The sequence below is a fragment of the Papio anubis genome, chromosome 12, assembly GCF_008728515.1.
Source record: "Papio anubis isolate 15944 chromosome 12, Panubis1.0, whole genome shotgun sequence".
Taxonomy (NCBI): domain Eukaryota; kingdom Metazoa; phylum Chordata; class Mammalia; order Primates; family Cercopithecidae; genus Papio; species Papio anubis.
The window spans coordinates 93,765,461-93,909,639 of record NC_044987.1 but is presented as its reverse complement, the minus strand read 5'-3'; the positions used below and the strand labels follow the sequence as shown (position 1 = coordinate 93,909,639).

Here is a 144,179-nt window from a genome sequence, read left to right as displayed (position 1 = left end):
AGATCCTGTTTTCTCCATTCTTTGGAGTATATATCCAGGAATGGAATTGTGGGATTATATGAGTAATCTATTTTTTAAAATTTTTTGAAGAGCCATCATACTGTTTTCCACAGCAGCTGCACCATTTTACATTCCCACCAACAGTGCATGAGTGTTCCAGTTATTCCACATCCTTGCCACATTTGTTATTTTCTGGTTTTCTTCATAGTAGCCATCCTAATGTATGTGATGTGATATTTTAATGCAGTTTTGCATTTCCCTAATGATTAGTGATGTTGAGCATCTTTTCATGTGCTCATTAGCCTTTATTTTTGACATGCTGATATCAACAAGAGTCATGGCTCATATTGCACCTGTGTAATACTCCTTTACTGCACCTGGCACAGACCATGGGCAATTAGGCACTAAAAATACTTAATGAAGAAGCAGAGAAGAGGTAGTAAAACTTCATGGTGAAGCACATGGGTTTTGGAGTCTCCTAGACCTTGTTTGAATCCCCATTCCACACTCATGAGCTGCTGGCTATAGGACCCTAGGCAAGTTGCATCCCTCTGTGAGTTTGCTCATCTGTAAAACAAGGAGAGCAAAACAGCTTTGGTCACAGTTGTGAGAATTAATTGAGATAATGCAGAATATCTGTTCCCTATTACGTTCCCTGTCCTATTCCTAGAGGAGAGCATTTTTCACTTCCTTTAATTTTTCTTCTGGCATTTGCATCCACATTTCTAAATAATATACTATGCTGCTATTCTTTAGTATGGCAATTTTAGACATTGTGGTAAGTGAGGATTTAGGTCTCTTACACCCCACTGTGCCTACCCCTGCGTCCAAATGTCACAACTTTGGGTTAACTCAATAAGAAATGTTTGCATTTTAATAACTATGTACATCTTCATTTTTCACCCATTAGTCAAGAAGTACACCATGATTTCATTTCCTTTCTTGAATATTGTTTTTTGTTTTTCCAGGAGTTAACCATTGCCTTCTTTACTTTTCATCTGCTTGGGGGTTTTTGTGCCTTTTATTCTTTTTTGGCAAATGTAACAACACACCTGTTACACACATTTTTATTACTGCTTTCCAAATGTTTATGTCAATCAGATATTCATTTTGTTTTTTCCCCGATGCTGTCCCTTCTGAAGCTGCCCATTCTTTGTCACCCTGGACATGCTCTCCTTGGAACCCCTCTGGCTGTGCCTCTGTATCATGTGCTCCTGATTCCCAGATCTCATTTCTTCCACTTTCTTGAACTATGTCCTTGTTCTGGCAAACTGCATCTTTCTGAGATACTTGCCAAGATTATGTGCACAGGAGGTAGAATTTTACAGTTATTATATGCCTGAGAAGATTTGAACTTTTTCTTCACAGTGGGTTTTTTTAATTGGGATGGAAATGAAATTCTAGTTAAAAATCATTTCCTTTTAGCAAGTTTAAGGTATTACTCTTTTTCTTTCAGCATCCAATATTGATATAGAGAGGTCTAATGCTATTCAAGTCCTTTGTATGGACTCCCTCTGGAAGATTTTAGGATCTACTTGTCCTAACATTTCACAGGGATAGGTTCTGATGCAGTTCTTGAAAAGTCCATTTTTTTCTGGGTACAAGATGGATTTTATCAATCTGGAGGCCCATGACATTTTATTCCTGAAACTTTTCTTACAATATTCCTTCCTTTCCTCTATTCTCTTTCTGAGACTTCTTTTAGTCACACACAATCTCCTGGGTTGATTCTCTGTTGTTGTTTTTGAGATCTAAAGTTCTATCATTTCAACATTAAGTTCTAAATTCTGTTTAATTTTTTTTAATTTTTATTTTGTCTTTTATGTCTTTAATTTCCAAGATCTCTTTCCTCTTCATTAATGAATCTGTTTCCATGGCAACTTGTACTTCTTTTAGGTATGCAATATCTTTCTTTATCTCTGCAAAGGATTACAGTTATATAAAAGTTTCTGCTTTTTAACTTAATTTTCATTTTCCTGCCATTTCGCTGCTCTTTACACTACCAGGTTTTTTTTTCCCTTCTTTTTTTTAAATTCTTTCAATAAAGTTGGAAGTTTCCTCAAAAGTGATCCTGCCTTTTGATCTTTATTTTTCCCCCCCAGGCCTAAATCTTTTTATTTTTATTTATTTATTTTTTAATTTTTTAATATACTTTAAGTTCTAGGGTACATGTGCATAACGTGCAGGTTTGTTACATATGTATACATGTGCCATGTTGGTGTGCTGCACCCATTAACTCGTCATTTACATTAGGTATATCTCCTAATGCTATCCCTCCCCCCTTCCCCCACCCCACAACAGACCCTGGTGTGTGATGTTCCCCTTCCTATGTCCAAGTGTTCTCATTGTTCAATACTCACCTACGAGTGAGAACATGCGGTGTTTGGTTTTCTGTTCTTGTGATAGTTTGCTGAGAACGATGGTTTCCAGCTGCATCCATGTCCCTACAAAGTGCAAGAACTCATCCTTTTTTATGGCTGCATAGTATTCCATGGTGTACATGTGCCACATTTTCTTAATCCAGTCTGTCATTGATGGACATTTGGGTTGGTTCCAAGTCTTTGCTGTTGTGAATAGTGCTGCAATAAACATATGTGTCCATGTGTCTTTATAGCAGCATGATTTATAATCCTTTGGGTATATACCCAGTAATAGGATGACTGGGTCAAATAGTATTTCTAGTTCTAGACCCTTGAGGAATTTCTACACTGTCTTCCACAATGGTTGAACTAGTTTACAGTCCCACCAACAGTGTAAAAGTGTTCCTTTTTCTCCACATCCTCTCCAGCACCTGTTGTGTCCTGACTTTTTAATGATTGTCATTCTAACTGGTGTGAGATGGTAACTCATTGTGGTTTTGGTTTGCATTTCTCTGATGGCCAGTGATGATGAGCATTTTTTCATGTGTCTGTTGGCTGCATAAATGTCTCTTTTGAGAACTGTCTGTTCATATTCTATGCCCACTTTTTGATGGGGTTGTTTTTTTTTTTTTCTCTTTTGATCTTTAAAATTGAGATACTAAACAACCAAGTAAAATCCAGAGGTTCGTAGTAAGGGCCTGATCAGGGGTCATCACTGGAAACTGTTCAAGTGGTGAGCTGCATTTTACTGGGGAGCTCTAAAAAGCAAGAATCTGAGCTGTTATCTCTTGGATGAGTCAGTTTCTCCAGAAAGGGATCTTCCCATCTTCTGCCTGGGGCAGGGTGGAGAGGCTGATCTAAGCCTGGCTGCCAGCATTCCAGGAAGAGAGTAGGAGGCTCATCTGTAGACTCAAACCTCTTCTTTATTTTTCTAGATAATATTGCACCCTGTACTTGGCTGTCTCTAGATTTCCCTCACCTAGAGAACAAAAAAAGTCTCCTGGGTTGAGATGATAAAAATAAAAATAAAAAAAACCTCTTACATCAAAATTCTCTATATTCTGAAGTTCAACAAATCCCCTTGTTTACTGCTACCTATAGTAGCACTAACTGCGTTCAAGCCTCCATCTTTCTGTAGTTCTTCCCAGTAAAGCAGCTTGTTTCTCACCAGTTCCACATCCACCCCATTCCCCACAGTCATGTAGACTATTTCTTCTGCCACTTTGATAAGTCAGTTGCCACTTCTCCATATATTTTCCATATTCCAAAACTTGTTGAAATGTCTTGTTCAATAATGTTTCCTTTCCTCCCTTTTCCTTGGTGTTTGTTTCTACTCTTCTTTAAATTCAGGTAAAATTCACATAACATAGAATTCATTTTAGCCATTTTGAGGTGTACAACTCCATGGCAATTAGTGTATTCACAATGTTGTGCAACTATCACTTCTATCTAAGTCCCAAGATATTTTCATCATCCCAAAAGGAAACTTCATACTCATTAAGCAGTCACTTCCCAGTCTGCCTTCTCCCCAGCACCGGGAAAGTACCAATCTACTTTCTGTCTCTACGGATTTGCCTACTTTGAGTTTTTCAAATAAATGGAATCATACAGTATGTGACATTTTTGCATCTAGCCTCTTTCACTTAGCATGATGTTTATGAGGATCATCTATACTGTAGCATGTATCAGTACTTCATTCCCTATCATGATTCAATAACAATCTATTGCATGTATATACCTCATTTTGTTTAGTCATTCACCAGTTGATGGACCTATTCCTAGTCTTTTATTTTTTTTCTATCATTGGCAGTTGGAATTGGGAAAGGGAGGTGATAATGTGGGCGTCTGATCTGACACTTTAGCCAAAATAATGCTGCCAAGTATTAATGCAAGCTTTATCTTACCAACCAGACAGCAGCCTGACTTTCATTTTTCACATCTGTTTAGAAAATAAGCTCTGTGACAAGTCCCCAGTAGAGTCACCACCAAAAGGATGTAGTCCATTCCATTAGTGTCACAAATCAAATTCTCTTTCTCTTCCCTGGCCGGGGGGGTCTCTCAATCAGTTGAAGAAACCCCAAAAAAATGCTTGGAAAGGCAATCCTAAATTATTTGGAATAGCATGACTGTTTGCTTATTGGATGAGTATGTTTTATTCCCAACAGTATTTATAATTAAGTATAGAACTGATAAATTATTTCAAATCTGTAGAATAATATATTATCCTGAAGAATACTGTTAAAGAATATTTCATGTTAGGCTAAGTGTGGTGACTCATCCCTGTAATTCTAGCATTTTGGGAAGTCGAGATGGGAGGATCCCTTGAGTCCAGGAGTTCAAGACCAGCCTGAGCAACACAGAGAGATACTGTCTCTACAAAAGGAAAAAAAAAAATTGCATGTTAAAGATGTTAAGGGATAATTTATATATACTTAGTATTTTAAGAACATATAACCCCATGCTACAGAATCTCACACTTCATGCCCTAAAATTGGAGGCAAGTAATTTTAAGACATGGGCAACATCTGGTTTGGAGAATTGGCATGAAGAGATAAGTATACATTCTTAGGTGTCACTGTTCATTTTCAGAATATCCCAGGTGGATACCATGTGGTCTGTAGAAAAAAAAAAGGTTGTGAGATACTATTGTGTCAGAATTTGCTAAAAAGATTCATCCCCAAGTCAATTCCTAGAACAAAAGCTTCCGGGAGGTTTCATTAAAGTGCCTAACTCAGACTCTTGAATTTCTTAAAAATATAAAATCTGAAGCACTTCTGGAGAAGATAGTGCATACTTCCCTAAAGTCCAGCCAACAAGGTTAATGAAAAAAACAAGCCCCCAGAAAAAGAGCTTAAGGCAAATTCTTATTTTAATCCAGCCTTACGTTTTGGCACTGCTGGGCACAATGCCAACCTTCCTTTGTTCTGATCTTGGAAAAGAAAGTCTTTCCTCTGCAGCTTTCTTGGGATCCCCAGGCGAGGGGGGATTCAACACTTCCCAGGAGGCTTCAGTGATCATCTGGGACATGGAGGCAGCAGAACTGAGTGGAAAATTTCCTGGACAAGCATGTTCCAGGCGCCCCTGCCTAACCAGGTTTGGGGCATTACCTCCGGTTTTGCACAAGTGTTATGCGTTTGATTTCTACAATGTCTGTCCTCTCTCATGACGGGAAAGACACAGTTAACTTCTTGCATAAGGCCACAAAGGGTCATACTCTGTAGGTTTCCAGCACTCTTTGCATGGTCCCCAGGGGCTGAGAAGCAAGTCTCTTGACATAAGAATAAAATAGTTGCTGGGAGATGAATGGCCCTTTTTTTGTGTGTGTACAGCACCCACAATACTAGGCTTTACCAAGAGACAGAGACCCAAGAGCACAGTGGGGGGCACACCAGCAAAACAGATCAACAAGGCAGAGAGGCCCGGAAGAAAGGCAGGGCACAATATGTTAGTCATCAGCATATTGGTCAGGTGATTAAGGTAAGGGTTCCTAGGAAAGACAAATGGAAATATCGATGTTGTAGTTCAGGTAGGAACTGTAAAAGTCTTCCCTTTCTGGTCATATTCATCACCCACAATGTGACCATCCCTGTAACAGTCATCATATCATCAGCAGCATCATCAATGCAGATAAACTAAATGAGTGACAATATATGTCATGCTATTCATCATGCCCAACACACCCATTCCTGAAACCATCATCGCAGCCTCACCATCATTACCATCATCAGCACCATCAATGTCTGAGGAAGTGTAAATTCACGCATCATGCTGCCATCCTCCATTAAAAGGGGAAGAAAAATCTAGATCCATCCCAGCCCTCTAGGAATGCATTATTATCATTACTATTATTATTGGCTAAAATGTATTGCATGCTTACCATAGGCACTATCTAAGAATTTAACCTTACAATAACCTGTAAGGGGTTAATGCCCTCATATTACAGGTGAGAAGACAGATTCAGAGAGGTTAAGTGATGTTTCCAAGATCACAGAACTAAGGAGTGGTGGAGCTGGGATGTGGACCCAGCGGCTGTTTGGCTTTACAACCCACACATCTCACTAGGATATAATATTGCCTCCCACAGCCTCCTCCAGTGGTCTGCAAATTGGGGTATGTACAAGAGGATCCACTGAGGGGAAGATGAAGATATCAGAATTGACATTCGTTTTTACTTCTCATTTCATCCTTTTAGTTTCTCTTTTATAATATACTCAATTTACCAGCTTAATTGAGTACATAATGCAATTTATACATAAATAATTTATATTGTGGAAAATAGTATGGGTACATGCTTAATTATCTACTGATAGAAGTGTGCAGCCAAACAGTTAGGAGGCCAGGTGCAGTGGCTCATGCCTGTAATCCCAGCTTTGGGAGGCCAAGGCAGGCGGATCTCCTAAGATCAGGAGTTCAAGACTAGCCTGGCCAACATGGCAAAACCCCGTCTCTATTAAAGATACAAAAAAAAAAAAAAATAGCCAGGCATGGTGGCAGGTGCCTATAGTCCCAGCTACTACTCAGGAGGCTGGGACATGAGAATCGCTTGAACCTGGGAGGTAGAGGGTGCAATGAGCAGAGATTGCACCACTGCACTCCAGCACAGGCAACAGAGACTCTGTCTCAAAGAAAAAAAAAAGCTAGGAGATCCCTGGTCTGAAAAAAACTGACATGTCCAACCCCATAGCTAGCCAAATGGAGAACTATATACAGTGGATCTGAGATTACCTCTGGACAAACACATTCAGTGTGTACAATTCTGAATCCTAGTATGATATTCTGCAGAATTAAAGTCTTGGTTTCAGCAAGTGACTAACAATTATGACATAACTTTCTTAATGGCCCTTCTAAGTTTATCTGACAAATTGATCTCACTAATCTATATATAATAGAATAATCCTGTTATTACGGTATCAGTGTTAGAAACAGTAAACATGGATTAGTTGTATGATACATTTTTAAATTAAAGAAATATAGTCTCTTCCCTTTCTAAAACCCTTATGAAAACGCACTAATTGTCCTTCATTTAAAAAGTAGATATATGTTGTAAAGGGAATGCTTACCTTTAGGGCATACATAGTGCAATACTGAAGTGACAGGATGTCTGAGACATGCTTCAAAATAAACTAGAGACAGAGAGCAGATGGGAGCCAGAAGAGGCAGAACTGACCACAGGTTGATCACTGTTGAGGTTTGGAGATAGATATTTAGGGTACACGATGTTATTCTGCCAACTTCTGTGTATGTTTTAAGTTCCATAATAAATAGTTTAATACTTAAAATATTTTTTAAAACTGTCACAACTTGATTTTCTTTCTCTTGAGCACTGTCAGAGCCCACCTCTCAATTGAAAAGGAGAGGCATGATCTAACGTGGATTTCACAGAATTTACTGTGTGCCCTTTCATGCCTTCATGAAATGTGTTAAATGTGTATACATCATTTGCTATTGTGTCCGCATTAATCCATCCTATAAATACAATTAATAGGAGGGAAAAGAGGATCTGATTTAAAAAATCATTACATAGCTGTACAGGGAAAAATTAAGGAAGGAAACAAATCTCATGTATCATTGAAACGAATGTCCTTTGAAGATATTTTTCCACTAATATTGTTGGTGTGGGTAGCAATGATAGGACTTTTCACACATACGGGTCATATATGATCTCTCCTTCCTGTGGTTCTTTTTTTTTTTTTTTTTTTTTGAGATGGAATCTCGCTCTGTTGCTCAGGCTAGAGTACAACCACACAATCTCGGCTCACTGCAACCTCCACCTCCTGGGTTCAAGCGATTCTCCTGCCTCTGCCTCAGTCTCCTGAGTAGCTGGGATTGCAGGCACATACCACCACATCTGGCTAATTTTTGTATTTTTAGTAGAGACGGGGTTTCACTGTGTTGGCCAGGCTGGTCTCAAGCTCCTGACCTTAGGTAATCCACCTGCGTAGGCCTCCCAAAGTCCTGGGATTACAGGCGTGAGCCACTGCGCCTGGCCTCCTTCCGTGATTCTAAAGGCTGAGACCATTGACTTAGAATTTGAGTTGGAATCTGAGTCTCCACACTCAGAGAGACATGAAGCTGTTTGAAGGAACCCCAGACATGTTCAAGGGAAACACAGTGAGATGCAGACCAGAGTTCCCATAGGAACCAGAAACCAACAAATGGCGACTGCTCTACCACTGGAATTAAACTGTGGAGCAATTCACCCATATCGTCACTAAACAATGCAGAGAAGACAAGGAACAGTGGGCTCAATGACAGCCCAGAGCTACTGAAAAAGCAAGAAATTGCTCCCAAAGGAAACACCCACCTATGGGCCATACCACTGCTCCAAGAAACAAGAGCCAGATGCCAACAGGCCTCAGGGAAGAGTCCTTCCAGAGTTCAGCCTCCAAGCGCTCTTCAATCCTTTGTGTTCTGAGTAAGAATTTCCACACTAAGAGCTCAATTCCAATTACACCCCAAGATAGTATCAAAATGATAGGTAAATACAGTCCCAGTTTTCTGGCCAGGCAGCCAAAGCACACAGTGCCACAGGGGAAAATATGGGCTGATTCAGATCTCTCTCATGGTTATGACGTCGTCTTGGAGAGCAACTGAAGGCAGCCGCAAGCAGTGTTTGTCAGATGGTGCTACCAAGAAAGCATTGACGAGAAGCACAGGCGTGCTTATTGTGACATGGGCTTTCCTAGGAAGGGAGAGGAGGCAGCCATCTCTCAGTGATGTTTGAGATGAAACAAAAGAGAGTTATGGATGAGCCAGGGTGATGTGAGAAGCTGGAGTCCCTGGGTCCAGCTGGAGTCTGTGCAGTGGCAAGAGTCCTAGAATCACAAAATCTGAGATGGGAGAAGTTTGACTAGTGTCAACTCTCCCCCAGGTAGGGGAACCAAGGGGAAATTTGGGGTGTGGCTTTAGATTCCCCATAATCTCCATTAGCAACCCTCCAAGTCGCCCCAGATAAACACACAAGCTAAAGGAAAGAACAGCGCTTGATCTGTGCATGCTGTTTCAAGGAAAACTCCCATCACCCATTATGAAGAGATCAGCACCCCTATGCCTCTCCTACATAGGCATTTTGGAAGTTTCACGGCCCTTCCCACCCTCCTAGCTATCTAATACTTGAATCAGCCCTACCAGTAGTCGACATTCTTTGAGATTAGAGCTTCACAGCCCCTGGTGGAAGCCCACTCCATCTGTGAATGGCACCTTCTGAGTATTTTTTCCTAACCATTTGGTAATACAGATTACAAGCCTGAAAGGTTCACATTTCTTAGAAACCAGTAATTAATTTCTTGATTCTGCACAGAGGAAGTGCCTCTCAATATGATAAAAGTTCAACACAAAAATACGTTTTCACAACACTATTTGAAACAGCAAATATTTGGAAACAACAGACAACTAATAATGAATGGTACACCCACTGGATTCTATAATCTTCAGCCATTAAAAATGATGTTCAACGCAGGGGCCAGTGGCTAACACCTGTAATCCCAGCACTTTGGGAGGCCAAGGCAGGCGGATCACCTGAGGTTAGGAGTTCAAGACCAGCCTGGCCAACATGGTGAAACCCCATGTCTACTAAAAATACAAAAACCATCCTGGTGAAACCCTGTCTCTACTGAACATACAAAAAATTAGCCGGGTGTGGTGGCGGGTGCCTGTAGTCCCAGCTAGTCGGGAGGCTGAGGCAGGAGAATGGTGTGAACCTAGAAGGCGGAGCTTGCAGTAAACCGAGATTGCGCCGCTGCACTCCAGCCTGGGCGACAGAGTGAGACTCCGTCTCAATTTAAAACAAAAAAAAAATTAGCCGAGCATGGTGGTGTACACCTGTGGTCCTAGCTACTTGAAAGGCTGAGGCAGGATAATCACTTGAACCCAGTAGGTGGAGGTTGCAGTGAGCTGAAATTGCGCCACTGCACTCCAGCCTGGGCTACAGAGTGGGACTCCATCTTAAAAAACAAAAAATACATATATACATATATATATATATATTCCTATAGAGAATATAGCAATACAAGAAGAATATAGAATACAAAAACATGCTTATGATGCTGAAATGTTCAAAGAAACCAGTACACTAAATTCAATATTCATTAGGCTTCATTCATATTTTTAAAGGAAACCTACTATAAAAATGACTAAAAATGATCCCACTTATCAGAGGCACCAAGAAAGTCAAATTCATAGAGACAGAAAGTAAAATGGTGGTCACCAGGGTAAAGAGAGGTGGATGGGAAATTATTGTTTAATGGATATGGAGTTTCAGTCTGGGGTGACGGATGGTGGTGATGGTTACACAGCAATATAAATGTACTTAATGTCACTGAACTCTACACTTAAAAAATGGCTACAATGGTAAATTCTATGTTACATATATTTTACCACAATTTAAAAATGCACCTAAAAATGACTAGAAGGAAATAAACCAAAAGTTAAGAGTACCTGTACTTGAGTAGACTTTGTTTGATGGTTTTTGTTTTGTTTTACTTTTTCCTATTCCTAATTTTCTATATTCTCTAAACTGTCTGCAAGGAATCAGTTTAGTTGTTCTTGGAAAATCCAATAGGTCTTCTTTTTAAAACTAATTTCAACATGATATTGAATAAAATGTGTCTAATGTCTTTCTACATGTTTTTCAGGGCACTAATCATATATTTTCCTCACTTAGGTTAAATATTTTGCCCAGCGTGATTACCCTGCCCATTTTACAGAGGAGGAAACTGAGGCTCATAAAGGTCAGGTGATCTCCTGGAATCACAGAATGTGTTGGCAGGGACAGTCTTGAGAATGATTGACCTTCAAAACCTCAGACCATTTTTTGCTGACTGTGGCCAGTACAGACCACCAGGATGCAGTTTGCCCTTGGACACAGGTTTCTTTAAGAAGGAAGAAATCCATCTATTGACTGGAATTCCAACTAGCCTCTACCTTCAATTAATTTTTTAGCTTTCATGATAAAGAAACAACTGATTTTTTAAATCTATCTTGAATTTAATCCAAAAAAGACAATTTCTTGATGGATCATATAGCCAACTAATAAACTTCAGCAAACTTCTAAAGTTTCTCCTTTTCAAGATTAGGACACTGAGACCTTGAAACTCTGGATTATTAAGGACTCGAGCACAGGAGGTGGGACACACTGAGGCAAGAAACTTAGACTCAGCTATTTTGGAAGAGTTTTTTACAGCAAGGGCTACTAGTGGTTTAATATTATAATTTCATTCATGTTCTTCAATTAGAATATGAAATTACCCAAAGCACCCATATCTCCCACATTCTGATAATTTTTTCCTTTAAATAAACAAGCAGAGCGTATCCAGAGGACTTGTATCTAAGGCTCTGAAAGGTACAATGAAGATGATCCCACACCTGTTGGTGTTCTAGGCATCACTTTTCCTAGTCTCCCTTCATTCTGATTCCCAGCAAATTCGAATTTGCCTTGATTGCCTGCTCAGTGACCTGAAGAATGAAAAAATCAGGCAGTTCATGCCCGACACAAGAAATATTTATAAGCCCTTTGCTAAATCCCCTGAAACAAAGAAAAGCAATTCTAGTATCCAGCACCTAGTAATTAAGGAACAACGCCTCATTAGTAACAGAGGGAATGTGGAGCAATGAGAGGTCTCAGCCCAAACTCCTGCTGAGCCTAAGAACCAGCTGTGTCAGTGGAGGAAACAAACAGATACCAGTGAGTCAGTCAGGCTTAGTACACACTGACAGCCATGAAATTTAGAGGGCATTTTGTGAATCCACACGGGATTGTCTTCTGGGGCTCCAAATCCCGTGGAAGTCACAAGAATAAGATACAGCCCCTTGGAAATAGTTTACTCCAGAGAATTCATAGCAGAAGGCCTAACCAGGCATACGGAAGTGGCTTCATTGCAAATGTCAACTCTGACCAATGGGGCCATGCAGGATGCTGGATTGCAATGGGTCTGAGTCTATGGTCACAGAGAGGAGAAGTGGTGTGCACCCTTGCTAACGTGTCGGGAGACAGGGGCTGGCAGCAACCATGTCAGGCATTTATTTGCCATTCCTGGCCCAAACTGTCATGAAAACTTCTCTTCCAAAAAGAGACTGCCCAGGCAACGTGAGTCTTAGGCAAAATTGAGAAGAAGATAAAGTTCCTTTTAGCAGACCCCGCTCACTTCCTTCTAACATTCCCCTTCTCCCAGTCTCCATCACGCAATTAACTTTATGTTTTCTCACTAATATCTCAGTTTCTCCATTTTCTCCAGGGAGCTAATGACAAACAATGATTTAAAGAATGTACATCTTATGGGAATCAAATGTCCATCCAACGAGCTGGTGTGTGGGCACTGGGACCACCAGATGGTGAGAGGAGAGGAAAGGGATTCTCCTCACTCCCAATCCCATCCCTCCCCCATGGATGTCTCTGACAGAAAGAAATCCCTGAATCTGACAAAAGGAGAAATCGGTGTTCCCACAGCTTCATCCCACCAGCCCTAACTCTGGTTTCCTTCCTCTGTTACCAGCACAAATACAAAGACTTTTCCACAAAATCTCAGGAAGAGTCCCAGGACCCACATTAGCCTAACTAGAAGCATCACACTGGGCCCAAGAAAGAAGTCACATGGCCCTTTTTACCACTAATTCACCTACACCATCCTTTCTCAAGGTGCCAGTAAAGACGGAAGGATAGAAAAGGAGAAATTCAAACAATGGAGGAAGAATGGACATTGTGTGGCTAACACTTAGATACCAGCCTTCCAAGGGACTTCCATGTGTTCCATTTGACTCTGTCCCATAGAGAGATGCCCCTCAGAACCTCTCTTCCTCCTCAAAGTCCCAGGATTGGCATCCCAAGCATCTGGCTTGCAGTCTGTGGCATCCCTGCCCAGGTCTCAGAAGCCCGCTGCACACACACAGGTACATCTGGGCATGGAAGAAGGAAGAGGATGCACACCCAGAGGCCGTCTTTATTCTTCGTCAAGAGGAAGGACACAGCAGGCTTGGACAAAGGTGGAGGAATATAGACAAGGTTCTCCCTATGTCATGCCTGGGATAGTACCCTGTCTGGCCCAAAGGTCAGACTCCCAGCTCATTGCTGTAAAATGTAGACCCAAGCCTAGCAGGCTGAGCTCACCAGAGTAGAGTGCAGTCTTTGTTCTTGCCGCGTATGCTCAATTTACTTGGGAAGCAGACCCAAGGTCACCCGAGGACACTTTCTATTCTGTTCTGAACCAAAGGAGTTTAGAAGTTACCCTTGCAAACCTCTAGGTCTCTGGACCCATTTCTCTGCCTCCAAAGTAACTAGGAAATTTTTAAAAAATAATGAATGAATGATAAATAAATGGATGAACTGATAGCTAACTCTGGTCCTTCAAGACCACAGGCTATCCCCAGAGACAAGCTTCTTTGACTAAATCCTCAGCTGGGGAGGATTAAAGGCCAGACACCCCACCCTCTGCATGGAGGCAGCTGCTCTCAGCAAGCCTTCCCATAGCTAAGTTAGATTCACCAAGGGATTCTCTGTTACCTCCTACCCAGTCTTTGTTCACCCAGTCATGGTGAAGGACATGGTGCCTTTACTTGGCCAGCCAGCCCAGCGCTCACCTGTCCAGCCTGTCTACTCCCTCCTCCCTGTGCCCACCAGGGAGAGAAAAGCAAGTACGTGGCACAGGTGAATTGCAAGGACTGACTTCAGTATAAATCATGGGTCATTTTTGGCTGAAAAACTCAGCAAGTTACTTAACTTCTATGTGTCTCTGTCTCCTAAACTGTAGTCAGGGGATAATGACATCTACCTCATTGGTATTAGACTCCCTTCGCTAGAATGCAAATGTCACAGAAAGGGGCTGCCAGGATGCTCAACCTCAGGGCATACCAGTCGTAAGGTGGCCCATGTGTGTGACTCCCTCTAGAGATGTGTGCTATTAATTGCATGTAGTAGCCCTGCCACCAGAACAGGGATTTTGTCTGTCCTGTCCCTTGATCTAAACTAAGCACCTAGAATAATGCCTGACTCATCGTAGGAACTCAATAAATATGTGTTGGGTGAATGAATGGAAGCTTTGTAAGGATTTAAGTAAATAATTTTCATAAAGGGCCTGTCTTTTGAGTCAATGCTCAATAAATGGTAGTAGTGATTATTGTTGTTGATGATGTTATTAAGTATAATGGGAAAAACTTTTCCCCACAGCCCTGCCTTTTACAATCCATGGGTGTGAACTTGAATGTTGAGGGCCATTCTCCACCAAGACTTCAGCTCCAGATGAGAGTGGCTTAGCCCACATCCTCTCACCAGGTTGCAGGAGACTTTGCCCTTCTCACCTGTCTTGTCCTGGCCTTCCTGCCTTCAGCCCAGCTCTGCCCCTAGTTTGACCCCAAGGCCACTACAGAGCAACAGGGCTGCCATCTGGCTGCCACAGGGCTGGCTGTCTCGTCTTCGTGTAAAAGTCAGGACTTTCCTCTTCTCTGCCTTTTCTTGGCTCCCTCATTTGGCACCAGGGCCCCTATTCAGGAGCCCAGTCCTACTCAAAGGCCACAGTTCTTTCTTGGAAATGACACAGACCTGAAAACAAGGGGCTCAAATATCTTTGCCAACAGGGACATTGCATAACAACAGCACCGTGTTCTGGGTGAAGGGAACCCTGTTTCAGAGACGAGAGAGGGAATTCTTCCCTCCACTCAGGAGACTGTGTGGATTTTTAAGCCGCTTCTCCCTTGAAGGGAAGATTTGGTTTTGAAAATCAGATGACATTGGCTTCAGCCTGCAGGTGCCTCTCCTTTCCCACCATCACCACACCCACAGGGACAGCCTCCTTTCTGGAGACAACAGGTGGCTGCTACCTTTGTAGAAAATGAAGTGTCAGGAAGGAACCCACCCCAGAAATAGGACCTCCCTGAATGCCTGGGATTCCACTATTAGTGATTCACTCCTTTGAGTTCAGCACCACCCACTCTCTGACTGTCTTAGAAAACACAAATTCTCCCGGTGGGGGGAGAGGGAGAACACATTAAGTTCCTAACACCTTGAGTGAAGAAATTCATCAGGTATTTTATTTCCTCCCGATGGAAGCAGTATCTGGGTGCTTGGCCATACTATGGGGCTAGAGTGGGGCTCACCAGAATCGAAGAAGAGAGAAGACTTGGAAGTCAAACTAGGTCAGTGTCACCAGGTTTCCCAGAGCCGGGCCTGCCTACACCCTCCAAAGACAGCTGGCTCTGGAGCTGTTTATTTTCATGAGTTGATCACCGAAGGATTAAAAGAGGCTACACCCATAAAGGGCCTACCTCCATACCCTCCATGTAATAGATACTTAGCAAATGTTAGTCTCTACTACCCCTCCCATGAATGGAAGAATATATCCGTCTTTGTGGAGAGGGCTGGTCTGTGCCTTCTCCTCATCTTCAGGAGCAGGGCGAGTCAAAGAAATCAGGTTTCTCTTTCATTCCTCTTTAGAATGTGGGTCCACTTCTACCCAGCAAGTCCCTTTGGCCCATGGCTCCTTTGCTGCTGCTGTAGGAGAGAAAGTAAGAGAGGGCCAGATCCACAGACTTCAGTGACAGCTCACTGGAGACCTGCTTTCTCAGGTCCCAAGGCTGTGAGAGTCTGCAGAGTCTCTTGCTTGGCATCGATTCTGCTCTGCTTTCCAATTCTGCAGATTCTCTCCAGAAATCCCGACCCTGTCTGAAGAGAATTTGCAGAGCTGGAAAGGGCCCCTCCTTTGCCCTCTGGCTTCCAGTTAGACTCAGCCAATGCCAGGTACCAGCAGGAGACTCCAGGGAAAGAGGAGGGTGATATGAACTCTTTATTTCTCCCTCTCCCTTCCTAAAGGGCCAGGGTTGTGGCTATAGCTGTAACCCCCTAGCTATGGCCACAGCTCCTGCCAGGCAGTCCCCTCACCCATGGTGCCAGCGGTCACTAGGTTCATTTACCTAGTGGTGGAAAAGGTATCTTGCTCTCGCTAGTTCCTGGTGCCTTGCTGGCTCTTACTGATCATCATCCCTCTGCCTCCCATCCATCAGGGTCATTGTAAGGACAAAATGAGACTACAGATGCAGTTTCTTCACAAATATCTGCTGGAAAAGGAAACAACCTTAAGAAAAATCTTCCCTTAGGAAGAGGCCACATAGATCAGGACCACAGTGAACCTCAATAGATCACCCTGTCTTTGCTTAGCCAATCCATTCCCAGGATCCCTGGGCTCATGCTGAATGTCCAGATCCACTCTGTCCATGTGCAGCAGCACTTCATCCATTTGTAGAGCACAGATTTTTTTTAAAAAGTTCTCCTTTCTGCTGCAATGGTCATTTTTAGTCACTTCTCTGGGCAGTGAGAATTTCCCCTGGAAGTCTATACATTGGTTAAGCCAATGAGAATTTGATTTCAAATGTTACACTTCCTCAAAGAAGGATGGAAAATAAACAGAAACACGTTTGTCCCTTTCAGTCCCTTTCTTTTTGAAATTATTAGATTCACACTTTAAATCAGAACGCAGGTTGTTCTCCCAATCCTGGAGTCTCTGAGTGACCAAAAGAAAGAAAGATGTCAGAGCTGCAAAGACTCAGAGTACAGCATCAAGTATGGCAAGCGCCCCATTTTCAGCTAGGGAAATGGAAGCTCAGAAGTTGGAAACGACCTGCTCAAAGTCACAGAGCCTGCATCAAAACTCAGGTCTCCTGACATACCAGATCAGCAGCCTTCCCACCACCCCAAGGACTTGGGCAGCCCAGCCGCCATTTACCCAATTAGAGCCCTTACTCTGTTGAATTTACTCATGTTTCCCCTACAAGACAGTAAGCTCTATGAAGGCAGGAATCAAGCCTTGCCCCCGCCTCTGTGTCTTGGGCACTAATTCCATCTTGAATGAATGAATGTTTTGTGTACACATCTCTGTGTTTCCGGACATCAGACATTTTAAAGCTTGACCACTTCCACCAGCCCTCATATTTCAGCATCGATGAAGAGACCATTCAAAGTCATAGCTCTTAGAAAAAGCCCTCCAAGTCTATCCTTGTGCAAGCTCCACTCTGGGGGTCCTCGCTCCTGAGACAGGAGAAATCTGGGATAAATGAATATCCAGAAAAGCCTTGGAAAGACAGAACTGGACAGAGATGGCTCCAAGGAGCAGCTTGCTGGGAATGTTTTCACGAAAGGCAGCCCACAACTTGGTGATTATTACTTATTAATACCTGCCATTTATGGAATGCTTACTACTTGCCAGTCCCACATTGCATGTTTACATGCATCATCTGAATTGATCCTTACAATACTCATTGCACAAGTAAGGGATTTTGTTCCCTGACTGACAGATGAGGGAAATCATCCTCAGATATTCAGCAACTTACCAAAGTTCACATCACTTCCACGTCTGCGTCTACTCCACTTCGCCACTGCGCTTCTTCCAAGAATACCATAGGTTTTCTCATTTTTTAAATTTTCTGTTTTTATTTCAATAGGTTTTTGGGGAACAGGTGGTGTTTTGTTACCTGAATCAGTTCTTTAGGGGTGATTTCTGAGATTTTGGTGAACCCATCACCCGAGCAGTGTACACTATACCCAATGTGTAGTCTTTTCTCCCTCGCCACCCCGCACCCTTTCCCCCAAGCCCCAAAGTCCAATGTATCATTCTCATGCCTTTGCATCCAAGAATACCATAGGTTTTCTTAAAACATCAATTTTTGATTTATCCTGCCTTTCCCTCACCCACCACAACTCCAGCCCAGAGCTGACATCAGGGAAGAGGAGGAGATGTTGGCAAGTGCAGGGTTCAGGACAATGTGGTTTACTCTGAGAAGTGACTTTGAGCCAACAGAAGAGTTGGGGCTCAGTGGGTAGTTTGCAAGGAATGCAATGAGTCCAGCCTTCAGAATCCTGTTTTTTTTATTTCTATCCTCTTGTTTGTAAGACACTATTTGGACTCCTAATAACAGATCATACAAAAAACTTTCAACTCATTATATTATTTAAGCTGCTCAACAACCTTAAGGTAAGGAAAGATTACTATCACCATTTAAGATGAGGAAACAGCAGCTCGGGAGGTTAAGTCACTTTTCCAAGCGCACAGCTAGTGATTGGAGGAGACAGATTCAAACCCAAGTCTTCTTGCACTCAGATTGGTTCTCATTCCTGGAACTGAACCATCAGAAGAGAAATGTGGGGCTATGGACCAGACGAAGCCAAAGTAGCCTTGGCATTGACCCAGCTTGCTCTGAACCACAACCTCCACGAGGTTTACGAGATCACTTAATTACTCTTTGTTAACACCAGGCAAAATGGCTGCCAAGCTCAGGACACAGCTCTGCACTTCTCACTCACTGCTCATGGGCATTCTGAAAATGGCAGGCGGCTTTTGTTGGTTGAGTCTAGAGAATGAGCAAGGCTCTCTTCTGGCAACAGAAAGTTGTAAGGCACATGGGCTGGCCACAGGGCAGAGTTGGGGCAACGCTCTGCTAACTCAGGGAGCTGAAGACAACTGTGCACACAGCACGCAACAGCATTGAGGCCAACACTGTAAAGTCCCACTGGTGCTAGATATTCAGAGGACACAGAGGAAGAAAAAGAGAGGGAGACGCAGGCAACAGGCAAATTCCATTCTTAAAACTCCTTTAGCACTCAGCCTGGATAAGAGAAAGGGGAACGTTTGGGTTCAAATTCCAGAAACATCATGTTCTGACTCTGACCCCCCTGAGTCTGTTTCCTCATCTTCATAGAGTTGCTGGGCAGATCCAAGATGCTGTATGCAATCATATCTCTGAGCACACACGATTTAATATATTCCAAGTACTCAGTGCCACGTACTGATTATCTCCTTTAATCTGAAGGACTCTGCAAGGTCTAAACTCTTTTATCCCTATTTTACAATGATGACACTGTCTCAGAGAAGGTAAGTAACTTACCCATGACACACAGCCAAACATGCTGGTGCTGGGATAATAAATATCAGTTAGTAGCAATAATCCTAGGTCTGGCCTATGAGCGCCTTGAAAGTGGACATCTGCATTTGGGTTTAGTTTTTTACATTATGAAATACTTCAGACCAGGCACGGTGGCTCACGCCTGTAATTCCAGCATTTGGGAGGCCGAGGTGGGCGGATCACTTGAGGCCAGGAATTCAAGACCAGCCTGGGCAACATGACGAAACTGTGTTTCTACTGAAAATACAAAAATTAGCTGGTGTGGTGGTGCTTTCCTGTAGTCTCAGCTACTCAGGAGACGGAGGCACGAAAATCACTTGAACCTGAGAGGCAGAGCTTGCAGTGAGCCGAGATCATACCACTGCACTCCGGCCTCGGCAACAGAGTGAGACACTGACACACCTACACACACAAATATATGTATTTCAAGTGTACAAAAGTATATATGATTACAAATGCCTGTGTAACACTGAGCCTAAGAAATAAGATATTAAAATCAAAGTCTCAGCACACCTCCCTTACTTTTATTCTTCCACCTTCTCCAAAAAAGTGCCAGTTGTTTATTTAACAGTATTTATTCAGTACCTACTCCATGCCATAAGTGGTTTCCAGATGTAGAATTGTTTTAAGCATTTTCCTGAATCGTGGGTTCATCATTTCCACATCTGTTTTATACTTTATCATATATTCAAGTATCCATTAGCAATATTTAGCATTAGTTGCATGGTTTGAAATTTTATACAAACGGTAAAATATTTATAAACCCTTTTGAAACATCGCCTTGATAATCTTTTTGTTTTCATTTTTACAGACAGGGTTTCACTATGTTGCCCACACTGGTCTTGAACTCCTGGGCTCCCACCATGGTCTTGCCTCCTCAACTTTCTGAGTAGCTGGGACTGCAGGTCCGCACCACCATGCCCTGCCAATAATCTTGTTTTTAAGAGAGACAGAGACAGAGATAGACAGAAATACCCTATCACTATATTAGATATGGTAATATCAATAAATGCATTGAGTTGAACTGCAAAAACACACTCCTTCCTAAGAAAAGATAGGAGCCTCTCATCTCATTCTGAACAATCTCACTTTAAATGGGCTTTGCAATAATTTAGTGGAGCTACTGGGAAGAGTTATGAAGACTGATACTATGACCTGTTCTAACCAAAATTCAAGCTAAAACCACAAGGAAAAATGATAGTGACAATAATATAGCTTTACATTTGTATAGTGTATTATCATTTTAAGGCATTTTCATAAACATTACTATTTCTTGGGATGAAATATGTCAGTGAAAAGAAATTCTGGTGATCACCCACTCCAGAGGATATCAGAGTTCATTTTCACAGCAAAACACATTTTTTTTCCAAACTAAATCTTACCTGGGATTTCTCTGATTTAAACAAGACTGGAGAGTCCAGATGCTGTTCCCCAACTTTGCCTCCTCCCCATCTCCTCTGTCCCTTAAGAAAACCATGGAGATCCAGGACTCTGGAGAAAGATCGGGTTCACTCACCTTATTTTACAGAAATAAATATGGGAAGGGATGCTGAGCTTGGATCCGTTGAGTCTCTACTTTGGCCCTATCATGCATTCCTCACTGAATTCTTCCAATAGAGGTGCAGCAACAATAAGCGCCTTGCCCAAGGTCACATGGCTGTTTTACAAGTCCATGGGAGCTCCAGTGAGTGAGTAAGTGGCTGGGTCAGGATTTAAAATCCATCTTCCAATCCCACGGGCAGACCTGCTTCCCTCTAAGCCAGGGGAGATTAATCAACTAATACATTTCAACCTCACTTCTCTTTGCTACACTTTAGTTGGATGTATCTTTCTGAGTTTATCTTCCAAAAGCAGGCTCAGTCCAGAGAATCTGTGGCCTTGTTGGATGAGGTTGGGTAAAGATGTAGGTGCCCTGGAGGACCCAGCACATCCAGGCCTTGGCAAAGATGGGATGTGGAGAATCTTTATGAAGCCTCCTTCTCTTCTTCCTTGGGGTATCCAGTCCTCTCCCTTCTGGTCCCCAGAGCCCTCTTGCTGATCCAGAGGATCCCCTAACACCAATTTTCCTTCCTCATCCCTCCATACATGCCTTCAGCACATTCATCCCACATGCTGCTCCCTGAAAGTGTGCCAGTATAATCCAAGATGACTCATTGCTTAACCTACTGAAATATGCATATCCTTAAGGTAGCTCAAAAAAAGCATATTAATGGTGGAAATTTTAGGTGCCAAATTAGATCAGTCAGAGAGTTATTTGTAGAAAAGGAACATTTTTGCTGATTCTCCAAAGATGCCACACAGATCTATAGGTTATGATTCCAAAACCCCTAATAAGCAATGTGTTCAGACTGGCATTGGAGAAGCCCTAAAGTCTGTGTCTTCTGGCACTTTCAGAGAAGGAAAAAGAGATTGAGAACCAGGCTCACCCCAACTTGAAACCGAAATATCTCCTCTTGTTACCATGAGTAATAGAAACAGCTAGTGCTAACCAAATATTCCATGTGCTTCCCAATATTCCCAGCCTGCCTCATAGCTAGGTGAGCTACGTGACTAGCTTTGGCCACAAACTACAGGCATGAGTGACACGTGCCACTCCTGAGCTGAAGTGGTTAATGATACATGTGCCTCCTCCATCTCTCTTTCTTCTCCTGCCTTGATGTCTTGAAGGTCATTTGTTCTAGAAGATGATATGCCTATAACAAGGAGGAAGGTCACCCAGCCTGCAACAGATATTTGGTGAGTGAGAAATCAACATTTGTCATATTAAGTCACTGAAATTTTAGGATTGTTTATGACTACAGCATAGCAGAGCCTACCCTGACTAATACACCAGGGAAGGTGACATTTGCAGTGTTTGTGCTAAATAGGACTGCCAGCGGTAATTTCCCATTCCCTGTAACTCAGGAGCTAGAAAAAAACAATCAGTATTTCTAAAATACCCCTAAAGGCATAGTTCTGGAGGCAAATTAGATTCCCCCAATAATGCCCTTGTATGAAGCAACAATATAATAGAGACATGAGTACTTAGAGAGTCCTTATTCCAGTGTCCAGTCACCAGTGCCATGAGTGTCAGAGGCACTCATAGTGAAAACCGCAGGGGCAGCAGTTCCATGACATTTAGATCACAGCTACAATGGCATGTCTTCGAGATAGTGCAATGATACCTATCCGGACTTCCACTCCCCCCGTCCTTAACAGCAGTTCTGTAAGCTCCTAATTCCCTGAAATGAATCCCTCTCTGCTTGAAATACCTGGATTGGTGTCTATTTCTTTCACTGAACTATGACTGAATCTTTGTTGCTTTCAAAAATTTGAAACTCTTTGAAAAATGATAATATAGCAACAAATAAGAAGATGTGGAATATTCCAAAGGCTCAAACCTAGGAAAAGGCAGGTTTTCTGAGGCCTCTGGGAAAAAGCTTGAAAACAAAAAAAAAACGTAGTAGGGTGAATTTTCACAAAACCATGAATTCATTTTAAAAGCTTAACATAAATTATTTCATGCAGATTCTTCACATGACAGTTGAAGGAGGGAACCCAGAGAATAAAAGTGCCTCTCTAAGGTGGCACAGCCAATAAAGGGAGAGCTGTGTTTCAAACTGAGGTCCCCGAGACTCTGGCCAGTGCTTCCTCTGGCACGTAATGCCCGCTTTGAGTCTTGGTAGAGAAGATTAGGCTCACCTCCCTGAACCACTGGAGACCTACCTGAGTGTTAGAGAGGAGATATATGTGGAACTGGTTACTCAGAGCTGGGGAAGTTCTGCCACATGCTCACTGCATTTAAGATTGTAGAAGACATGCTTGAAATAAAATCTAATGTTGACATTTACCTTTATGGCATAGTTTATAAAAATATACAGTCTTCATAAAGAGTGGCCATTGCCAACCAAAAGCCTGTTAAGTGCCTTGAGCTTTTATTTCAGAGCTAATAATCTGAGCTCCTCACATGCCCCAACTAATAATACCCCGCATGACCTTGAGCTTCTGGCTTAAACTTCTTGTGTCTCATTTTCTCTGTCTGTAAAAGGGAGATAATGACACTAGCCACTGGATCACATTGGCAACATGCTTGGAGATCCCCAGATCAAAGGTGCTCTGCCTCGACCAAGCAACATGATGATGGTGTTTACCGTCATTAGTGTTGTTATTATTATTGTTTTTGTTGTTTGGAGTGGCCATGTTGCAGCCCAGGAAGTAGATACAGCTGAGTCAGCATCAGGGCAAGAGTGAGGAGGCATTTTATGCTGCAGAAGCCATTGATATATAGAGATTGTCATTGACACCACAGGAGGTCACATTCTCAGACTTCCCATGTGGTGTGAGGCATACTCCTCCCTGGAGGTACGACCATGCCTAGAACATTTCCAAGAAGTGTGTATCTGCCTTTTGGGGAAAGAGATCAGTGAGGAAGACCCCACCATTTATTTAGCAATGTGGTTCCCATAATCACACAGCCAACTGAAGAATCCTGGGAACACAGCCAGGACGCTTCAGATTTGAGTTCCAGCTCCACCACCTTGTAGCCTTGAGAATAGGCTACCATTTCTCAGTGTCGTCATTTTCTGATTACAAAATAAGGATGTTTCACTGAAGGGTTCCCTTGGTCTCCTTGTGTTGAGATTTATAGATCCCCAAAATATCACAACAGAAGATTCTGCCAAGATAAGGTCTTGCCTAGCACGTTTCTCCATAGTTTAGTGACGATATCAGTCACTGCTCTTCCAACAGGCTGTTGGCCTCTTGCCCACACCCAACCAGTCATGTTCTGAGTTCGGGACAAGGAAATGTACTGAACTTGTTTTGAAATTTACTAGCAAACTGGGGACTCAACATAGAAGGCCAAATTCTATGTACCGGTAAATACTTATTGTGGTTTGCAAAGTATATTCATGCAGGAGCATTATCTGCCTTTATGCGGCCTGTATAAAAGCAGTGCCCCATTTAGGCAGAAGAATTTGAAAAGAAACCTCCTCTGGGTATATGCTGCTCTGTGGGTACATGGTTTATAAGCAGACTGTACTTTGTACAAAGAAAAGTGCATCCCTTTACCTAGATGGGCACAGCCCTCTACCAGAGTTCAACTCTTGATAATGAAAGATGAGGTGGATTTCAATTCCATGACCCCTTGGCCAGCACATTTGTGCAGTGTGCACACTATACAACCATACATGGCAGCCCTAGATCTGCTGACTCCTAGGGGTTCCCTCATGAGGTCCTCCTAGAGGTCCTCTTAGAGGTCCCTACCCCACCAGCTGGTTTTTACTTTTACTGGCTTTACATGATATTGGCCATCCTTGGACATTTTGTTCAAACAAATAGGACTACCATGCCCCTGTTGCCAAGTTATACCTTCCTCTTTGGAGGGGGACACGAAGTAGGGCCACTCACACTCATGCCTAGTCCCTTTACTTAATCTCTACCTCTTTTATTCCCAGAAGGTGAGAGGTCAGTGGCAAGGGAAGAAACTGACTGATCACATCTACTTCCCAAATCTTGCTGTCTTACATCTGGATCCTTCAGCACTTGAACCTAAAATTAAACACTTGCCACCTTTGTTCAGAAGTTACACCATGTCATGAATGAAGAAAGGCCTTAGGATGTGATAAAGTGGAAGATGGAAGGTGTAGTAGCATGTGCATTAACTTCTCACATGTCATCCTATTGCAAACCAGTGTTTGTGGACAGAAAGAAGTAGAGGGGAGTCTGGAGGAGGCACCATGTGTGCTCTGTGAACAAGATCACTCTGGAGCCAAATGAGAGCCAAGAAATGGGATTAGGACTAAAAGCACGATAGGGAAGCTAGGTGAAGATACATATCAAAAGATGTCTTTTCAAAAATGTGCATTCCCTACAGCCCAGCAATTCCATTCCTAGGGGAGTATCTTAAAATAATCATATAAGTGTACAATGACTATCTACAAAGAAGTTCCATGCAGAATTGTTTACAATGGAAAAAATTGGAAATAATCTCCATATTCTATAATACAGAACAGATAAGTAAATAACTATGTTCTTGCAATGGAATATTATGTAACTATTAAAAATGATTATCTAAAACTATATTTATTGCAGTGAAAAGATGTTAAGATATCTGGTTAAGTGAAAAAGCAAGTTGCTAAACAAAAAGTACAGCATATGGTATATTTTATTGCATAGATACAATAATATATAGACAGTTCCTGACTTAAAATGGTTTGACTTATGATTTTTTGACTTTACAATGGTGCAAAAAATAAGCATTCAGTAGAAACCATACTTTGAGTACCCATATGAGCATCCTTTTTTCACTTTCAGTATAGTACTCAATAAATTACATGATATGCTCAATACTTTATTATAAAATTGGCTTTAGGTTGGTTATTTTGCCCAAATGTAGGCTAATGTCAGTGTTCTGAACACATTTAAGATAGGCTAGGTGAAGCTATGATATTTGGTGGGTTAGGCACATTGAATGTATTTCTGACTTGGAATATTTTCAACTCACAGTAAGCTTATCTGAATGTAATTTCATTGCAAGTTCAAGGAGTATCTGTATTATATTTATATAGTACATATGTAGATATAATCTTTATATATCATAGATTAGCAGTAGCTATTCTGATGTGGGTGCTCTCTGTTTCACTTGTCTATATGTTCTAAATGTTCTATAACCAGCAAGTATTACTTTTGAAATTAAAAAAATAGAAAGTATCTGCAAGTCTAGATCTGAAAAAAGAAAAAGGGGAAAAATAGTCAGGAGAATGTTTTTGGTTATGTTCTGAAGATAACCTGTTGTGATCTGGAGAAAACAGAGGAAAGTCACTCATAGGCAAAGCAGAGGGCTACCACTTCTGGGAACTTATTGATGAGACCAATGTTCTCAGCTTCAGGGGACAGCTCTTCTCTGCCCCTGACCTTCACAAAAGGAAAGGGAATCAGCCGGGGTTCTTTGTTGCAAACAACAGAGCACAGTATGGCTAGTTTCTACAAAAAGGAAGCTTTCAAAGGACATTGAGATTTCTGTTTCTGAGGAAATGGAGTAGGTGTACTTCACACTGTTTCTCCCACTAAGTATGCTGAAAACCATAGACATTATAGAACAATCACAAGGAAATTCTGCAAGGTGCATAGAGGAAGGCAGACAGGTTAGGTAGTTGGGACCCCAGGAAAGTCATAGATGTGAGATTTCTGGATTTTCTTTTTGTTTCTTATATCCCAGGCTTACATGAAGCATTTATTCTGTAACCTAGAAATGCAAATGAGCACAGACATAAAAGCCCCAATAAAAGCCAACTCTCTTTAGCCAGGGACCAGGAAAGGGGGAAGGTAGCAAGACAGGAAACTTTTAGGTAAACGTTTAGGCTCTAGTCCAGCCAAATATCACAGAAAAACCTGGGCCCACCCTCACCGGGGCCAGCAAAGGCCAAGTGGGGAACTTAGACCTCCACTCTTGCCAGGCTGCCTTATGACTCCTTAACACCCCTGCCAGCGTGGTGTCAGAGAAGGCCAAGTAGAGAGCTGGGACTTTCATCACCACCCAGTGGTAAGAAGCCCCCACCTACCACAGTGTAGGTGGATCTCTCATGGGGAGCCTGGACCTCCACCCCAGCCAGCAATATCAGAGTGCAGGATGGTGTCAGAGGAGCTAAGGGAGAAGTCAGGGCTTTACCATCACCCAGACATAATGAGTCCTCTTCCCTTTACTGCAGTGTCAGTGGACAACCTGTGACAAGCAGTAACAAGGCACTCCTACCCTTCCTAGCCAGGGTGGTATCAGTGAAGGCCTGGTGAGGAACCAAAACTCCCAATACTGCTCTTGTAATGAGGAACCCCTCCCTAATTCAGGTGTCAGTAGACCAGCAAGGCAGCACTCCACTTCCTCTACTAGAGCAGCATCAAAAAAAATAAAGCCCAGCTAAAACAGCAGGTGTCAATAAGATCCAGGGTAGCATAACATAATAACCCAAGTGTCCACTTCCCATAAAAAATAATTCTCCACACCAAGAATCAAGAAGATTTTAATTTGAATGTAAAAGAGACAATCAATGGATGTCAACATCAAAATAACAGAAACATTAGAATTATCTGCCAAGATTTTCAAGCAAATATCACTAAAGTGATTCAGTGTACAAATTATAAACATACTTGAAACAAGTGAAGAAATAGAAAGTTTCATCAAAGAAATCGAATGTCACAGTGAATAAATAGAAGATAAACTGGAAAATATAATGACCAAAAAATTTAAAAACTTAATGAATGGGCTCACCAACAGAATAGAAGGCACAGAAAAAAGAAACAGTCGACTTGATAGTAGTATAACAATAACACAGTCTGAATAACAGGGAGGTAATAGACTGGAATGAAAAAAAATCACCAGCACCTCAGGGACTTACAGAATTATCAGAAAAGATTTAAATGCATGTCATGGCAATTCCAGAATGAAAGGAGAGAGAGGGCAGGCCTGAGGAAGTATTTGAAGAGATAATGGCTGAAAACTTCCCAAATTTGCAAGGCATAAATCTACAGATTGAAGAAGCTGAGCCACAAACCCAAAACAAGATAAATCCAAAGAAATCCATTCCAAGACACATCATAGTCAACTTCTGAAATTCAAAGACAAAAATCTTAAAAGCAGCTAGAGAGAAACACCACACCTATAAAAGAAAAACAATTTGATAACACTGTACTTCTCATCAGAAACTAAGGAAGAAAGAAGGGAGTGGCACAAAAAATTACTCAAATGCTGAAAGAAAAGAACTGTCAACTCAGAATCCAATATCCAGCAGATATATCCTTCAGGAATGAATAAGAAATTGAGACATTCTCAGATGACGGAAACTAAGAAAACTTGTCACTACCAGGCCTGGGTGGAGAAATTTCTCTGAACAGAAGAAAAAAAAAAAACAAAAAACAAAAAAGGGAATCTAAGACCAAAAGAAGAAATCATTTGTCTTCATTAGGAAGAAAAAAGAAGATGATAACAGCAAAAATATAAATGAAATCTAGAATCATTTTTTCTCTTGAGTTTTCTAAATTATATTTGATAATTGAAGCAAAACATAACATTATCTAATATGTTTTTAAGTGTATTTGAAGGAAATATTTAAAATATATTATAAATGAAGGAAGTAAAAGGATCTAAAGGGAGATACGTTTCTACACTTCACTTGAACTGGTATATGTCCATGCCAGGTGACTGTAATGAGTTTTATGTATATATAAAAGTATATGTATAGTTTTTAATATACATATAAAAGTTTTATGTATGTGTGTATATGTATATATAAACATACATACATAATATTTAGAGCAACCACTAAAAAAGCTGTCAAAGAGGTACAGTCAAAAATGTAACAGATAAATCAAAATTTAATTTTAAAAATGTTCAAATAAACCACAGGAAGGCAGATAAAATAAAACAGAAACAAAAATAAAATAAAATAAAATGGCATATTTAAAGCCTAACACACCAACAATTGCATTAAATGTTGGTCTAGATACAGAAATTAAACACACAAAGAAGACAGAGGTTGTTAGACTGGATCATAAAATATTATTTCACTAAATGTTGTCTCACTTCAAATAACGATATTGGTTGGTTGAATGTAAAAAAGGATGGGAAGAAAAAGTCACGCAAACTTTAATCAAAAGAAAGTAAGATGGCTATATTAATATCTGATAATGTAAATTTCAAAGCAAAGAAGATTACCAGAGGTAGAAAGAACATTACATAATAAAGATAAAGAGTCAATCCACAAGGAAAACATAGCAATCCTGAATAGGTATGCACCAAACAATGGAGCTGCAAAACATATGGAGCAAAAACTTGAAGGGAGAAATAGACAAGTACACAGTTACAGTTAGAGACTTCAATACCCGTCTCTCAACAACTGATAGAGAAAAACTAGACACATTATCAACGAGAATATAGAACTTGACAACACCATCAACCAAAAGGGTCTAATCAACATTTACAGAACTCTCCACTCAGATGCAGCATAATGCACATTCTTTTCAAGCATCTGTGGAATGTATACCAAGATATACCATAGCCTAGGCCATTTGACATGCCTCAAAATATTTAAAGCATACTGAGTATCTGGATCAGATTGGAAACTTTGCCGCCAAGAATAACGCCCAATCCCCAGCTGCTCCTGCAGAGGCGACACTGCCAGCACCACTAGGCACTGACTCCACACTGACCCTGCCAGGACCTCAACCACTGCTGAAAATGGATCCCTTGCAGGAATCCCTGCAAATTATCCCTTGTAGGGGTAATATAAAAAGTGGGCTTTTTCATAGTACCCCCCTTCAAAATCAAATTCCGCTTTGGGGGTATCTTATTGAAGGAGCCTCAGTCCTATTCCCCGACCCAGCTGTAAAGGGGGCTGAGAAGACATGAGTCTGACTCCTCTGTTGGGGAACCAAGACTCAGAAAGCAGAAACAAACTGAAGAAGGGTATTCAAAAAAGCTAGCTGCCATGAGCCTGATAAATGCTCACTACAGAATGCATGGTACCCAGAGGTCTGCACCAGCAGCCCAGCCCCACCCTCTGCAACTGCTCCAGGGGTTGGGCTCCTAAGCATCTGCAGCGGGAAGACCTCAGCTCTTCCCAGAGAGCCTGGCTGTGTTTTTAGCTTCCCCCGGCATGCCTCCCCTCACCAGGACTCACTCTTCACACATGAGAACTCAGGTGGAAAAAGTCACCAGTTAAAATGAACTCATTGCAAGTGCCACATTATCTCACCCTCCAATCTTGCTTGGATGACTTCTTACCTTCAGATCGGGGTTGTTTTTGATGCAAAACGAGTCAAACTCAGGCACAGGATCAGCTATCTGTCAGGAGGGGCAAGTAACGGAGGGTGGATCACGCAGATGTACACACACATTCACACATGACAGAGCTGTTCCTGTCATGCTCAGAGAGAAAGACAAGTGACTTATTTACACTCTGCCCCAGACAAACTGTGCAGGATCCTCCTGGTTCCAGATTTGAGAGCTCACAGGGCACACAGTTTGGGCAGGGAGAAAATGGAAAGTAGAAGAGCCGCCGCCCTCACCCAAATGACCCAAGTGCTCCCCCACTCATGTGACACTTTGGACTTCAGAATGAAGAAAGACAAGGGCAAAAAAAACACATGGGAAGCCACAAGGGATAGTGGCTAGGAGCTTTGGTGTCAGACAGACCTGGGCTCAAATCCTAGCTTGGCTTACTTCTTTACTTGTGCCTTCTTACTGTGTGCTTTGGAGCAAGTTAATCTCCCACCTTAACTTTGTTCAAATGTAAAAATACGGTAGCCAAGGTCAGAGACACACAAGGGATCTCCCGCCATCCAAGACAGGATGCGGATCTGACTCCCAGATCCAAAGTTGGGGAAACAAAGGTGGCCTGAAGCTGAGAGTGTGGCATGAGAACAAGGCAAGAAAGCACAAGAGACCCACCTCTGGGAAGGGAGCCCCCCCCTCCTTAAAGGAGGCAGGGAATTCTGTCTTGGGTTCTCAGCGGGCAGGGGTATGTGGCAGGCCTGAGAGCTCAGCTGAGGGAGCAGGTTGGAGCCAAGTTAAATGGAGACCAAGTCCATGGGCATCTACGGGCAGGAAATAGTCAGACACCTTGCTCTCCAGCTCACTCTGAAACTCACACACCAGGAACCTGTTCCCTCAAAATCAAGAGGAAGGAGAGCCATTCCCCAGGGAGCACTCCCTCATCAAACACCTGGCAGCTGCCAATAGCAAACCAGGTCAAGAGGCATGAGGGCCACAATATCTGCTTCCGGCAAGTTCCACCAAGTGATTTCTGGGTTTCACCACATGGCTAAAATCCTGGCTCAGCCAGACACAGTGACTTCTGCATATAATCCCAGCACTTTGGGAGGCCGAGGCAGGAGGATCGCTTGATTCCAAGAGTTCAAGACCAGCCTGGGCAATGTACCAAGACCTCCGTCTCTACAAAAGAATCCAAAAAATTATCTGACTGTGGTGGTGCATGTCTGTAGTCTCAGCTACTCAGAAGGCTTAGGTGGGAGGATCTCTCAAACTGGGAAGGTAAAGGTTACAGGGAGCCAAGATCACACCAGTGCACTCCTGGGAGACAGAGAGAGACCCTGTCTCAAAAAAAAAAAAAAAAAAAAACCCAGCTGCTTTGTGACTAGCTGTGTAATATTAAACAAGTTGGTCAACTGATCTGTGCCACAGTTTCCCATCTACAAAAATGGGGAGAGTAACTATTCTAACGATATAGGAGCACTGTAAGAATTAAATGAGATAATATCTGTCAAGTTCTTGCAACAGTGTCTAGAACATATTGAGCACTTGGAACATAGTGTTCAATCAATGTCACTCATAATTATGGTTATTAGTATTAGTATTAGTGCCATTCTCCTCCCAATCTGACTACCAAGGAAATAGCCTAGGAAACCACCCTTTCTGATTATTGTGGGAACTTGGGAGTGGGGATGACATTCATAAGGAAGTTAAAAAGTCAACTGAAACATGTAGATGACTTTGTTCTTTGGGGTCAACAAGACATACAGAGCAAAGACCAGGCCAAAGGGGAGATGCTTCCAAGGCCAGAGAGATTTTGGTCCAAAGTCTGGTTTTGACCTTGCTCCGTGACACTGGGCATGTTGCTTACATTCTCTGAACTTCCGAATCCTCATTTCCAACATAGGGATAAAAATCCACAACACCTTCTTTGACGGTTTATTCCTATGGATTAAATAATGTACACAAAACAGGCATGGAATGGTGCTTAAATTGCACCCAACAAAAATTAGTTTCTTTCTCCCTGTTCCCAGTATGAAACTCCTCAGCTTCTAGCTTAAACATCATGGTTCTGACCACAGTCTCCAAAGTAATAAGAAAAATCTTACCTCTCATGCCATCTTTTCTTTCCTCCCATCTGAATTCCAAACAATGTCTCATAAAATGCAATAGCTAACATCATACTGACCTCTTGCTGTGGGGAAGCCCAAGACCAGCTCCTTCAATGACTGTGTAGCATTGAACATGTTACTTGGCTTCTCTGGGCTTCAGTGTCCTCATTTATAAACTGGGGATAACAATCTATAACGTTGAATTTGCTGATTTAATCCCATGGATTAAATTGCATATTGTGTATACAAGAGCCTTAGCTTAGCACTTGGCCCATAATGGGTGCTCCACCTTTTGTATATATCACGTCATTTAATCCTCACAGTAATCCTATGTCCTCAATGTTTCGTTCTGAAACTAATGCTCAGAGAAGTTCCTCCACTGACCCAACATCACACAGGGACCTCCAGCACCCTTCTCAGCTTAAACAGGGGCTCCCTGTTTCTCCAGGTGTTGGCGCCCATGGTTCATTTTCAGAACCGAGAGCATGCCAGTTTCACAAGGAGATTGCTGGCAGGCCCCACAGTCTCTGTTACTAGAAACTGAATTGTCAGTGAAAGAGGCCCATTGTGTTGCCTCTGAAAGAAGAATACCCCATTTAGAGAAAGAATTCAACTAGCTTTTCACAGAGAAAGAAGACAGCCTTGGTGAAAAGAGAGAACAATGCAGATCATTCACCAGGTTTTTACTTAACATCCAAGCCCAGTGACCAACCAGGTTAAGGGCCACATAGCGCCCAGCAAGCTGAGGCCACACTAGTGTGCAGGAACACGGGAATGTGGGCTAAGAAGTCAGGGGACAGAGGTTCCAGGCCCAATACCTTCTCTGTCCACCTTGGCCGACTTAACTCCTGGACCCTCATGAATAAAATGAGGAGAGTGAACAGGTTCAAGGTTCTACCATTTGGGTTCAGTAGAAATACTTTAGCTCACCAGATTGTCTACACAGTACTCAGCTGGTTCTCAAATGTGACTGCACATTGAAGTCACCTGGAGAGTTTTTAAACTACTGATGCTTGAGGTGTCTGCCCAGTGACCCTGATTTCATGGTATGGGGCACAGCCTGGGCATTGGGAACTTTTTTAAGCTTCTAAGGTGATTTTAAGGTGCAGCCAAGGTTGAAAATCATTGAGCCCAGGGAAAAGAACTGCCTTTTTATCCACAGCTACAACCAGAGCTAAGTGCAGGGCTTGGTATACAAATACCTGTGGAATGATGGGGTCCACGGGCTGCTCCAAGACATTTGGGAGAATCTGTCCAGCTCCAGCCTCAATGACGGCAGCTCTGTGGGAGGTTTTTTGTTTGTTTGTTTCTGTTCTGATTTTTGTTGTTTTTCTTTTTTGAGACAGGGTCTCACTCCATCACCCAGTCTGAAGTGCAATGGCGGGATCTCAACTCACTCCAACTTCTGCCTCCCAGGTTCAAGTGGTTCTCTTGCCTCAGCCTCCCAAGTGGCTGGGATTACAGGCACCTGCCACCACTCCTGGCTAATTTTTTGTATTTTTAGTAGAGATGGGGTTTCAACCATGCTGGCTGGTGTGGTCTTGAACTCTTGACCTCAAGTAATCTACCGCCTTAGCCTCCCAAAGTGTTAGGATTACAGGTGTGAGCCACCATGCCTGGCTGTGGCAGCTCTATCTTTATCAATCATCTATTGGGATTTGTGGCAGTTCTATGTTTATCAATCATCTGTTGGGATTTAGCACAAAGTTTCAGGTTTTTTTAATAATAAAGAGCTGTCTCCTTTAAACCTTTTTTTTAAACCAGTGAACCACAAAATCTCTGAGATTCTTTCCATCTCCAAAACACACTGTTCCCAAGACCACAAATCCCTTCTTACTCTTTGAGAGCACTATTGTTTTTCAGATCAATTATCAGGGTGGGCAAGGCCTGGGAGAGTCCCCTTTGACCACTGCTCTGCATCCCCCTTACCCAAACCAAGAGCTTTGTCACATTGCCCCTCCCTCGTCTCTCCCACTGACCCCTTCCTGGGCCTACCCCTCTGTGGTCTGTGTTCCCCCATGTTCCACTCTTCTCCCTCTTCTTCTGTCACTTGGTACTCGTTCCCTGAGTGAACTCAAGCATTCCTGAAGTTTCAACTGTCATCTATAAGCTCCTGACTTCCAAATCAGTATATCTAGCTCCCTTTCTTCTGAGGTCCAGACTCAGCCATCCAACTGTCTACCGGGTATGTCCCCCTCAATTTCCCTTTAGGCACCTCAAATCCAACCTGTCCCAGAGATGAACTCATTCCTTTGCCCCACCCAAACCTGCTCCTCCTCCTGCCTTCCCTATCTTGATGAGCAGCATCTCATCTACCCAACTGCCCAAACCAGGAACCTCCAGAATCATTTTCAACCTCTCCCTCTCTTTGTCTCATACCCCACCCTATGAGTTTTATCTTTAAAACAGCCACTGACTCCATCCATCTCTCCCCTTTCTGATTTATACTCCACAGCACTGTCAGAGCACCTTTCAAGAATGCAGATTTAAAGATGTCACTGGGGCCGGACTCACACCTGTAATCCCAGCACTTTGTGCAGCCAAGACTGGTTGACCGCTTGAGGTCAGGAGTTCGAGACCAGCCTGCCTAACGTGGTGAAATCCCGTCTCTACTAAAAATACAAAAATTAGCTGGGCATGGTGGCACACATCTGTAATCCCTGCTACTCGGGAGGCTGAGGCAGGAGAATCACTTGAACCTGGGAGGTGGAGATTGCAGTGAGCCGAGATTGTGCCACTGCACTCCAGCCTAGGCAACAAAATAAATAAATAAATAATAAAGGTGTTACTGGAAGAAAGTTCTGGTTCCTTAGCCAGGCAAACAAGAGAGATAGATCGTACCCAGCACGACACAGGCACTGTGCTATTTGTTCTTCATCACCTCCCTCCCACCCCTTACATTCTGACCCCAGTGGCTGACCTGGGGACCATCTGCCATTTAGTACACATCTCCTGTGTGCTAGCTCCTGACAGTGCCTGGACATACAAGCTTTCACTCTCCTTGCCTTGATCTTCCAACTAAAATGCACTGCCCCTCTCCATGTGGCAAATAACCTACCTATTTTCCTTTTTAAAAATTTTTGGGCAAAATAAGGTTTATTTTTATTTATGTTATTTGTTCTCTCACTTTGATGATCTTTTAATTTTGAGGAATTACAAAATGAAGTACAAAACAAATAATAACATAAAAAATTCGTATTTACCACCCAGGATTTTTTGTAGATTTTCATTTTAGTTTCAGGAGTACATGCGTGGGTTTGTTACATGGATAAATGACGAGCTGCAGGGGTTTGACGTACAGATTGTTTCATCACTCAGGTAATAAGCACAGTAATTAATAGGTAGTTTTTTGACCCTCTCCCATCCCCCATCCTCAAGTAGGTCTCTGTGTGTTTTGTTCTCTTCCTTGTGTCTATGTGTACTCAATGTTTAATGCCCACTTATAAGTGAGAACGTGCAGTATTTGGTTTTTCATTCCTGTGCTAGTTTGTTTAGGATAATGGTCTTCAGCTCCATCCATGTTGCTGCAAAGACCAGAATCTCGTTCTTTTTTATGGCTGTGTACCCGCCTATTTTTCAAAGCTCAGATAGCATCAGTTTTCAGAGCTTTGTCTTCTCCCTACAGGGCATGCTTGATCAAGGAGCTTCTTAAATAATAAACAGCAAACACTTAACATAGCATTTATTATATCTTAGGCACTTTTCTAAGCACCTGACGTATTTTATTTAACTAATTTAATTCTAACAACCCAGTGAGACAGGTACTATTATTATCCCCATTTTACAAATGAGGAAACTGAAGTACAGAGATGTGAAGCCCAGGGGCTGGGACTCAAACTCCCTTGCATGATGCTCCTAACCACTGCCTACTAAGAACATCTATCCAATACGCATATTACCTGTCATAACAAAACTGTTACCATGTTTTTCAGATGAGGACTATTTCCTTCAAACAAAATCTTCCTCTGACACTCCACCAGTTGCACAGAAAACAGGGGGCTAATCGTGGTAGACAGAGAGAACACGAGTCCCCGCCACCTGCCACCCCCCAGCACCATCTACAAGAGAATGCTAAGGAAACCCCAGGGCTCCAAAGAGGAGAACGTGAGAAGCAATGTCCTAAGATATCTTCTATTTGCCATTCTGCTGCTTATTGGCAAGATGGCCTTCATACCCAAATGTAGTGATGAGACTGCAGAATCTCCCCCATCCAGCAACACAGTTTCTGTGTTAAAATGTCAAAGCATCTTAATGATTAAAGAGCCCTGTGTCATTTCCAAATGGCTGTGGCTTCTTCCATGAAAAACCCAATAGGTTTCAACGCTTTTGCTTTTTCTTAAGCAGAGTATGCAAAGTATAATTTAACCTTCTTGTAACTCGGGACATTCCATTGAATATCAATTGTTGGGCCATGCAGGAATGTCCTATGCCACCTAAATTTGCTCCCCATACGTGAAACAAGCCCATACTTGAGCACTCAATTGTGCGTTTTGTAATTTTGCTGTTCTTATCACTATCAGAGGGCCAGGTGTCATTTCTGCTTTCAGTATTCTTACCTCTAACAGCTTCTTCCCCACCTCTTCTAACCTGTTCTTTCTAATCAGCTATGAATTTAAAAAAAAAAAAAAAAAAACTTGTTAAAATTGTGCCTAAGGTAAGAATAGGACAGAGAAGCTTTTATCTTAGTAAAATGAATGTCCTTTAGAACAATGACTTGCGACTTCTCTATTGAGGCATTAGGAGGTATCTTCCCATCTTCTTCATTTATTTAACATTTACTAAGCACTTGCTATGCCACAAAAAAAAAAAAAAAAAACTGGACTGGCTGCTGAGAACAAGAAGATAGATAAAATATAGTCCCTGCCTTCAAGGATTGCATTTAGAATGAGAGACAAGTAAGTAGAAATAATGATGCCACTATGGTATAAGCCCTGTGACAATATATCTACAGAGCACAAAAAAAAAAAAAGCATTTAACTCTGCTGTGGAGAGAAGCAGCAGTCAGGGAAGGCTTCCTGAAGGAGGTGGTGTGTGGTCAGGAAAGGCTTCTCAGAGGAGGTGGCATGTGAGCCAATTCCTGAGACATCCATTGACAGGACGTCTCTCTGTCCCACCACCACCAAAGACAAAGAAGACAGACTGCTGAAAGAACACGCCAGGCAAATGCAAAAACAAGGAGGCATAACATAGCTCAATGAGTCTGGGAACCCCAAAGAGTTCAGGGAAACTGAAGTATGTGTGTGCTTGTGGGAAAGGATGGGAATGGCAGCTGAATCTAAGAAGAAAACTAAGTTAGCAAATCGCTCATCTGTTTTTTAAATCCTTAAAGGAAAAATAATGCAAATTTCCCAGAGCAAATTAATAATTAACTTTATCACACCCATCTGTATTTCATGATCCAAATCAACTTGCTGTAGGGGAGAAAAGAAATCACTAGCAGTGAGCAATTCCCATCTGCCGGGCATGCTGCTGTAAGTGCTTTACATGGATCATCTCGTTTAATTAACCCAACGACCTGGGAATTCATATTACATCTATAAATGAGGAAACTGAGGCAAGGAGCGGTTAAGTAACTTTCCTGAGGGCCCAGAGAAGGAAGGCAGCAATCTAACAACAGAGATAGGGACCTTAGCATTTTGGTTTCCTTGGAGTTGAAGTAGGTGAGCTGATAGGTTCCAGGTCTAAGGGTGTGAAGAAGGAAAGGAGGTGAGAGGAGGAGAGAGAGAATAGAGAGAGAAAGAGAAACAGCATGAGTGAGAGTCAGTGAAATAGAGAGAGAAGTGCAGGAGTGAATGTGAAGGAGGAAAGAAGAGACATTGCCATAGTTTCCCATGGGAGAGCCCCTAAGCTAAGGCCTGGGGCTGGAGACCCCACCGCCCAGTAGACCCTTTGGCAAACACCAAAGGAGAGGGGACCAAGCCCCAGATTCCCATATGTACAGCCCGAAGGTGCCAACCATGTAAGTGAGGGAGGAGCTGACCAGCAGCCAGAGCGGTGGGCATAAGGCTGAAACAAGAATGAGCCTTCCACCTCCATGACCCAGAGACAGTCAAAGGAGATGGGACTCGAGAACTCCTGGCTGGATGAGCTCTAAAGAGCAGTCAGCGCAGATCCATCATTCTATAGAAGATGAAACCGAGAGAGGCTATGAGATTTGCCCACAGACACCCAACACTAATATGTACTTTTTTCTCTGCCTGAAATTACTCAACTGGTAAGAGAAGAAGCAGAATGAAACTCTAGAGCTCCTGATCTCCTGCCATCTGAATGTTTGTCACTAGCCCTTCCTTCCCACAAGAGCAATTGCTCAGCCAAGTTCTGGAGACTGAAGTTTAGGATGCTCACAGGGAGAACTACTCTTCCAAAGGTCGTGGCTTCAAGGGCAGGAGCAGAGAGGGTAGAAGGCTTTGTGAGTGTGTCAAACCTCGGTTGAGCTCATGAGGAACAGGCATTTGTGGGTTACTCCCATGAAGTACCGGATAAATCCCAATTCTTTCTCAAGCTTTTCTTGAATAATCTGGACTCCCATTGACTGAGCAAGGGGAAGGGAATTCTAGAAAAATAAGTGGTGAAAGCCTAGAAACCAGAAGAGAACCCTTTCTAAGGAAATTTCACCAGGGTGTCCTGAAAACATTACTGCACTCTGCAAAATGGTCTTCTAATATTCAGAAGCATGTTCTAGGATTGCCTTGCTAGCTGCTAAAATTTTGTTAACAAATACATGCCATCTCTCACTGTGCCCTGCTTCCCTGACTTCTATCCCTGGAACCCCCTGGACTCTCCCACAAGCCAGCAGGTAAAGGTTTCCTGTTCCATCAAGGGGGCTTCCAGAATCTCCAGGATACATTCTGATTGGTCCATGCTTGTGTGAGTACTATTTGTCAAATATTTTGAATATCACCTCTGCTTACAAAAAACTCTGCAGTTCAGTTTGAGTAAGTTATGTGACATTAGTGTTATAATTACTATATGTATACTCTTTCCACCAACCCGGTACAAATTATCTATTGAGAATCTACAAGGCTCAAGCCCTGTCTTCAAGCACCAAAAACAACAGGGAATAAAATCTGACATGGATCTGTGCAGGGTTTGTGGAACTTCCCCTCTAGTGGGGTAAGTTCTAGACTGGACCCCACACCATTGCCAAACAAGGAAACCTACTAGAGACGTACAATATTAGCTAGTGATTCTCAACTGGGGCTGGTACAGTCCCTCTCCAGGGCTTCTAGAAAAGGGGGAGGCATTTTCAGCTGTTGTAATAACTAGAGGGTGCTACTGGCTTTCACTGGAAATGCAAAAGACAGTCTCACAAAAAGAAAAGTTGTCCTTCCCAAAATGCTAATAGCACTCAGGTTTACTAGAGAAAAAATTAGAATCAATCAACATTAAACTGCTATTCAACAAAATGTTCTGCATGTTGAACCACCACCTGCCAGAGTTTTTAGGATGCTCGCCATTCAAAACTTGGGCAGAATCTACAGGGCAAAAAGTTCTAAGAATCAAAGGGGCAAAAAGAACTTAATGAGGAAAAGTTCTATTTACAGAATCCTACTTTACAGTCAGACCAAGTGTTGCATATAACCAATGCTTCTCCACCTGGAGTCAGGCAAAAGGTGCTATATTCTGAACAAAATACCTACAAATCCAAAAATATATGTGTGTTTACTGAACACTCTGCTACTACCAACCAAAGACTGTGGATCATGAATACTGAATTTCAGCCCAGTACATAAAGTGTTAAGTTCCTGGCTTGTTCTTGGCGGGGGGGAGGGGTGTGTGTGTGTGTGTGTGCACGTGCTAAGTGCAGTGTACCTCCTAATCCTTGTGGTTTCTTTCCTTACCAGCCAGAAAGTATTGTCTGAACCCATATACCTCTCTCTTAAGCTTCCTTTACAGTCGCTCTGTTTAAGAAATAGCAGAAACAGAAGTATTATTTTCACCTTTAGCATTCCCCTAAAGGGAAGCAAAGGATCTCTTGTCCACAGGGCTGAGAGCTAGCAAAGTAAATTCTAGTGAAGAAATAAACAGTCTAGAATGCTAATCCATCAGTCAGCCAAAACTATAGACTATTTTCCCAACATTAATCCTGATTCCCACACCAGGACTGTGAAAGCTGCAGTAGCCTCTATATAGTAGACAGACAATGAGTATGTGTTGAGTGAATGAATAAAATGATGAAACAACATACACTGGGTCAAGGTGAGGTCTGGATGCTGCCTCAAGCCACCTAGAAGTCAATTCCTAAAACTCTGCCCTATCTCCTACTAAATATTCAATAGATTTTTATTGATTTATAATAGCAACCACAGCTAACTGTTACTAAGTTTTTCTTACATGCCAAGCGCTGTACTAATTCTCTACCATTATTTTTAATCTTCACAGCAACATTAAGCAGTAGGGTTCATTGTTATCCCTGCTGTACAGATAAGAAAAATGAGGAGGTAATGACGAGTTAACCTACATGCCCAAGATCCTATGGCTAGAAAGTGATGGAACAGGTTTTCAATCCTGATTGCTCGTCTCTAGAATTTAGCCACTCTGCCCTCTGGGAAGGGAGAAAGGGGAGTTACTGCCTTCCAATTAGCTGAAGCCCATAGGATTTCAACATGCCTCATTCCATGGTTTTTACAGGCTATCCCAGAGAAATGGGAGTTGAAGAAGTTAATTCTGAAGCCTGAAGCATCACTACCATATACTTGAGGAGCACGGTGGCAGGCAGTGTGCCCAAAACTCATTAAGAACCAAAAGATGGATAAAGAGCTCCAGAAACCCCACGGCTATAAGAACTAAACAGGCCTGAGAGGGAGTAGGATCAGGGATGGATTCCCTGAGATGGTAGCATCTGACAGCCCTGGAAGATAATGGGATTTGGGGAGTGAGGGGAGCCATGTGGAGGAGAACATTCCAGACAGAGGGAACAGCATGTTGAAATCCCCAACCTCCAACATACTACTTCCTGGCTATTAGGTTGGTGCGAAAGTAATTGCAATTTTTGCCATTGTAAAACAAAGGAGCGGGAAGAACCATCTCGAAGGAAGAATTTCACTCTTCTGCCTTCTCATTCCTGCTGTTAAGAGCCAGGGGCCAGACCTCAACCTACTAAGAGTAATCGTCACAAGCCCAGCACCCAATCTCTGGAGGAACTTTTATGAAGGCATTTAAAGGGTGACAGGAGAGAGCCTGGGACCGGCCACCATGATGAGAAGTTTAGCTCAAGCCGGGAACCCTAGGGTCAAGAGTGGGTATGCACAGGCACTCAGGTCAGAAGAGGCTACACCTCTGCCCTTTTGAATTTGGGAAATTATACTGTAGAAGCTTATACATCTCCCCGGAGGTTCAGCTTTCACGGGATCCTTTAATTGCTTCAAACTAGCAGTGAGTTCCAGTTTATCTATTCATGCGTATTCTAGAATTTCTCACCCAACAACTCCCTGAGTCCCCAGGCAAACCTGGGGCTCTGTTTAAGATGAGTCACTCGAGATCTCCAAGGTGTTCCTCTGGGTTGAGCCAGTCCTGTCCCCAGCAGGGGATGCTGGGAACAGGTGTAAGGTGTTTATCCTCCAGACGGGGCAGCCAGAGAAACTACAGAGGTCACAGAGGGAAGAGGGTAGAAATAATTGATGAGGCCTCCTGGATCATCAAAAGGCTGGCATTTTGAATGTGCTCATTAATAGTAATTGGCAGACGAGGCTCCTCAAGGATATTCTTAGGGAAGGAGGATTAACAAGATCCTTGTTTCTTTATAGCACAGAACAGTTTCAAAGACTAGGTTTGTAAACTCTGTGCTGCCAAGAATATTGTCCATTCTATTGGTCATGACTCTTCTAATACAGGTAAGAGACCCAACCCATTTTAAGAAAAAGAAAGAAAGAAAGAAAGAAAGAAAGAAAGAAGAAAGAAAGAAAGAAAGAAAGAAAGAAAGAAAGAGAGAGAGAGGAGAGAGAGAGAGAGAGAAAGAAAGAAAAGAAAGAAAAGAAAGAAAGAAAGAAAAAGAAAGAGAAAGAAAGAAAAAGAAAGAGAAAGAAAGAGAAAGAAAGTGAAAGAAAGAAAGAAAGACAGAAAGAACGAAAAGAAAGAAAGACAGAAAGAACGCAGAAGAAAGAAAGAAAGAGAAAAGAAAGAAAGATGAAAAGAAAGAAAGAAAGAAAGAAAGAAAGAAAGAAAGAGAAAGAAAGAAAAAAGAGAAAAAGAGAAGGAAAGAGAAAGGAAGGAAGACTCCATCCAAGTGAAAATTCTAAGGTGACTTCAGGCATGGCTGGGTCAAGGATCTCAAACAATCAACAAGATTTGGTCTTTCTGTGTGTCAGCTCTTGCTTTCCTGTGTGGGTGTCACTCTGAGCATCCTCCTACCACGTGATACATTCCTAGCAGCTCCAGGCTTTCACCTTCCCGCTTCCAAATCCAGGAGAGAAATTATTTTAAATATTCCAAGAGAAAGATCCCAAGATCAAGTTCTGCACAGCCTGTGGCCTCGAGTTCCAGCAAACATCTCTAAAAGCTATAAAATGTCACTTCCACTGTAGTCATGGTCCCATCTGTGACTCGGGAGGTGAGGGAGGTAAACCGCAGCTTTTACCGGTTGGTATGTCAAAGAAGAGCAGGCTAAAGACATATTGCTGCAGCCATCTTTGAAAAACTACAATCTGTCCCAGCACTTGGGAGACCGAGGTGTATGGATCATGAGCTCAAGAGATGGAGAGACCATCCCTTGGCCAACATGGTGAAACCCCATCTCTACTAAAAATACAAAATTAGCTGGCGCAGGAGACAGCCTGTAGTCCTGAAGTGACTAAGAGGCTGGAGGGTAGGAGACCAGCGAACCCCGGAGGCAGACGCTGCAGTGAGCCACTGCCACCCACTGCACTCCAGCCTGCTACAGAGCAAGACTCCGCCTTCCAAAAAAAAAAACAGTGCAGGAAAAGAGAGAAAAATACAATCTGCCAGCCACTAGTGTGCACATTCCACTTTTAAGAAGCCCTGCACTACAATAATGTTGGGCTCATTGTTTATTTGACACTCTGCTTTCCAAATTTCCTAATATGGCTGAACCAAAGAAACATAGTGAGATTATTTATATTGCAAATTCCCTCCTGTGTACATAGTAAGTAGGGAAACAGGATATTTTTAAAGTAATCTCCATTTTTCACTTATCTGTTCACTCAGTAAATATTTGTAGAGTGTCACTTTACATGGACAAGGGGTACAGTCCCAGGCTTGTGGATAGAGTGGATAAACAAGATGACATGTCCTGGTCTTGTGAAGCTCCAGTCCAGTGGTGGAAAGATACTTTTGTAGGGTAATTGGTAGCTATAATGATTGTAATGACAAAGGAAATGAATATACCATGGAACCTGAAACAGGGAAGATTCACCTTGTCTTGGGGTTCAAGGAGGACCTGAAAGATGAATGGGAGTTACTGGTCAGCTATCATCTTTTTGAGACGGAGTCTCGGGCTGTCTCCCAGGCTGACTGCGTGGCTGACCCTCGGCTCACTGCAAGCTCCACTCCCGGTTCACGCATTCCCTCCTCCTCAGCTCCCAAGCAACTGGGACTACAGAATCCCGCCAACATGCCTGGCTAATTTTTTGTATTTTTAGTAGAGACGGGGTTTCACCATGTTGGCCGGGATGGTCTGGATCTCCGAACCTCGTGATCCCTCCGCCCCAGCCTCCCAAAGTGCTGGGATTACAGGGGTGAGCCACCGCGCCCGGCCAACTGTCACCTTCTTATTAAAATTCTCACAACTGGCCCCCACCTACCCACATACCCCATCCCCCTTCCTGGCTTTAGCTTTCTCTATATCTCTTTTTTTTTTCCATCTAACATAGCATATAGTTCATGCATTTATTTTTCTTTATTGTCTTTCTAACCCTACCAGGATATAAGCTCCATGAGGGTGGAAATTTGTCTCTGTCACTGTGGTATCCCCAGTACCTATGCAAGTGCCTGGCACATAAAAAGCACTCAATGAATATTTTTTAGGTGGACGCAGAGGGTTCCTGGAAGGGGGACTGTCATGTGCACAGGATTTGAGAGACAGAGTGTGGAACTAAAAGGAGAAGTCCAGCAAAGCCAGAATGTTGAAGGAGACAGAAAATAGAGTCCACTGCAAATAATCCAATCATGTATTCGCCAACTACTTATTGGATGTCTACTATGTGCCAGGCACTGTTCTGGGCATACATTTTGAGTGTTCAAAAAAAGGGCAGAATTCATCACTAGGTTTCAATCAATAAATAGATTTTATATGAACATGTAGTCAAAACCAATTTGCAAAGGCACTGTCACAGTGAATTCTGTAAGCTTAATACAACCCTGCTATGGACTGAATTGTGTTCTGCAAAACTCAAATATTGAAACCCTGAGTTCCAGCGTGATGGTATTTGGAGATGGGACTTGAGGTAACTAGATTTAGATGAGGTCATGAAGGTGGGGCCCTCATGATGGGATTAGTGCCCTTATAAGTAGAGACCGGAAAACTGTCTCTCTCTCTCTCTCTCTCTCTCTCTCTCTCTCAATCTCCCTCTCAATCTCTCACCCTCTCTCCATTCATCCATCTCCACATCTCCATCACTCTCCTTCTCTCAGATTTACTTCTCTTTGCACATTAGCCTCCTTCCCTCATCTGATGATGGCTTCCTCCAGGTAGTCAGGGAAAATGTCCCTGAGAATCACCAAGTTTATTGTCCTCCCTGTTTCTTCTCCCAGAGGAAGAGAAACCCTCCTTTTCTCAGGACCTCTATCTGTCCCTAGTGAGAACTCGGGTTGGCCTGGGTGGGGCATATGCTCCCTTCTGGGCCCATCATGAGACCCAGGAAATTGGAGAACTCTCATTGGCCAGCCTGGGGAGGGCCAAGAAGTGATTGGAAGTGGCTTTGATAAGGGAAAAATGAGTGTCTGTTGCCAGAAGAAGAGAAAAGGAATACCGGCCAGGTAAAAATTACTGAGATCCCCTGCATCACTCAGTGGCTACTTGCCTCTGGGCCTATGTCCTCTCTGGGACCAAGATGGCATTGCAAATGACAGTGTGATGAAGCCCTCCACTGCATCCGCCCAATCCTGACACCCTACCCAGCCTCCATGCCTCAATCCAAATGCAAACACTTCTGTGAGGCCTTGCCTGATTCTCTAAGATCAAAAGTAGTCATCCTGTCCCCACTGTCAAGGACATACAGGGGCCAATGATGGTGCTGGACTCTTACATCATCTCCCAGATCCTCACGTCTTCAGGAAATAAGTATTCTGCATTTGATGGGTAAGGCTGCCATAACAAAGACCCATAAAAACTAGGTAGCTTAAACAGCAGTCATTTATTCTCTTGCTGTTCTGGAGACAAGAAGTCCAAAGTCAAGGTGTCAGTCTGGCTGGTTCCTCCTGAAGGCTGTGAGGGAAAGTCTGTTCCAGGCCACTCCCCAAGCCCTAGGCCTTCCTTGGCTTGGGGATGACCATCTTCTCCCTGTGTCTTCACTTCGTCTTCTCTCTGTCTCTGTTTCCAAATTTCCCCTTTTTTAAGGACAACACTGATATTGGATTAGAACTCACCTTAAGGACTCCACCTTAACTTGATCATCTGCAAAGACCCTGTTTCACATTCACAGGTACTGACGGTTAGAACTTCAACATCTTTTGGGAGGCATGTGACTCAATCTACTAAGCCCCCCTTTTTTTCTCCACATGAGGAAACTGAGTCAGGGGATTTAGGTAATCTTCCAGGGCCACAAAGCCAGCAGGCACCCTAGATGCTAAGGCCTGGGGGTCTTAACAACTTCACTATGTCTCTGTTCGTGTTTTTCTCCAGAAATTTCACCTCTCTTCAGGACACTCAACAGACTCAACAGGACACTGTTTACAGGATTGGTGTATAATTTTGCTTCACCCGTCTAGACTGTAAATCTCTTTAAAAACAGACGTTGAGCCTATTGTTTATTTTCTTTCTTTTTTTTCTTTTTTTGAAATGGAGTCTCACTGACTGTGTCACCCAGGCTAGAGTGCAGTGGTGGGATCTCAACTCACTGCAACCTCCACCTCCCGGGTTCAAGGGATTCTCCTGCCTCCGCCACCTGTGTAGCTAGAGTTACAGGCATGAACCTCCATGCCTGGCTAATTTTGTATTTGTATATAGAGACAGGGTTTCACCATGTTGGCCAGGCTGGTCTCAAACTCCTGACCTCAAACAATCCACCTGCCTCGGCCTCCCAAAGTGCTGGGATTACAGGCATGAGCCACTGCTCCTGGCCTGAACCTATTATTTCTGTTTGCCCAGCCCACCCAGCAGGGGCCCAATCCATAGCTCTCAGACGAATAGAGGTGAACACCAAGATCAGAGGAAAAGCTGACTGGTGTTCTTCCTGGATCATTTCATTTTTGAACCAGAGAAGTCTCATCTTGAAGCGTTAATAAAGAAGCTTTTATTTGTCCCTCTGGCTTATTCATTCTCTCGACAACTATTTAATGATTCCTTCCTATGAGTCGAGCATACTGCTAGGCATTGAGATAAATCAGGCAGAACCTACACCCTCTTAGAACTTACAACCTGGTAAACAAGACAGATGAGTCAATAGATCCTTGTAATGCAATGTCTCAGGGAGCACTTATTTGTCAAGTAAAGATTGTTTTGGAGTCAGGAGTCCTCAGAAAATCAATGAAGGCAGGACTTGCCTTCTAAGGCAAGGACTTCAACGACTTCTAAGAAGTTGAAGAAGAGGCCCTATAAGCCAGAGACCATCTTAAAACATCAAACTATAGGTCAGGCATGATGGTTCACAACTGTAATCTCAGCACTTTGGGTATCCAAGTGGGGGACGCCATTTGAGCCCAAGAGTTTGAGACCTGCCTGGACATCATGGCAAGACTCTGTCTCTACAAAAAATAAAAATAAATTAGCTAGTCTTGGTGGTGCCTGCCTGTGGTTCCAGCTACTTGCGAGGCTGGGGTGGGAGGATTGCTTGAGCTCTGGAGGTTGAGGCTGCAGTGAGCAGTAATCACACAACTGCACTCCAGCCTAGGCAATAGAGTGAGACTCCATATCCCAAAAAAACCATCAAACTATAATACAAGAGAATTCCAGCAAATAATCTCCCTGCTCCTGGTATGGCAGAGAGCCAGACTGCAAAGAGTATGCTTGAGACACTATCTTGAAGCTTGGTCTAAGCCAGCAAATCATAGAAAAACCTCACATGGGTTTCAAATCCAGGCAAGCCTCGGTTCAGATACAGACTCTACTACTCATTAACTATGTGCAGTTAGGGAAATCTCCTAATCTTTATTTAAGTCTTAGTTTCTTCATCTGTAAAATGGGATAATAATAACAAATTTACCCAGTTCTTATGTGGATTGGGTGAAACAAATACACAAAGCACATCCTGTAGTAGAAAAGGACATTTATAAATGTCATGAAAGCAGATTTTGGACATAGCAGACCTGGGTTTGAATTCCAGCTCTGCTCAATGCCACCTTGGGAAGCTGCTAGACCTCACTAAAGCTCAGTTCCCCCCTCATAAAGTAGGGAAAATAATGATCTGCCTCATGGAGTTGTTATGAGATTCATTGAATAAATATATAAAACACTTAGCACATAAATGTGAGTCATTGCTCTGTTTTTCCTGTCTACATGGCCATGTGGCTCTTGCTATTATCTCATGTTTTTTTCCCATCTTCTGGTCTGGGATTCCTAGATGAGCTCTGACCATTTCCCTTTTTCTTTTTTAATTGTGATAAAATATATATAACGCACAATTTTCCATTTTAACCCTTCTTAGGTATGCACTTCAGCAACATGGCGTATATTCACAATGCTGTGCAACCATCACCACCATCCCTCTCTAGAACATTTTAATCATCCCAAACTGACACTGTGTATCTATTAAACAACACCAACACCCCCTGCCATCACATTCCTCCTCCACTGTCCCACACCAGCAACGACCATTCTATTCTCTATTTCGACTCTTCTCAGCATCTCATATAGGTGTAATCATACAGTATTTGCTTTTTGTGGCTGCCTTTTTCACTTAGCGTAATGTCTTCAAGGTTTATGCATGTTGTAGCATGTGTCCAAATTTTGTTTGCCGACCATTTCTTTTCAAGTTCAAGTCCATTTGTTGTTCCCTCCTCCAACTCAAGCCACCCCTCTGCCAACTGGAAATATGGAGGCATAATAACACACAAGACAGTATCTGTGTGCAAACAAAACACAAACTGTCTTTTTCCTGACTACAAAAGTAATGCGTATTCTTTCCTATGGAGCATTTGATGACAGTTCTAAATTCCTCTGAAGGCCACATCATCATCACCCATGGCCCCTTGGATGACGAATGTGTTTCTTGCAGGGAATGGCTTTGTTAGTTTTTCTTCCTATAGGGTGGGGCAGGGCTGAAGCAACAGGCAGCTTCTAACCAATGTTTATTCCAAGCAACACCATCGCATATCCACAAATCTACATTCACTGCATCACCTATCTTTCTCTGGATCCAAAGCTGAAAACACCCTATTGCTCTTCTCCTTGGGACATAAATATTTCCTTGATCCTATTAATTTTTTAAAATAGATATTGTTGTGGGGTTTGAAACCCCTCTGTCATGCTAATGAGCTTGGCCTTTCCTGCCCACCACCTCCACCCCAACCCCAGAGACTCATCCATCACTGTTCACTGGCTGGGTTTGGGAGGCTCACCGGCTGGGCTTTGGGAGGCTCACCCTGTACTCCTACCCCGCCCTGCCCCCAGGAGCTATCATGGAAAAGATGGTGCAGTGTTGCTTGTAATAGTGGAAAGTCGAAGCAACCTAAACATCTAACACTAAGAAATTTGTTAAATAAATGGAAGCACACTGATACAACAGAATAGCCTGGAAGCTGTTACAATTAGGGTGAAGAGCAAAAAGGCATGGAAAGTATTCAGAATAATTCCATTGTGCGTGTGTGAATGTGAGTGTGCATGTGTGTGAACCTTCACTATATGAAGCAGAATTACTGTGACTTTTCTTGTCTTCTTTGGCCTTGTCTGCAATTTTTGTGTTAGATTCCCAGGGCTTCCATAACAAATTGTCACAAATTTAGTGGCTTACAAAAACAGAAATTTATTTTCTCACAGTTCTGGAGGCCAGAAGTCCCAAAACAAGATATCAACATGGTCATGATCCCTCCAAAGTCTCTAGCTGGGAGCCCCTTCCTTGCCTCTTCCGTTTCTGGTGGCTGCCAGCATTCCTTGGCTTGTGTCCACATACTCCAATCTCTACCTCCACATCATATGGCTTCTCCTCACCTTCTCTTCTTCCAAGGGTCTGTCTCTAAACTCCCTCTGCCTCACTCTTATAGAGATACATGTGACTGCGTTTAGGACCCACCCATATCATCCAGGATAAATTCTTTTTCTCAAGACCCTGAATTTAAACACATCTTACTTACTCCTGACCACATAATGTAATATTCACAGGTTCCAGGGGATTACGACATGGACAGATCTTTTGAGGATCCATCTTTCAGCCCAATTCACCTTATAATCAACAAAAAGAAACTTCATGTTTTCCTTTTAAGGACTCACTAGTTCCCACATGATTTTAGCTGGAATCCCCACTGCCTGGCTCATGATAGACACAAAGTAAATATTTGTTGAAAGAATGAATAAACTGCCCAGAGTAGGCACTGTGTTCAGGGTGAGAAATTATAAGTGGCTTCTTTCCTGTTTAATTGTTCTTTGTTATTTTTTATTACTACTGTTTTCAGATGCCAAAAAAGATACTTTCTTCTCCTTTTAAAGCTAGGAAGCTAACACTTTCCTAGAGTCCAATATTATAGCACAGGAGGGGGTTTCAGTTTTATTGGTCTGTCTCCATCCAAAGAGGGTAAATACATGAAGAATTCTCACTCTCGGTGCCCTCCTGCCCAGTTTCATTTCTGGAGCCACTTCACAGCAACGTGAAGCCAGATACTGATGTTTTAAGACAGGATCTCTTGTCATTTTGCTCTTCTCCCTTCTGGCACTGGGAACATTGCTGAGCACCAGAGCCAGAGGCTGAGCATCTGAGAGTGAGATTTATTACCTAGTCTCCCACCTCAGAACCCCTTCCACGCTACATACCCCTTAATCCCATTTAAGCAAATAGCACTGAATCTCTACAGGGTCTAGTTTAAGAATGATGAATTGATGCAACTGTGCTCCGCCTGCCACATACACACATGCACACACACACGCACATTGCGAACTGGTTGTGACAATCTTTACACACAGCAACAAGAGCCTTCTAAACACAGCTCCTTGGGCATCCATGGCCATTGGTCCAATTTGACATGTGAGATAAAAGCCATTTGCCGTTCCTCATCTAGCCTTGGTGAAGAATATCTCTTCATTATTAACAAACAGAAATGGATTGGGCTCCTAATGCTTGTAGGGTTTTGCAACCCAGATGTGGATTCAGGGAATGGGATTCATGGAATGTACAAAAAAAAGAGACACAAGACAAACCAGGTGGCCTGAGCTAAGGGCCAAAAATGTGATGCACTCAATGTTTTGGAGTAATTGAGATGTCGGTGGAGACCATGAGGGCTCCAGGAAAGCTGCTGGGAACGTTAGACTAAAGAAGACCATGGGGCTGTGTGGGAATAAGACTTAGATGAGTGGAGGGGAGTGACAGGTGCACCAAAGTCTCAGAAATCACCACTAAAGTACTTATCCATGTAACCAAACACCACCTGTTCCCCAAAACCCTATTGAAATACAAAAATAAAAATAAAATAAAATGGGCCAGGCATTGTGGCTCACACCTGTAATCCCAGCACTTTGGGAGGCTGAGGCGGGTGGATCACCTGAGGTCAAGAGTTCAAGACCAGCCTGGCCAACATACTGAAACCCCATGTCTACTAAAAATACAAAAAATTAGCTGAGCATGGTGGCAGGCACCTTTATCCCAGCTACTCGCGAGGCTAAGGCAGGAGAATCACTTGAACCCAGGAGGCAGAGGTTGCAGTGAGCCAAGATCGTGCCATTGCACTCCAGCCTGGGCAACAAGAGTGAAACCCCATCTCAAAATAAATAAATAATAAAATAAAATAAGATGAGTGGAGGAAAATGGAGAGAAGAATTCAGACCTCAAGGAGAGTGTGACCTAAAGCTCAGAAACAGACAGGAATGCATGGGGTGTCTTCTAGGAATAGACAGCAAATCAATTTAGCTAACACCAAGGTCATTCAGGCTCCTGCCCAAAGGTCACCTCTTCAGAGAAAGCTTCCCCAACAAGTCCAGCTAAAACAGAGACTTTGCTTTTCTTCCTGGTCATCTAGACTATGAGCTCCACCAAGACAGAGACCTTGTCTATTGCATTCCCCACAGTGCTCCCAGCACCTGGGCCATCTTCTGCTCAGAAGATACTCATTGAATGCGTGAAGGGACCAAGGACTCTTGCAGGGGCACTTGCAGGAGCTCAGGATGGAGAAATATGTGGGCTCAACTGCTACTGCCTTTGAATATCAAACTAAGGACTTTGGCCAACTGAAGAGTATTCCCATCCAGCTCCATGGGATGTACTAGGTCAAAAAGAGGAATGTCATCTTAAGGACATTTTGGGAACACTGGGCTAAACAAAGTTTAACAAATTTTTTTTCCATAGTTCTTTCATACACATTTACCATATCATTGTGGATATCCAAGTGTGCCCAAGTATTAATCCATAGCACCTTTTTTTTTTTTTTTGAGACCAAGTCTCACTCTGTCATCCAGTTTGAAGGGCAGTGGCATGATCTCAGCTCACTGCAACCTCTGCTCCTGGATTTTCAAAGGATTTTAGTGCCTCAGCCTCCCAAGTAGCTGGGAATACAGGCACACACCACCACGCCAAGCTAATTTTTGTGTTTTTAGTAGAGACAGGGTTTCCTCACATTGCCAAGGCTGGTCTCGAACTCCTGGGTTCAGGCAATCCACTCCCCTCAGACTCCCAAAGTGCTGGGATTATAGGAGTAAGCCACCATACCCAGTCCCTTTTCCCTTTTTTTTTTTTTTTTTTTTTTTTAATATGTCAGTCTGGATTTAGTGCTTCCCTGATAACACTCTGGGAAAGAGAGCTGCAGAAAATGGGAAGTTTTAAAAATACCGGAGTGGGAGGTTTATGCATACACAGTGATATGTTAGGATTAACCTGACAGTGTAGATTGGCAAAGGGGAGGGGCTTGAAACAGGGAGCTCAGTTTGGGGAATATAATGGGAGTCATTCCCTCAATTAGTAAGCTGCAAACATGATGTGCCAGGTACTGTTCTAGACAATGAGGATAGTGTAAAAACCAAAACAAAGGCCACTCCACACGGACAGGGCAAAAACATGTTCTAGTTTGCCTAGGACAGTCCCGATTTCTGTTTGTTGGCCCTACATAACTATTAAATAGTGCCGTATTTATTCTCAAAAGTGTTTTGGTGAAGTAAATAAACTGTCACCCAACTCGTAGAGCTTACCTTCTATAGAAGAGATCATGAAGCTAGCCCACCTGGTGCCTCTGTGTAAATTAGACAGAGGGTCTTCCTCTGGGCAGACATAGCTCACAGCGGTGCAGCTGGACAAGTAGATATGCCCCTTGTGCAAAGTGAATCAAGTGAATTCCTTTTTATGGAATGCTCAGCCTGGAAGGCAGAGCTCAGTGTGCACTTCTGCCTCCGCTCCCTTATCAGGTGCATGGGATTTGCAATCCAGGTGCGGATTCAGGAATGAAACAGAAAGACACAAGGCAATAACTGACCTATCCCTATATGTAGTGAACAGCCTACATGGCAACTAGTTGATGTCCAGAAGACGATCAATAAGCAAATAAATATATAAGCAAATACAATGTCAAATAGTGGAATGTACCATGAAGAAAACGAAAGTGAAATTGGGGCACTGAGAACGATGAAGGCAGTCATCCAATGTGTGCAATTCCAAAAAGCACCCATTGCATTGTGGTCTATGGAAATGGCACCCTTGGGGTTGAGCAACATGGCCACCCTGACAGGAGGTGCTATTTTAGAGAGGGTGGTGAGGAAAGGCCTCTCTGTGGAGGTGGTAGATAATTTGACACTGACTGTAAGAAAAGAGGGATAAATATGAAAGAAACATCACAGTCAATGTGACACGGTGGCTGGTTTCATGCAAGGGCTTGGGGAATGAGTGTTCAAGGGGACCTCAAGCTTCATGCCTGAGAAACTAGGGAAATGAAGGCACTGCTCAGATCTGCCCAACATACCGAGCCTGCCACAAGTGGGTGGTGCAGGGAACACACTGGCTGGTGAAACAGGCACAGTCCCTTCTCTTGGGGAGTGGACTATCTCAATGAGGATTTCCCAATGTGCGTCTGGTAGAACACTAGCTGGGTGGTATGCTAATGGGTGTTACAAGAAAGAGTTGCCTAAATAAGTTTGGAAAATGCTGGGCTAAGCAAAATTAAACAGGTTTCTTTACTGAAAGGCTTCTTAGAGCTTTTAGTAAGCTGATACGCTTTGTGAACCCGAGGTTGAGAATATAGAGGTCAGCATCTCCTAACTTAGCTGTCCAAGGAAATTTTTCTTTTCAAGGCATTTCAGGACGCTCATGTTCCCAGGGAGGGATACTGGGCTCTAGACAAATGTCAGGTGGGCCAGAATAAAAAATAGAGTCAGGAGGCCAGGTGCAGTGGCTCACGCCTGTAATCCCAGCACTTTGGGAGGCTGAGGCGGGTGGATCACGAGGTCAGGAGATCAAGACCACCCTGGTTAACACGGTGAAACCCCATCTCTACTAAAAATACAAAAAATTAGCCGGGTATGGTGGTGGGTACCTGTAGTCCCAGCTGCTCGGGAGGCTGAGGCAGGAGAATGGCGTGAACCTGGGAGGCGGAGCTTGCAGTGAGTGGAGATCACACCACTGCACTCCAGCCTGGGTGACAGAGTGAGACTCTGTCTCAAAAAATAAAAAAAATAAAAAAAATAGAGTCAGGGAAGGGATATGGGGGAGACGCAGCCAGCAGAGAGAAGGGAGCCACCTCAGTGCCTTCTGCACAGACCCAAGGAGGGCAGGGGTTGGATCCCACAGTTTCATGGGACAGAGGTGCCTGTGGCTGTCCCCGCAGGCCTGGCTTCACCCAAGCTCCAGTGGTAACTTCTGAGTCAGCCCCGCTCAGGGCCAAGTTTAGCCTCTGACTGACTGGCTAAAGTGGTTGTCTGACCTCCCTGGGCCTCCACTTGCCCTTCTATAAAATGGGGATACAAATATTGCCCTCCCTCTCCCGAGTGGCACGAGGCTCTGATAATTACTATTTGGCAGGGTGCTGAGGTGCTGACAAGCCCTGTCTGACACATTTCTTTCTGGCTCCTCCAGACGCTACACACCTTCCCTCCACTGGAGACCACAGACCCATCAGCGGCACGCGGAGACTTCAGCCACTCACCGCAGAGCAAGAGTCTCTTTCTGGCTGTCTCCCTCCGTGGTAGCTCATGACAAAACGAAAGACTTGCCTAATCTTCTGCTGACCCCTGGGCATTGTGGAGGTGGAAGAGCCACCTGTCAGCTGCCACTCCAGGACTCTGCTGCGCCTGGGAGGCTGCTCAGGGTCAGGACACTCAGGGGTGGCATCCCCTGCCTGGAGGCAGCCATGCGGTGTCCTTCTCACTGAGGAGGAGGGGCCGATCCAGCCGGGGCCCTCGCAGGGCTGGGTGATGACAACATTGGAGGACCCGAGTCCAGCCCAGCCTGGTGGGACGAATGAGCTGAGGTGGGTGCTGTGCGGATCTGAGTGTGCAGGGAGAGGAAAGGGCACCTGGGGGGAGAGGAAATGCTGGGGTCCAGCGGGCAAAGCTGCCCTTGCCCCAGCCCATCTGCCAGGGAGGAAGAAGAGATGGCTCCCCTAGCAAGTGCCAAGGAAACTAAGGCCCTTTTCCTTACACTTAGCCTGCAAGCCAGCCCTCAATGCCCTCCTAAGGGGTGAGACAATCCTCCCTAGGAAGCAGGACCATCCTTCATAGCTACTTTGTCCTATTTAGTCTGCCTGTGAGATGCATTTTTACTTTTACCCAATTTCATCCAGATAGAGAAAGTCGGGAGTCACAAAGCTGTGCACAGCACACTGGAGCTTGGGCTGGAGTCTCTTGGAGACAGCTCTGCATGTGGCTAACATACAACCTGGCCCCAGATAGAAGAATGGAAACGGATGTCAGATCTCCTTGCATGATTTTAAGGTGCCAGTGTGCCCACCTGCAGAATGGGGACCAGAATGTGAGCTCTTCAGCTGGCTGGAATCAGAACTCATTCCTGTGTCTTGGGCATTTTACTGAGATCCAGTCATTCATATTGATGCATACCTTGCTTGTTTGTACAGACATGTCTTCTGCTCAGCCCAAAAACATCCCCTTAGATAGTGAGCTTTTGTTTGCATCCTTGGCTAAATTCAGCTGCTGTAAAAAGCGTAAGATAGAGCTGAGACCCACGAGGACGCCGATTCAAGTCTCCAGGCCCTTGGTATTGAATGCCAGTTTAAAACCAAGATTTCTTAATTCCCGAAAAATGGGAAGTAGGGTCGGGGCGGGGGGCGGCAGATAGGGGAGGGGCTAGATTAGGGGCCTGTCTAGCTGAGTTTCCAGCCCCCCTGCCTTCTTTAAAAGCAGTCGCTGTCTTTAGCCCTAGCATGTTACCGAGTGGCTTGTCAATGTCAGGGTAGCCATGCAAAGAATCTCCGGCATGTCATTAACCTCGTTCCAACATGTAATTAGCCTGAAAAGCCTCCTTGCTGCCTCCATTCAGCATTACATCATAAAGAATAAGATATTTTACTATTTGCAGCACACGGTGAAGACTTTAAAGAGTTAATTATGGCTCACTGGAGCTCGTCCCCAAGAGCCCAAGACCCAGAAATTAAACTGATTATTTTCAAGAGTCAATCTTCAAGACAGCATTCCGGGCAACCTCCTCTATGGAATCTGAGGTTGACACTGGTTTGCAAGGTGACCCACCAGGATACGCAAGGGTGGGTTGGAGGAGGTTGTTTGATTTCAGCCTGCCTCCTGTATTTGGCCATGTATTTTCAGAGATCGCATCATCTGTACAGGCTTGGAGAGAAAACAAAAGCAAGGAGAGCTGGAATTCTACTTACCTTCTTGGTTCCGTGGGGTGAATCCACCTAAAGCCATTTGTAATCTCTGAGCTGGAGAGACCAGCAATGTGGCCAGAGTTCAAAGGGAGTTCAGCCGTAATCTGTATGTTACAATCTGAGCCAATCTAACCATGCAGGCTCTGAGGACATTATTATCAGTCAAGTGTAATTATAGATAAAATAGTTTTATTAATCAGCTTCCTAAGGGGACTGTGTTTATCTGATGGCTGTGTGTATAATGTTTGCATGGGAGAAGGGGGAGGGGTCTGTGCTGTGTGTGGTTGATCTGTACGATGGAGAGGACAAGGTGTCTGTGGGGAGAGTGTGGTGGACATAGGGGTATGTCTAGGTACTAGGTGAGCTCTATACATGAGGGATGGGAGCGTGTGTGGTAGCACTGACAGCATGCACACATGCGTGTGTGTGTCTGTTTGCCCAGGTTTATTCAGCTGGACTTGAAATTGTGCCTGTTTTATCCACTATACCTCGGATTTGTCATCACCCTTTTCCCGAAAAAGAGGCTTTTCCATATCTGTGCAATAATTAGCTAGAGTCTATAGAGTTCCTAGTTGCAAACTCCACCTGCAGGTGCCGTCCGTGGCGGCTGTCAGCCAGATTTTCAAATCTTATCTCCAGACCTATCGTGGTTTGTCTTAAACGTCCATCACCTTCAAAATGTTTGTCAGTTGCAAAGTATCTTGAACGGGTAGGGCTCCTCCTGAATATTGTTTTGTCTGGCCTGCAGTCAACTTCACTCAACACTGGGTAGGAGAAATGAACTTGCAAGGCCCAGAACTGCAGGTTTGATTTAAACTTGATCAGGCATCAGTGGGGACGTAGGTATCCAGTAACACTCCGAGGCTAGGTTCCCCCTCTACAGTGAAGCTGAAGGCCAAGAAACTGCCTAGAGACTGTAGAACAGGCACAGCCAGCCTGGTTGCCTCTGCCCTTCCTGGCAATCTACCTGAAGCATTAGTGCCTGGACCAGCCCTCTCCACATACAGCCTTTTTCTGCTGACTGACTGTGCAACTTGCTGCTCACCCTGGCTGGAATACGTGACCCAAATTATTCCCCACTTCAAAGGGCCTTGTGCAAAATCTGCCCTCTGCCTTTAACTTGGCCCAAAATGACAGCTGAAGCCTGGAGTGGATACAGCCTGAAAACCAGAAACACCAAGTGTCTGCTTCCTTCCCATAGAGGTAGATAGCATCCATTCTCCCTTGGGCACTGGAAAAAGGCCGACTCACCAAAGCCCCACTATTAGGACTTCTGATGTCACACCTGTTGGCCACTCTGCAGTGATTTGCTGGAATTCCTGGAGCTTCTTTGCTCCCAGAAGGGCACATTAGGGCCCAGGGGGGGGAAAAACAGTTTAGGTAAGGAAATAAACATTTTATAATACTACTGCTCCATTTAAGATACAAGAGGACTGTTGGCCAAATATAGTGGCCTTCTCCTAACTCCCAGAGTTTGTAAACTTTTGATGGATTCCAAATAAACTGAAAATGAACAAATAAATGGATGGATGAATAGCTACCATGTGCCAGATATATACACCTTTATTATTTCAATTGATCTAGTGAGTAGTTAATATTATTTCCATTTTGCTAATTTAGAAATGGAGACATCACAGTAATAATCATTTATTGAGTATTTAATATATGCCAGGCACTGGGCTAAGTGCTTCATATATTACGTATATTATGTTATCTCATTTAATTGTCACCAAAACTGTATGAAGTGACTATTTTCAGATGATGAAACCATGTCTCAAGGAGATAAGTAACTTGGCTACCACGGGATAGAAATGAGATTTGAACCCACATCAATTAGACTCAAATTCCAGTGTTCTTTCTGTTACTGGTTTTTCTTTAACTGCCTTCTTATATGGCTTATGTTCTTTGCAAAACCATGGATATCTTTTTAAATTATTGCATCACTCAAAAATATTCAGCCAAGTTCCACATCTCATTGGTTCTTTGGAACCACAGAGCTATCACTGTCCACGCAACATGAAACAGAATCCTGCCCATCTCCCTTCACATGCTGAGAAAGAATTAAAACATAGTTTCATGAACAGGGATGTGGGTAAGAGTGATGTCCAGGACATTGAAGACACCTGTCTTCACTTTAATTCCAATTGCTTCACAATAATTTCCAAAATTTCCAATCCCAGACATTCACCTTAAGGATAGACAAGTTCTAACGGGAGTCCACTTAGGCCTACAGGCTTGGGGTACAAGTGAGTCCACGTTGACATGAACCTGTGGGTGAGTCTTGGCAGCTTCCCAATTTTGAGGCCCCTCCCTTCGGATTTGTCAGTACCAGAATCATTGGGTTTCTGTTGAGATATGATGTTAAACTCTGTAATAAAGTGACACATCAGAAAACTTCGTAATAGTTTTGTAAAAGCATAATCCTAAATTCTTATACCGTTCTGTGTTTGCAACAGAGACTGTTTCTCTAAGCAAGTTCCCAAACAGAATCAAACTCGGGAAATTTCAGTGTGTAATTTGGACATGTAAAGTTTTTAATGGCAAATGAAACTGCGGGAGATGGCAAAAGATTGCAAAGACATGGTTAAAATGGAAAAACAAAACAACAACAACAACAACAAAAAACAAGATTATTTCAGAGTTGATGGAAAAATCAAGCAAATATCCATAAGACACAACAGTACTGGCCAGGCGCAGTGGCTCACACCTGTAATCCTAGCACTTTGGGAAGCTGAGAAGGGCAGACCACATGAGGCCAGGAATTAGAAGCCAGCCTGGGCAACATGGTGAAACCCTGTCTCTACTAAAAATACAAAAATTAGCCAGGCGTGGTGGTGTGAGCCTATAATCCCAGCTATTCAGGAGGCTGAGGCATGATAATTGCTTGAACCCAGGAGGCAGAGGCTGCAGTGAGCCAAAATCACAACACTGTACTCCAGGCTAGGTGACTGAGTGAGACTCTGTCAAAAAGGCGAGGAAAGGCAAGGAAGGAAGGGAAGGGAAGGGAAGGGAAGGGGAAAGGAAGGAAAGGAAAGAAAAAGGAAAGAGAAAGAAAGAAAGGAAAGAAAGAAAGAAAGAAAGAAAGAAAGAAAGAAAAGAAAGAAAGAAAGAAAGAAAAGAAAAGAAAGAAAGAAAGAAAGAAAGAAAAAAGAAAGGAAAGAAAGAAAGAAAAGAAAGAAAGAAAGAAAGAAAGAAAGAAAGAAGAAAGAAAAGAAAGAAAGAAAAAGAAAGAAAGAAAGAAAAGGAAGGAAGGAAGGAAGGAAGGAAGGAAGGAAGGAAGGAAGGAAGGAAGGAAGGAAAGGAAGAAGGAAGGAAGGAAAGAGAGAGAGAGAGAGAAAGAGAAAGAAAGAAAAGAAAGAGAGAGGAAAGAAGGAAGGAAGGAAGGAAAGAAAGAAAGGAAGGCAGACACAACAGTATGACTCCCAGAAAAATGTAGGAGTCATATTTCATTTTTATGGGCAACAGTAAGAGCAGAATCAAAGCTGGTGACGAAGTCTCATTTTGCTGCCCCACACAAGTTTGTTCCCAAATAGCAGACAAAATCAGAGGCCTTTTCAATATTGGGGTCCCCATTAGCGGTCAGAGGTCCCCTTGTTCATAGGTGCTGATATTCCAGACACATGATTCACAACTTACTCCGGACTGTCACATAGTGACACATGTAAGACTTCCTTCTCCCATGAGTAGGAAGTAGCAGTCATGGGCTGTGCATGCCTATTCTCTCCTTCCATGCACGGCCAGATTTCCTCTTGATTGAAAGAGCCCCCGAGACACTGCAGAACACAGTGGCCAATGGGCCTGAGCTTTGAGTTAGGTTATCCTAGGATTGAATCCCAGCTCTGCTACTTAGGTGTGTGACCTTGGGCAAATTACCAAAGCTCTTTAAGCCTGTTTTCTCTTCTGTAAAATGGGTATAATAACAGCTCCTACTCCTACAGCTATGGCTTGGCACATAATAAGCATCCATTTCTAGCAGGTCATCCCAATCCTTCATCACCCAACTCAAATACCAAATCCTACAGAAAATTTTTTTCCGGCTGCTCCAGCACTATTAGCTCCTCTTCTCTGAAGTCCTACAGCCCCTAACTCAAAATTTAGCTTGAAGTTAATTAATGCTTCTAAATATTTCTTCTTTAATTCTCGGTTAGGTTATCTCTATTCCTTGAAGGCCACAGCTAGGTCTTACTCTTTTTCACATCCTTCTTATTGATACTAAATACTGCCCTATTGGGTTTTTTACTGTTATATTTATCAAATTCACATTTTAACATTTCTGAAATCAAGACAAGCTTGATTATCTATCTGCATATTTAACATAGCATTTCCTCTAAGACAATTGTTTAAATCAATGACGTATCTTATAACCAACAACATCTTAGCATTAAGACTTGGTTGACTGATGCGGCTGATCTGCATGGATCCAGCATCCCTTCTCACCTCCAATGCTCCATCTTCACATCCTTCCACCCCCATCTTTTGACCAAGGACATGCCTATGGGTGACAATCGGCAGGAGTGAGGTGTTTAGCCTAGAGCTATGGAAGCCAATGTGTGTGGTCACACACATTATCAAACTGCATGTGTGATCATTCACACTGGACAGGTGAGGAAACAGGTTCAGAAAGTTACGTTCTCTCAGCAAGTCCAGTATTTGCTTGCCTGCAGAAAGAGTAAGTGTTTAATAATTGTATGATTGATAATCTATTGATAACCTTCATTAGCATGGTTCCCAGATTCATCAAGCTAATTAGCCTGATAGGGAGGGACTGCCCCATTCACTACCCAAGATTCCAATGGCAGCACCATTACCCCAGTCTGCCCTCTAATAGCAGTATGGGCTGGGCACGGGAGTCATCCGTTCCTCAGACGACCATCCCAAACAACTCTCTCAGAGCTGCCACTTCCTATGTGTGGTAGGAAAACATCTAAAGAAAATCCTGTCTTCAGGAGTCCTTCCTATGAGAAGGATCCCCTTGGCTGTGCCTCTCAGCTCTGTGCCTTTGTAGAGGCATTATGGCTTCAGATTCACTGGGCTCACCCGAAATATAGAAACCTCTAATAGGTTGACTTCCAGTGTCTTTACTGGAGGAAGAAAGACCAGCAATGCAGTCATGCAGTTGCATCAACTATTTCACAAACATATCATAATTAAACCTATAACTATAGAATCATATTTTTATTACAGATTTTAATGAAATCAAATTCTGTCATTTTCTATTACAATATTCCCCATTGACTTTGCCATTGTTTAACCTCCAGGATGCCTTCAGTACTGGAAATAACAGAGACTTTTACTGTCCTGAGGCTCATAGCCAAGGAAGGGTTATTGAGGGAGCCACCTAACTGTTGCTCTCAATTGAATCGTGGCTTCTGGTCAGGAGGATGGTAGCATGAATAGCTAAAGAGTGAGCTGGATGTAGGAGGATGAGGGGAAAACACCCAAAGAGGAAACAAAGCAAAGAAAGAAATCTGACCAATCAATCAACCAATTGACAATCAACCAATGAAAATTGCTTAAGCACCTACTTCTGCATGAGTCTGTGCAAGGCATTTTGGGGCACAAAATGTTTACAACTCTTGTCCTGGCTTTCAAGGATCCGACCAGTAATTTGGGATGTCTAAGAAAATTGGTATCTCTTCAACCTAGATTGTGCCTCCTGGAGAGGTACCAAATGGTAGAGTAATGGTAAAGCTTGTGGAGTCTGGTGCATAGGTTCCATATATGGTGTATTGGTGTATCCTGCAGAGGCTCCAGTCCTGCTTTGTGTTCCACGTGCTATGTGATATTGGGCAAGTTACTTCAACTCTCTATCCCTGTTTCCTCATCAGTAAATTTTAGGTGATAATAATGGTACCTACCTCCGAGGAATGATGTAAAGATTAAATGACTTAATACCCGTAGCATGCCTAGACAGTTCTTGGCATCCAGTAAATGCTCAGCAAATGGTAGCTATTATGATTATTCATTGTGGAAGAGGAAGGGCAACATTATCCTACTTATTATGGTAATGCCCAAAGATTGGGGCTCTCAACCAATATCTGTGTCTCTCTCTATAGCCCATTACAATAACTGCCATTTATTGAAACTTACCATGCACCAAGAATCATAGTAGGTACTTCACTGGTGAGGAAATTGTGACCCTGAAAAGCTGATAGCTCATCTAATGTCTCCCAGATGGCAGGTGCTAGGAGTTTGTTGTCATATACACCCACTGACAGAAATCTTTTTGTTCTTAAATATTTGAGCCAATATAGCATAGAAAATTGCATTTTCTCCAACAGACTCTTTTCTAAAAATAGTAAGTGAGAATCATAGTGACAGGGGTCTAATCCAAAGCCAGTGCGTTTCACCATCACACTATAAATCTCTCCTTATAATGGCATTATCTATGAATTTACCTAAACTTGTTTTTCTAACTCACTTTTGTTTTCAGCCTGTGCTGCCTCTTGGGTCGGTAGTGAAGATGGCAGGTTGAGGGGAAAAATAAATGACAAAGAAATGTTGACCTTGATTAAAGAGCAGGTTCTAGGAAAAGCAGCTGAGATGTGAAGCCTGTTATATGTAGTGAAAAGAATAGGATGGGAGCCTCCAGCCTCTGTCAGATGGCATGCCCTTTAAGACACGTGATTTTACGATCCATGTAAGTATTGAGTGCATTCTTGATCCCAAGAACCATACTAGGCACCAGATTCAGTGAGGTACCAGAATTTCCACCGTATACTAACAGACAGATTGTGCCAGCAATAACCAGGAATCCTAGAAATCTTGAGCCAATAGAGAGGGATGGACCACCTTTTAGGCCGGTGTGAGTCCAGAGCTAAAGAAGAGAGGCCAACTTAAGCTGCTGTTTCCACAGCTTGCCTTTAACATTGGTCAGGCCTGAGTTCAACACAGATTTGGCCACTGACCAACTGGGTGAGCCCCAGCAATCATGGCACCTCTGTTTCTCTGTCTTAAAAAAGAAAGTAGTGATAGCTACCTTCCACGATAATTGTGAAAAATAACCAAGGAAATACAGGTGAGTCATCCTAGCACAATACTTGGTACCTCATAGATGCTCTTTAGGTGTGATTCTCTCCTCCCTATTCCCAAAGAACTGCCCCAGGAGCACCCAGAAACTGGTTAGCACAGCAGTTAAGAGGATGGGCTCCAGAGGCAGGCAGCCTAGACTAAAATACTTGCTCTACCACTTAGCTGTGTAACCATGAACCTCTCTACTTAACCTCTCTGTGCCTCAGTTTCCTCATCTGTAAATTACAGATGATCAGTAACTTCCTTGTCAAAAATGTATGAAAATTTAATGTAAAGAATGTAACAGGTTAAAATGTAGATAAGCCACACTTAGTTAGGGCTCCCTCTACTCCCCAAGTTTTCACTCATTCAATTCACACCCTACAAGAAATGTAATCCTTTTTCCCCATTTTACAGATGAGGCAACTGGGATGCAGAGATGTTCAACAGGCTTCCCAGACCCACCCAGACAGCAAATGGCAGATCAGAGAGTCAAACTTAGGAAGTCTCCTTCCAGAATCTGTTTTCTTAGCCACTATGTTACAATTATAAGCCCAATTAGTGTTACTTAATATTGCTGTATGGCCAGGACACCAGAAGCAGGATAGGCTGGGAGTTCTAAAATGTCTCATTCCTTCTTCTGCCCGCCTCCCCACACCCTAGTCCTTTTTTACCTTCCTCTTCCATCCCCAATCCCCATTCTTGTTGTCATTCAACACTCATAGTGCAGTTCTTAGATACTTCGTGTTCAATATCATCCAAGATCTCCACTCCAATCAAATTTAAGTTTAAAGTGATAGTTAAACTTAATTAGAGTCAAATTCCTCTTTTATTTTGGGTTTATCTTAATCATCCCTTTTATCCACTGGTCCAGAAGCCTGTAATTTCACACACAGGCACCCAGAAATGCTATATTATACATTTGGGACCATGAGACAGAGTTCATGGTCTTATACATCCATTGTCAGAAGACTTTTACATTCAAATAATTGAGTCAGTTGGGCAGCCACAGCCCCTGGGGAAAAAAATTGAGCCAAGAGAGTACAGAAAAAAAAAAAAAAAATACATAATTTCTCCAAAAGACTCTTTACTTTTTTTATTTTTATTTTTTTATTTTTTATTTTTTTGAGATGGAGTCTCATTCTGTTGCCCGGGTTGGAGTACAATGGCACGATCTTGGCTCACTGCAACCTCTGCCTCCCGGATTCAAGCGATTCTGCTGCCTCAGCCTCCTGAGTAGCTGGGATTACAGGCATGCACCACCACGCCTGGCTAATTTTTGCATTTTTAGTAGAGATGGGGTTTCACCATGTTGGCCAGGCTGGTCTCAAACTCCTGACCTCATGATCTGCCCACCTTGGCCTCCCAAAGTGCTAGGATTACATGCATAAACCACTGCACCCAGCCCAAAAGACTCTTTTCTAAAAACAGTATCAGAATAACATATTTCCCTAAAAACCTCTCCACTGAGAAGAATGTATATGTTCAGAAAGAAACATTGGTAACATTTCAGAAACCAGTGACAAGCTAGGCCAGTGCCCAACAATGGAAAACATAGTGTGTAGGACTATCACAGTCCACTGTCCCCTGGGAACCAAAGAGGAAGAGAAGTACAGAATTTTAAAGCGTAAAAGAAGCCCAAAGACCATGTAATCCAGTTACTTGCAAATCCTTTCTAAGGGCAGATTCTTTTGTTCAAATGAAATCTTACCCAGAAGATTTATATAAAAGCTGAGATGCTCGTATTGAGTCAGGAAGGAACAGGGTGGTCTACAGCCTAACCCACTCTACTCCACTCCCATCCTCTCACCCACAAAAGTCATTGTAAGGGCTCCGGGGAACCCCCAGGGTTCCTCAAGTCGCAGTTTGAAAAAACACTATTTTAATCCCACTTCCTCCTTTTGCCACCGGGGGAAAATGAAGACCAGAGAAGTTCAGGTTATCCAGCCAAGATAGGGGCCTAGGCAGTCACCTATCTTTCTTCAACAATTTTTCCATGATGACACCCCGTAGCCTCTCATGAACTGCCTTTTGTTTCTGCAGACTCTATGTGTATTTGTATTTGTGTGTTTGTACCCATGCCCGGTGATCCCAGGAAAACCTAACAAACCAGTCCCTGCTTTCGCTTTAAAACTTGGAGTCTGCCATTTGAATACAACATCGCAGCTGCCCAAGATGGCTAGAAGCAGAATGCAAAAAGGCACAGGATTATAAATACCTGTCTCATAGATGACCTGGGACACTGCCTCACAGCCTAAATTAGGCAGTTTCTGTTGTCACCGAGAAGTACTAAAAAGCAGTCAGTTCTCAGCGAGACACCTGAGAGCTGGCATCCACAACAGGCCCCCTGGCCTATTAGCTTTGGACACCTGACTGGGCCACTAAGCCTCTTCATTTCTCTGTCTGTGAAACAGAGGAGGGGAAAGGGAGGAAGCTGCTGCACCGCTCATTACACCCAAGTGTTAGAAGTTTAATAAGTTAATGTGTCTGATGCCCTGATGGGGCTTAGGGAGAAAAAGTGGAAGAAAAGGCCCTAAAGTAGTTCTCCAAGCTGCCTATTCCCTTCACCTGGTTGGAAGGTGTAGGTTGGAAGAAATAGCAAGGGGGAGTCCTGGTGAACGTGCCCTATCAAGGAAAATGCTGCAGTCATCATAGCGAACGGAGGGCTTGCCTGGCCTCCTCTGAATCTCATAGTAGCCATGAGGAGAGGCCCCATCACTTACATTAGACTCATGAAGCCCAGGGATGTTAGCTACATTTTTCTAGGTAGCACAGCTAGGAAATGATGGACGCAGAATTTGAATCCAAAGGCAACTAGCTACAAAACCTAAGGTCTTAACACCGGCCCTATAATGCTCTTCCTTCTCACCACATGGGAAAAACGGAGAAAGACATGATCTTACAAAAGCACTGCGCTCAGGCAGCCTGGGAGAGAGGCAGTGTAGACCGGCACCAGGGTGGAAACTGCGTTTCCCCTCCAGCTTGCACAGAGGAAAATTCCTCAGCAAACGCACGATCCCGCACAGCTCCCAGGGACAAGAATTTTCTGCTTGTTTACTGAGTCCCCTAGGCTGGGAGTGGGGGGTTGCAGGGCAGGGGTGAGTTGGCACAAAAGCAGGATAAAGGTAAACTTTCTGCATATGAGAACCATTTCCCCCCCTTCCAAGGAGCCGTGTCACACTGTATGTCACCGTCATCAAAGGGGCTGTGCATAAACCTGAAAAACCAAACGGACCTGTCTGTAGGTGTCACTTATATCACAAGGCTACAGGTGCTTTATTTCCACTGTACGCTGGTGCTGGGAGCGCCTGCCTTCTCTTGCCTTGAAAGCCTCTTCTTTGGACCTAGCCACCGCTGCCCTCACGTAAGCGCCTTTTCTTTGCTTTTTTGGATGAATCGTAAGGGGTGTCAGGTCTCAGAGGCTCGGCCTGGGGCCTGGGTCTGCTCGTCCATCTGCAGCTCCAGGGCCGGCACCTGCGCTGGGTGCAGTTCCAGGGCCTCCCGGGAGCTGTTTGACACAGATGTGATGGCTTGCCTGAGAGAGACCTGTTTGCCTCCGCAGGCCGTGCGGCCACCCACCCTCCTCACAGCCCCCACTCCCTCAGGATCTCTTAGCTGAACCAAGGGGAATTAAGAGAACGTGCCCAGGCACTCAGTTCTCTATCCACCCTAAAGCTTCTTTAGGAAGAGAAGCTGGATTTTACACAGAAAAATATTCAGCTTCAAGGAAAGCCCCCACCTACCCTTCTCTCCTGACTGAATTCCTTTCCCCACCGGCCTGCCCACGGTCCCCCACCCCTCGATACAGGGAACTGCCTTATTATAGTATGGGGCATTTTCAGGAATTTGTACAAAATAGTTTTAAAAGAAACCCATTTGCCCTCTGACATCTCCCCAGAAGAGAATGCTTCCAGAAAAGCAATGGTTAGGGTTTTTCCACTGCGTTCTCAGGCCTTGTCAGACTCTGCAGTGTGGGATTTCTGTGGGGGTGCCCCCTGCTGACAGCCGCAGGTAGCACAAGCTCTCTCCTCAGGCTGAAGCCGGGCCCGCGTGTGGATGGATGAGTCTTTTGTACGCCCGAAAGTGTGTCAGACATCATTAGGTGCAATCGCTTCATGTTACAGATGAGGAAACTGAGGCCAGAAAGGCTAGATGACTTAGGGAGGCAGCTCTGTGTTTCAGTCTAGTTCAGAGACCCAGGGAAAGGGGTGGTTTGCCCGTCCAAGTGAACGCTTGATTCTTTTGTCTTCGTGTTCTCTGTGACACTGTTTTTGATAATCTAAGGTATTCTCGGGCCAGAGTTTTCAGTTTGGTCGTTCTCCTTTTTCAGAAGTCACCAGAGTGGCAAATTTTTACATACATTGTTGATGGCTGATTTTTCCCTCTAAAACAGGATTGAATATATGTGTTATGCCCCGTCCTTTGCATATATTGGATTGCATGATTTAAAAAAAAAAAAAAAATCCCTATTTTAAAGATGAAGAAACCGGAGGTCAAAGAGGGGCATGAATATTTATATACTACATCTATATGAAAAAAAAAAGCTTAAGAATTTCAGCAGGCTGGGTAGTAAATGTGCCCCACGTTCGCGGCAGCAGAGGTAGGATTTAACCTCTGATGTATTTAATCCAAAACTGATAAGCTTTGCATCGAAGCCCACAGCAAACTACATGGCATACCTTTTTGGATCTTCACTGCACCTTCAGAAAAACAGCTATAAACAGAAAAACAGCTATAAACAAACAAACATGCAAACTCGCTATGCAAGCTAAAGAAAGATGAGAAATCACTTAACAAGAGGTCAGCAAATTGGTTCTCACAGCTGCTGGGGTTCCTCCCAGAAGAACAAACACTCAAGCACCCAACCCTCAATCTTTCTTTAGCAGTAAGTGTTGAAATACTCCACTGGGTTCTCCTCAATGGGCCCCTTCTTAGGGAGGTCCAAGGGCTGGGAAATCGACCCTCCCTTGCTCACAAGGCTTAGGACAGAGTGGATATTTGGGTGTCACTGAGGCTTTGGGGAAGGAAAACCAATTTTCTTCCCGATGAGACCACTCAGAGGGCGGGATTGAGGAAGCCCTTTCTTGGCCCCTTTTTTTCTATATTTTGCACCCTATGGCCTTTTTCTGCCCCCAGTGACGATTTGGCCCGTAAACTGCCAATGTGTAGACGCTTAATTGGGTCCATTTTTCGTCACATGCCCAGAGTGAAGTTGATGATCACCACCAGAGTCAGGAAGGAATTTTCCTCCTCTGGCAAACTGGCCAAGGCTGAGTAGTTTGCTCCTTCCCCTCTCTCTGGGAGGCTGAGCAGGGGTGCCAGGTTGTTCAGGCCATGGCGCCACACCTGTTATTGCTGCCTCTGATTTGTGTAACGCTGAGAAGCCCACAGGCCTGTGCCTCCGACTGGGTGGACGCTCTCTGTGTGCATTTGGTGTGTGAGCCGGCTCTGAGAAGGGTTCAGAAGCCACTGGAGGCATCCGGGGACCTCAGCTTCCATGCCATCGCTGCCTCACTCCCACAGGTACCTGCAGCCCACTTTCTCACGTGTGAAGTGAGCCCACCTGATTCCTCCACCTTGTGTTAATCATTCTTGAGCCTTTCCTACTTACTAGGCAGCTAGCACGATGACTACATTTGGGGAAAACTGATTCCAACTTCCATTGATCTATTGGTGGGCAGTGAGTGAGGGTCCAGAGTGTGTAGGGTACCCAGCTAGCCTGGGCAAAGAATGTCCAGCTGTCCTGAGGTATCTACATCCTACTGGGGTAGAAGGCAGTGGGCACAGGAGAAAAGGGAGAAGAGGAAATCAGGGGGCTTTTTCAGCACTAAAAGTTCAGTCTGTGTGTGTAGCGGTTGGATTTTCCTCCAATTTGGTGGACTTGCTTGACCAAAAAAATCCCAATATAATCAATGTGTATGCATTTGTGTGTGCGTGCCCAGGTTTGCATGTGTTGGCTCAATCAGATGGATGTCTGCAGAAAGTCACAGAGTTAGGGCAGACCTTGGGGGCCGTCTTATCTGTGTTCTTATTTAGTAGTTGAAGAACTGAGATTTGGAGAGGGGCAAGAGGCAAAATCATCACTCCAGGCCCAGGGCTTCTTCCATGAGGAGCCAGCTAGTCCCTCACAAAATGAAAAGTGTGTCCAGAACAGCAGGCCCAGAGACCTCCCAGGAGATCGCTGTCCGTCCTGACGCTGACACTAGGTTGATCTATCACAGCGCTTCTCCACCTTTTTTCTTTATCACTTCTCCTAAGGACCCTTTTTAGGTCATTTTTTTCTTAATCATCTCCCCACCAGAAATGTGAATATCAGAGATACACTATACATCTACTGTAGATCTTTGGAGTGTGAAAAAACACTGTAATTAATATCTCAGTTTTTTGACCCCCAAGAACCCATTTTTGTCCCCTAAAGAGGGGGGCAATATCACCCCCCTTGAGCAGGCCTGGCCTAACCTCAGACCTGTGTTCGCATATCCCTGGGCCTCAGTGTTACTGCTGAGAAAAGAGGCTCCGACCACCTGCCTTTTCCCACCCATCCTGCTCTACCTCCATTAAGAGCTAAAATGTTCAATTATTGCAAAGACCTTAGAGGGCCTAGAGAAGAGAGGCTGCTGAATACAAAGCAGCCATTATTCCTGAACTCTCACACCTACTGCATGCTGGCTAAGTAACCAAGGTCTTTTGTGGAGAGCCCAGAGTTAATAACACCCGCTCCTACTGTAATAGGAAAACAAACAAACAAACAAAAAAACACCTTTTTCTACTTTTATGAGAGATATTTTTCCAAAAGCAAGAAATAATTACAGAAGAAAAATAGCATGTTTTACATCTGAGAAGGCCCTTAACAAAAACTTAATGGATATAATTTGCCTTAGAAGGAATTACCAAAGGGAATCAGATACAGTGTTGTATAACACAGAGCACTAGAGAGATTACAGATCAAGTGAGTGGGCCGGTGTAAAGAGGAGAAAGAATAACAATATTAAAGGAGGTAAAAATCCTATTGATCAAAGAATATTTCTAGTTTTTATATAATTCCATTCAATTTACCAAATGACCTTTTTTTTAAAAAAAAAAAATACCAAATGACTTTTGAGAGCAATTAGTCAGGCAGAGATGAGGAAGATCTCATTTCCACTGTCACATTTTGTATTTGGTGGATTCTTTATTCGACATTGAAGACCTGGGGACTATTTTCTGTTTTCTTCCATGTGGAATTCATCTCTCCTTTCTCCCAGCCCAGTGAGGTCATATCACAGGCCTGCCATCCTCTTCTTTAGTTTTCTGAGCCTTCTGGCCCAGAAGAAAAGGGATATATTTGTCTTCAGCCCCTCACTTAAAGGAAATTTTATGAAGTCCAGTCCAGAAAGCAGAAGTGGCTTTCAGCTCCTGGGGCCCTTCCCTTCCTCATAACCTCTCACCCCATCCCTCAGCATCCTACCCCCTCCCTGGCCCCCACATTCAGCATATAAAACCAGCCAATCCGTGGGAAAATCACAGCCCAAACCCATGCAGGCTTGACATCTGTTTGATTGGGCTCCCAGGAGGAGATCCATGCCTACGATAATCTGCAGAGCACATTAACCCTCTCCAGGCATCAGAGAAGAGACTTCCCAGCAGGGTCTGGAAACTCCCAGGTGATGGCCCAGAAAAGTGCCTAACTGTCAGAATTCAAACTGGGTTATATATTTACATCTGGAGAGGAGTTCTCATGCACATGTTGTTGTTGTTGTTGTTGTTGTTGTTGTTGTTTTGAGACAGAGTCTTGCTCTATCACCCAGGCTGGAGTGCAGTGGCACGATCTCAGCTCACTGCAACCTCTGCCTCCCAGGTGCGAGTAATTCACATGCCTCAGCCTCCTGAGAAACTGGGATTACAGGTGTGCACCACCATGCCCAGCTAATTGTTGTATTTTTAGTGGAGATAGGGTTTCGCCATGTTGGCCAGGCTGGTCTCGAACTCCTGACCTCAAGTGAACCACCCACCTTGGCCTTCCAAAGTGCTGGGATTACAGGCATGAACCATCGCACCTGGCCTCTCATGCACATTTGATGATGATGATGATGATGTTGATTGGAGATTTTCAAGCATCTGTAAAGAATTGACCTTTGGTTTCAGAATCACACAGTCCTGCCCCTATTAGTATTGAGGTTCGATTTGCTATATAAGTGTGCCTTGGGCTCAACTGTGTTTTCAGAAAGAGAAGCAGATGGGCTGAGAGTCAGAAAACTAAGGACCTCCCTGCCACTTAACTCTGGCATCCATTAGCTATGTGACCTTGAGCTAGTTACACAAATTCCCTGAGTCTCAGCTTCCTCAATTGTAAAATGGTGGAGGTGAGGAGGGAAATTGGACTCAGTATTTTCCAACACGTGGTACTCGTGGTACTCGCATCAACTGGCAATATGCCAGATGAATCTGGTTAGGGGTTGCAAACTTTTTCTTAAAGGGCCAGGTATTTTAGGATTAGCAAGCCAAAAGGCAAAATAAAGGATATGATGTAAATATTTATATAACCACTTAAAATGTAACCACTTAAAAATGTGAATTTTTTTATTTTTTATTTTTTTGTGAGACATAGTCTTGCTCTGTCGCTCAGGCTGGAGTGCAGTGGCACAATCTCAGCTCACTACAACCTCTGCCTCCTGGGTTCAAGCGATTCTCCTGTCTCACTCTCCCGAGTAGCTGGGATTGCAGGCATGCGCCACCACGCCCAGCTAATGTTTGTATTTTTAGTAGAGATGGGGTTTCACCATGTTGGCAAGACTGGTCTTGAACTCCTGACCTCAGGTGATCCACCCGCCTCAGCCTCCCAAAGTGCCAGGATTACAGTCGTAAACCACTGTGCCCAGCAGTAAAATTATTTTTAACTGCAGACTTTACAAAAATAGGTGAGGGACTGCATTTTGCCTGTAGGATGTAGTTTGCTAACCCCTGATTTAGGTGGCGCATGCACCATTTTTATTCAAATGCTTAAATATTTATTTTTATGTATGTTTAAAAAATCCCGACTTTCAATTTATAGTGCTGATATAAAGTTTTCTTTTTAATTACCATATTTATGTTAAAACAAAAAGGGAGTTGATGATTTTTTAAAGTATTTTAAATAAATAATAGTGCTTGTAGTATATGGATTGAGTGAAATTTATGACAGTCGTAGGCAAATGACTGAAGTTTAGGAAACACTGGACTAGATAAAGAATTCGTTCCTGCCAATCTTAAAATTCCATGTGTTTAATATCGCAAGACACTTACCAGTGGTGTGATTTTGAGCTGCTATGTTCCCTTCGCGAAATGAGGAAAGAACTACTCTATCTCAACATTATTTCGTGAATCAGAAAAAAGAATTCGGGTGAGCAGATTCTTTTCATCTGTCAAACACAGATTATTATTTTTTCTGAATTGTGGGGAGATGGGATTCAGCAGAGAGTGGCATGTGGGAATATGGGAAGCAGTGAAGTTGAGACTGGCACAGGCAAGAATGTGTGCAAGCGGGGGCCCCAGGCCTGTTCTTTTCTGCCTTCCTTCCAGCCTCAACCACACACCCTTCCCCAGAGCTCCCTGCCACCGCCAATGTGGGTGGGGACTGGAGCACAGCAATTAGAATCATGAGCTTTTTAAACAGACACACCTGAGCCGCCACCCAGTCTCGCTGGCTTTGTATGTGTTATCCGGAATCGCAGAGCCTCCATCCCTCTTCTATGAAATGGAACTGCTTGCCAGTACCTATCTCAGAGTGGTTGTTCTGAGCAGACCAGGAATAATGAAGTTAAAGTGCTAAAGTACTTAGTATGAAGCCCAAAGTGCTTGTTGCAGTGAGCGCGGGTCCACACTCGTCTCCAAAACCTTGGGCCACACACGCTACAGAATTCCGAATTCTTCACAGATTAGGAAGGCGAGATAGTATATATATAGTGGAGTACAGATTACCCCTCAGGTTTAGGGTTGCTCAAAACATTAATATTTCCGCACTGCATCATAAGAATATTCACTCAGTGCAATAAATAAAACTGATACCATAGTTAATAAAACTGTATAACATATATATGTTGTATGTATGAGTATGTATATATAAAACAGTATATAAAACTATATAACATCAATTCAGTACTATTTTGTGCTAGAAAATAAGATTGCAGCAAACACACACACACACACACACACACTGCCTTTCAGTTTTCAGAGCTTTCAGATTTCAGAATTATGGATTAATCATACACAGTAATTCTTACCTTGTTTTTATTATTTATTTATTTTTGGGGGGGGCCAGTTTCTGTGGCTCACACCTGTAATCCCAGCACTTTGGGAGGCCAAGAAGGGGAGATCACTTGAGGTCAGGAGTTCGAGACCAGCCTGGCCAACATGGTGAAACTCCATCTCTACTAAAAATACAAAAATTAGCTGGGCGTGGTGGCAGGCACCTGTGATCCCAGCTACTTGGGAGGCTGAGGTGGGAGGATCGCTTGAACCTGGGAGGCAGAGGTTGCAGTGAGCTGAGATTGCACCACTGCACTCAGCCTGGGCGACAGAGTGGGGTTCCATCCTAAAAAAAAGTCAATTTTATTTTATTTTTGTCATTTCAACTTTTAGTTTAGATTCAAGGGGTATGTGTGCAGGTTTGTTACCTGTGCGTATTGCATAATGCTGAGGTTTCAGGCGCTATTGATCTCATCACCCAGGTACCAAGGGTAGTAGCCAGTAGTTAGTTTTTCAGCCTTGGCCTCCTTCCCTGCCTCCTCCCTCTGGTAGTCCCCAGTGTCTGTTGTTCCCATCTTTATGTCCAGGACTACTCAACATTTAGTGCCCCCTTCTAAGTGAGAATATGAGGTATACGGTTTTCTGTTCCTGATTAATTTGCTTAGGATAATGGCCTCCAGCTGCATCCGTGTTGCTGCACAGGGCATGATCTTGTTCTTTTTTATGGCTGCATCTTACCCTGTTTCTAGAAGCATATTATTGAACATCATAAGTCAGAGTTCAGGGGTCAGATGTGAGCAAACAGGAAACATAAATAAAGAGGCAGTATTGCATATTCAGAGCCTCCATGCTCAAGTCTCCTCTTTGCCACTTCCCAGTTATATCACTTGGGCAATTGTCTCAACCCTTTTGCCTCAGTTTTCTCATCTAAAATGGGAATAGGATGTGGCGAGGATGGAATAATGTCACTTGTAGGTGACATTAGAGGGTGCCTGCTCCTAGTGAGTGACGTGTTTATCATTTTTAAAAACCAAGTATCGCCCTGCTAGGGGCTCCTGCACAGTGTGGCTTCAGGAGTCCCTCACCCCAGCCTCCTCACGACCTCTCCCGCTGTTGCAGGGTGATGTTGGACTCGGTGACACACAGCACCTTCCTGCCGAATGCATCCTTCTGTGATCCCTTGATGTCGTGGACTGATCTGTTCAGCAATGAAGAGTACTACCCTGCCTTTGAGCATCAGACAGGTACGTACGTTTGAAGGAGCCCATCTGAGCGCAGCCAGGATGGGCTAGGGCAGGAGGTGGTGCTGGCCTCAGGTGGAAGACAAGGCTGTGCTGGGGCCTAAGAACACCAGAGTTCAGGGCAGAGGGCTGGAGGGCTCCTGGATGGAAGGAAGGGCAACCTCTTGCAGATAAAAGGTGCTGGAACCCTCACCCCCAAACTCCCTAGTCCTGTGGCCTTGCGGCCGTGCGCGGCTCAGCTAACCTCTCTGAGCCTCATTTTGCTACCAAGTAAAACATACGTCTCTTAGAGTTATTACGATATTTAAACAATGTAGTAGAAAGAAAGCCCTTAGCCCAGGACCTGGTATACTGTGGTTGCTTGATCATGGTGATTTTAGTCAACATTTACCGAACACAAGCTGTGTACCAAACCTTGTGCCAAGCACCATCTCATCCTTGCCAAAACCCGATGAGATGAACAATTATTATCCCCGTCTTATAAATGAAGAAACTGAGATACAGAGAGGCTAAGTGACTTGCCCTGGGCCTCACAGTTAAGCTCCATGCAAGTTGACCCATCTTATAATTGATATCACACTGTGGTTATTGATATTAATATATCATTATTCTCTGAGCTTCTATTTCTTTTTCCCTAAACCAGGGGTGATGAGAGCTACTATAAGGACTAAGGGAGCCAAAGGGTGTAAATATGTAGCCTGGCACAAAACAAGTGCTCAGTAAATATGAGCCGCTCGCTGTTCCCCAGGCCTCCCTCCCCACCCTTCCTCCTCTCTGTCAGCTGGGATTTCTCCACCTGAGAAGGCAGCATGGGACCTTGAGAAAATCCCATGCCAGAGGGAGGCCAGCCGAGCTTTGCCCCACAAAACCCTCTGAGGGCCTCTGTCACTGAGGTGCTTGGGTGACCGCACATCACAGCACACCTGGCTGACTGCTGTCACGACAGAAGCACGCACTGCTCAGCGGTCCTGCAAGTGCCAAATAAGCTGTCAGTCCTCACTGAGTGTTAACCCCATGTAGCAGTCCAGACTCAGTATCCGGAGGCAGGCAGTGTGCAAAAGAGGCTATGTCTCCAGGGACTGCAAAAAGTCCACTACCAGAAGCCCCTGCCTCTGGGGCCAGGGGCCAGGCCACACTCACAGACTTGAGGCACTTACCTACATAATGGAATCCCACACCTGCCCCTACCCTACAAGGACACACACACACACACATGCGTGTGCGCGCACACACGCATATATGAAATCTCTTACCCTCATCTGTAAGGTCTAGATCATTGCATTTGGACTTGAATCGAACAGATACATTGTACAATTCTCCTTTAGGCGTAAGAAGCACCTTATTTCCCAGAAAGATATGAGAAATGTACTCCATCTCCTTCCCTTGAAATTTGGTTAACAGGTTAAATCCGAAGGAGGAAAATGAAAACTTTCAAGTCGCCCTGCCCTCCCTATGTGTCCCACAGTGGTGGGGCCCAGCTCCAGGCTCTCTCTCTACCTATGCATAATGCCAGGCCTCACTTAAGCCAGACCTGCCATTGTGGGAGCCCCTTCTTTCTGCCTATTCTGCTGGGAAGCAGTTGGGGTGGCAGTGGGAGGGGCGGGCCACAACCACCTGCCCCAGGCAACGGCCTGGACAGTGAAGCAGCAGCTCTGTGTCGTGAAGACCTGGTGTGTCCCAAATGGGAAGTCTGGCTTTGACACTGGCTGTGTCATCTTAACCTCTCATGTCCCAGTTAGTTTTCTCATCTGTAAAATGGGAATGACCACAATGCTACACAATGACTCATATGCGAATGAAATGAGTTATTACATGGGAAGTGTTTCGGACACAGTCTGGTACCTGGTACGCACACATAAGTGTTTAAAAAATTGAAGGATTAGCTGGACTTGGTGGCTCACACCTGTAATCCTAGCACTTTGGAAGGCCGAGGCAGGATTATCACTTGAGCGTAGGAATTGGAGACCAGCCTGGGCAACGTAGTGAGACCTCGTATCTATAAAAAATTGTTTAAAAATTAGCTGGGTATGGTGGCACATGCCTGTAGTCCTAGCTACTTGGGAGGCTGAGGCAGGAGGATCCCTTGAGCCCGGAAGACCGAGGCTGCAGTGAGCTGCAATCATGCCACTGCACGTCAGCCTGAGTGACAGAGAAGAAAAAAAAAAGGGTCAGGGAGCAGGCACAGTGGCTCCTGCCTGCAATCCCAGCACTTTGGGAGGCCAAGGCAGGCAGATCACCTGAGGTCAGGAATTTGAGACCATCCTGGGCAATGTGGAGAAACCCCGTCTCTATGAAAAAATACAAAAATTAGCTGGGCATGGTGGCACGCACCTGTAGTCCCAGCTACTCGGGAGGCTGAGGCAGGAGGATCCCTTGAGCTCAGAAGGTTGAAGCTGCAGTGAGCTGTGAGTGTGCCACTACACTCCAGCCTGAGCAACGGGGGAGACTCCATGTAAAAAAAAAAAAAAAAAAAAAGGATTAGTTTCAGTTTGGGATAATGAATAAGTTCTGGAAGTGAATAGCACCGATGACTGCACAACAATGTGAATGTCCACTGAACTGGACCCTTAAGAAGAGTTAAAATGGTTAAGTGTTATATTGTGTATATTTTACCACAATTTTAAAGAATGAAATTAACAGAAGTGATCGCCAGTGGCGTTGCCAGAGTTCCTTAAATCCATCCAAGTCTTAGATACTCAGACACGGCTCTCCGGCCAGAGGCTTCTGTATTTCCATCAGCATCATGAAAGGTTAGACCAGGTCATTGCTAGGATTCCTTCCAGAAGCTTCTGTGATTCCTGCATCAGGCAATATCGAAGACACAGCCTTCTCTTCCCACGACCCATTGAGAGAACAGAAATTCCCATTGAGGCATGCGGCCAGTGAAAATAAAATATCCTTCAAGACTGGCCCAGGTTCCTAAGGCTCCCTGAGGGATGGAGCCCCCAGGCTTTCGAGTAGCCACCAGCCCTCGGGATTTCAGGGGAAGCTGAGTATCTCTGACCTCCAAAAGGTCAAAGTTAAGTGTGAAATGTTCACCTGGAGTGAACACCGCTCTTGGAGCTGCCTGGGCACCAGGTGAGCCTCATAGCCCCTGCTCTCCGCCACATCCCACAGGTGGGAGGAATAGCAGGAGGAGCCTTCTGTCTGTTTTCAACAAGGATGTTGCCACCAGAGAGGTTGCTTCTGTCTGGAGTTTCTGCAAAAGCCCCCTCTGCCAGGGCTGGGTCAGGAGACAGCCAGCTTTGCCTCTGGGCACTGCTCAGCCAACTTTCCCTGCTCCGTGGCCAGCAGGCTCTGAGACACCTCCCCTGAGGTCCTTACCCACCTCCTGGGAAATACTGTCTGGAATTCTGGGCCCCCCTAAAGATTGTCCCAATGGCAGCTTCCCGTTCACCCAGGTTCATGGGCAGGCACTGCCGCTTACCAGCCATGTGACCTGCAGCCAGTTTTTTGAGATATGCTTTCCTCTGCCTCCTAGAGCTGGGGAGATTGAATGAGATTTTGTGTACAAAGTGTTTAGTCACACGCCTGGCACTTGGGAAGTGCTCTCCCTAGCCAAGTACTCCTCACCACTCCCTGTTGGGTAGAAAAACAGCCTTCCCTCTCCTCTCTTCCTTGTCCATATTGAACAAAAATAACAACAGATCTCCATCTCAAGCTTCCCAGTTCAGAATTTTTAGCAGATTAGATATTTGAGACCTGAGGGTAGGGAAGTAAAAGGAGAAAAAAAAAAAATGATGTGCCTTCTAGACAAATGATGTCTGGGAGAAGGAAGGGTGGAACACTCAGCCTATTTAGGAAAACCAGCTGTTCTCAAAAACCCTTCAAATGGCTTGAGCAGAGCGCCGCGGAATCCGTGCCCTGGTGTAGTAGCCACAAAGGACTCTGACCTGTTCTTTGAAGCAGGACTTGGCTGCACTGCAGGCTGGAGGGTGGACAGTCACAGATTGCAAAATACTCTAGAACTTCATGAACTCACCCTGCCTTGCCTGTGGCTTTTTCAAAGTAAAGAATGATGACTACTGGAAAATGTATCCAAGTGGGCGGGAGGGTTGGTTGAGGGGGGAGGCTGCATGTAGTTCACATGCATATGATATTTTTAAAAGATGGGTTTCTCCAGTCGAGTTCCAGTAGCCAACCCTCCGGTAGTCATTGAGTACCCCGGTCTTGCCACTACTTTCTTTCTGGAGTTCTTTCCTTAACCTCCACGGACCCACATCCCTCCCCTGACAGCCAATGTGCCACGCACACATGCAGCGCCTCGTTTGCTTTGGAATCTTGCTTATACTTTGCCAGCTGCAGAGGTTTCTAAACTGAGGTTCCCGAGAGGCTTTGGGGGTTTCCCAGATGTTCCTCAGGGACCACCAGAGAAGGGAGTGGAAATGACATTTGAGAAGATGGGGCTTCGGTCCCTCTGTCTCCACCTCCATCCCTAAGCATGCTCCTCCACTTTAATTCTGAAGATAGTAGAGCCCAGTGAGGCTGGGCTGCAGGAGCCAGAATACACCCAGATAACCCATTCCTAGCTCTGCCACTTACGGGTTATGTGAGCTTGGAAAGGGTCACACCCGTGAACCTTACTTTCTCCCTTTGTAAAATGGGTGACATGATATAGGACTTCACAGCATTGCGTTGAGGACAACATGAGAAAGCACAAAGCATTTAGCGTGATGACAAGCACATCCTAAGTGCTCGATAAATATGTTAGCTATAATATTATTGCACAATGTGAGATTTTATTTGAAGAAAGCACTTTTTGTAAGGGAAGAAAGGTGCAAAACCCACTGGTCAGAGAAAGAGGCATTTGGATCCCCACATGGGCTTTCCTAAGCAAGCTTCATGTTTTATGTACAGAAGTTTGAAAGCAGATACAAAGGAAAGAATCTAAGAACTTCTAAATCAAAACCAGATCAACAAATACAAAATCATCAGAAAGTCTGAGGTGAGCCCTGTGGCAGCGCCCACACCTCAGGAGGACTCACCTCTAGCCCAGTCGACATGCACCTGAGCCTTCTGGGTGACCATGGCCCCAGGACTGCTCAGGGCTTGGCTCTCTTGGCCCCTTCCTAACTCCATGGCTCCCAAGGCCATGGCTACTTTGCAGCCAGCCCTTCTCCTCTTTTCTCTATCCAGTTTCCTATGCTGCACTGGACTTTACTTTTCCATCTCGTGGTCTAAATCTTTCCACAGGCTATGCTGGAAAGCCAGGAAGAGGTATGGGATGGAGCTGGACTGGCTCTGGGAGGAAACTTAAAAGCCATTTATCACTTCAGGTTTTCCCTCGTAAAGTCCTTCCTTTCAGTGACAAAGCAGCAATTGATGGTGCCTCTGCTGCCCAGTTCATTCACCACCTCTCTTCAGTGCTGCCCCGGGCAAAACACTTTCCCAACTCCCTGTGCTAGTAAATCATGCTAATTACAGTCCAAGGTTGTCTAACTCGGGCCTCCTCTGACCCAGACTGTCTGTCTTGTCCCAGCCAAGCCCTGAACTTGCTTTACTGTAGTTGTTCCTCAGCTAGATTGAGGAAGGCCCCATTCCCCTGAGAACAAATGTAGTCCCCAAATAATAACCAATAACAGGTGACTTACACTGAAAACTTACTGTCGTTCAGATACTGGGCTAAGTTCTTTACATGCATCATTTCCTTTTCACAACAAACCTCCTAAGATATAGGTACTATTGTTATTTTTATTTTTACCAATGAAGGAAGTTGAGGTCCAGAGAGGTTAGGACAGTTTGTTAGAGTTGCACAGCTAATCCATCCAAGAGCCAAGATTTCAAATCAGGAAGGTCCGTCTCCACAGCCCAGGCTCAGTTGCCACACCCAACCCTGTGACTTCTATGGGAAGCTCCCTTCCACTCCAAGAGGCTCATTGGCAGAATCCTAGAATGGAGGCTGGGAACAAGAATTGGATTCTTGTACAGAATTCCTGTAGCTGGCAGGTTCATCTAACTTCATAAACTTTCTTATCACTGCTCCCCAGTCAGCAGAGGAGAAAGATCAAGATCTGCTCCAGAGGGACATAACTGAAAGCTCTAAGCTCAAACTTCTTTTACAACCTGCAGATTTTGCATTCTGCTGCATATCTATTTTGTTGTAATATAAAAATCACACCAGGCACAGTGGCTTATGCCTGAAATCCCAACAATTTGGGAGGCTAAAGCAGGAGGATTGCCTGAACCCAAGAGTTCAAGACCAACCAGCCTGGGCAACATGGTGAGACCCCATTTCTACAAAATTAAAAAATTAGCCGTGCATGGTGCTGCACACCTGTGGTCCCAGCTACTCAAGAGACTGAGGCAGGAGGATTGCTTGAACCCAGGAGGGTGAGCCTGCAGTGAGCCGTGTTCAAGCAACTGCACTCCAACCCGGATGACAGAGTGAGACCCTGTCTCAAAACAAACAAACAAACAAAAAATTAAAATTTTCCCTCAAAATGTTTGCTTTGAGTGAGGCTCCAAGAAAATGAACAGTGTGGGTTCCAGGATCTTTATATAGGAAGGGCTTAGGGACAACAATCCATTTGGAAGAGATGGCCAAAGGACTTGTCTGGATTTTTTTTTTTTAGTATTATTATTATTATTTTTTGGAGATGGAGTTTCTTCTCTCCTGTCACCCAGGCTGGAGTGCAACGGTGCCATCTCAGCTCGCTGCAACCCCCACCTCCCAGGTTCAAGCAATTCTCCTGCCTCAGCCTCTCAAGTAGCTGGGATTACAGGCGTGCACCACCACACCCGGATACTTTTTGTATTATTAGTAGAGACGGGGTTTCACCTTGTTGGCCAGGCTGGTCTCAAACCCCTGATCTCAGGTGATACACCTGCCTCAGCCTCCCAAAGTTCTGGGATTACAGGTGTGAGCCCCTGCATCCAACCTGGAAATGATTTTTTAAGAACGCTGCTTAATAAGGTTGAGAAGACATCAATTATCTATAACAAAGAATGGAGGTGGGGGATTATCGGACCCACCCTCTGGCCTATCTATTGAAGATGCACAATGAATATTACGTGACTTTCAATTAACTGTCCTGCGCACCCTGGGGATACAGCACCACCATCACCACGCTCTCCTCTGCTCAGTTTCAGAAGCCTGAGTCTCGTGTGCGTCCTGATGATTAAGCATTTTACAAAGTCAAACGCAGACTCGCCTGTGTCCCCAGCTTTTAAACCAAAGATGGCAGCATTAAGGCACCTAACTCAGGCTGGCAATGCAGAGACAAATTAGCTAGTTTTGGTTTCTAATATAATTCCTATTTTTTTAATGAAGAGAATAAACCGAAGGTCTAGAAAGGGACAAAGCTGCTGGCTTACACATTTAAAAAAAAATTAGAAGTGTTTGAAGGAATGTAATTAAAGTGGTGGCATGGGAAGCCCAGGAGGTAACCCTAATATTGACAAGTGTAAGTGGATGATATTTAATGAGCACTTGCCATAAGCCTGGCCCTGTTCTAAATACTTTCCGTGTATTAATTTACATAATCCTTTTAATAGACCAAATAAGTAGGTCCTATTATTTTTATTTTGCAGATGAGTCCAAGGAGGCAGGACTACTAAGTGTGAGAGACCATGTGCCCTTTCAACTTTGAAGGGGAATTCAAAATATAGGAATCCTGGTTTCAAGTTTGAGAACAGTGATTTTCAAGGAGCCTCCTGGAGCTAGTACCTTCACCTCCACTCCCAGCAAAACAGGGTTGCTTTTTTCCAGATACATTTTAACTTGAAGAAAGTATTATTCAACTATAAAAGAATCCTTCAAAGTCTTAGCATGCCCGCTCTAAACAATAATCTTGAAGGAGACAAGTGTCCAAAAGCCTGTGAGATTCTTCATCACAAAGTGATGGCCAGGAGTGATCCAGTGCATGAAAACATTTTGACTGGGCTTCCCGTGGTGTTTTGTAAAAATCAAGTCAGTTGCCACACTTGAAAATAGAAATCAGGAGATTTCAGTTAGTAATCTGGTCCTGGCAACACAAGGCCCACCTTTCCACAAGGCAAGGGATCAGATAACCATTGTCCACTTTGGTGTGAACTTTCCAATCCCCACTGTCTCCACATGGGGCCACTTCAGGCATAGACATTATCTGCTGACCCTGTGGGCATCTGGTGCACCTACCCAGCGCTGAAAGCTAAAGTCCTCCTTCTGAATTTAAATGCATCTCAGATTATAGCATCATTTGTGAAAATACCCCCAGAATTTCTGAAAACTCCCTCTAGCTCAATTCTTCCATCCAATGCAGCTGGCCCTGAAACAAGTGTCCTGACCCACTTCAGACTTCAAAGGAGCTGGCAGAGCCTGCTGCTTAATAATAGTGACCTATGGGCATTCAGAGTAAGCCTACCAGGCCCAGGATGGGTCTCTACCGGTCGACAGAGAGAGAAGGGCCTCATGGCTCAACTTCCCCAAAATGTTGAGATTATTTTATAAATGATAGAAGCATTGAGAAAATCACTTTACATTTCCAGACAACACAACCCATTAAAAATAATATAGTCTGGCAGTATATTACCCCTTATTTTATTCCCCTGAGTTCATGTCTTCCAAGTAGCAAAAGGGTCTTCATCATGTCTTCATTAAGGTTCTAAACATTATCATCTTCAGTCTCTCCATCCTCTTTCTGATTCTTCAAACCTGGATTGTATTTTTTATTTTTTCTAGTCAGGCTCTGCTTATCCATTATTTATAATTACAATTATACATATGTGCCTTCATCCAAATCTAACTTTAGTCAGTCTTGAGATGTGTGCCCAATTTGGTCCTCCTCAACCAAGAAGAGTGGGGCATGGTAGGAGGGAAAATGCCCACAATCAAGAAGAATTGGCGGGGCCTAACTCCTTTACTGACCAGCTGTGTGACCTTACAGGGGTCCCGTCAGTCCCTGGAACGGCAGTCTCCTCATGTGTAAAGTGGAGAGAGTGACTGTCAGTCACCTGGTCAGTCACACTCACTGAGGTAGGCCTGTGGTGGGCTAGGCCAGGCTCCAAGCACTCCTGGTTCAGAGTGAGCAAAAGCTCTAGGTCTGGAGGGGAGGGATGAGGAGGACGCCTGAGGGGCACTGAGTGGGGAGAGGGAGACCCTCTGCGAGGGGGAGTGAGGATGAGCAGACATTCCTCGGGAGATGGCAGATGGGGACCACGTTCCATCCAACGAGAAGCCCCTGTGAGAAGACTCTGGGCCATGGAGCCTCCTGAGAGAGAAGAGCAGGAGAGGGGCGGGTGAGGAGGGGCTGACGGCGGCCTCCCTCGTCTGGGCAGCCTCCGCTCTGCCGCCCTCCTCCGGTCCTGAGGATGGGACTCCCGGAAAAGCGCCCCCTGGAGGCCTGCCATAGCACCCAGAGCAGCCATTTTTCTCCCAGCTCTGGGGCTGTGGAAGGAGTTTGTGGATGAGGAGAGGGAGCCTCCGCAAGGCTCTGGCTCCCCTCCAGGGGCCAGGGCCGCACACAAAGCCGCTCTGTGGGTGAGCTTCAAAGCGGAGCGCCGAGGAGCAGGGAGCCAGCGCCAGCAACACCTTCCCGGCGTGGGGCCGACTCCCCGCCCAGGCGTTTCTCCGAATCCTTGAGGCCCCCTTGGCTTCCGCAAACAATATGGCCCTCTTCAAGTGCCAAAGAAAATAACAAGGGGGTGGAAGCAGAGAGGGGAGGGGAGGGAAACAGGGGAACAGAGCCTTGGCGAAACCTTTCCATGAAAAGAAATCGACTGTGCCTTCCACGGCCGCACACTGATAGTCATCTAGGGCAGGGCCCGGGCAGAACCCGCAGCTGAAAAATGTCAATGCTCATAAACATCTCTCACGGGACGCCAGGAAAGTCCAAAGGCCCCTCAGGTTTACTAAAGCCAGAAATCAGTAGATGAAAGCTCAGGCCGCACTCAGGAATGGCCCCTTGTTCTGCCAGGAGCCTCTGCCTGCCCTGAAGAGCCCCCACAGGCCTGGTAGGCCGGCTCCAGCCAGTGGCCAGTGAGCAAGACCTGAGTCATCGGTCTCACCAGCTCCCTGGCTCTTCCTATCTGCCAGGTAGAGGCTACGACATCAGCCTCAAGCACCCTGGCACAATATTGACGCTTTAATGTGAATGCGTATAAAATTCTGAAAATTTTTAAATAAAATAAATCAACTGCCCCTCCACCCCCCTTCGGTGGTAAAAGAGATCTCTGGAAGACCTTTGAGTTTTAAGGGGAGCCTCTATCTCCTCTTTTGTGGTATAGCACAGTTACACCTACTGGATAGGATTGTTGAGAGGACCTGAGAAACTTGAGATGACAAAAACACGTAACGCCTCGGCTGGCACGCAGAGGGTGCTGAGTGAGTAGTAGCATCTGACTGGCACAGGACCCACCTCCTGTCTGGAATCATCAGCAACTGACAATGGTGCGAGTTCTACTCACCTTTAAATGCTGCAAATGGCACCACTGCCATTTGTTGTGGAGTCTAACATGTGAGGGACCCTTTCTGTCATCGTCACCTTAGCCTCTCTCTGCTCTCTGCCTTTCTTCTCAGGCTCTCGTGTTGTGTTCTCTCCAGCTCTCTCCATGCCTCAGCCACTCTTCATGTTCCATCTCTGCTCTGTGCTGACCCTCTGAGGACCGGTAGGGCGGCGTGGGGAGAGCAATGGCTTTCCAGTTCAGGCGAGGGTTCAAATCCAGCTCCGCCACACACTGGCGTGGGTTCTTGGGAAAGTCCTCCATGACTTTCAAGTTCCTCTTCTGTGGTCTCCTGGGGGACAGGGACCAAACCTGTCCACCATAAATCTTTAACACACAATGTGTGGCTGCACACATAGTAGATATTCAATAATAATGTTTGTAATAGAGTTTAAATCCTCCAGGCTCTGTTCCAAGTACTTTTATGTATATTAAGTCATTTAATCTGCAGAACAACACTATGATATAGGTGCTATAATTATTCTAAATTTACCGGTAAGGAAACTAAAGCTTTTATTTATTGAAGGAAATGAATAAATGAATGAATGTATTCCATGGCAGATACAATAATTGTTTATGTCAAAGAGCCTGACCAAGTACCTAATACCTCACCTGTTCCATACCTTATGTCCACCCCACTTTCCATTTCTCCTAAGAACAGTAGGACAGAACTGTCGAACACCAGATCTCTGCCCCTGGGCCAGGCAGAGCCACATCCCAGCCTCCCAGACAGATGGCACTCACAACTGTGTAGGCATGTACACAACTCTTCTAAAGGAGGGATGGGCTCTGATCTCAGGATAGAAATTACTCCAAACACCACCAAAAACACAAGAGCAACAATACAACCAACTGTCCTGTGACCACCTTCCTCTGGAGGTGCCTACCATGGTGACCCAAGGACTGTCAGACTCTGGGCAATGTCTAATAACCCAAGGTTCTTGGCACAAGATGGCCAGTAACTGTGCAGAAAAAAATAGCCAGCATTGGGCAGCTGCCCTTTAAAGCACAGGGAATCAAACCAGTTTCAAATGGTGTCTGACACACAGTAGGCATTTAGTAACTATCAAATTGGTTGGTAAGTTTCTGTGCACCATTCTACATACATTAACCCCAAACTCCATAACAGTCCTGGGTGTTGAGTATATTGTCCCCATTTTACAGATGAGGAAACTGAGACTTCAGTGCCCACAGACCTTGCCCAAGTGGAAAGTAGTAGAATCAGAATCTCAACCCAGCTTGTCAAACTGCTGAGTTTGTTTTTTTGATATCATGTTATCTGGAATCAAATAACTGAAGGGCTGTTTTCTTTCTTTCGCCACTAAATGCCTTTTTTTAAGCATCAGCGCTAAGTCTGGTTATTTCTTGTCCCTGTCATTCCCTCTCTGATGCCAAAGTTCATCTTTGTAGGATCCAGTCCCTCTGGTTTTCTCTGCAGAATAGAAGGTGACCTGGGCACTGCAGAACACCCAGGACTGGAGGCCCTTTCAACTCATTGGCTGAGGGATGAGGTTGTCACTTAACTGATGGATCCTTCAGGGGCCCTCTCGAAGGCTGTCTTGGGACTGTTGTCCCTCACTTCTTTCTCCTTTGGTGCAGCCTGTGACTCATACTGGACATCAGTCCACCCTGAATACTGGACTAAGCGTCACGTGTGGGAGTGGCTCCAGTTCTGCTGCGATCAGTACAAGTTGGACATCAATTGCATCTCCTTCTGCCACTTCAACATCAGCGGCCTGCAGCTGTGCAGCATGACGCAGGAGGAGTTCGTCGAGGCAGCTGGCCTCTGCGGCGAGTACCTGTACTTCATCCTCCAGAACATCCGCACACAAGGTCAGTGTTCAGAGGGCCGGGCCTCCAGGGGAGGGACCAGGATTAGGACCAAACCACTTTGAGAAGTCCTTTCCCATCGTGTGACTTGCACAGCAAAATTTTACTAACTGGAGTTCTTGTTAACCCAAACCTTCAATAACTGGAAGCTAGTGTGCCAGAATTGGGGATTTTAGGGAAAAGGGAGCAAGTTACAAAAATTCAAGTTGAGTGCATTTAAAAAAAGAAAAAGAAAAACTAACACCATGTTCAGGGACTGCCCAGGCACAGGCTGATAATAATACAGTATCTTCATAATGATTTGAAACCACACAGGATGGACAAAAAAGAGGTTTGTGCTTCATCTCTCATTAAGCGGAAGAGGAATATAATTAAATAGACTCCCCATTTCCACGGGAGTCCAGCTAATTATCATCACATTCCTAATGGTCAAGGATCAAGTGGCCAGAAGGTGGCGCCAATAGCATTATTTAACCTTCAACTGGCCTTTCGCATGCAGAATGTCGATGGACATTTTTTCAATCCAGAAAGGTTCTTTGAGAACATCGAGCTCTAATGTTTCCAAATCACACATAGATAAAGGAACTGATATCCTGAGACATTGAGTAACTTCCTCAAGGTCACACAGCAAACAGGGCTGATTCACAGAAAGTCAGTACAAAGCGAGGACTTGGAGATCTGAAAGACCTGTGTTCCAACCCTGGCTCCAATACTCCCGAGCTATGGAACCTCTGGTGAGTGGCTTAACCTGCCGGAATCCCCACTGCCTCACCTGTCCAATGGAATAATGACACCTCCATGGGCTTTTTGAGAGGATTCAGGCAAATATTACCTAGCACAGCATATGAAGATAGAAATGCATGCAGTAAATGGCAGCTGTTTCCATCATCATTAATATAACCAAGAGGTGTATTATAGGATGTTAAAGGAAACATATCTCAGCTCAATTTTAAGAAGGACCTTTTTTAAAGTTAGCACTTTCTTTTGAAAAGGTAATTCAGAAGATACAGGAGATAGGACGATCCCACCACTGTGGATAATCAAGTAGTCTAATAGCCCCCTGCTTGAAGAGGAGGCTATGACAGCGACTCTTGTTTGGACAGAAAACCCACAGAGGACCCTCCTGCTCTGTGATTCTTTGCCCTCCTCTTGATCCTCATCCATCATGAGCGCTTGAGGGCACAAAAGCTAAGAATGGTGGCCCTTGGACACTACATGGCTTGGGCTCTGGGAGCCAAAACTCCAGTGACAATGACCTGCCAAGAGCAGCGATCTGTGTCCTGTGCTCAGAGAGGGCACTCCCTGAAAGAGGACAAGTTTGACCAAGTCACAACGGCTCCAGAAGAAGGAGCTTGGGACTCCATTTAGGATCCTCCCAAGGGAACAGGCTTACACAAAAATCCTAGGGCCTCGGAGAGGGGTGTATTTTATTCTGGAAAAATATGCAGCTTGGCAATGCCAGCTTGGTCAAATGTCAAGTCAACCTCATTCATCTCCACGCCATTGTGCAGCCCCTGTGCTGGCATCTCCCACCTCAAGTACCTCTCTTCCCTGGCAATGGTCGCATCAAAAAAAAACAAAAAACAAAACAAAAAAAAACGTGTTGGCCGGGCACAGTGGCTCAGGCCTGTAATCCCAATACTTTGGGAGGCTGAGGCAGGCAGATCACCTAAGGTCAGGAATTCCAGACAAGCCTGGCCAACATGGTGAAACCCATCTCTACTAAAAATACAAAATTAGCCAGGCATAGTGGTGCGTGCCTATAATCCCAGTTACTCAGGAGGCTGAGGCATGAGAATCACTTGAACCCAGGAGGTGGAGGTTGCAGTGAGCCGAGATTGCACCATTGCACCCCAACCTGGGCAAAAAGAGCAAAATTCCGTCAGAAAAAAAAACAAACAAAAAAAAACAAACAAACAAACAACAACAAAAAAAACCTGTCCGTGGTTTTATTACCCCAGGGCTCTGTGCAAAACTAATAGGCTAAACCAACTGCTTTTTAATAGGCCATACATTATCTCTTCTTATTCTAAGGAATTCCTGCAGTCACAATGCCACCTTTAATGGTAGGATTTCAAGCACTCTCTAGGCCAGGAGGGTTCCATGTTGAGCAGTAAAACTGTCTACTCCACCAATCTACTCCATTCTGAAATTCCTCTTTTAATATTTCTCAAGCAGATACGTGGATTGTAGATTGTGGAGATATGTATATTGTGATCAAAGTTCACGCTGTCCCCATTTGCCCAGGAAACATCATTTCTACCTGTGATCCTGAAGTAATTATTGTTACCATAGCACTACCTTTCATTCTCAGAAGTGTCTCCATTTGGATCATAAATTCTGCAGTGAACTGGGGGTTATTACCTCATGTATGCCTTATACCTCCCCATAGGTTTGGACTCTGGCAGAACAGGACACAGAACAAAGCAGTTTTGTCGAGGAGAGTAGCTGGAAGGGGGCTGTAAGGCCTGGGCATCATCTAGCACTGTAGGTATTACAGTAGGATTTAAGGGCCCAGACAACTGGGGACACTGGTTGCTGAGAGGCAAGGACAGAGGGTGGCTTCCGCAGCCTAGGAGAGGAATGAGCCCCTCTTCCGTCTCCCATCCTGTTCTCAGTCGGCCCTTTGGACAGAGTCAACTGAGGCGCCTGGCTGACCAAAACCAATGAGAACATGACACTAGGAACAAACAATCACAACTGTGCCCTGCTCCACTCTGCTTAGCAAATAGAAATTAGTCCTCATGTTAGACCAAGCTAGGACATTGGTATCCTTCAGCCTACACTGGTACGTGAAAACACAATCTGAAACTCCTTTCAACCCCAGCCCACCCCATTCCACAGAGGAGGGAACCAAGGCCCTGACGTCATCTTCCACATCCTCATTAAACTCGGCATTCACATAGACCTTTGCACTTCTTGCAACCTCTTATGTCCGTCCTCCCCACTGACCAGCACATAACAGGCATTCCAATCCCAAGGGATTAGAGGTCTTGTCAGAGACTATAGACTCTTAGCCAAAGGGGGGCTTAGTGGGTATTTTATCGTGTGGTGTCAGTGAGAAAAACCAACAAGCCCAGAGACTGAGTGACTTGGCAAGCCTGCACAGGAGTCAGTAGCCCAGCCCAGCTCAGAGCCCAGTCCTGGACCCCAGACTAGAGCTTACTCCCAAGTGCCTGCTCAGAAAATCTGCAGAGGCTGCTGGGAAGCCTGGTTCTGGGTGCTTCCTCCAAATGACCTTTAAAAATGAGGAAATTATCACCTCTCGGGGATGGCTTCAGGGTGGCACTCTAAGGCCAGATGGTCTCCAAGGTTCCCTCTAAAATGTAACCAACCTCAGGAGGGACAGTCACTCCACTTCCCTCCAATACCCCCTCTCCTGGCCTGGTCAGTGGAAACCAGGATTGCATGGTATGCTTTGTGGATTTTTTTTTCTTTCTCAGGTTACTCCTTTTTTAATGACGCTGAAGAAAGCAAGGCCACCATCAAAGACTGTAAGTAGCCAAGCGCAAACCACCCAAGGCTCTGTCAAGACTGTCATTGGCACATGGGCTTGACCATTCTTTTAGGATCATACTGAAAAGTTGATGAACTGAAACAATCCCAGACCTGGAGAAGGCAGTGGGGAAAAGCGTGGTGGAAAGAGTATGACAGAAAGAGCGTGGGCATGGGTCTGTAGGACCATAGCTTGGGTCTGTGTATTGCTGATCCTCTGAAACTCCATTCCCCTATCTGTAAAATAGTGTGACCCTTGTGGGTCGTGGTGAGTTTGAGAAACAATGCACACAAAGAGCCCAGGATGCACCACCAGTGTAGATGCTCCCAAAACCAGTATCCGTTTGTCTGTGTATTACTTCTAATACTATTAGAAGCCTTGTGGTTCATCATGCTTAAGAAGACTCTGAGCTTACTAAGTAGGTAGAATTTATAATTCTAAGACGATGGAGGATCTCAAATAACCTTGTTGATGCTAATGATTAACCTTCCCTGTTTCACTTTGGCCCATGAAGAAGGCTTGGGAAAGGGATCTTTGGTGCTTTCATTTTTTAAAGATGACAGTGATGATTTTTATTAGTTACTGAGTCCCTGGTCCAGAAGCCAGGAAGAGATGTGGTCCTGGGCAAACCCCATTCCCCCATGGGCTTCAGCTCAGTCATCTGCAGAGAGGGAGCAGAGCACATGGTGATTTCCAAGGCCTCTGAAGGGTGCAAACTGGAGGGGCAGACACAGAGGGAGTATTCTTATGGTTTATGATTTTTTCCTCCTTAAACTCCCAAACAATCAGCTGAGGACTCACGTTACTTGGATCCTAGTTAACAAAAGTTTTTGGAATTTTGTGTTTCGTTTTGTGTTTGGTGCTTTAGCACAGGAATAGCCAGTTTGTGGATCACATGCTACAGGCTTAAGCAGGTGCGCCCTGCTCCACAGACCGCAGCTGCCCTCACACGAGCAGCTCTGCATTCTGCCAGGTTTTATCACTCGGGGCCCTCAGGTGTAGCATCTCACCCACCTGTGAACAAAGCGCACACTGTTTCCTGGTGCTGGTAGAATCCCTTGTGATCCATCTGCAGCAGCCTGGGGGTGTAAATCCCAGCTTTTACCACCCCACCTAACGCAGGCAAAGCCCCTGGAAGAAATGAGCCTGTGAAGCCTGGGAGACATTACTATGGCCAAAGGCTTGAGCCACAGGCAGGCATTTGCTTTACTCTCTAAGTAGTAGTGACCCAGACCTGACCAACCCTTTCTCCAGGGGTCAGTGTCTTCACCTACAAATGGGAATCACTTACCAGCCTGCCTTCCGCACAACAAAAGGAAGCTAATGCAATAGAAAGAGAAGGTGTGCCCAGTAAGTTCTTTTGAAGTAGGTGTTACCTGAATATATAACTAGCGGCAGTTAGATTCAGTGTGGTGATGATTATGATGACAAGGATGAGGATGAAGATGACAGCTAGCATTTATTGAGTGCTTCCTGTGAACCAGGCCCATGCTAAAACCTTTATAGACATTGTGTCAGGTAATCTTCCCAATATGAGACAAGTCCTAGTACTATAACCTTTTTATAGGGGTAGAAACTGAAGCTTAGAGGTTAAAGGTGACATGCTTAGAAGGCAACAGATGACCCAGGTGTGTCTAAATCTGAAGCCCTTCGTGCCTTTGCTCCCCTTACCCATTTATTTCTCTCCTGTTTCCTTTATTCTTTGAACAAACATTTATTGAACACTTACTATATGCCAGACGCAGAGCTAGGCACTGTAGCTGCGGTGATGAGCACTATTTGAGTCTTGCTGTCATTGAGGCAAGGTCAGGGTAGAGATATTAAGCAAATAACCCAAATTATAAATACATTACTGCTCATCATGATGATATTATAAAGCAAAAGGTCAGGGTGCTTTGTGTGTAATGGGGAAAGATTGCATTTAAACTGGGTCCAAGGACAGCTCTTTAGAGGGACAGATATTTGAATTAAAGCATGAGCAGAAGTTAGCCAGGAAAAGAGAGAGAAGAAGAGGTTCCAAGCAGTGAATGGCCAGTGCGGAGGCCCAGAGGCAGGAACAATCTTGGTGTCTTAGAGAAAGAACCAAAGAAGGCCAGTGAGTCTAGCATTAGCTTGGCCAGTACAGTAGCCACTAGCCACATGGGGCCAGTTTAATTACGTAAGTTATATTAAAATTCAGCTCCTCAGCTGCATAGCCAAATTTCAAGTGCTCAGTAGCCACAGATGGCCGCCATCTTGAACTGCTCAGATTCTATTGAGCCGTTCAATTCTGTGATGGTGGAGGCATAATAACTTGTATAACACTCAGGGCATCAGTAGTCTCAGCAGCATTAGCAGAAGGAGGGATGGGAGCTGAGGCTGAGAGCAGGGTAGGGCCAGATCACACATCACTTTGTGGGCAACAGAGTTAGGATTTCATTCTGAGCAAGCTGGGAAGCCACTGAAAGGTCATAAGCATGAAAGTGGTCAGATCACATTACGTTTTAAGATCTCTTGGGCTGCTATTGTCTGGGTCGGAAAGCAGTCTAGCCAGGAGGCTCCTGCCCAGAGGAGTGAGGATGATGGTAGCCCAGACCCAGCGATGGGAAAGAGGTGGGGAGAAGTTTCTCCATTCGCATCTGAGGAAACTGGAGGTGTAATAACTTGCAAGTAAGTGCAGGTCTGAGATTTCAACACATTTCCTCAAAGTCTGTGCTTTTTACATTGTGCTCTGCACACTCACACATGCACGCACACACACACACACGCACATATGCACACATGTTCCCAGACCCTTCTGTTCACTCTGCTGCCCACTTAGTTGAGGTCCAAGGCCCAGGAACTCCTCAAGGTCTGGGCCCAGCTTGACAATAGTTCAAACAACAGGACTATTTTTAACTTAGTGCCCACTGAAGGTGCCCGGACACACAAGCTACAAAACTGTCAGAGCTGGCCAAAGCAAAACAACCCCTTCCCTCTCTGCTTGGTCTCTTCTCTCCACCTGCCCCACTCCCCACCCACCTCCACTGCAGAAATGCCAGTAGAGAGTATGCTGGGCCCAGGAACCAAGCCTACAGTCCTGGGTTCACTGCTAGGCACCTCCCTGCTCCTGAGCCTCAGAGCTTCTCTGCACCAGCCTGGCATGGGGTGTGGGCTCCATGACTGGACTGCAAATGTCATGGGGATATGATAAACTTGTTTTGGAAACCCTGCAACTCAGGCCCCCACCCCAGCTTCTGGAGTGCTTGCTATCAACAATTGAGGATATATCCTTTGGCCACATTTTAAAAGTGTCCAGGCTCAAGGCCAACCAAGCCTCTCCAAATCCCACAGACTGCAGAGAGCCTGGGCCATGTCTCCCCTCAATCCCCACCAGCTGCAGGGATATAGTCAAGATGACGAAAGTTGTGAGCTAGGGAGAGCTGCACCCTGAAACACAACTGGCATTTACAGAGAAATATAGTGGGTTCATGGTGGTGCTACAGATCCACCACCCAGTGCTGGTGGAGGTTGATTTGGGAACCTGCCTCAATATTAACATGGCAGTAATGACTTCAGCCCCCTGCTCCTGCCACCACCAGCCAAGCGAGGCCTTGACTAGTCAACCAACGAGTACCTTCAAAGCCATCACTGCAGAACTAGGAACAGAGAGAACAGGGTTATCTCGGCAAGACCCACAGAAGAAACTCCCACCAGCCTCATAAACTCCTCTCATGCTGACCTGTACTGTGTTCCTCCTACCAAGCCAGATCCCCTTCCTCCAAAACACGGGAGAAATCATCAAAATCAAAAGGGCAATGTTTTTCCTCCCACCTCTTGCCATTTTGGCATTTCAACGAAAGCTTGTTGTCTATTCACACTTAACAATTCATCTTTGTTTATGACTCCATTTGTTTTCTCTTTTCCTAAAAGATTAAATCAAAACAACAGATCGATCTGGGGATAGTAATAGACACATCTCAAAAGGGTGGGGAAGGTTAAGTGAGCATCCGACAATAGCAAATGCTTAACAAATCTTAGCTAATAATGGTTCATTAAATGTCTATTGAACACCTGCTGTGAAAGACATGATAAAGTAGTAGTTATGAACATTAGCTTTGGAATGAGAATTCTCTGGTTCCACCATCTGGATAAAATTCTTAAGCTCTCTAGGCTTCCAATTCCTCCTCAATAAAATGAAAATCATGATAGTATCACACAGGGTTATAAGGATGAAATGAGATACTCTATGTGAAGCCTTTAACAAGCACTTGGCATTTAATAAGTGCTCCATAAGTATCAGCTAATAGTGGAGGAGGAAAAGAGATGAATCTTTCCAGTAAGGTGGGCCCAGTATTGTGACACCAAGGAACACACAGGTGCTCTCTATAAGGCTCATAAGGGGTCTAACCCAGAGGGTCAGTTCAGAGAAGCCTTCCTGAAGAGGTCTTGTGAGAAGTCCGCTGTGTAGAAGTGGAGAGTGGGGAGTCTGTGCAAAGGTCCTGAAGCAGGAGGAAGCCACGCCCCCAATGGAACCATTTGACCCAAGGGAAGGGAAAAAGTTGGGAAGCAGAAAGAGATAAGGCCGGAGATCTAGGTGGGGGTCAGTCTGTGAAAGGCCTACTTACTGTGCAGCCTTCATCCTGGAAGAAATGGGGAGCCACTGTAGGAAGTTCAGCTGCCGAGCAGGCATGACCCAGTGGCACTGACAGAAGTCACCCTAAGCAGCAGTGTGGGGCACAGGATGTCATATCTGCCCTTCCTTCATTCAGCAGTGGCAATGTACATACTAGATGATGCAGCAGGGATAGTTGTACAGTATAATGTAGTATAGCATAGCATAGCATAGTATAGTATAGTGTAACACAGTACAGTATAGTTGGTATAGTGTAGCACAGTACAGTATAGTTAGTATACTACAGTACAGTGCAGTATAGTTAGTATACTACAGTACAGTGCAGTATAGTTAGTATAGTACAGTATAGCATAGTACAGTCTAGTTTGTATAGTACAGTATGTAGAGTAGAATGTAATATATGGTACAGCATAGTATAGTATAGTATGTACAGTATAGTATAGTTAGTACAGTATAGTATGGTATGATTGGTATAGTATGCTGCAGTATAATACAATATATTATAGTTGGTACAGTACAGTATAGTTAGTATAATACAGTACAGTATAGTATAGCACAGTACAGTACAGTTAGTATAGTATAGTGCAGTATAGTTAGTATAGTAGAGTATAGCATAGTTAGTACAGTCTAGTTTGTATAGTACAGTATGTATAGTAGAATGTAATATATGGTACAGTATAGTTAGCATAGTACAGTATAATGTAGTTAGTACAGTACAGTGTAGTACAGTATGTACAGTAGAATGTAATATATGGTACCGTATAGTTAGTATAGTACAGCATAGTATAGTTAGTACAGTACAGTATGGTATGATTAGTATAGTATGCTGCAGTATAATATAATATAGTACACTTGGTACAGTACAGTATAGTTAATATAATACAGAACAGTATAGTATAGCATAGTACAGTATAGTTAGTATAGTATACTACAGTATAATACAATATAGTATAGTTAGTACAGTACAGTTAGTATAGTATAGTACAGTATAGTACAGTATACTGTGGTGTAGTATGCAGTATGATATAGTAAGTTGGCATGGTATACTACAGTATAGTCAGTATAGCTGGTCTGGTATAGTACAGTATAATGTAGTTAGTGTAGTATAGCATAGTACAGTATAGCATAGTTAATATAGTGTGGTACAGTACAGTATAGTTGCTATAGTATGGTACAGTATAGTTAGCACAGTATGGTGTGGCATAGAACAGTATAATTAGTATAGTACAGTATGGTGTGGCATAGAACAGTATAGTTAGTATAGTACAGTATGGTGTGGCATAGAACAGTATAGTTAGTATAGTACAGTATGATGTGGTATATAGAACAGTATAGTTAGTATAGTACAGTATAGTGTGGTATAGAACAGTATAGTTAGTATAATACAGTATGATGTGGTATAGAAGAGTATACTCAGTATAGTATGGTGCAGTACAGTTACTATAGAATAGCACAGTGGCTGCTCAGTGATACTGAGCACCTACTATATGCCCAGCAGTGTGCTAGATACTGCAGGGTTACATCTGGAAACACAAATCCCTGCCCCCCTCGTGTACACAGACCGTGAGCTTCATGAATAAATACACCATAGAATATGCTTGAATATTCCATGTAAAATGCGGAGCAGTGGGGAGAATGTGCAGACCCAACTTGATGGTCAGAGGAGGCCTCACTGGAAGGTGATTTTGAACCAGGATTGAGATGAGGGTGTGCACAAGCATCCAAGGGAAGAGCGTGCTGGACAAGTGGAAGAGCAACTGCGAAGCCACTGATATGGAATGTGCCTGCACATTTCCGGAAAGCCTGAAGCCAGGGTGACTGGGGCAAAGCAAGCAGGGGGCTAAGAGAAGCGGTGGAGACTGAGTGTGAGCTGGAGGGGCAGATCTGGCGCCACCATTTTAAAAACTCATATACTACTCTGGGACAATGCTTGTCCAGGTGTCTCAGGTTGTGACTGACAGCCTGAGTTATCATTTAAGTCAGCACGGAGTTAACGTTTTGCTTTCTACCCTTCATGAGCTCTAGTCTCTTTGCTTCTACTTGTGTCTCTTCCAGTCTGTTCTCCACACAGGAGCAAGAGAGATCTTCTTAAATTGAGGATCTTTGCTCTACACTTTGATATAAAGTCCCAAGTCCTTACCATGGTCTCCTAGGAAGGCCCTGCATGGGCCTCAATCAAAATCAGATTTATTTATTCTCATCAGGATGGGTGAGATTGAATACAAGTGCTCCTCAAAGCCACATCTTAAAGCATCTTGACATCTGCCACCTACTAATCCCCCCAAAGTGCCTAATGTGGTGTCTTCTACTACAAAGGCATTCAATTAGTGTTTGCTCATTTGGGTATGACTTGAGGTCTGAATGTGGCCTCTGTATCCCTTTCCACTGCTATAAATTATTCTATTTCAGATGCTGATTCCAACTGCTTGAAAACAAGTGGCATCAAAAGTCAAGATGGTCACAGTCATAGTAGAACAAGTAAGTGCAGGATGCTGGTTTTCATTTCTAATTTCTTAAGTTTCATTTCTAATTTCTTAAACCATTCCTAAGACAAAGTCATCTACCTTAATAAGCTTTGAAACTAAACATTTGAGTTGGACCAGTTACTCCCCAAGGAAGGTAGTAAAGAAATCAATGATTGCTTTTATATGTATTATCGAAGTCAGATTGATTTCTTCTCATAAGAGTGGGTGAGATTGAGCATCTGACAATAGCAAATGGTAAACAAATCATAGCTAATAATTATCCATTAAATGTCTATTGAACACCTACTATGAAAGACATGATCATAGTTGTAAACATTAGCTTTGGAATGCAAACTCTCTGGGTTCAAGTTCTGGCTCCACCATCTGGAGCCAGGTCCAATCCTGGGTCCACTGTGGCTTCTTCTCAGAGGAGGATAACAAAGAAAACACTGGGAATTGGCAATCCTATTAGCTTCCCCAGCACTAAGAGATCTGCCCAGAGCAGTGTCAAGCTTGTACTTTCACAAACGTGTGTGAAGAAAACAATTGCTATATGCTGGATGTGATTCTAACCACTTGGTATGTATTAAATCATTAAATCCTCTAACCTATCCTAGGGGACAGGTACTCTTATTATCCCATTTTATAGATAAAGTAACTCTAAGAGTTTATGGTTATAAAGGTACGAAAAGGTGAATTCAGGACCCAGACCCAGGCAGTGGGACTCCAGAGCTGGTCTTAACCACCAATCATAGAATAAGAGAAAAACCAGCCTCTCATGAAAAATGAAATTTCAGGATCTGTCCACCCAGACAGTTGTGGCTATGGAATCAGTACAACCATGCTGCCTGTCAGAAAAACGAATGAAAAGATCATCTGATGGTCATTTCATTCATTCCATAAAAATTAAACTGTAGTTCCATAGAACATCTGAGTCATAGTGTTGCCAGTCAATGTAAATTGGGTGTCTCTGAATGTGTGTTTCACAGTTGCTTCGAATGTGTGTTTCACAGTTGCTTCACATGTCACAACTTACTGAGTTTCCAGGTAGAGCAATCAGTCATAACAATGGGAAATATTCCCACAAAGCAGCAATTCTCATGAGCTAGTGAGAAATTGTACATCTCTTCTCTTAAAATTAAAAAAACAAGCTGGGCACGGTGGCTCACGCCTGTAATCCCATCACTTTGGGAGGCTGAGGCGGGTACATCCCCTGAGGTCAGGAGTTCGAGGCCAGCCTGGTCAACATGGCGAAACCCCATCTCTACTAAAAATACAAAAAATTAGCCAGACGTGATGGTAGGTGCCTGTAATTCCAGCTACTTGGGAGGCTGAAGCAGGAGAATCACTTGAACCCAGGAGGTAGAGGTTGCAGTGAGCCGAGATCACGCCATTGCTTTCCAGCTTGGGTGACAGACTGAGACTCTGTCTCAAAAATAATAATAATAAATTAAAAAGACAATTGTAAATAGCTAATGCTTTCCCCTTTTCAAAGGCCTCCAAAGTTCTCATCTATGGGAATTTGTACGAGACCTGCTTCTATCTCCTGAAGAAAACTGTGGCATTCTGGAATGGGAAGATAGGGAACAAGGAATTTTTCGGGTGGTTAAATCAGAAGCCCTGGCAAAGATGTGGGGACAAAGGAAGAAAAATGACAGAATGACATACGAAAAGTTGAGCAGAGCCCTGAGGTAAGTTAATAGCATAAAATACCATGAGCCTTCAAGAAGAGTTACATAAAATCGCTGGCTGTAGAAAATTAAACTGTTTTCAAAGGTTTTTTACTTGATAATGGAAAGGTCATGAGACAAAACTTTGGTTGTTAGTTACAGGTAGGATTATGGTTTGTAACTTGACGCGCCATCCTTAGCATTCTTGGCAGTATTCCCCAGGGATCACTCTGAATCCAGGCCATCTCGCACACCCACACACACACACACAAAAACACGTTTTGAACTGAGAATGGTGAGTTTCAGTCTTCAAGATGTCTGTGAAAGGTTTAAGTGTAAGTTGATAACAGGGCGTGAAAATACCAGGGTAACCAAAGACCAGCCTTGTCACCTGAGAGGAATGAGGAGACAGTGTTTGTGTTCTGTTGTTTTCCTAGGGTGCAAGCTCTCCCAGAATTTCTCTTCTGCTTGCTTTTTCAGATACTACTATAAAACAGGAATTCTGGAGCGGGTCGACCGAAGGTTAGTGTACAAATTTGGAAAAAATGCACACGGGTGGCAAGAAGATAAGCTATGATCTGCTCCAGGCATCAAGCTCATTTTATGGATTTCTGTCTTTTAAAACAATCAGATTGCAACAGACATTGGAAAGGCTTCATTTTCTTCTCTCTCTCTCCTTTTTAACCTGCAAACATGCTGATAAAATTTCTCCACATCTCAGCTTACATTTGGATTCACAGTTGTTGTCTATGGGGGGTGACAGCAGCGACTCTTAAGAAATCCTTTCTTCTCCGTAAGGGGATGAGGGGATGATCTTTTGTGGTGCCTTGATCAAACGTTATTTTCCTAGAGTTGTGGAATGACAACAGCCCATGCCATTGGTGCTGATCAGAGAAAAACTGTTCAATTCTGCCATTAGAGACACATCCGATACTCCCATCCCAAAGGTTCAAAAGTGTCCAAATAACTGTGGCAGCTCACCAAAGGTGGGGGAAAGCATGATTAGTTTGCAGGTTATGGTAGGAGAGGGTGAGATATAAGACATTCATACTTCAGATTTTAAATTATTAAAGTCAAAAATCCATAGAAAACTATCCTTTTTTTTTTTGAGACGGGTTCTCACTATGTTGCCTGGGGCTGGTCTTGAACTCCTAGGCTCAAGCCATCCTCCCACCTCGGCCTCCCAAAGTACTATGATTACACGTGTGAGCCACGGCACCTGGGCAGAAAAGTATCTTAATTAGTGAAAGAGCTGAGCCATCGAACTGGGATATAATTGGATTTAAAATAAGTTCATAGTAAGTTTCTTAACCAGAGCATCTTTTTGACCACTCAGCAAAACTTCCACAGACATCTTTCTGGACTTAAACACTTAACATTAACCACATTATTAATTGTTGCTGAGTTTATTACCCCTTCTAACTGATGGCTGACATCTGATATGCAGAGTTAGTCAACAGACACTGGCATCAATTACCAAATCACTGCTGTTTCTATGATTCAAGCTGTCAACACAATAAAATCATAATTCATTGATTCCATCTCTGGTCCAGATGTTAAACATTTATAAAACGGGAAATGTCCTAACAACTCTGTAACGGTCAATTAAATTGCGAGTCTTTGTTTTGTCTTCCTACCTGATGTGTATTCAAATGCTGAAACACATACTCCCTTGACAAAAATCATGACAGTGAATTTACACCAATAAATGTTCATGGGTTAAAGTCTGCACTGACATTTTCTCATCAATCACTGGAATGTAAGTTATTAGTGGCTTACAGCTAGGTGGACTGCCCCTAGGACTTCTATTTCACCAGAGCAGGAATCAATTGGTGAGGCACTGAACCGCTGTACAGGCTGAAGACCTCCGTACTTAAAGTTGAACTTCAAAGTAACCTGTTTTAAAAAATGTGAATTACTGTAAAATAATCTGTTTTTGGATTCATGTGTTTTCCAGGTGGATATAGTTTGTAAACAATGTGAATAAAGTATTTAACGTGTTCAACTGTCTGCGTATCGTTCAATTCAGCATGGTAGGCTCAGCAAAACACTGACAACCTGTAAAACCTTTGGTGACTCTTCCATTTCCTAGCAGTTGTGGTTGGAGATTTATCTTTTATTTTTGGAGATGGGTTCTTGCTTGTTGCCCAAGCTGGCCTCGAACTCCTGGGCTCAGGAGATCCTCCCATCTCAACCTCCCAAGTACCTGGATTACTATGAACCTTTGCTACATCCACACCACACCCAGCAGGCTGGAGATTTTTAAAGAGCCCAAAAAGATGCAAGAAATATATGGAGTAATCTTACCCTCCACCTTTAATATCGTAAGACAGAGGTTCCCATCACAAAATGGAGTTCATTGGCGCGCATAGCCTACAGATGCGTTTTTGTTTGGTGCACATAGCATTGTCTGTTTTTTTGAGCTTTTCTTTTATTTCTTACTGTGACTTCATTGCCTTATTTAGAAATCGAAAGATTCACCTAAAAATCCAGATTTCTAGCTTCTCTTTTAAAATCATATCTGGCAACACTAGTTTCTCAGTCTCTTGTGGTGTTAATTTCCTGGAGCTAAATTGAAGTTGCACCTTTGCACAGAGGATTTGGTCACTTTCTACTGCCTTCTGGACATACAGGTTGTCAGCTGTCATTCAACTTTGTTCTTGCACTACTGATGGTTGTTGTTAAAGCATCCAGAATGCCTTTACATTTTGAATGTGGGACCCATGTCCTGGCCATCTGAAGAGGTAAGTACCATGTTAATGGACCAGTCAGGATGAAAGGAAAGACTGTCCAGGAGAAGAGAAATCAGCTAACGGGGGGAATGGGGAGTTTTCAGGCAAGAGCTTGGCAGTGACAATAAAGCAGAGCCAAGCAGCTCAGAGGCATGGCAGGGACTGGGGTGGGGCAAACAGGCAGAAGTGGGCAGGACTGCAGAGAAACACACTGGCTAGATGTGGATGCTTTCCCTCCCACCCCCGGGCACCAAGCAGTTCAGAGAACAAAAACATTCATCCTTCTTGCTACTCAAGAAATTTTCATTTTAGGAAACCATTAAACTAGCATCCTCTTTGGATTAGCTTTCTAGGGCTGCCTGTGAAAAATTACCAAAATTGGTGGCTTAAAACAACAGAAATGTCTTCTCTTGCCGTTCTGGAGGCTACAAGTCTGAAATCAAGGAAGCCATAGGGTCTAAGAAAGAATTCTTCCAAAAAGAAAAAGAAAAGAAAAAAAAAGAAGAAAAAAGAATCCTTCCCTTCTTCTTCCTGCTTCTGGTGACTCCACGCCATTTTGTGACTTGTGGCTGAAAAACTCCAATCTCTGCCTCAGTCTTCACATAACCTGCTCCTCCTTCTACCCTTTGGGGTCTTAGAAGGACACTTATTATTTGATTTAGGCCTCACCTAAGTAATCAGGATAACTTCCTCTTGATTTTTTTTTTTTGAGACAAAGTTTCGCTCTTGTCACCCAGGCTGGAGTGCAGTGGTGCAATCTTGGCTCACTGCATCCTCTGCCTCCCGGGTTCAAGCGATTCTCCTGCCTCAGCCTCCCAACTACCTGGAGCTCCAGGCACACACCACCATGCCCAGCTAATTTTTTGTATTTTTTAGTAGAGATGGGGTTTTACCATGTTGGCCAGGCAGATCTCGAACTCCTGACCTCAAGTGATTCACCTGCCCAGGCCTCCCAAAGTGCTGGGATTACAAGCATGAGCCACCACACCCAGCCTCCTCTTGATCTGTAACTTATGACATTGCAAAAATCCTTTTTCCAAATGAGTCACACTCACAGGTTCCAGGGATTAGAACATGGATATATCTTTTGGGGGATCACTGTCCAATTCACCACACTCTTTAAAGTAAGAGTTTTACTTAAACATATAGCTCCATAATACAATTCATTGAAGGACAGAAAATACAAGGGACTGTTTAAAATGCTACACTTAGCCTAGCACCGTGGCACACACCTGTAATCCCAGAACTTTGGGAGGCAAAGACAGGCAGATCACTTGAGCTTAAGAGTTCGAGACCAGCCTGGCCAACATGACGAAACCCCATCTCTACAAAAATTACAAAAATTGGCTGGGCATGGGGGTGTGCACATATAGTCCCAGCTACTAGGGAGGCTGAGGCGGGAGGATAGCTTGAGCCCAGGAGGTTGAGGCTGCAGTAAGCTGTGATTGCACCACTGCACTCAAGTCTGAGTGACAGAGTGAGATGCTGTCTCAAATAAATTAATAAACACACTGCTACACTTTGAGCAAACAATACCAAAGCAAAACAACAAAAAAATTAAAGCAATAGATAATGCAAAATTCGCTTATCAAATAGTCAAATGAGGGAATAAGTACTTCCTTTGTTAAAAGGATCTGCAATAGAGCTTTCCATAGCAAACTTTCCATATATTAATATGTGATTGTTTACCTTTTTCAGAGGTTCAAAATTATACAGAGCTGGCCAGGTGCAGTGGCTCATACCTGTAATCCCAGTACTTTGAAAGGCCAAGGCGGGCAGATCACTTGAGGTCAGGAATTCAAGGTCAGCCTGGCCTGAACATGGTGAAACTCTGTCACTACTAAAAATACAAAAATTAGCTGGACATGGTGGGGTGTATCTGTAATCCCAGCTACTCGGGGCCTGAGAAACCAGAATCACTTGAACTCGATTCAAGCGATTACAGAGGCGGAGGTTGCAGTGAGCCAAGATCGTGCCACTGCACTCCAACCTGGGCAGGAAAGTGAGAATCCACCTAAAAAAAAAAAAAAATTGTACAGAACTTTTTTAGTTGACTTCCACTAACTAACCCTTCACATCTTTAAAAGAGCTGATTAAAACAAAAAACAAACAAACAAAAAAAAGTTAAGGCCTTCAGCTTGACTTACCAGAGAGTTTAAAGTAGAATCTGGCCCTTTGCGCTTTGGTAATGCCATCAACTAACAGGCAAAGAAATGGCCCAAGTAGCTTGCTTGTGGCTTTTTCCCAGAAAAGTGAGTGCTAAGAAGTTCTTAAAACACTTCGGCCGGGCGCGGTGGCTCAAGCCTGTAATCCCAGCACTTTGGGAGGCCGAGACGGGCAGATCACGAGGTCAGGAGATCGAGACCATCCTGGCTAACACGGTGAAACCCCGTCTCTACTAAAAAATACGAAAAAAAAACTAGCCAGGCGCGGTGGCGGGTGCCTGTAGTCCGAACTACTCGGGAGGCTGAGGCAGGAGAATGGCGTGAACCCGGGAGGCGGAGCTTGCAGTGAGCTGAGATCCAGCCACTGCACTCCAGCCTGGGCGGCAGAGCAAGACTCCGTCTCAAAAAAAAAAAAAAAAAAAAAAACACTTCTTTAGCACAGATCACAAATCAGAGTGATGCCCTTTATCCAGGAAAGAAAAAAATTAATGTGATTGGTTTTGTTTTTGTTTTTCGTGATTGAGTCTCACTCTGTTGCCCAGGCTGGCGTGCAGTGGCACACTCTTGGCTCGCTGCAACCTCCGCCTCCCAAGTTCAAGCAATTCTCCTACCTCAGTCTCCTAAGTAGCTGGGACTACAGGTGTGCACCACCACGTCTAGCTAATTTTTTGCATTTTTACTAAAGATGGGGTTTCAACATGTTGGTCATGCTGGTCTCAAACCCCTGACTTCAAATGATCTCCCCACCTCAGCCTCCCAAAGTGCTGGGCATACAGGCATGAACCACCATGCCTGGTCGAATTAATGTGTTTTTAAACCAAAATTCTGACAATTTAATATGAAACAAACTAGGCGATCCTTCACAGTGTTTCTAAAAGCCCAGACCGAGTCCTCCTTTTAGAAGAACAAGTCTCACAAGCAACATGAGGTCAGAGATGACCAGGTCCATGCACATTTGTGTCTTTCCACAATGTCTGACTTTCATTAAAGTAATCTCAATCACAAAAGCCAGGAGCGTCATGGAGTTCCCAAGGAGGCAGTTTGCCTCAGTGCTTCCCATTCACTCAGTAGTCAGAGCTGCAGGCACACAGGCTCAAGCCACTCCACAAGTCAGTCAATACAACAGACCATACATAATAGTATACTTAGTCCCAGCTACTCGGGAGGCTGAGGCAGGAGAATGGCGGGAACCCGGGGGGCGGAGCTTGCAGTGAGCTGAGATCCGGCCACTGCACTCCAGCCTGGGCGGCAGAGCCAGACTCTGTCTCAAAAAAAAAAAAAAAAAAAAAAAAAAAGTAAATGTTATAAACATTCCACAACAAAGTAACATTTAACATCGAAAGAAGAAGGATAGGGAAAAAGGGTTAATGAATCAGTTCAGAGAGAGCGACTAAGGCAAAAAGAATCTCCTGGACTGGGCCAGGCAGTCCAAGAGCCTTCAGTGGCAGATGCCAGGTGATTATCACAATTAACAGCAAGATGGTGTTAGTTAAGATGGCCACTTAGAGCTGCACAAGTCCTGTTTCTTTTTATAGCCACAGTCCTCTGGTGAGGACTGATAGTGGAAAAGTGTGCTTGTTGATATCCTCATCTGGTTGGATGCAGTCTTTATTTATTAAGCAAACATCTTGTCCCTGTTGGCAAAGTGCCCTGTGAAATAGAAGATGGAGTATCTTTCTAAGATGGAGTTACTTATGTCAAGGGTGCTTGACACAACAAAAGAACAGATTTTTAAATATTAGGAGTCTAATATTTTCATTTTTAGATAGTGGTGTGGCAGAGTATAGGTGAAAAACACCCTTTTTTTTGAGACGGAGTCTCGCTGTGTCACCCGGGCTGGAATGCAGTGGCGCAATCTCAGCTCACTGCAACCTCCGCCTCCTGGGTTCAAGCAATTTTCCTGCCTCAGCCTCCAAGTGGCTGGGATTACAGGCACCCGCCACCATGCCCAGCTAATTTTTTTTGTATTTTTATTACAGATGGGGTTTCACCATAGTGGCCAGGCTACTCTCGAACTCCTGACCTCATGATCCACCTGCCTCAGCCTCCCAAAGTGCTGGGATTACAGGGAGAAGCCACCACAGCCGGCCCGAAAAACACCTTTTAAGATGAGGATGCAAGAAATGAAAATGTTATGTCCACACAAAAATATGTACATAAATGTTCATACCAGCACTATTCATAATAGTCAAAAAGTAGAAACAGCCCAAATGTCCATCAAATGATAAATGGATAAATAAAACATAGTAAATTCATACAGTGGAATATTATTTGGCAATTTAAAAAATGAAGCACTCATAGATGCTACAATGTGTAAGAATCTTGAAAATATTATGCTAAGTGAAAGAAGCCAGTCACAAAAGACCACATACTGTATGAATCCATTTAAGTGAAACACGCAGAGCAGGCAAATCTTAGATTCATGATGGCCGAGGGCTGGGGACAAGGTTAAGAAAGAAATGAAGAGTGGCTGCTAATTGGGGTGATGAAAATGCTCTAAAATTGATTGTGGTGCTAGCTGCACAATTCTGTGAATATACAAAAAAATTTACTCGTACACTTTAAATGGGTGGTTTTTATGGTATGTGAATTATATCTCAATAAAGCTCTTATTTTAAAAAAGAGAAGAAAAAAGGAAGAAGAAAGAAAAGAAAAAAAGGAGGAGGATGAGGGCAAGAAGGACAAGAAGAAGAGAGAGGATGAGGAGGAAGAATGAGGAGGAGGAGGAGAAGGAGCATGGGCATGGTGACGTGTGCCTGTAGTCCAAGTTACTCGGGAGGCTGAGGCCAGCCTGGGCAACATAATGATACGCCATCTCTAAAATAAATAAATAATGAAGAAGGCAGTGTGAATGACCAACTGTGTCAAACACTGCTGAGAGGCCATGTAAGACAAGGACTAAGAATGGACCACTAGATATTTTTTGTGTGGTAAAATATACACAAAACTTACCATTTAGCCATTTGTAGGTGTACAGTTCAGTAGCATTAAATACATTCACACTGTTGTGCAACCATCACCACCAACCATCTCCAGAAGTTCTCACCTTTCCAAATAAAAAGCGCAGTGGCGCAATCTCGGCTCCCTGCAACCTCCGCCTCCCGGGTCCAAGCGATTCTCCCGCCTCAGCCTCACGAGTAGCTGGGATTACAGGTGCACGCCACCACACACAGCTAATTTTTGTATTTTTAGTAGAAATGGGGTTTCACCACATCGGCCAGACTGATCTCAAACTCCTGACCTCAGGTGATCCACCTGCCTTGGCCTCCCAAAGTGCTGGGTTTACAGGCATGAGCTGCTACACCCAACCCAATAAATTTATTTTTCTATGTCTACAAATATAACAGTCTCAAAGCGTACTCAAATATAGGGGGAATTCAGGCAGGAGGGTTTGACAGAGGAGTAAAGAAATTTGAGCTAAAAGACCAAGAATGAGTTTGTATCTGTCTGTTAGTGGTCTAATGGTTTCCTAAAGCCCGTAACTTAGGAACTCCTGAAAGTACAAACTGGTTTGGTTTTTTGTTTTGTTTTTAGTTGTTGTTTTTGTTGTTGTTTTGAGACAAGGTCTCACTCTGTTGCCCAGGCTGGAGTGCAGTGGTGCAATCATGGCTCACTGCAGGCTCAACCTCCTGGGCTCAAGAGATCCTCCCGCCTCAGCCTCCCTAGTAGCTGGGACTACAGGCATGAGCTACCACACTTGGCTAATTTTTCTATTTTTTGTACAGACAGGGCTTTGCCATGTTGCCCAGGCTGGTCTCAAACTCCTGAGTTCAAGTGATCCTTCTGCCTTGGCTTCCCAAACTGCTGGGATTACAGGCATGAGCCACCACACCCGGCACAAACTGGTTTTGAATATGAATGGAATAAAGATTTTCAAGGAAAACAAATTTTCATTTAGTATTCAGAACTCATCTTTAAAGTCTTCCATGTGATTTTCAACCATGATAGGCAAATATGGGTTTTAAAAAGAAGGAAGAGGAAAGTAACTAGTGGTTCTGAGCCCATATTTTAAAAACTCAATCATAGGTAAGTGAGCGAATGGACAAGAGATTTAAGTAATTTTCAAAGTTAGGGCATTTGCTATTTTATCAGTGGCTCAGAAGGCTGTCCAAAGGCTATAGATTTAAACAAATAACATGGTGTCCTCGAGATACTGGCATTTCCATTTTTAAGGGTAAATATCTGAAAATGATGATGTTCAAATTAAGAGTCTGGTGGCAGTTTACAGTTATACATGGAGTCTAAAGAAATCAAATACCATCTCTATTCTTATATACGGATTATTTATTGTAAAGATGTAAGCAATTACAAATTGATCTGTTGTGAAATCAGTGCAAATTAACATTAATGTAATTTCAAGTGAAAAAAAATGAATTTGATCAATTAAAATCAGGAATAAACATTAAACCATGATGGTGCTCAAGTTATTTTCTGACGACACTGGTGTATTAAATGTGCTTTTCCTATGAGAACCTTAGAAAAATAAAAACTCTGAGTGGATCATCTTTATCTTTCCTTTTTATATAATTATAGCCATATTTTAATATAATAGGCCATGAGGTGATATGTAAACATACATAATTTCAACAAATTTTATCAAATAAAATCATATTTCTAGCTAGAAACTTTCCTTCTAATCATTTTAAATGAATAATCCAACCAACTATCAAAACAAATTTTTTTTAAAATGACTGTTAAATCCTAACCTTCATTTTCCCCTGGGGAAAGAGCATTAAAATTGTTACACGATCTGCTATGGAAAGCGGGATTCTCTATTTTGAAGCCACTAGATTGCATTTGCGCATCTAGCACCGGAGAATCTTCATCCAGTGATGAGCGGGTTACACAGGTGAACGCTAAGCTTCGCTGCACAGGCGCAGGGCCCCGGCCTCACAGATTTGCCTTCTCCCTTGCAGCCAAGTGAGACTCAGACTGCACAAAGGTGTGAATTGCATTCTGTTTTAAGAGAACAAGATGGGCAGGTTAATCACGTCATACGAAGCAACGTGATATTTACTTAGTTTTGATATGTATGCAAATGAAAATAATAATTCAGAATTCATTCACTTTAACTGTCTTAAATTGCCCAGGGCTAAAATGAAGAGTATGTGTTTTGCTGGTGACTTCTTTCATCTCTCAAATGAATTTCTGCACAGCTGCTTAAGAAATCTAACAGTGGCAGGTAATGGCCCCTGCAGACTGTAATGCTGGGTGGTAACTAAGCCACGCCTACTCCAACCTAGCCTCTGCGTGGCCAGGCTGCTCCCAGCTTACCTTAGGCTTCTCAGCATTGTACTTGTCCAGAAGAGTCTGGATGCGGGACCCGTATTCAGGGTGGACCTCAGTGAAGTTCTTGACCTAAGGCCAAAAGAAAATAAATGCAAGCGTTACTCTAACTCCCTACTATATCACTCCCCAGTGACTGTGGTTTCCCAGTGTTTACTCTACAGGGGAGGAAAGATGTTTCAGCAGGAGGCAGTACTACAGGTGTTTAACAACACCAGCCTCAGTTAAGACGCAGGTCCAGTGAACGCTCTGACATACACTGGCTGAGCAACCTCGGACAGGTCACTTAACTTATCGGAGCTTATGTCCCTCTGCCAAAATGCGCAAGAAAATGACACCTAATCAGTATAATTTAAAAAATACTATTTGGTCTTTGTCCCCCATTCCCGACACAGATCTAAAACCCTTCGAATTTACTGTCTTTTATATACTACTAAGATGATCCATGGGGGCCTAGATAGCTTCCTGATGGAGGCTGGCACCAGGAAGAACAAGCATGCGACCAGAAGGTTAGAACTTCCAGCCCCACCCCCAAACCTCCAGGGAGGCGAGAGGGGCTGGAGATTGTGTTCAATCACCCATAGCCAATAATTTCATCAATCATGCCTATGTCCTAAAACCTCCAGAAAAACCTGCAACTGGCAAGGTCAGCGAGCGTCTGGATTGGTGCACACTCCAGGAGCTGGAAGGGCAGTCCACCCAGGGAGGCAGAGAAGCTCTGAGGCCTTCCCCCGTGCCCCTCTTCCATTTGGCTATATTCTTTATAATAAATCGGTAATCATAAGTAAATCATTTTCCCGAGTTTTATGAGTCTTTCCAGCAAATTATCAAACCTGAGGAAGGTGCGTGCGAACCCCTAATTTGCAGTCAGAATCTGCAGAAGTGTGTATAGCCAGGGTACCTCATTTGTCATCTAAAGTGGCAACTGACCCCTAAATCTCTGGGTTCTGACTCTAGCTCCAGGAGTTACTGCTAGAATTGAATTGAGTTATAGGACACACAGTTGCTGTCAAAGAATTAGAGAATTGCTTCTTGTTGGGGAAAAATGCGCATACAACCTAGGCCAGGCGCAGTGGCTCACACCTGTAATCCCAGCACTTTGGGAGGCCGAGGTGGGCGGATCACCTGAGGTCAGGAGTTCAAGACCAGTCTGGCTAACATGGCAAAACCCCATCTCTACTAAAAACACAAAAATTAGTCGGGCACGGTGGGGCATGCCTGTAGTCCAAGCTACTGGGGAGGCTGAGGCAGGAAAATATCTTGAACCCAGGAGGCAGAGGTTGCAGTGAGCCGAGATCATGCCACTGCACTCCAGCCTAGGTGACGGAACAAGACTTCATCTTTAAAAAAAAAAACAAAAAACCCACACAACCTACCTCACAGGATGCTGTGAGAAAAATGCCGAGAGGTGAGCTGCATTTACTGCATGGAAACAGCTGACCTCAGAGTAAGCGCTTAACAAGTTACAGCGATTTATATTGAGAAACGGGCCCAGACACAGCCTACAGTTAATGTGAAGGATACAAGAACACTGGTACATGGCAGCGCCACTCCACATACTTCAGGCAGGAATTCCCCAGCAGACAGCAAGAGGAGGCATGGCACTGGGAACCCATAAAAGCCTTACAGTTTCAGCATATGTGAAAGCAGAATGCCAAGGGTTCCAGCTCAGTTCTGCTACTTGCAAACTGTCTTATCCATTCTCTCCAGTAAAAGAAGATAAATCCCGCCCTGCCTACTGCACAGAGCGCCCGTCAGGCTCTCTGCTGATACTTGAACCCAGGCCCTTGGACACAGCCCGGACAGCTGCTAGCCCAGCTGCCCCTAGGAACAGAGAAGAAGCAACTAGGGGCCAAGGAAAAAGGGGGATTTCTAGATTTGCAAAAAGCTTAGCTCTGGGACAGGCTAGGAAACCAGAAGTGAGAGGGCTTCATGCAGCTCGATGAGCGACCATCAGAAATACCCCAGCACCTTAGCACGAAAGTCCAGCCTGCCTTTTGGAAGCACTGCAGTTCTCATTCCAGAAATCATGCAAATTTCTAGTTTGCATCTGAAGGAGGATCGAGGTATCATGACATTAAGCCTTTAGGCAGGTTTCAAACCATAAAAATGCAAAAAAGAAAGACAGGCAGACAGATTGACTGATTGATTTTAGAGACAGGGTCTTCCCATGTTGTCCAGGCTGGCCCTGTACTCCTGGGCTCAAGCGATCCTCCCACCTCAAGCTCCCAAGTAGTTAGGACTACAGGTACATGCCATCACACCAGCTGATATATTTATTATTATCCAAAGTTTAAGTAGAATTGCAGCAGGACTCACATTTTGATATTGGACATTTATTATCTTGCAGAGAACTTGGCTGCAGCCGAATTAAACAGCATAGGATAAAATTCACTCTGAACACAACTAAATTAGTACACATTGGACAAACAGCAAAGGACCAATGGATATGCCAGACCAGATAAAACACGGAAAGAAAATAATCAGAAGTTGGTTGGGGATTACTAGTATTTTTTTTTTTTTTAAGTCCTCCTAGGTCAAGTACAATAGAAATGGCACTTTCTTTTTAGGGTTCTCCCACACAGCTGCACTGTCTTCCCATGCCAGCAGAGGGCACCCTTCAGCTTACAAAGACTCACCGCTTTCTTTTGGATGAAAATTTGGGCATCTTTCAGGTGGCCTGCAATGTTCTCACACAGACGTTTCCTCTGTTCCTCATTCAGCACGTTCACATAGAATGCCCGCACCTGCTCAGGGAAAAGAGCAAGTGCAGAGACTCGAATCACCAGTTTATCATCAACAAAGTTCACCTACTACAACACTTATGAAATCAATGATAAAAAAAGTTAGAATTTAAGAATAATTTTAAATTACTAACTAAACTGTCATTTGGGTTGTGTTCATTTCTTGTTTTAAGCAAAATAAGTAAAATTCATTTATTAATAGCTCTTAACTGCTTTCTAATAATATCCTTTATAGTAACTGCTATAAATCTCTTATAAATAGATCTACAATTTAAAACCTCACCACATGCTTAATACTGACAAGTCTAAAATGTGCAAGCTGCCTTTGAATGTAAACTTAGCACAATACAACCTTTGTTCAATTCACCCAGAACCATGGAGGAAAATAAAAACTAATTTAGCTAGAGATATAATTTGATATATAGATATGTAATTATATATAGAGAGAGATAATATATCTAAAAACTACTTCATTTATACATGTGCATCTATAGTTATTCAGAAGCCAATATTTCTTAGGCAAAACATATGAATAGTGATATTTTGCTAGATTATTGGGTTTGCCTCTAAAATAAATATCCATAAATTAAAATGAAAAATAGGAGCTTAGTATCAGGTATGTGAATCCAAGCAGCCTCTGCCCAATTCTGAAACACGTTGTAGCTATGATTTTATTCTTACATTTCATTCATTCATTCCACTCATTCAACAAATATTGAGTATCTATAATGTGCCAGACTCTGTTCTATGTGCTGTTCTATTAATGTTTATAAAGTCCAATAATATCCAATTATCCAAAGTATCACCTTCATAACATATTAAGAGATGCATCATTTCCCTAAGTCATCAAATATCAGGCTATAATTATGTTTTTAAATTTTTGAGTAAAGTTTAAACCTGCTACCGAAGTTAATCAGACATAACACAATCTAATCAAAGTACTATATCCTGGGGATTTTCTCAGGCCTATCTCCAATTCACTAATTCTCTCTTCAGCTGTATTTGACATATTTTGTGAAAACGTTGACTGGGTCACATTTGAGTTTCTATTTCAAACGTGAAATATCTGTTGAGTTTTTATTTCATGGATAGTAATTTTTGTTTCTAGAAAATATTATTTGGTTCTTTTTCAAATTTACCTGTTTTTCTCCTCATATCCTATTGTCTTAATAATATTCCCTTTTTGCATCTCTTTAAATATGTATGTTTATTTTAAAGCCTCTTTCCAATGATCATGTCTATGATTCTTCCATCTATTATTGCATGTGTAATTTCTCATTAGATTTCCTTGTATGTATTATAATTTTTCACTATAACTCATCTTCAACAGGAGTTATCTTCTGCAGAAGTACCAAATGTATCCTAGTTGTAAAAGTGTCTTCCTGTGGTGATTTTCTCATCTCTGCAAAGACCTAACAGGGTTCACCGATTCACTTGTTTCTCAGTTAAGGTCTTTCATGGTTCCAACTGGAGTAAGAATGCAGGGACCTCATTTGAGCACAGCATAGGGGAAGGACTCCCAATTTCTTGGAGTTGACTGCTTCCATTCAGAGCCCACATGCTTCCAAGCTGCATCCTCAGTCTGATGGGTAGTTGAGGTGCCCTTTCCTGGTTCTCACCATTATGCCAAGAGCTGAGCTCTAGTTCTGTGAAAAATGTGAAGCCTGTGGCCTCAACTCCTAACCCCTTAGAGGCATAAAATCTTCATAAGGTACAAATCAGGTCTGGTTACCATTACACAATATATACTTTCAATGTTCATGCACTACTCTGATTCCTTTTTCATTTGTGGGACTTGGAAATTAAAACTTTCTTGTTTTTTTAGCCCAGCTACATTATTAAAAAAAAATTAATCTTTCTATGGGAAAACTGGGACAGTAAAAAATAAAACAAATAAAAAAACTTAATTTAGCATGTCTATATGTGAGAAGCAGAAGAAAGGCCTCCCGTGTCAGCTCAATTTGCCATCTTGAACCTCAATCTACACCTCAGTCTGTCACCTCAATCTACAATCTTGAACATCTTGAAGTGTAAGAATTTGTTCCTGCAATTCCAGTGGAATGCTGCAGCCAGCTTGCTTATGACAGTAGAAACACAGCCATTATAAAGATTAAATTACATAAACTTATAATTAAGTATAGTACAAACAAAAGTAATACTCAAAACATCATTTCCTAATTAATAAATATTACCTATGTTTTTGAAGTCATTTGTGTCTACTGTATCACTATGGGGGAAATACTACATAACAGTGATATAGTACATCATTTTGCAATGCCACAGGTTTAGTGACATCACGTTAGTAGCCTGAAATCAGCCCTATGAAATATTTCCACCATGAAAATGGATAAACACTACAAACCAGGGCTTTCTCCCCAGGTAGCCAGCTGTTAAATATTTATCAACACACCACTGAATAAAATCCATTTAAAAAAAAAACCTTGCTGTCTCAGAGATTCAGTTCATCACTTTTACAACTAGGATACATTTGGTACTTTTGCAGAAAATAACTCCTGTTGAAGATGAGTCATAGTGAAAAATTATAATACATACAAGGAAACCCAGTGAGAAATTACACATGCAATAATAGATGGAAGAATCACAGACATGATCATTGGAAAGAGGCTTTAAAATAAACACACACATTTAAAGAGATGCAAAAAAGGAATATTATTAAGACAACAGGATATGAGGAGAAAAACAGGTAGATTTGAAAAAGAACCAAATAACATTTTTTGTTGTTGTTGTTTTAGTTTTGGTTTTTGTTCTTGTTGTTTTGAGACAGAGTTTTGCTCTTGTTGCCCAGGTTGGAGTGCAATGGTGCAGTCTCAGCTTGCTGCAACCTCTACCTCCCGAGTTCAAGTGATTCTCCTGCATCAGCCTCCCAAGTAGCTGGGATTACAGGCACCTGCCACCATGCCCAGCTAATTTTTTTGTATTTTTTGTAGAGATGGGGTTTCACCACGTTGGCCAGGCTGGTTTCAAACTCCTGATCTCAGGAGATCCACTTGCCTCGGCCTGCCAAAGTGCTGGGGTTACAGGTGTGAGCCACCATACCCAGCCTACAGGTTTAAGGGTTAAACAAACAAACAAAAAAAGTATGTGTACATATTCCGTCACCCGGGGTGGAATGCAGTAGAGCAATCATAGCTCACTACGGCCTCGAACTCCTCAGATGAAGTAGCCTTGATAATATCTATTGTTCTATCTTCCAATTCACTAATCTTCTCTTCAGCCATGTTAACCTCCTTTAAAAGCCATCTACTAAATTCTAATTTCAGTTGTTACATTTTCTAGTTATGTCCATTCAACTCTTTTTCTATAGCTTAAAGTTCTCTTACTAAATTCTTCATGCTGTCATCTATTTTCTTACACCTATTAATTAGTCATTTTAAAACCTGTATCTGACAGTTCCATTATTTAAGCCTTCAGTAGGTTTGTTTCTACTGTCAGTTTGTAGGGGGTTTTCTCTCCCTCTTGATTTTCAGTCAGAAGGTCTTAATGTGTTAGGTGCCTTGTCATTTATTGTTGAATGCTGAACATTTCCATATAAAAAGGTCTAGAATCATTTGAGGTTCTATTTTCCACCAAAGAAAATTTTGTTTGCTTCTGACAGATGGCGTAGAGAGAGATCACCTTAATCCAATCTGAGACTGAGCAGAGGCAAAGTTGTGTTTCATGTTTTGTGAGAGCAAGTTTATTTCAAGTTTGCCCTTATTCCTAGGCACGGCCCTTCAGGGATTTCAACTGAAAGCCTTGAGTGTAACTAGAGGCTCTGCTTCTTTGCAGACCTTGAATTCCAATTTTTATCCCTTCAGACTCATAAGACTGCTGTAAACACCACTCAGCTTCTGGACCAGTGCTTACAAATTAACAAATACCTCAAGAGGAAACCAAATGTCAAATTTACTTCTCTGCACTTTTTTTTCTGCACTTCTTTTCTATCTTTGATCTTGATCCTTTAAATCTTTGTTGCTTTGTTAGCTCTCCAAAGCCTTCAAACAAATGCTTTATGTATTTTACCTACCTTTTCAATGTTCTCCATGAAATGGTAAGTATGATATAAGCTAGTCTGCCATAGACAGAGGCAAGCCCAAGTGAATCATTTTTAAGAGAATAAATCTGGACCTTCTTATGTATTTCCCATGTGATACATCATCACAGAATTATGCTATGAATCTATAACAATAGTACTGTGATTACTTAAAAACTATACTATATCCTATATAGTGATAAGAAACTCTCTCAATAAAATAAGGATGACCATATAATAAATTTTCATGTATAAGCAATAGCCTCATTAGTTAAGTTCTGCAAGGGTTGTATCAGCTGGTTTAATACCTGTATTGACCTCACATAGGCAAAATTCTTTGAGAGGCAGGGAATGTACTGTAACATACTTGGTGTCATTTGCATCACCAAAAATAATGCAGTTACATAAAAGGTTTGCAGGAAATGTTTTAAGCTCATCTAAAAATGGTTTATATCCTACAATAATGTAATTTCTTTTATATATATACATATATATGTATATACGTAAATGCTTTTCAAGCAAAGATATCCTCACAGTGAATTAATTCATGTATTTAAGTATCTTTTACTTGGAACCCACACTCACAAACTGAGAAACTAGAAATAGGTTCTAATCTAATTTAAATACTAAGTTTAACACTAACTGCTCAAACAGAGCTCTAGAACAACTATACTTTTAACTTTATTATTTTATTGTGTGTGATATAAGTTGCACTGGACACATTAAGGAGGCAGCTGCCCACCCACAGGCCCTTTCAAGTCTGAGGGCCTCCTTCATAGCATGTGCTGAAACAGCCCTTAGGGCAGCTATAAGCGACTGGAAAGAGAATGAGCACTTGACCTGGGGCAGTTAACTAGAGGCTGACCAAGGCCAATGGTGCAACCTGGGGTGAAAAGATTAGCCAAGTCAATAGGATTCCATCTCTCTAGAATCTGAGATATGTTGAGAGAAGGAGTAAAAGGTGGTCCAAAAAAAAAGAGTAATACATGGAGAAAGATGCCTTAAAGGAGAAACCATTGCTGTGAAAAAGCCACAACAATGATAAAACAGGAGCTCTGACGCAGACAGGAGAAAACAGGAAGCCGTGGTAAAAATAATCAATTAGCACCGGCAAGCAGAAGCAGACAGATGGAGAACAAGCCACGTGAAGGGCGAGCTCTGCAGTGGAAACGCCCACACTCTTGTGGTTGAGGCTCCTGGAGCTATTTTGGATCTCTAGTTCTAGTCCTTGAACCTGGGCTGTCCTGCCCAGATTCTTAGATTTGTCTCCACATACGCTGTATATGCTCATTTCTTAAATTCCCACGAAATCACTGTTTCCCCGATGTCCCCCTCCCCATATCCCTTCAATAAAGTTTGAAGAAACTGAGACGGAGTCTCCATACCTTGAGGCAAAAGACCAGAGGAATAAAACCCTTCAACTCCAGCCAGTTAGGGGCCCAATTTACTATCACAGATGAGTCTTCCTTGAATTCAATTTAAGATACATCAGACAGTTTGGGCGTTGCGGGGTGGGGGGGTGGGGGTGCAGATTATGCAGGCATTGACAAGGAGAATTAGCAGGTGACTTCCATAGCAGACAAAGAAGTCATTACCTGAGTAACATTATCATCATTGGCAGTGTTGAATCTCCGCACTTCTCCAGAATACTGGGTGCTGTGCTCCAGGACAGAAGGCTGTTGTTCTGGAGCACCAAAGCTGTTGGGGTAGTAATTTGGAGCACCACCTTCAAAAGAAAACCACCCAGATGCACTTAGGAACAAGAAAAGTCAAGTAAGTCTGCAAATAATCACTGTGATGAGAAATAAATTTAAGTGGTAATCAAATACACATGTACACATACACAGATATAAACACAACACACGCATGTTATTTTTAATTTCCTGCATTTAGCTACAGGTAGTATGAAGATTCTTAGGGAACGTTGCCATCTGCTAAATGCTTGCACAGGCTGCCGCACTTTATGAATGAATCTCAAAGTCCCTTTTGACACTTCGAAGGGTCTCATCTATCAAGTCTTCTGAGGCTTACAGCACATGTAGAAGTTTATACACGTGTGCTTGATTTGGCCACCATACAGGGATGAGGTTCAAAGACACATTTCAAAATTGACTTGAAAAATTGTGTCATTTGGACTCGGGTTCAGTTCAAACACCGCATCACAAAATTCTTGACGGAAATCTGAAAGTTCTGGTTCTGCTCCTTGAATCTACAGACACAAGCATGGGGCTCTGTGATGTGACCTGACTGCTGCAAGGTCACACAGAAGCCAGTGGTAGATGTGGGGTTGGAACTCTGGGTTCTTTGTCTCCTCCAGCCCAGCATATACAGTATTTCCATTACAGAACTCTACTTTGCTATTCCTTGAAGTGTTTTTAGGATTCTCAGGGTATCTCTCCTTTACTGACGATGATGACTTTGTTCCATTATAGCTTCACTTTCACACCCTCCACAGATCAATAAAAAAAGAATTTTTAAAAAAATGTGGTAATTGTATATCAGCACTTACTTATCTGGACTTGTAAGAAACAGTGACAAATACAATCAAAATATTTTCTTTGACTTTTGAAATAAATTATGAGGCTTTTTTTTCATTTTGGCATATTTATTTTCTCAACTATACTTTGCTTTGGCTGACATTAGCAGAAGCATTCATTACCCGAGCACACACTGCCTAAACAGGAGTGGCCCAGAAACATATTAAGTGGTTTGAGTAAACCAATCTGGGGTTGGAATTTTAGCCAGCTCACTGCCATAACAGATCACCCACAGTAGATATCAAGAGATACCTATGTATGTCATTCATCAAGACACCAAGTGTGTGTGTAGGGGAAGGAAGAATACCATATTATTATGGAGCCCAATTATTAGCTCAAGAAATTCAACAGATCAGCCACATCTACATGAAAAGCAAAATGCTCCAACAACCAGCCATCACAGTGTTTTCTTCATTAAGAATTAGCTCTTTGAAATGTGCCTAGTTAATTTTTAAAATCCTGCTTCCAAACGAGCTCTGACCTTTACTCAAAGTGGGAGTTGTCTTTAAGGCACTGACCACAAGAACAAATAAGCTCTTTCACGGAGCTTCAAGGTCATAGCCCAAATGCTCTACTTTTAAAATCAGGCCAAGCACAGTGGCTCATGCCTGTAATCCCAGCACTTTGGGGGTCCAAAGTGGGTGGATCACCTGAGTTCAAGAGTTCAGGACCAGCCTGGCCAATGAAACCCTGTCTCTACTAAAAATACAAAAACTAGGTGGCGTGGTGGCACACTCCTATAGTTTCAGCTACTCAGGAGGCTAAGGCATGAGAATCGCTTGAACCCGGAGGGGGAGGCTGCAGTGAGCCAAGATCATGCCACTGCACTCCAGCCTGGGCAACAGAGTGAGACTCTGTCTCAAAAATAAATAAACAGATAAATAAATATAGCAAAATGTAACAGCTGTGGCCTTTGGGTGTTGGGACTATATGGGTATTTTTCTTTTTTCATCTTTTTCCTATATTTTCCAAATTTTCTTTAGGACACATGTATTATTTTTATCATAGAAAAATAAACTTTGTTTGAATATAGACATCTGTGGCTATAAATATAAATCATCAGTAAAATTTCTAAAGGGATCAAGGCATGCAGTCCACATTACTAAAACACATGTCCTAAATGGGAAAAGAAAATAACTAAGATCTATATTAAACTGTGGAATAGTAAAAGGAAAAAACTTCAATCAAGCACTGTGCTTGACTTATTAGAATAATTAGAACTGGAGGCTGCTTGTATATGACACCAAAAAAAAAGTAGTTAAAATAAAAAGATTGTAAGTTTGATAAATGAGTTCCAAAAAAAACAAAAAGTGGTAGAGTTGATTCACATGACTTTATTCACTTAGGGAAAAATGAAGGGAGGGGAATCCTTTGACTTGCTCTGCCTCCCCTACTCTCTTCTCCCCAGCCTTCCCTGCTAATTCTAGCTCCCTTCCAAATTCTAGCTAGGGCCAGACCTGCTCCTCCGGGGCCACAACAGAACTGCAAAGAGAAACAAAAGACTCCAACTCTTGGCTTTCGTACTTCTATGGGTCTAAGTCTTGGTGATTTCACAGTGATTTCAGGAACTGTCCCTTTTGGTGAAGAGTCTTCAAAACCTAACTCCTAAGCTGGATGCTACCGTACTCTAGCCAGTGTGAAAGATCTTACTCCCTGCTTTTAACTACTGTATACAAGTAATATCTGAAGTGGAAACTCTCAATAAAATATATAAAATAGATTAAAAGCATGGAGAGTCCTCAGGCAGCCTAAATCTTCACTGCTGGGCAAAAAAACGCCCAGTTAGCAGCACCTGGAGAGCACCTTCACCAAGCAGGAGGTCCTGCGGGGCCACCTTGAGAGCCACTGGCCTGGCCTCCCGCCCATCTGCTCCACGTGCCCTCTGCCCGCGCAGGGGGAGCCCAATGTCTCAAGGCCTACCCTGATTGTCCTGCATGCACATGGGGCCGTCACGCTGGTAGTTGGCCACTCGAGCACGGTAGGGACAGTTCACAGGTATCTGAAGATAATTGGGTCCCAGGCGGTGGCGGTGAGTGTCAGGATAGGCAAAAAGGCGGCCCTGCAGTAATAAACGCAATAGATACTGACTAGGGGCAGTAACATATAACATAGGAATGGGCTGTAAACTTCATTCTGAAATTTGAAGTACAAAGCACTCTGTACATGGTTACCATAAAATTCTGCCTTTCCCCCTACTTAAGAGTGAAGCCTCTACTCTTATAAGTTCTCCCTAACTGAACAGTTCTTAATTTCCCAGGCCCTATGGCCAACCACAAATCTTCCCGTCTGTTTTAGGCAATAATACCTTTTTTTTCCCTTCTGCATAACAAGTTAGTGTCTTGTCTTATACTGTATTACTTGCTATTCCCAAGGAAGTATCACATTACAAAACAAATGTGCTAGAACATTAACTAACTGAAATATTGAATTAATTCTATTCCTCCTCATTCCCTTACTCCAGGGGAGGCACCAGTCATTTGCTCTTAACAAAAAGCAACAAATTTCTACAAAACCAACAGTATGGGAAATTCTTCAAATAAGCACTTCCAACTGGGCACAGTGGCTCATGCCTATTATAATCTCAGCACTCTGGGAGGCCAAGGTGGGAGGATCACTTGGGCCCAGTTGTTTGAGACCAGCCTGGGCAACACAGCAAGACCTGTCTCTACAAAAAAAAAAAAAAAATTAAAACATTAGCCAAGCATGGTGGCATGTGCCTGTAGTCCCAGCTACTCCAAGAGGGTGAAGTGGGAGGACTGCTTGGCCCAGGGGGTTGAGGCAGCAGTGAGCTGCAATCGTGTCACTGTACTCCAGCCTGGACAACAGAGCAAGATCAGGAAAAAAAAAAGTACCTCCCATGCTGCCTTCTGAATTATTTCAGATACACTTTGAGCTCTGAGACTTTCTAGATATGAACAACAATAAAAAAAAAATCTATGGTTCAAAATGAAAGCCCTACAATGCCAAAAGTCATGAATCTAAGATTAAATTATGTTCCATATTAACCAAGGCAAGGATGGCAAGCATTTTGAAATTTCTTCCAGTTAATGCTTAAACAAAAGCTTTAAGATAAATTCCACATTAATCTTAACATCTAATGATTGAACTATTCTCATTACTCCTACTTCTTTTCTATAAGCAATTTTTCTTCCACTAAATTTATCACTGGCCTTGAATCTTAAAGTATTTTTAGATCCCTAATTCTATGAGGCAAAATAAAAACCAAATTGAATAGGGCAACTTAAGCAATAACTTTGTACCAAATCACTGATACCAACAGACTTAATCCAGTCCCAGGGTTCTGTCAATATTTTGCTCTTGGCTGAATGACTCCCTCTTATCATCATTTCAAATAGCCTAAGGTCATATTTAGATGACCAGCCATGCAGTCATAACCAAAACTCAGCTACAGGTTGGAAGCTGGTTGTCTCCTCTGGCTCAAAAAGTTGTGCTCTTGACTCCATCAACAGGATAGGAGATACAATCCTGCCATGGGCAGCTCCTGAATGTAGCCTCTATCACATAATTCTGATTTTGTGTCACCCTGTGTTTATCAGGCAACCTTACCCCACCTATAGGTGGAGACCAGCAAAGGTTGGGAAATGGGCACAGTGAGGTCATACCCTGACACCAGCTTGAATCTAGGCCTTCCCCAAGGCCCTGTGCCTGAACTCCCTTGCTGGACCTGCATGAGTGGGAAAGCCTTTCCCACTCAAGCAACCGGCTCAACTTCTCCAACTCTTGGCAAAATACAGAGAATGAGAGCAAGAAAGGCTGCACCTGTGTCCTCAGGTATTCAGGGGACAGTCTCTCCATGACTTGTATTATATTATTTGTCCATTTCATCATGGTGTGGCTCACCACTTTGGATAAAGTTATAAAACTTTATTAACATGACCTTGTTCAAAGACACCTGTAAACACTGCCCATTAATACACCAACTGCCACTGCCTAGGCTACAATACTCATGAGCTCTCAGCAAGAATAACCCCAAAGCCCTCCTAACTGGCTTTCCACTTCCGGTCCAACAAGACAATCTACATGTTCCCTACTCACCCCTCAAAAAATCTCAAATCATTCCTTAATGGTCACCAAATGGCTAAATGAGTACAACAGTCCTTCCCCAACTGTATGGCTCCTCACAGGCTCCATGGTATTGGAACTCATAGCTAAATGACCTAAGAAGGGTGGGGAAAAGCTAGGCTAGAAACAGTAACTCAACAAACTTACAAAAGCTCTTTCAAATACTTTCTAAAATTCATCTTAAAAAAAAAAACCATAAAGAGTACACTGAATTTAAAATAGACACATTTGCCCGAACTGAAATTAATACTAATAGAAATTATATTAATTTCTACTTGTCATCCTTTTTCAGGACTCTCTTCCCCACTGTTTCAATAGCTGCCTTAGACATTTGCTTTCTTAGGATGTAGAGAATATGTATTTGCTTTGCAGTCCTCTTCTCGGGGGCCTAGTTCTCCATTCAAATCTTCACTGTTCTTCAAATTATATAACTCAGTGCTGCTGACTGCCTCACGGTCCCACTGTGGTTCCAAAGACCCATGGTGACTTGGATTCTTGTGAAAAGAGTTTAGGTAACCTTGTATTCCTCAATCCATTCCCTCCCTGTCTAACCAGAGTTATGCAGCCTTAGCTCTGCCCATGACAACTTCATGCCTTGGCAAATCCCATTAGCTTCACCCTCACACAGTTCAGCCACCAGGCAGGGAGTTTCAGGGCCCAGGGTCACATTGTTTTAGCTTCCTCTACTCCCTGGTTTCAATGCAACTTCTGCTTTTCCTCTGAGAACTGCCTGACTTTCCTTTTTCTATTCCCAACCCCTAGTTCCCGCTTTTTCTATTTATCACCAAGAAGAGTGATTCTACTCAATACATCCCAGACCACATTTCTCAAAACTGAAGAAAGCTCTTCACTCCTACTCAAGCATTTAAGGTCCCCTCTGACATATACTCAACGAACCTATCCAAATTCTATTCTTCTCATTCAGTAAAGAGTGACTGTTTATAGTTTCAACACACCTAACATGCTCCACCTTTGTGCCTATACTCAAGTCCTTCTCCTGCCCCATTTTACCTACTAAAAATCAAAATCCTATCTATTCTTCAAAACAATCTCAAATGCTACCTCGTTCATGAAACTCTGTGGCCAACCTCCTATCAGACAAAATTTTGCCTCCTGGATCACCACGGCACTCTGCCTTACGTTATGGCACCCGAGACAGTCCACCATACACAACAGACAGGTACTCAATTTATAATAGTTGAACTGAACTAAAAACTAATGAAAAACTTACTTTCTATAAAAGCCTCAGATGCTCCCCAATGTCATAAGCAAAAAAGTTATTTTTAAAAAAACTTAAGCTTGTCCTCCACGCAGACTGAAACCTGAACTGGAATCAGATACTTTACATAAGAAGTAACCTTCAGTCGCTGTGGTTTGGGGTACAATCTTTAACCTTTGTTTCAAGGTCACAGTCCAAAACCACAAGAGATCGATTTATACAGTAATTATTAAGCCAATTATTTTCCTACTGATTCTGATCCAAAGTAGAATTTTTCACTCTTGGTACTCTTGAAAGAGCATATTAAAAAGTAAAACATACTGATAGCTTAACAACATTAGCAAGGTGAATGGTTAATCCACTGCCTTTATCACTGGCAGCATACATGTAGTTCATAAAAATCATCCCTAGATCTCTTTTTACAAATGGAAAAATTCAAGCATCACCGTGAAATAGAAAATGAGGCCGGCAGCAGTGGCTCACGCCTATAATCCCAGCACTTTGGGAGGCCGAAGCAGGCAGATCACTTGAGGTCAAGAGTTTGAGACCAGCCTGGCCAATATGGCAAAACCCCATCTCTACTAAAAATACAAAAATTAGCTGGTCATGGTGGCGGGTGCCTGTAATGGCAGCTAATCAAGAGGCTGAGGCAGGAGGATTGCTTGAACCTGCGAGGCAGAGGTTGCAGTGAGCCGAGATCACACCACTGCACTTTAGCCTGGGCAATGGAGCAAGACCCCATCTCAAAAAAAAAAAGAAAGAAAATGAATAAAGTTAGGCTTACCAAGGTATTATAATTAATTAACCACACTTCAGTTACAGACCGAACAAATGATGTTTCACTCTACCAATACTTAACGTATTTCTATTATGTCTTTTTCTTTTTTTTTTTAATTAAGAGACTCAGTATTCTTGTCTTCACATATGTAGGGACTTTACTATGGAATTTTGTTTATACTTGGTTTTTTCAAGGAATGCTCACTGAAGGATAGTTCACCTCAGTGAGTCCCACAAGGTAACCAAGCACCTAGATTAAAGTTTAAGTAACGTTCTCATTAATTCCTCATATAAGGATCATGCCAAGCTGCACAATTTTGTGTGTGCACGCTCACATGGACACCTGCCTCGAACATCTCAATCCACCAGGCTCACCTGAAGCATTTTGTCAGGGCTGCTCTCAATGCCAGGGGGCATGTTGCTTGGGTCGAAGGCTATCTGTTCAACCTCAGCGAAGTAATTAACTGGATTCCGGTTTAAGACCAGTTTACCAACTGGGATGAGAGGGTAGTCCTTGTGAGGCCAAACCTGAAATGATGTCATGTTCATAATTAACAGGCAATCAACCAAAGGAAATTAAAGCTACCCACAAAAATACCAGATTTCAAATACAATCAAGCCAATGAAAATAATTTTTAAATCCAATAAAACATAAGAATTTAAGATGAGTGCCTTAGTTAAATCTTTCACAATAGGAAGTGGTAAGTACTGACAGTTTCCCTAGGAAAAAGTACATCAGCTTTTCATAATCTGTTCCCTGTTAATAACAATATATGAAGCCACATACACATACTCAATGAAATGACAAACAGGAATGTGGAAGGAAGATGCTGGTAAAGGACACTCTGAAGTGGTACCCTCTGTATTTTGTATATGACTTCCCCATCGTTATAATTGTTTGACTAGATTTTTTTTCTAATTAGGTAAGAAGAGACTTAAAAAAGAAAACAATATAGCTGTTACTGACTCACCTTGGTGAGATCAAATGGATTAAATGGAAAAGTTTCTGCCTGATTAAATGTCATAACCTGGATGTAAAAAGTCCAGGAGGGGTAGTTTCCTGTGGCAATGGCGTTAAAAAGATCCCGGATGCCATAGTCAGGATCTTCCTGGGAAAGCCTCGCCGCATCTTCAACAGAAAGGTTTCTGATGCCCTGGTCAGTCTACAAAATGAGAGAAAGAAGCTCCAATGGAAACTTATTGGCAAAGTTATCAAAATGTAATCAGTAATTCATTGAAGGATTATGAGTAACACCACCCAAAGAATGAACTTTCTTTACAACAATACTTCCATTGTTCAAATCTGATACTAATGAATTTATCAACAAGAAATTCTATTTGATTATCCCAATACTTTTAAATGTCAAGGAAATCCCAGCTACACATTTCATATTTAAAATCAGTCCTATCTGTTTATGTATTCTATTATTTGAATTTTTACACTCATGTTACTTTCCAAATCAGAAAAATCAAAATATATCTTAAAAGTAGGCAAAGGATTAATAAAATTAAAGGACTACTTCCCTTTTACCGTGAAGTAATGTTTTAATTCCACTTCATGATAGCTCAAATCAATTACTGAGACTGTGCTCGGCTAGTATACCTTCACTCCTGTCCTATTCCTTTTTTTAAAAAAAATAAATTATAGAATCATAGCTCATAGAGCTGAAAAGAACTTCAGTACAACTACCTGGAACTAGTTCTCTGACTATGAGCAGGCAAAATTAATATTCTGACTTTCCAAGCAAGCCATTAAAACCCAGAGAAGCTGTGTCACTTCGTAAGTGCTCCTGTCATCATATCATACTGTTCTTTAATGGACTGACCATGTGATCTTATTCTGAAAGACCTTCCAACAAGCCAAGTGCCGCAGAAAGATTTCCTTAGCAAAAATCAACTCTGAACGCTGGTCTATTTCTACCACAGAAATCCCAACTCTCTCGTCAGTGAAAAGGTCTGAACTCTTACTACTGAACCAGAAGTAAAGCCACCTTCAGTATTAAAAAAAAATGAAGGTCACGATGTACAGATCACCCAAAGAGCTAATATATTAACTTGTGCAATAATATTGCAATATTTTTCTGATTTTAACTGAATCCTTTAGGTTTAGAAAATAATCATCTTAGGTCAGAATAATCCAGACTGATGAATCCACGTAGATCTCAGGCTACCTTAGGGCCCTAGGATAAAAGACCCACAAGCAATCCAGTCTTTCCAGGACTTGTATAGCTGGTAATATTATGCCAACTTTACAGTGAAAAGAATTGGAGCTCAAAGAACTTTTAATACTATGCCCAAGGCCACAATTATCTAGAAGAGTAAAAATCTGAGTTCAGGCTGGCATAACTCCAATGCTACCAACTAGACTGGCTGTCCCAGAGACAACCATTTAGTGTTACTCTAAGTAACACTACATTGATCCTTTTGGCAATTACAAGCCAATTTTATGTTCCATAAAATGTTTCCTTGTCAAATATTATAGATTCAAGTTATGATGATAAAAAGAGGTGATAGTTCTCCTGTTTGATATGCCTACATTAAGTTGTTCAGATAAAGAAGAAAACAGGACAGAAGAAAACAAGATAGAAGAAAACAGGGCTTTTGGATGTCATTAAGAGAGAGATTGTCCAGTACTGGTCATGAGCCCACTTCTTTCTGCTTATTTTAGCAGCAGTATTTGGAAACAGAGGTTCTCAGGCTTGTTTTTACCTAGCCCTCAGGAGTTCTCTGGGAATATCACTAACACACCAGGGCTCACTGGTAATATTGCTCATTGTAACGAATGACATGCTTAAACCAAAAGAGTACCCTTTAAAATATTTCAGTTGATTAAAACATTCTCAAAACCCTCCCCAGATGTAACGCATTTGATCTGGCTATATGAACGCAAATTTTTAAAAACAGTACAATTTTGTTTTCTGACATTTGTAATTGATTTTACTTATATGCGTTGTTCATAATACAACCTCAATAAATGCTAAGTAAATAGATGGATGACTTAAAAAGTTAAAAGAAATGATATTGGAAAGATGCCACTGGATGTTGGAAGTGATAGTGAGACTTGGATATGCTCCAAGCGGTGTTAGCCCTCTTCTGGGCCCTAAAAGGTATCTATGCTCAGGATAATGACTCAGGGCTAGGCACTTTATTATTTTCTAGAGCTTAACTCCAAACTCCAACAAGAACTCTAGAAAAGCCGGGCTAGGGCCAGGCACAGTGGCTCACACCTGTAATCCCAACACCATGGAAGGCCAAAGTTGGGGATGCACTTGAGGCCAGGAGTTTGAGACCAGCCTGGGCAACACAGCAAGACCCCATCTCTATAAAAAGAATTTAAAAATCAGCCAGGCATGGTAGTGTGTGCCTGTAGCCTCAGCTACTCTGAGACAGGGGGATTCCTTGAGCCCAGGAGTTCACTGCAACCCAGGAGTTACTGTGAGATACGATCATACCACTGCACTCCAGCCTCAGTAACAGAGTGAGAGCCTATCTTAAAAAAAAAAAAAAAAAAGCTAGGCTAAACTAGGTGGAAAGTATTTCCTTCTGCCTAGCCTAGAGGTCTATACTATCTTCTCTGAGCCCAAACCAAAAGCTTAGATATTCCCACTTCAGGGAGAAAGCTGTACTCAACATGAAGCTGCCAGCCCAGAAACATTAAACCAGAAGCAGCACAAAAGAAGCACATTTTCTAAATATTTATGACAAGGGACACAGGATCCAGAAAAAGGAAGCTTAAACTGTTGATCACAGCCATGTGCCTTAACTCTGGCCACATGTAAAAGGAAGACTAAAGAGGAACCACACACAGTTCTAATAGGACAGTGTGAAGTTATGTCCTCAGGTGGAAGCCAACAAAATACTCACAGTACTGATCAGCGAGATCAATACTTCCCATCTTTGGGGAGGGAGGTGAGGGAAAAGTGGGAGAAGCCTTAATCTTTGCTCAATTCTTCAGGAAAAATAAGGAGGTGTGTGGTAGGAGCCTTGTACACTCTGCCCCAAAGGTATAACACGTACCTTATAATGGAATTTGCAATAAACCGCCTTTCCTTCTGCGTTAACCAGCTTGAAAGTATGTGATCCATATCCATTCATGTGGCGATGGCCATCTGGAATCCCCCGATCACTGAACAAGAAAGAAACCTAAGGAACAGAAATATAAAGCCTCAAATGTTTTCATTTAAATCAAAACATCCTAGATTTTTAAGATATTCCTTAGGTTCCAGAAAGTCCCTTAATGACATAAAACATACTAGCCTATTTCCCATGGGAAGGGTTACATTATTTCACCTGTAGAAAATAACAAACAGAAAAATTTTAAACCAAAATGATATGCAAATCACTAATACTATGACTCAAAATTCTATGAAGGAAAGCTAAAACAACCTGAAAACTGGCCTAATTTGTTATTCAAAATTTATTTTCATAGCAAATTTGGTACTACTTTCCCCTCACTTCCCTAATACAGAGCTTTACCTTGTACTAAAGACTTTCATCCTTACTATTGCTAAATATCAACTGACAATGTTGCTATCTATCTATCATCACCATTTAAGGTTGATGAATGGGGGATGATTATTAAAGCCAGTTATTACAAAACTCTTCACGATCAAGAAATCTGAGGAAGCTTATTCCAATAAAACAGCCAAAACTGGAGAGACACTTTATGAGGAGGCATAATTAAACACTGCATCCCAGGGGATATAAGACAATGGAAAAAAAGGGTTCATACCTGATGCAGAGACTCAGGACGTAGGCTCCAGAAGTCCCAGACCATATCCGGATCCTTCAGATCGTCTGAGGGTTTCTCTTTTGGCTGTGGATAAAAGATGGAAACTAAATAGAAAAAAGAGAGAAAAAAATTCAAAAACTAAGTTTACAGGAACTATGGTGTCTTGCATTATACATGCCTATTACTAGGTTTATGGATTATAACTCTAAATACAATCCTGGAATTTTAAACTGCCAACCCATAAAATGAAATATACTCAACATAGACAACTGGCATCTAAGATACCCTAAAAGTGATATTTCAAATGCTCTACAGTCACTTTTTGGAATAGGGTCTCACTCTTTCACCCAGACTGGACTGCAGTGGCATGATCACAGCTCACTGCAGCATTGACCTCCTAGGCTCAAGCAGACCTCCCAACTCAGCCTCCCAAGTGGCTGGGACTATAGGCATGAGCCACCACACCTGGCTAATTTTTGTATTTTTTTGTAGAGACATGGTTTTGCCATGTTGCCCAGGCTGGTCTTGAACTCATGGACTCAAGTGATCTGCCTGCCTTGGCCTCCCAAAGTGCTGGGATTTATACTATTTCTTCCTGGAAAAAATATACCCACCCTCCCACATGCACACACACACACACACACACACACGGACACACACACACACACACCCTCCTGCTGACTCAGAGCATGTAGAGACACCCTCTGTTTGTTTCCAAAGTAAAGTCCCTCTTTTTACTAATCTTCAATGTTCTGCAAGGAAAACTAAACTCACTTCCCATTAAGTCAGTGTATCTTAAAATGACAAATCTAAGACCAGTGGTAACTGTTGCTACTTGATCTTACCAAATACAGAAAAATGTGTTGAAAAAAGTAATCCAGACAACTCATATTCTTTTCTTTCTGCCTTTCCCATGGTTTCTCCTCAAATGCCAACCTATTTGAAATCAATTTAAATCAACAAACATTTGTTGAGCGCAAAATACTCTATTACCTACCAATATGGGATCCCTGATGAAGAAAATGGGGGTGTTATTTCCAACGAGATCCCAGTTACCATCTTCTGTGTAAAATTTCACTGCAAACCCACGAGGGTCCCGAATTGTGTCAGCTGAACCCGATTCTCCAGCTACAATATTCAAATGAAAACAGGATGCATAAGCCACAGCACTTTACATCCAAGAAGCCTGGAGACATAAAGAAGCACCTGGATCCATCCTTTCTAATCCACTTCCAAGAACTAAATTAGGTATTTAAGTGCCCGGGTTATTATTTCTACCCACCAGCTAATTCAGTCCACAAATCAAACAAAAGAATTAATTGACAGCAATAAGAGAACATATGTAATAACAGCTGACAAGGTTATTCATTTAACATAATAAGATAACTTTGTTCAAACAGGTAATTAAGCTTTTAATTAAAATAAGGGAAGAGAATAATTATGAGGCTTAAAGTAGTGACAAACAGAATAAGTGAGTTGCCAAAAGGATGAGGCTAACATTAAGAAAATGAGTTAAAATATTGGTTCTTAGTTCTTAATTTTATTTATTTTTACATTCCACGGTATTTTTAAAATGCTGAGACTGACACAGAAACGGAACTAGTCAAGCAGTAGGCATGATGAAATATAGTATGATAGATCTAATGCTATCTCTGTAACGTGAGAAACATCACTTAGCCTCTCAAAAACGAAAAGAATCCCACCCTGCAAAGTGGGATTTTTTTTTCTCTACAATTAGAGACTGTATCTGTAAAGCACCTGACCACGGCTGGCATAGAGTTAATTCTCAATAAAGGTCACTGTAGACATGGTTTATTAAATAAGATTTCCACTCTATTCTTCTGTTAGAGGCAACCACTTTGAGGAAAGCTCTTTCCAAATGTCACAGAATTGCAGAGGTAGCCTCTGTGTAAGTGTGATTTCCTAAGACCTCAACAAACAGAAATATAAGTAACTTCCTGTGTGTCTCCAAATATGTCTTCTACTGTAAAACCTTGCCATAATTTGGAGAAGTGCTTGTTTCCTATTTTCTAATAACTTTTTCTTCAAGTTATAAATGTCCCCAAAAAGGTGAAGTTGAGGTAAGCCATACCAATCACGCCAATAAACCAACTTACCAACAGTGGAGAACCGAACTGCGATGGGAGTCCTCTTTCCAATATGCTCAAATACCTTTGCCTTGGAATATTTGGTAATGTCATGTGTGACCTCAAAGTAGCCAAAGGCCCCTAACGAGAAAGACACAGAAATCCTTACCGTGAGACCATTACTCGGACATTCAGGTCCTTAACAGGCATGTGAGTAACAAGAGAAAATGATAGTTAGCGCCAGCCTTCTGGGGGCTTCCAGTGTAATGGGGGAAGGGGAAATGTCCAAACACAAAATAAAGAGGGTGAAAAGAAAAGCCCTATTCTATCACTCGTGTTAAGTTGAATGCCACATAGCTAGAGCCAAGAGAAGGAGGTGAGTGGGGCTAGAAGTAGTCAAGGTTGGCCCAAGGACACAGGACCTCAGAGGGGCCTGAAGTACAGGTAGGACCTATGAGAGAGAGAGAAGAGGAGATGAAACCACAGAGAAAGAGAGAATCTTTTCAACACCTAGCAAGGAAGATACAAAGCAAGCAACACACTAAACAAGTCAAGATGGAAAAATACACAAAAACCACTGGGGAAGATGGGAAGAAACCTTACTCAGGAAGAAGAGATGAAGAAATGCAGAAGTCCTAACTGGAAGTCCCAGTCAGCAAGCTAAGAGAAACACTCCCTTTCTGTGGAGCTCTTTTTCCAACTGAGTATTTCACTTTCTTTCAAACACCACCCCTATCTTTTGTGTCTGATATAAGAGCAATAAAGTAAGTTTTACAGAAATTGCTGGAAAAAAGGAAAGGAAAAATCATCACAAACCCACTACCCTAACACAACTACCCCAAATTTTGCAGTTCATTCCAGTAATTACCCAATAAGTACACCATTTAAACTTAGTCGCAATTTGCAGTCGTGTCTGTATTTCTGTACAGCAGGTCCTCAAATAACATTGTTTGGTTCAACATTGTTTCATTATAACGTTGATAAGAAAAAAATCTATTCCTAGCTGAGGTCACTATCTGTGTGGAGTCTGCATGTTCTCCCCATGTCCAGATAGGTTTTCTCCTGGTACTCCAGCTTCCCCCCATACCCCACAGATGTGTGCGTTAGGTGAACTGGCATGTCTAAGTGGTCCCAGCGTGAGTCCACTCTGCAATGGACAGCATCCTGTCCACGGCTGGCTCTTGCCTTGTACCCCAACCTGTCAGGACAGGCTCTGGCCTCCCACCACCTTGAACTGGAATAAACTGGTAAATAACAATCTTATTTTACTAATCTTTCTTAAAGGTATGTATGGCTCACATTTATTTCAATGTTTAATATTAGATGTATTTTGAGTCTCTATTTAGAAGTTTGGTGATATTTTATCAATCAGAAATATGCCATAGGAACTTAACTCTTGCTTATGTCAATTAGCCTATCGTAAAATTCGTTTCATTACATGTCGTTTAGCTTAAAGTCAAAGTTTCCAAGAACCTATTGACATTAAGTGAGGACTTACTGTATTTTTATTCCTTCAATGAACTGCATGATAGGAAAAATGGAAGACTGCTATTTTTAAAAGAAACTATTTTATATGTGTTTAATCTGAGGAAATAACCATCATTTATTTACTAATTTCCCCACCGCAGGACGTTTCTCCTTTTTCCCACAAATGGAGATTTGGCACTTGTGTTAAAGGTCCTCCAATCCTTTGGGAAATAATACTTGACCCAGGTGCTGGGAAACAATCTTTTTACAGCAAATAAACACAGCACTTACCTGCTCCTTTAGCATGCACGACTCGCTCGGGAATTCTCTCTCGGTCAAAGTGAGCCATTTCATCAGTGAAAACCACATCCTGAACAAGAAGGGGCCCACGGGGCCCCACTGTAATCACATTAAGTTTGTCTCCTACTGGGTTACCAGCTCCAGTGGTCAGGACATCAGCTTTCTACGTGAACACAGAAAGAAAGTGCAGGAGAGTTAGCACAATCAAACCTTTCATTTACACTGTCACGGATACATAGCTTTGCAATGTTTATATCATCTGCCCTCTTTTTACATTTCCTGTGTCCAAAGTACTAAAATCCGACAAGATGGGCCATTGCCTGAAACTTTCAGTCATGCCTCAGAAACCTTTGACAAATCTCAACACCAATCTGCTAAGAAACTTACTCTGAAGAGCAGAAAGATGATTTTGGAGCCTGAAAATGTGCTCAGCACCTGCTCCAGAGAAAGCCACTGGGTTCTGCAAAGCTCCCAGAGAGGTGCCTAAAAGCATCCTACAAATTTAACAGTGAAATCTCCAACCCAACAATGAGAAGATGGTCTCCAGGGAAGCTGTGCTGGTCAATACTTTACTCAGAACTTACAGATGCTTTATTACTGCCACGATGTTCAAGTACGCTACCCTGTTTAGTGCATCTCAAACAATGTACACCAGCTATTTGCAACATCTCTTTTCAATTAAAAAAAAAAAAAAGTCAATGGCTTTTACTGTCACTAAAAGTAAACTGTTACTGGTAAGGTGGATTACAGTACCAATGTTTTAAAGATAGCAAATGTCTCTGAAATAGGATAGGTTACTTTACTGTAATAAAGAATTAATTTTAATCTACCTGATTCTCCAATTTCAGTTACATTGGAAGACACTCAGCTGTCCCTCCTCTAGAGTGAGAGCGGCATTCTTCTAGCCCCACGTGATCCTGGAAGCTCTTAGCTTCATCTAGTTCCAGGGTCAGAGAATACTTTTGACCACAGACAAGTGCCTCTGCAGTGTCTTCCCCCGGTCACTGGAAATCAGGAGAGACTTGGAGGTGATGCAAAGCTACGCCACCCCCACCTGGGAGAGGAACTCAATGGTGTCTATGACAAACCTCAAAGACCAACTTCACACACAGAGAAAAGCACTATTTTTAGTATTTCCACACACCTGGAGTGGAGTATGTAGTTTTACTCCCCGCGCATGTCTGTCCTGCATATTAAAACAAATTCCTGCCTCTTCTCTAGAAGGCAATAGGGTGGGGAGTAGGCACTTAAAAAACCACAAAAGATCTGTGAGCTGTCTGAAAAAAGACACTGAATAAAGGAGACCGTGCAATTTGCAAAACTAATAAACAAGACCATCTCACACACTAGGAAATGCCCTTGCCACTAGAGTTCTATCTTCATCCAAGTGGGAAGAGGCCAACATGGCACCAGGGAGAAACCATGAGTGCCAGCATTACAGCCTGGGTCCAACTTCCAGTTCTGCCAATTACCAGCAATGGAGCTGCTGGCAAGTGACTTATTTATGAGTCTCCATTTTCATCTGCAAAACAGAATAATAACCACCTCCTAGGGTTAACACATGAATTAAAAGAGTTAAATGTAAAATGCAAGCCACACGTTCAGCACATATATGCTGTCACTTCACTGACTGTGAGAACATGACCTCACAGCAGAAGGAGCAAAGCATCTGAAGTTTTATTTTTCTAGTAATCATGACAGATGCCTACTCCTCCATCCACACTCTCTCACTCTACCATCTCTGTTCCTAAACCCATCTAGCAAAGCCCCTTCTAAACTGTCACAGTTTAAGGGTCCAATCAACACTTACCACCCAATCACACCACTCTTTTGAAGATACGTATGTTGCTAATACGTGTGACCCTCTGCAGGTTTATTTTTAAAGTAGAAAATGAACCAGAAAAAAAAAATTCACTTTCTAAAGTAGAAAATGAACCAGAAAAAGAGCAATTTCACCTTTAGTTTAAACCTAAAGCCTTGGTTTTCAACCTTGGCAATGCACTGAAATCACCTGGGGAGCTTTTTAAAGTCTCCTGATGCACGGGTCATTCCCACTAGAGATGTCTGATAGAAGTACCCTGGCTGAGGCCTGGGCTATTTTTAAATGATTCCTGTTCAAGCTAGGATTGAAAACCACTGACCTAGAACTACTGAGTGATAACAAAATTAAAGTAATTAGAGAGCCAGAGCAAACCAAATCTGTCCTTTACATGCTCTTTTCAACATATAAACAAGGTATTTAAGGAAGCCTTTTAAAAATAAAGGGACATCCAGGCTGGGCGCGGTGGCTCACACCTGTAATCCCAACACTTTGGGAGGCTGAGGTGGGTGGATCACCTGAGATCGGGAGTTTGAGACCAGCCTGACCAACATGGAGCAACCCTGTCTCTACTAAAAATACAAAATTAGCCAGGTGCGGTGGGGGGGTGCCTGTAGTCCCAGCTACTCGGGAGGCTGAGGCAGAAGAATTGCTTGAACCCAGGAGGTGGAGGTTGCAGTGAGCCAAGATCATGCCATTGCACTGCAGCCTGGGCTACAGGAGAGAAACTCCGTCTCAAAAAAAAAAAAAAAAGGACATCCCATAATAAAAGATAAAAAGTATGAGAAAAGATACCAAGAAGCTCAGTAAAAGGAATGCTAAACAGGCGAGAGTGTTATTTACATGCCAGCATCCTTAAAGTGGAGAGGGAGCTGTCCCTAAGGGAGAGATGAGAGCACATCACATGTTCCCTTCTGGTCTGGTTACTGAATTAGGGTGATATGGTCAAGAATAAATACCACACCCAAAGGCAGCAGGTGCAGAGTTGGATAAACGAATAAAGTACTAAAGCTTGAGGTGGTCTTTCCTGATGACACTGACTAATAAGAGTCGGAATGCTGGAATTATGGCAGTCCTCCCTCCTGCCCAACAAAGGAATCCCCTCCTTAACATCAATCCTGTTAAGAAATGAAACCTGAGTTTTTAAGTTACAAATGGAGGCTTCAGAATCTCTTCCATTTCCCCACTCTAATAGTTAGATCAATTGTCCTCATTTATATAACAGCTTTCCTCGCACAAGCTCTTGTACATACAATTTACCTTCAAAGCCAGTGGGGCAGGAAAGCTTCAACAGTCAGCAATAGAAAAGGGAAGCCAGGGAGCAAAAACTAGAAAGGAAAAGATCCCCCAACTTCAGGGGATGTTTAGAGCAACATTGGGTAAGAGGAACTGATCTAAACTGAAAGATAGAGCATTTATTAATATTAGAAGGTGAGGAGCAGGATGCAGTGTATTTAAGATGAAAATAATTCATGCAATGAAGATTTACTAGATGAAATGAGAGAGTGGGGCTAGAAAACGGACCACACAAGTTATCTCACTTAAGCTTCCCAATAATCCAGAGATGGATGTTATTAATCCCAACTATAAACTCAGAAAACTTAAGTAACTTTGCAGAAATGTCAGTGTTGTGGCACAGGTTTACTTGTTACATGTAACAAGTAAGAACAGGCAAAGAGATTTCCTCCAACTTGCAATTCTTGTTTTTAACTCAATGAATGACTTTAGAGCCAGAGTATTTTTAAAGACAGAAAAGCTTTTCTATGGCTGAACAACTTCAAGACCTCTCTCTGGGAAAGTAGCATTGGTTCTTGTTAACATGTTTCCATCTTCCTGGCTGCTAGCTCCCATGACATCCACACGTCTCTCTCCTGAAGTGCTCTCTCTATCCTGCCCCACACCACCCATGAAGCAGGGCCAAGGGAAGCACCTTCTTGTGCCCCTTATAACAAAATACTGTAATTGCCTGTTCACATCACTGTTTTTCTTTCTGAGATGGAGTCTTGCTCTGTTGCCCAGGCTGGAGTACAGTGGCGTGGTCTCATCTCACTGTACCCTCCGCCTCCTGGGTTCAAGTGATTCTCCCAACTCAGTAGTCGGGATTACAGGCACCTGCCACCATGCCCGGCTAATTTTTGTATTTTTAGTAGAGACGGAGTCCCATCATCTTGGCCAGGCTGGTCTCGAACTCCTGACCTCAAGCGATCCGCCCGCCTTGGCCTCCCAAAGTGCTGGGATTACAGGCATGAGCCACCGCGCCCAGTCTGTCACTGTTTTTCCTCTCTAGACTGTGTACTCCTTTTACATCTATATCCCTGATCCTAATACACTGCTCAATATACTAACAAACACAAAACAAATGTGTGTGGATTCAGCATGCAAATAAACTAAACCATGGACCAATATGATATGGCCAAGAGCCTTTCTAAGGAGAAGGAGGAAGCAGCAACAGCCTATCCCTTTCCCTGCATCTCCCCTCCAAAAAATGAGAGAAATATTTTAATTTGTAAATTCTGATCAAACACCTTTAGACAAAATTGTTATGAAAACTGCCGCAGAAATTAGCTTGGCTAAAAACTGGCACAATTATTAGAGGTAGGGACTTAAAGGAAAATTCCATTTCGACTTTGCTGCTTTTATAGACTTCTTTTGGCCAGAGCTAATACAAAAGTGAAGAAATTTTCCTGGGAGGAGTATGGGAGGAGTAAGGTTGGCTTCATCTGGTGAAATATTTTATCAGCATATTACACTTTCCACTTAGTTCCCTTCACTCACAGAAGTCTCAAGAACCTAAACATGTTCTTCCACTTTTAATTAAAAGATTGGTAATGCAAATTGCCCCTGTCAGTCCCAGAAGAGTCATAATGATGTCTTCTCATTCTATGATAAAGAATGTGCCTAGCATTTTCTAGCGAATAACTGCCTAACATTCTCCATTTATTCAACAAAGATTCAAGTGCCTACAACGTGTATACCCAAATACAGGAAACCAAAGACTGTCCTGACCCTCAAATTTCTTACTCTGTGGGAAAATAATAAGGGCAGTCTAGATATTGGCGGCTGTGGAAGCTAAAGCAACTCCATCTTAGACACTAATCCACCATGCTGACTTCTGATTAACTCCAGTTTTAAGATTTCCAGTTTATCCATTATTCCTTGTGAAAGAGCCCCCATTTACTATAAATCCTGCCCTGAGGTCAAACAACCTTGACATTATCATACTTCAGTCATCCCATACCTCCCTTCTGAATCACCCTTCCCTATGGTATTTATTAAGCCCTGGGTCTGAGGGGTAATGGTGTGGGATCCACCATCTTGTCTCAGCAACATGCAAGACACGGACATAGTTTCTGGTCATAAGTGTGTATTAAACATTTCTTTCTGAGAAACTTGATTTGTCAGCCTCTTTGTTTGGCCTCTCAGCTTCCTCAGACTTTGGGAGTAAGTTTGCATAGACCTACCCTCCATGGAAAAGCTTAGAAAAAGAAACGAAACCTTAAAAACTTTTATCCCATCTCCCATAGTCTCTCCCATTGCACATTAAGACTTAGCGATCCCATGCCTAGGTATATTTCAGGAGAAATGAAAGCACATGTGAACCAAGGGTTAAGTCACTCAGTCACCCCTTCTCCATCCCAAATGTTGGCAGTATAACATCAATGCAGTTATTACCAGGGTTACCCTAAAAAACATAGACCCTCACAGCCTATAATGCATAGGCAACTCACTGACACAAATGGACAGTCTAAGACCTCTGCCAGGTAATAAGAGAACTGTATAAAAAGGTAAAGTTTGAAATGTTCAAATTCTCCCATTTTAAAGGGATCAGAGGTTACTTATTAATACTTCCCATTTACCTCCAAGAGCACTGGCAGCAAGCTGCACTTAAAAAAAAAAAAAAAAAGAAAGAAAAACAATAACAACAACAACAACAACAACAAAAAACAGGAAATGGGTTAAAGGTAAGTATCCCAAAAGAAGAGCCCATGGCTTTCTGAGCAGTGAGCAGTGAAGTTCCCATTTAAGTTCCCTTCAAAGTCACTGGGAATACCTGCAGAACCACCTCCCTCCTGCCAAGACAGAAAAAGAAATAAGAATTTTTAAGTGGATCGAGGTCATACTCATGAACACATCTGACTCAGTGCTCACTTATTAAAGTTTACAAAACTCCCAATTCACCTGTCAGCAAACCAAATCTGACCACAGAAGATACGCCCAATAAATTGCTTTCACATTGGTTGACTGTGTTTCCAAAAAAGGATACTCTGATTCTTGAGAGAGGAGGCAACAGAGTGCTCTCCTATAGTAGTCCCAAATCGTAAAGCTCTCCCAGATGAGTAAAGCGTCAAAACTAATTGGGAAGTGGAAGACAGCATATTAGCACAAAGCTGCCCACTTAGATAAAAGCATTTACCAAGCAAGGGAGACTTTTTTTTTTAATGCCATCTGTTACTGTCTTAATTTTCTAACAGAATATCTTAATGTCAGAAAGTAAAAATGACATATTCTTTAAAAAGAGATTATGTTGTGTGTCCATTGCCACATCACAAGAAAATGGATGGACAGATTTTCACCAAATATGAAACGTACGCTTTGGATAATGTAGTAGAGTAAGCTTCCTGGACACGGGTAGACTACCCCAGGTGTGGCCTGTAACAGAGTTCTAGCCAACAGAATGTAAGTGGCAGTAACCCTGGACCCCAAACCTTACCACACTCATATACCCTTCTCCATGCTCTTGAGCCTTCTGTGCTGGACAGTGATGCCCAGGGCAACCTTAAAAGCCATGTGTTGACCAAGGGGGAGCTTCCTTCAGCCTGGTACCCTCAATAACTGTGGGAAGCAGAGCACCCACCCACCTCCTTCAACCTCAAACCACTTTGGGCCATTCATGTAGGAAAGGAATACATTTCTTTTTTTTTTTTTCTTTTTGAGATGGAGTTTCACTCTTGTTGCCCAGGCTGGAGTGCAATGGCACGATCTCGGCTCACTGCCACCTCCACCTCCCGGGTCACCTCCGCCTCCCAGGTTCAAGCGATTCTCCTGCCTCAGCCTCCTGAGTAGCTGGGATTACAGGCATGCATCACCACGCCCAGCTAATTTTGTATTTTTAATAGAGACAGGGTTTCTCCAAACTGGTCAGGCTTGTCTCGAACTCCTGACCTCAGGTAATCCACCCGCCTCAGCCTCCCAAAGTGCTGGATTACAGGCGTGAGTCACCGCACCCGGCCATAAATTTCTAATATGTTTATACCATGATACATGTTGAGATTTATTATTATAACACTTAGCCTATACATGATTTCACATGATTTAACTTAAAATATGGGCTATGAATCAATAATTTAAAAGCAATTCAATTTTTAAAAGGACAGAAAATTTGAACATATACTTCAAAGGAATATATACCAATGACCAATAAGCATGTAAAAAGATGCTTTGCATCATTAGTCATCAGAGCAATGCAAATTAAAACCATAATGAGATACCACTGCATGTCCAACAGCTAAAAGCAAAAGACTGACAGCACCAAAAGCTGATAGGATATGGAGCAACTAGAACTCCATACACTGCTGATGAAGTATAAAATGGTACAACCACTTTGGAAAAAGGCTCAGCAGTTTCTCATAACACATTCACTTACCTTATGACCCAGTAAATCTACTCCTAGACCTACTCCTAGGTATTTCCTAAGAGAAATAAAAGCATCTGTGCACAAAAAGACTTATATAAGAATTTTTATAGCAGCTTTATTTATTTTTCATTTTTAAGACAGGGTCTCCCTCTGTCACCCAGGCTAGAGTGCAGTGGCGTTAATCATGGCTCACTGCAGCCTCCACACCCCAAGCTCAAGCAATTCTCCCACCTCAACTTCCCCAGTAGCTGGGACTACAGGCATGTGTCACCATGTCTGGCTACTTCTTTTACTTGTTGTAGAGATGGGGTTTCACTATGTTGCCCAGGCTGGTCTCAAACTCCTGAGCTCAAACAATCCTCCCACCTTAGCCTCCTAAAGTGGTAGGATTACAGGCATGAGCCTTCATGCCCAGCCACAGCAGCTTTACTTACAATAGAAAAAAAATTAAATAGCCCAGGTGTCCAGCAACAGGATATTCAAATGGTGCTATATTCATATAATGGAATCCTACTCAGCAATGAAAAGAACAAATTTTTTTCAACTTTTCTGAATGTTTGAAATTTTTCGTTTAAAAAAGTGTTTGAAAATTATATAGGCTATAAGGCATATACATAATTCCTTTTGGAGGGCCCTGGGGGGAGGGAGAAGTGCCTCAAAGAAGTAAGCGGTTTTTACTCAGAGCAGCTAAAATCGAGGAACAATAAGACATCAATGTGACTGCCAATCAGGACGATGTACACAGTGCACTAAGACGCCATGGACAAAGGGGACTGCCGTATTTCAATTAAGAGCCTCCCAACTATGGATGAGCTTTTTGAGTCAGCCATTTCTCACATGGGCAACTACGTAAGGTAAATCAACAGCAGGGACTTCAACAGTTCATGATTCTCCCAAACAAGGAAGAAGGCAGCTAGTCTCAGAATAAAGGGGAGTCCTTTAAAAATGAAAATATTGGCCGTGTGCGGTAGCTCACACCTGTATCTCAGTACTTTCAGCGGCCAAGGCGGGTGGGTCACCTGAGGTCAGGAGTTCCAAACCAGCCTGGCCAACATGGAGAAACCCCATCTGTACTAAAAATACAAAAATTAGCTGGGTGTAGTGGCGGGGACCTGTAATCCCAGCTACTTGGGAGGCTGAGGCAGGAGAATTGCTCAAACCCGGGAGGCAGAATTCGCAGTCAGTGGAGATCTTACCACTGCACTTCAGCCTGGGCAACAGAGCAAGACTCCATCTCAAAAAAAAAAAAAAAAAGAAAAGAAAATATTTTGTTTTGTAAAAATCTCACTACTTTGTCCACACTTTTCTCAATTCACCAAGTATTCATGAAAACTTCAGTGTGAACCAGGATTTGCACCCACTGGGTAAGGAAAGAGTCTTGGGTCCAAGAAGCTGAATTCTAACCTTGTCTCTGCCACTAAGTAGTGGCACATCCTTTACTAAGACTCCACGTGTCTCTGGTTCACTTTAAGAGCTCATGAACCATCCTAATGGTATATAACAAAGAACAGGGCCAAGAGGGGAGATTTTCCAGGCCCTTGGAGGAGAATGGCAGCCTTGTCCCAAACAGGGAACCATTAAAGCAATCCATGAGCACTTAGCATTAATACCCCAGTTCGTGAGCCTGAGTTTTGAGCAACAGCACTAGGCAGAATGGGGAAAACAGGGCTGCAGTCCTCTCTCTACCATTAACCAGCAGCCAGGGAACAGGGCAAGACCTTTAGACTCCCTGGGCCAATCTGCCAACAGAAGACTCAGACCAGATGCGGTCTCATCCAATCCAACCTCCTCATAGATGCCCTCTGCACCCATGGGCACAGGCCAGGAATGCCTCCCCCACCACCAAGTTAAAATCCTACTCATTTTTAAAAATTCCTGTTCAAATGTCACCTGCTTTGTCCGGCCCACCTGGTCACTCCGCTGCATTCTAGCTATATTAGAGCCCTCACCACGCTGGAGTGTAATCATCTGTTTATGTGTCTTGTCTCCCAGACTAGACTCTTAGCTTCTCAAGACTGTTGTTCTTGCCTCATTGGAATTTGTACACCTTGCCCCGAACAGTGTCTAGCACCTGCAGGCGCTCAAAGAATAGAATAAATGCATTAACCAATCCCTAATGTCACCCCCCAGCTCTAAAATGCTAGGCCTGATATTTTGAAGTGCAAATGAGACAATGGATGTGAAAATTCTTTTATTTAGTCGTTTAATAATGTGCATAGTACGTACCAGTCACTGTGATTGGTGCTGGAGACATCAAGGTGATAAAACACAATCCCTGCCCTGCTGGGACCCCACAACTATGAAAGCGTGTAAACACTATTTGAAGAAGGGCAGCGTTAGAGCCTGGTTCCACTTCCCTCTCTGACTTCCTTGCAGCTGCAGCTCTCTGCCTCTTTCCCCATGAGCCCTCATTCTGTCCTCAAGCTGCGACCTCTGTCCCAGTTGGCAAAAGTGCAAAATTCTGAAGCAACCACCCGAGCCCGTCGCGGACAACAAAGCCTGCAGGCCCGCGCCCCGCTACCCGGACCCCCCTCCTCTGCTCCGGCGAATGTAAGAGTCCGTTTGCACCGAAGGGGATCCCCCTCCCCGCCCAGTGAGCCGCCGTACAGTCCCTCCCAGCGCCGTCCCAGGGGAAGCCGGGCCGTTACTCGCCGACGCCCCTACTTTCTAAACGGACCCTCGGGCCCGCTCGGGGAGCACAGGGTGTACCTGCGCGGCCCGCTGCTCCTTCCAGTGCTTCATCTGGTCGCTGGCGGGATCCCGGCTGTCAGCCATGGCGTTCGGTTGGCGGTGCGCAACACTGCAGGAAGCCTTCAGCAGGCAAAAGTGCCTGTTGCCCCGCGGCCGCGGCGACTTCAGGCTCAGCCAATCAGCACCGCCCCCTCGTCCCGCCCCCTCGGGAGGACTGCCTTCTGATTGGCTGTTCGGCGCTAGGCAGGCCGAGATTGGAAGCCCAATGGGCGTGGAGCAGGGCTCCCCAAGGGAGGCGGTGCCCCAGAACCCGGAGATACCCGGGAGGGTGCGGAAAGGAGGGGTCCCGCGCTAGTCCAGCGATTGGAGAGCCTCGCCCCGCCTGCCCCGGGTACCCGCAATAGCCGAACCCAGGTATCAGCATCCCTCAGGCCGGTATCAGCATCCCTCAGGCCGCCCCAGGACGCGGCCGTTGGTGGCCTGCCAGTTTTGCAGAGGGAATACTAGACCCTGCTGAGTGGGGCCTTGCACTCTAACTGTGCTTTTTCTGCTCTTAAAAAGTCAGCAATCTTGGGTCAAATTACTCTGTACGAAATTAAATTTTGCCATACGCTAATGTAAGTATTATTTGCAACCAAAGGATGGATGGATGCTTTTCTTTTTCTCTCTTAGCTTTTCTTAACTTATTCGTGGATTATCACTTACTAGACTAGTATACTAATTATTTAATATAAAAACACTCTGAAACGTTTATCTCCGCACAGATGGGTGTTGA

General features: G+C 43.3%; 2 protein-coding genes across 2 annotated transcripts; one reads left to right on the top strand and one right to left on the bottom strand.

Annotated features, from left to right (window-relative positions):
- Window positions 1-68,447: 68,447 nt before the first annotated feature.
- Window positions 68,448-101,099, top strand: ELF5 (E74 like ETS transcription factor 5). Its single transcript, XM_003910049.5, has 7 exons — window positions 68,448-68,702; window positions 74,502-74,626; window positions 86,642-86,875; window positions 90,316-90,366; window positions 97,372-97,440; window positions 98,923-99,118; window positions 99,578-101,099. The coding sequence occupies exons 1-7, from the start codon at window positions 68,677-68,679 to the stop codon at window positions 99,672-99,674; spliced, it is 798 nt and encodes a 265-aa protein (XP_003910098.1). The 5' UTR covers window positions 68,448-68,676; the 3' UTR covers window positions 99,675-101,099.
- A 7,159-nt stretch (window positions 101,100-108,258) lies between these two features.
- CAT (catalase) lies at window positions 108,259-143,588 on the bottom strand. The gene is given in 14 exon segments (XM_003910050.4): window positions 108,259-108,950; window positions 109,269-109,352; window positions 111,920-112,027; window positions 117,653-117,783; window positions 120,515-120,653; window positions 125,049-125,201; window positions 125,645-125,836; window positions 128,691-128,816; window positions 129,406-129,467; window positions 129,470-129,509; window positions 130,403-130,533; window positions 131,523-131,633; window positions 133,251-133,422; window positions 143,423-143,588. Coding segments are annotated over 14 exon segments (1,581 nt in total). The 5' UTR covers window positions 143,489-143,588; the 3' UTR covers window positions 108,259-108,884.
- Window positions 143,589-144,179: the final 591 nt, after the last annotated feature.

Bases quoted from the DNA above. Each gene is read 5' to 3' on its own strand.
- ELF5 (XM_003910049.5), top strand. From the start codon at position 68,677: ATGCCATCGCTGCCTCACTCCCACAG. The intron at 68,703-74,501 runs GTACCTGCAGCC...CCGCTGTTGCAG, and splicing joins TCGCTGCCTCACTCCCACAG to GGTGATGTTGGACTCGGTGA. The intron at 90,367-97,371 runs GTAAGTAGCCAA...ATTCTATTTCAG, and splicing joins CAAGGCCACCATCAAAGACT to ATGCTGATTCCAACTGCTTG.